At 44.0% G+C, this 122,384-nt stretch overlaps 1 protein-coding gene, 1 non-coding gene and 1 pseudogene across 4 annotated transcripts; all 3 read left to right on the top strand.

Annotated features, from left to right (window-relative positions):
- Window positions 1-26,439: 26,439 nt before the first annotated feature.
- On the top strand, window positions 26,440-26,542 carry LOC114230971 (U6 spliceosomal RNA). The gene has a single exon (XR_003616966.2). It is a non-coding gene; the product is annotated as a U6 spliceosomal RNA (small nuclear RNA).
- A 1,050-nt stretch (window positions 26,543-27,592) lies between these two features.
- GARRE1 (granule associated Rac and RHOG effector 1) lies at window positions 27,593-116,068 on the top strand. 3 transcript variants are annotated; one of them, XM_054710298.1, is made up of 16 exons: window positions 31,778-31,877; window positions 48,722-48,776; window positions 59,991-60,230; window positions 60,671-61,257; window positions 84,329-84,529; window positions 90,879-91,019; window positions 91,233-91,328; window positions 91,454-91,615; window positions 93,241-93,399; window positions 96,047-96,144; window positions 102,416-102,541; window positions 104,308-105,341; window positions 109,585-109,750; window positions 111,109-111,246; window positions 113,943-114,021; window positions 114,810-116,068. In XM_054710298.1, the coding sequence occupies exons 4-16, from the start codon at window positions 60,763-60,765 to the stop codon at window positions 115,116-115,118; spliced, it is 3,204 nt and encodes a 1,067-aa protein (XP_054566273.1). In that variant the 5' UTR covers window positions 31,778-31,877; window positions 48,722-48,776; window positions 59,991-60,230; window positions 60,671-60,762; the 3' UTR covers window positions 115,119-116,068. The 3 variants fall into 3 exon arrangements, with proteins under 3 accessions (XP_027998844.2, XP_008138012.2, XP_054566273.1); XM_028143043.2 differs by lacking the exon at window positions 31,778-31,877 and adding an exon at window positions 27,593-27,695 and having other exon boundaries at window positions 59,991-61,257; XM_008139790.3 differs by lacking the exons at window positions 31,778-31,877; window positions 48,722-48,776 and adding an exon at window positions 27,593-27,695 and having other exon boundaries at window positions 59,991-61,257.
- On the top strand, window positions 61,293-68,948 carry LOC129147734 (serine--tRNA ligase, cytoplasmic-like; annotated as a pseudogene).
- Window positions 116,069-122,384: the final 6,316 nt, after the last annotated feature.

Raw genomic sequence — 122,384 nt, 5'->3', positions numbered from 1 at the left:
CAAATGGGAGTTCCATTTTTAGTTTTTTGAGGAAACTCCATACTGTTCTCCACAGTGGCTGCACCAGTCTGCATTCCCACCAGCAGTGCACGAGGGTTCCTTTTTCTCCGCATCCTTGCCAACACTTGTCGTTTGTTGATTTGTTGATAATAGCCATTCTGACAGGTGTGAGATATTACCACATTGTCATTTTGATTTGCATCTCTCGGATAATTAGTGACTTTGAGCATGTTTTCATGTGTCTCTTGGCCTTCCTCTGTCTTCTTTTGAAAATATTCTATTTAGGTCCGTTGCCCATTTTTTTATTAGATCATTTATCTTCCTTTTATTAAATTGTATAAGTTGCCTGTAGATGTTGGAGATTAAACCTTTATCAGTGATAACATTTGCAAATATGTTCTCCCATACAGTGGGGTTTCTTGTTGTTTTGTTGATGGTTTCTTTTGCTGTGAAAAAGCTCACCAAGAAGCAAAGAGTGAGAACCCAAATAAACAAAATCAGAAATGAAAGAGGTGAAATAACAACAGACCCCACAGAAATACAAAGGATTGTTACAAAATACTACTAACAAATTTATTCCAACAAACTGGACAACCTGGAGGAAATGGACATATTCCTAGAAAAATATAACCTTCCAAAACTCAATCAGGAAGAATCTAAACAGCTCAATAGACCAATAACTATGGAAAAACTTGAAGTAGTCATCAAAAAGCTTCCGGCAAACAAAAGCCCGGGGCCAGACGGCTTCACAGGGGAGTTTTACCAAACATTCAAGGAAGAACTAAAACTTATCCTCCTCAGACTATTCCAAAAAATTTAAGAGGAAGGAACACTTCCAAGCTCCTTCTATGAAACCAGCATCACCCTAATACCAAAACCAGATAAAGACAACACAATGAAAGAGAATTACAGGCCAATATCCCTTATGAACATAGATGCCAAAATCCTCAACAAAATTCTAGCAAATCGGCTCCAGCAGTACATCAGAAAGATCATACACCATGACCAAGTAGGATTTATCCTAGGAATGCAAGGATGGTACAATATCCGCAAATCAATAAATGTGATTCATCACAAACAAATTGAGAGATAAAAATCACATAGTCATATCAATTGATGCAGAAAAAGCATTTGACAAAATCTAACACCCTTTCTTGATAAAAACTCTCAACAAGGTGGGAATAGAAGGATCATACCTCAACATAATAAAAGCTATATATGATAAACCCACAGCTAACAACATCATACTCAATGGGCAAAAACTAAAACCATTTTCCCTAAAAACAGGAACAAGACAGGGATGCCCACTCTCACCACTCCTGTTTGACATAGTACTGGAAGTATTAGCCATTGTGATCAGACAAGAATAAGAAAAGGCATCCAAATTGGAAAAGAAGAAGTAAAGCTGTCCTTATTTGCAGATGACATGATATTGTACATAAAAAATCCGAAAGACTCCATCAAAAAATTAACAGACTTAATAAATGAATTCGGCAATGTAGCAGGTTACAAAATTAGCGCCAAGAAATCTATGGCATTTCTATACACCAATATTGAACTTACAGAAAGAGAGACTAAAAAAACAATCCCATTTACCATCACACCAAAAAAATTAAGATACCTAGTAATAAAGTTAACCAAGGAGGTAAAAGACCTATACGTGGAAAACTACATGACACTGAAAAAAAAAAGATAGAGGAAGACGTAAACAGAAGAACATACCATGTCCGTGGATTGGTAGAATCAACATCATTAAAATGTCCATACTACCCAAAGCAATCTATAGATTCAATGCACTCCCCATTAAAATACCAACTGCATATTTCACAGACATAGAAAGAACTCTCCAAAAATTCATCTGGAATAAAAAAAGACCCCGAATAGCCACAGCAATCCTGAGAAAAGAATAAAGTAGGAGGGATCTCAATACCAGATTTCAAGCTGTATTACAAAGCCACTGTCCTCAAAACAGCCTGGTACTGGCACAAGAACAGACATATAGATCAATGGAATAGAATAGAGAATCCAGATACTAACCCAAACCACTATGCTCAATATTTGACAAAGGAGGCATGAACATACAATGGAGTCAAGATAGTCTCTACAATAAATGGTGTTGGGAAAATTGGACAGATACATGCAAAAAAATGAAACTAGATCACCAACTTACACCATACACAAAAATAAACTCAAAATGGATAAAGGGCTTAAACATAAGACAGGAAACCATAAAAATACTAGAGGAATCCACAGGCAGCAAAATCTCAGACATATGCCGAAAGAACTTGATCACTGATACTGCTCCTAGGGCAATGGAAGCTAAAGAGAAAATAAACAAATGGGACTACATCAAAATGAATCCTACATCTTATCAGCTCCTACTTAGCTCTAACTGTCAAGATGATCTCCCTTTTCCCTTCTTAATGCACTTGATCTACTTTTGATAAGGTCACCAATGATCTCCAGTGAGCCTCTCTAGTTTTCCTCTTGTTTGTTTTACAGAAGCATTCCATATGGTTGACCTGTTCCTTCTTAAAATACTCTTATCTTCCTGGCTGCTCTATTCATGTGGTTTTTCTCCTCCCCTCTCTAGCTGCTGTTCCTCATTCTGTTTACTTGATTTCTTCACTACCCCATCTTGAAAGTGTTTTCCTCAAAGTTATTTAGCTTTTTTCCCCCTTTTTAAGCTGCATACTCTCTCTGGCAGCAATGCCTATGAGGAATTATTTTCAAATTCACATGTCTGGCACAGTTCTCTTTTCTGATCTAGATCTGACTTCTTGATATCTTTACTTGAAGGCCTCTCAAGTTTTGAAGTAATCTCTACTTTTCTTCCAGTGGGCACCATGTACTAACCTGAGTATGCCAGAAATCTGGAAGTCATTTTCAACACTGTTTCCTTCCATTCTGCACCAGCATCATACCTATTACCAAGTTCTATCAATTCTTCCCAAATATATCTAATACCTTTATTAAAAATGTTTAAATTATTTTGATGAAAGATGTGTACATGAATGTGGGGGGTTTTGTTGTTTTAATTGATTTTAGAGAGAGGGGAAAGGAGAGAGAGAGAGAAACATTGATGGGTTGCCTCCCATACATACCCTGACCAGAGATGGAACCCGAACCCTGGATATGTGCCCTGACCAGGCATCCAACTGGCAACCTTTGAGCCACACTAGCTAGGGCCATGTATGTGTTTTAATTTAAATTCCTCAAAAAGGTTTATCATGAAAGACAACAGTCATGCTAACAGTCTTACTCCTTCCTACCTATATTCTGTTATCAGTTTTGCTGATTTACTCTGGGAAAGGAGAGACAGTTTATTCAACAAATATTTAAGCCCTTATTATGGAAGAGGTACTGTTGCACCCAGCCCTTATTAGAGTGTATATTCCAGAGATAAATTAGTAAAATATGTAATATGCTAAGAAGATGATTAAGTGCTTGGAGAAAAAGCCAGGAATGGGGGGTGGAGATAAGTATGGGCTGGAGGGGAATTGCTGCTTCCAATTTAAAATAGGTTAGGGAGTCCTGGCTGGGTGGCTCAGTTGGAGCGTCATCCCATGCAACAAAAGGTTGCAGGCTCAATCCCGGGTCAGGGAACGTACAGGAGGCAAAGGATAGATTCATACCGATGTTTCACTTGCTCTCTCTTCCTTTCTCTAAAAACAAATAATAATAAATAAGCATATCCTCAGGTATGGGTTTAAAAAAAAAAGACATAAAAAGCTGACATTTGAGAAATGACTCATAAAGGTGATTGAATATTCAAGCAAAAGAATGTAGCTATGCCCCGCTGGTGTGGCTCATTAGTTGAGCATCAATCCATGAACCAGGAGGTCAGGGTTCGATTCCTGGTCAGGGCATATGCCCCGGTTGTGGGCTTGATTCCCAGGGGGGAGCATGCAAGAGGCAGCCAATTGATTCTCATGATAGATGTTTCTCTCTCTCTCTTCCTCTCCCTTCCTGTCTGAACTCAATTTAAAAAAGAAAAAGTATAGCTGCAAAGATTCTGAAGCAGGAGCAAACCTAGTATAGCTAGAGTGGAGTGAGTGGGGAAAGGATGGTAGCATTTGAGAAAGGGAACATTGGAGGCAACTGTAATGATTGTTATTTATCCTGAGGTGGGAGGAATTGTGAGGTTTTGAGCAGAGGAATGACAGTTTGACTTAATTTACAAAGAATCTTGGCTGCTGTGTTGGGAATAAACTATACAGTAGGGCAAGAAGCAGAGAGGCCGGGTTGGAGGCCAGTGCACTAATCCACAATGATGCTCCTGACTCCCTGGCAGCTGGAACATGAGGCTTAGACTTCCAATACTGAATCTATTGCAGAGGCCTTTGTGGTGAGCCCTGTGGTATGGAGGCCAGTGTGGTATCCTCAGCAGATTTGTCCTCTGGCCAAGGCTTTAATGTATGCATTCATTCACACACGTCAAAAATAAATAATAGGATACAGTCAAGTCTTCTCAGTGTCCCTCAGACTTGCAGTTCCCCTCTCCATGTGGAGCGAGACTGTTGCCAGTTTTTGCTAGTACAAACAGTGCTGTATTGAAGAAACTTCATGAATCGTTTAATTAATGGTGGATTTATCTGTAAAACAAATCCAATAACTGGAAATTCTGGATAACAGGTGACATAGCTTTGTAATTATAATATTCCTGTGTCCCCCTCAACAGAGATTTATGGCAATTTACACTTTATAACCATTTTTTGAGGGTGTCTCACCAATATGATGTTGTCAAACTTTTGAAAGTTTCTGCCAGTCTTTTTGTTGTCATTAATCCTCACCTGGGATATTTTTTCCATTGATTTTTAGAGAGAATGGAAGGGAGGGGAGAGACAAAGAGAGAAGCCTCGATGTGAGAGACATATCAATAAGTTGCCTCCCACAAATGCTCCAACCGGGGCTGGGGATCAAACCTGCAAGCATGGTTGGTACGTGCCCTTGACCAGGATTGAACTGCAACCCTCCCATAGGTAGGCCAAAGCTCCAACCACTGAGCAACCGGTCAGAGCTTGCCAGTCTTATAATTGAAAAATGTTACCTTGGTACCCTGTGCATTTCATGTTGTGTGAGGTTGAACATTTTTTTCATAAGTTATGAGTACTTTTTTTGTGTGAACTGCATATAAATATTGTTTGATTTTTTTTCTTCTTGGATGTTGGTCTTAGTTATTTGCAGGAGCTCTTTTTGTATTAGAGGAAAGAAGTGTTTTGTTTTGTTTTTTATTGACTAATACCTGTACATAGTAATGAAAATGAAACAAAATAGTATGTAGTCAGTCTGCTTCTCTTCCTTAAAGACAAATACTTTTAACTGTTTATTTGTATTCTAGGTGTTCCTCTCTACTAGTAAATTGTGTGTGTGTGTGTGTACTTGTGTTTGAGAGACAGAGAGATACCTGTGTCCCCTTATTATTAATATATCATTAGGAAGAGCCTATATGAACTGTTGTTTATTTACCTGTTTATCAACTATAGACCTCCTCATATGAAGATATACTGTCTTAACCTCACACAGACACAGATTCACACATCATCACTCTGTATCTTATTAATATACTTACCATAATACTTGATTATAGCTCATATATATTTATGAAGTAAACATTATAATGAATGAGCCAAGTAGTATAAATCCCATCTGTATTTTCTTTTTTACAAAATGTTATTCTTCCGGTTGTTAAGAATTGCCTTAATTACATGTTGGTGACTTTAAAAGCTGAAAATAACAAGCAGTATTCTGCTATGATTTTATAAGAATTCTTTAGCACAGAGCCAAGTGGTATGCCTTCCCTACAGTTGTAATAATAAATACTGTACATTTAAAAAAATATTACTATGATCATGATTAAATGGATTGTCTTTTCATAGATTCAAAATCATCTTTTTTTATTTTTTAAGACTTTGTTTTGTTTTAGAGAGAGGAAGGGAGAGAGAGAGAAACATCAATGTGAGAGTGCAGCATCAATCTGGCTCCTGCACATCCCCTACCCAGGATCAAACCCCCATCCTGGGCCTGGGCCCTGACCAGGAATCAAACCCGCAACCCTTCCTGGCAACAGGATGACGCCCAACTAAGTGCACACCGGCCATGACAAAAGCATCTACATTTTACATTTTAGTTTAGTTCATGATTGGACTTAACTTCTTCAATTTTTAAATTGCTTTTCCATCTTTCTCTCATAGTCTCTATTACTTGGAATTTGTTCCATTCTTGAATTCACAGATTCTCTAATCTAATTTAGCCAATTTTTGCTTAGACCATTATTTTCTCTACAGTTTTTTTTTGTTGGGTTGTTTTTCTTAGAGATTCTGAATGCTCTTCCTTTTTGCTTGTATTTGTTGCCTTTATCTTATAATAAAGATTTCCCTAACACTCAACCATACTATTTATTTTACTTAGTCTTTGAAGTCTCTTTGTTTCCTAGAGACAGTTGCCCTATAACCCTCCACTATCCTGCTAAAATTCAAACATGTTGCTTTCAAGATCTTCAGCAAAGTAATATCCTGGGATTTCTCTTCATTGCTCTTATAAGTTAGACTCGGTTTCCTGGGTGCCATGTTTTCTATTCCCTTGCTTATAGAATTCCTCCTTAGGGAGCTTTCTAAGATAGTAAAGTTCCATCTTCTTTTTATTTAACAAGCCTTTTAAAATATAAAAACTGTTAAGAAACATTCAAATCCAATGATTTTTTGTGAGTTTATTTGAGCCAAACTGTCAGGAAGCAAAATCTCAAGGAATTAAGATAATGCTCTGGAAATGACGGTTTTCACCTACTTTTATACTTTTACATACGTGGGTAGAATATCCTATCTAATAAAAGAGTAATATGCACATTGACCGTACCTCCGCTACACCCACCAGCCACACCCACCAGCCATTCAGGAGCAAGTATGCAAATTAACCCAACCAAGATGGCTGCAGCCATGGAGCAAGCAGGAGGCTTGGGTTTCCCCGGCAGTGGAGGAGGCCAAGATTCCTGCACACCCTGGCCAGCCAAGGCCTTTGCTCAAGGCTACAAAGTTTCAATTATAGAAGATAAATAAATCCCAGATCCCAGGGCCTCCACTTGGGTCGCCGGGGGGGTGGGTGTGGCCGATCTGCAAACCACCACAGGCCCCTCACCCAGGCTGGCCCACGCCCCAAGGGAACCCCCACCCTGATCCGAGACACCCTTCAGGGCAAACCAGCTGGCCTCCACCCGTGCACCAGGCCTCTATCCTATCTAATAAAAGACTAATATGCAAATTGACCATCACTCCAACACAAGATGGCTATCCCCATGTGGTCAAAGATGGCTGCCCCCATGTGGACACAATATGGCCACCACAAGATGGCCAGCAGGGGAGAGCAGTTGGGAAGGTCCAGGTCTGCAAGGGAAGGCAGTTGTGGGCAATCAGGCCAGCAGAGGAGGGCAGTTGGGAGGGACCAGGCCTTCAAGGGAGGGCAGTTGAGGGCAATCAAGCCTGCAGGGGAGGGCAGTTAGGGATGACCAGGCCAGCAGAGGAGGCAAGTTGGGGGTGACTGGGCCTGCAGGGAAGGGCAGTTGGGGGGGACCCAGGCCTGCAGGGGAGGGCAGTTAGGGGCAATCAGGCTGGCAGGGGAGTGGTTAGGGGGTGAACAGGCTGTCAGGCAGAAGCGGTTAGGGGCAATCAGGAAGGCAGGCAGGCGAGCAGTTGGGAGCCAGCAGTCCTGGATTGTAAGAGGGATGTCCCAAATTGGAGAGGGTGCAGGCTGGGCTGAGGGACCCCCACACCAATTTCGTACACCGGGCTGCTAGTTGTTAATAATTAACATAATAACAATGAAGGAATTTGTGGTCTCTGCCTTGGTGCATTGGTTGTGCCCTGAGGGAAAAGGGGAAGTTACAAGTTACCTTGACATTGTAAAAGTCTGTTATCTTAGATGCAAAAAGACAATAGGCTCAGTTAAGATCAAAATTGATCTTTGTCGCCCTGACCAGTTTGGCTCAGTTGATAGAGCATCGGCCTATGGACTGAAGGGTCCCAGGTTCAATTCTGGTCAAGGGCATGTACCTTAGTTGTGGGTACATTCCCAGTGGGGAGTGTGCAGAAGGGACCTGATCGATGTTTCTCTCTCGTCTAATGTTTCTGGCTCTCTATCCCTCTCCCTTCCTCTCTGTAATAAAATACATATTTTTTAAAAAATTGATCTTTGTCAGTGAAGATACAGACCTAGGAAATGACTATCCACCATAACTGCTTTTAGTTCAAGTTAATTTCAGACCATCCTTTTGTGTTTACTGTAGGTCTTTGAGTTTGCAAGACTGGCACTCAGGTCTTCCCTGAGCTAGTCAGGTTAGCATGTGGCCCCTTTTTGTCCATAAAACCATTCTTAGGTCAGTTGCTAATCCTTCATCTAACATGGAGTAGTGCTAAATCCAATGCCAATCTGATTATTTTTCTTTAAACATGATGTTTGTTTTTCCTCTCTGGAAACTTAGCACTATCTTTTGTGTTTAGAAATTTTATAATGATTTCTCTGGGTATAGGTCTTATTTTATTTTATTTTATTCAGTGTTATGCTGGGTAGTTCATGGACTTTTGATTTAAAGATTTGTGACTTTCCTTCAGCTTATTCATTTATTACTTCTTAAATAATTTATTTGATGCAATCCACCATGTTCTTTTACTCAGATATGAACTGTTGAATCCATCCTTTGTGTCTTAGACTTTTGTTTATTTTATATATATATATTATATATTATTATTATTTTTAGAGAGAGAAAAACGGGGAGAGAGACAAATATCAATCACTTGCCTCCCGTATGACAGGGAATCAAACTGGCCATACCAGCCAGGGCTGTCTTAGTTTTTTCCTCATTTTCTTTCCTTATCCTGATTGCTAATCTCCTTCCTATAGTAGACTTTATTCAAATATCTTAGGACAGTGGTTGGCAAACTCATTAGTCAACAGAGCCAAATATCAACAGTACAACGATTGAAATTTCTTTTGAGGGCCAAATTTTTAAACTTAAACTTCTTCTAACGCCACTTCTTCAAAATAGACTCGCCCAGGCCGTGGTATTTTATTGAAGAGCCACACTCAAGGGGCCAAAGTGCCGCATGTGGCTCGCAAGCCGCAGTTTGCCGACCACTGTCTTAGGAGATAGAAGAGTTAGTTGTCCTAGAGCTCTGTATGTGGCCAGGATTTGTCTTCTGGCAAGGTTTGCTTTAAGGTAGTGATTTTTGTCCTCGAAATGTCTGAATTCCAGGGGGCTTTGTTCAAAGATGCCATTAGTTCCAGATCCCACTGATACCTGCAGAGAAGAGTCTTCCTTTTACTGTTTGTGTTTCTCAGGAGTTTGTTGCCTAATTATAGGTCATTCTAATTTAAGCAGTGAGGCACAGGATTGGTCACTGCTTGTGCAGACAGACCTTAGATTAGTTTTCCTGATTTCAAACCTCCTTTTCACTCTGCCCTCTGTCACACCTGCTGCCTCAGAGTCTGAAGCATTTCAGAGCTCCAGGTGAGTAGCTCCTCCTACACAGTAGCACTCCAGGCCTGGTCCAGGGGCCTCCTCTACCCTTGGTCACCATACTTATTCTGTTCTCATCAGTCTAGACATTTGTTGGTAAAATACCTCACAGTTTCCTCCCTGCCCAGTTCTATTTATACTATAAATATCATTTTACAAATTTATTTAGTCTTTTAAAAAAAGAAGGTAAACATTTGTAGACATTTGTAGTTGGTTTACCATCTTAAAGTGGAAATCTGTTTGCCTCTAGTGTGAAGCACCTTCAACTCTTGCTGGTACTACTACCTCCTCATTGGTCACCCTCCATCTATACTACACTCCTCCAAATCATTGTGTGTGCAGTAGCCAAAATAACCTTTGGGAACACAAATCTGATTGTCAAACTATACATCTCTTAAAACATCTAATATGGTAGCCTCAAAGATGGTGTCCTGCTGAAACCAGTTTGGCTCAGTGGATAGAGCATCGGCCTGAGGACTCAAGGGTCCCAGGTTCGATTCCGGTCAAGGGCACGTACATTGGTTGTGGGCACATCCCCAGTGGGAGGTGTGCAGGAGGCAGCTGATCGATGTTTCTCTCTCATCGATGTTTCTAATTCTCTATCCCTCTCCCTTCCTCTCTGTAAAAAATCAATAAAATATATTAAAAAAAAAAAAAAGATGGTGTCCTACAGGAAATTGTATCACAGCAACTATAGTCTGATATGGATGTGATCATGGTGTCAAACAGCAAGACCTGTACTCACAAGAGCTAGCCCTGAGCAGGACCTCTTCTCCTTAAGGCCTCAGTCTGGGTCTAGGCCTCTGAGCCACAGATCTAAAAATAAGTCACAGGGCTGTGAGCTAGCAGGGCAACTGCACACCTCTGATTCTGTGGCTAACTGCTGTTCACCAGTAGTGAATCCACATGTCCAGCACTGCCACTGCTCTGGACAGCCTGGAGATCCAGTTCAGCTTCCAATTAGGATTCAGAACTACCCATAATCTGGCACTGGGCTTATATCTAGGTTGGGAATGATCAGAATCCCAGATCTATTATCTGCAGGTGTCTAAAGGCTTCTTAACAAAGCAAGAAAAATGCCATGCCAACCCATACTTAGAATAACCTCTCCCTGGATGTGTCCATGTGTCTCGATTCCAGACTGTCGATGGATTTGCTCTGCAGCTTTCATCATCCTAGGTCATGACTTCTGCTCAAATCATACCTAGTGTCTGGGCCAGCTTTTCTCTTCCAGCTGCGACTTGGTTTAAATATGGAAATCCTGGAGTCTTCAGACTGCCATCGAACTGAGATGGGACTGTCCTGGTGTCTCTCCGTAGCACCCTCAGAAGATAGCTGCTTTCTCTTTACCCAGGAATGGAAAGGAGCTGTCAGACATGCTCATTTTTGCATTACCCCAACTTGAACTACTCATTTAACTTAAGAAGTCTGGGAGGGAAGTATAAAATCAAACATTAGTAAGTGCAAGTAATGTCTGCCACAACCAGCTTTGGAAAAGGACAGCCAGAGGACCTGGCAATGATAAGCCCACAGAGATTTGGTGAAAAGCCTGGCAATACCCCAATTGCTGGCATGAGCCCCAGGGTGCCTTCAGTAGTAGGCTGACATCTTTTCGCATTTGATCTCCTAACAAACACCAACACCAAATGAACAAACAAGGTGTGCACAGCCTTCAGCCTTTTCAAAAGAAAGGAGATTAAAGAAAAACCTCAGCAAATTAGGAATAAATGGAAATCTTACTAATCTAATAAAGAATGTACAACCCACATTATATGTAATGGTGAAATATGAACTTGCCTCTTGAGACTGGTGTCAAATTTACAAACTACTATAATTAATAAGTGAACTGTTAGAGGCAGGGGGGAAAATATGCAAGACATCTACACTGAAAACATTTCTGAGAAAAATATAGCATATCTTCATGACCTTGGACTAGGCAAAGAGGACAAAAAAGTGATAACAATAAAAGACAAAATATTGATAAATGACCATTAAGACAAAATTTATCAAACGACATCAAGAGAATGAAAATGGGAACCACAGCCTGGGAGAAGATATTTGCATTATGTAGTATTAGTCATCAAAGAGCTCATAATCCAGAATAGAGAGAAAGCTTAATAATCAGCTTTGTAAAGAAAAAGGATCAACAATTGAATTTTTTTAATCTTTAACATAAGAGGCTATTCACATATCTAATAAACATATGAAAGGTTCTTGACACTTTGTCCTCAAGGAAATGCAAGTGAAAACCACAAAGCCATGCCATTCTACCCCCCACAAAAGTGACTGAAACTTTTTTTTAATATGTATTTTTATTGATTTCAGGGAGGGAGGGAGAGACAGAAACATCAATGATGAGAGAGAACCACCAGTCAGTTCCCCCTGCACGCTCCCTGCCGGGGACCACAACCAGGGCATGGTCCCTTGACCAGAACCGAACCAGGGACCCTTCAGTCCACAGGCTGACGTTCTATCCACTGAGCCAAACTGGCTTGGGTGTGACTGAAACTTTTTAAAAGACTATAATGTGAAGTGTGGGTGAGGAAGTGGAAGAACTGGGATGCAAACGGTGGAAGTGTAAACAGGTACAGTCACTTTGGGAAACTAATGGGCAATATCTACTAAAGCTAAATATATTTATGATGCAGCAGTTTCCCTGTTGGGTACATACCCAATAGAAGTGACTGGCTTATGTCCACCAAAAGACTTGTACAAGAATGTTCATAGTAATCATAATAGCCAAAACCTGGAAATAATTTCGAATTTCCAACAACATTAGAATTAAATAGAGAGTAGTATATTTATCAATGGAATACAAGTGAAAAAATAAAAACTTGCTCCATGCAATGGTAAGTGAATCTCTGACAATATGATGAGTGAATGAAGCCGGACCAAAAGAGTATATTCTGTATGATTCCATTTACATGAAACTCAAAATTGGCAAAACTAACGTATGGGGGTAGAGAAAGTGGGCCTGCTAGTAAATAAAGTATTTTATATCTTGATTGGGTGGTGGGGATGGTATGTATGTATACGTAAGTGATCATTTGAACTGTGTGCTTAAGATTTGAGTGTTTTGTTAAATGTCCATATAAAAGATACATGGGGGACCCTGACCAGTTTGGCTCAATGGATAGAGTGTTGACCTGTGGACTGAAGGGACCCAGGTTTGATTCCAGTCAAGGGCATGTACTCTCATCAGTGTTTCTAACTCTCTCTCCCTCTCCCTTCCTCTCTGTAAAAACATCAATAAAATATATATTTTTTTTAAAAACATACATGGGGGGAAACCAAGATGGTGGCATAGGGAAACACCTAAACTGCTGCCTCGCACAAAACTTTCAAAACTACAACTAGCAGAAACCGGTTTGGCTCAGTGGATATAGTGTCGCCTGCAAACTGAAATGTCCCAGGTTCGATTCCGGTCAAAGGCATGTACCTTGGTTGCGGGCACATCCCCACTAGGGGTTGTGCAAGAGGCAGCTGATCGATCTTTCTCTATCATCGATGTTTCTAACTCTCTATCCCTCTCTCTTCCTCTCTCTAAAAAATCAATAAAATATATTATAAAAAAAAAAAAAACTACACCTAAAAGACAAAATGGACATCATCCAGAACCACAGGAAGGCTGGCTGAGTGGAAATTCTACAACTAGAAGGAAAGAGAAAAGCACACTAAGACTCACAGGAACTGCGGAAGGCAGTGGTACAGAGGTGCGCGCCTGGAGAGGGCTGGCAACTGAGTACGCTGCTGGCTTTCTCAATCGGGAGGGAGACAAAAGCTCCCGACTGCTCTGAACTCCAGTTCTGGGCGAGACTCTGGGGTCCCAGACTCATATGGGGAGAAACCGGACTGTTTGACAGCAGGTGAAACTTGAGGACGGCTTTCTCTCAGAGGTGCTTGCAGCGATTACCATGGGACACTGAGACCCAGGGACCTCTTAGGGCAGTGTTGACTGGAAGCCATTGCTGTTAGCTCCATCCTGAGATCCCGCCCCACGAAGCCATTGCTGTCTGCTCCACCCTGAGACTCCGCCCCATCCAAACTGAGCATAGAGGCTTTTGCATATGAATGGCATGGTCCTTTGAATTTTGAACTTGCCTAACAAACTTCAGCTGAGTAGTGAGACCCAGAACATCCAAAAGAAGGCCCAAGGACCTACAGCAGCTTGCATTGCTTCACAGATGGGCCTCATCAGGGCACCTCCAAAACCCAAACAAAGAAGAGGAATCTGCAGATCTCTCCATAGCTCCTGCTGGGTGGCCTCAGGCAGAGGCTAAACTAGCACCTCCTTGGAGATCCAAGAGCCAGTGTACCCAGGGGTCAGAGTGGGACCATCCAGATTACAACCCCTCAGATCCATAAGAGACACACTCAGGGGGCAGACTCAGCACCAAAGCCCCACTGAAACAAGTCTTGTCTCATAAGGGTGTCTCCAGCACAGACGTTCTCCCAGCGTAGACACAGCTGATCCTCACAGCCAATTGGCCTGGAGGTCAATTCCTTCCAGTGATACCAACAACAATCAAGACTTAACTACAACAAGCCCATAAAGGGGTGCACCAAGAGTGTCCACCTCAGGTAACGGGGGAGGCTGAGCCACTGGGCTCTATAGGATACCTAGCACACAAAGCCACTCTCTCAACACAGGGAAGCAGCCAAAATGCAGAGACAAAGAAACAGGTCACAAATGACAGAAATGGAGGAAAGTAAACTACTGGATATAGAGTTCAAAACCACGGTTATAAGGTTTTTCAAGAATTTTCTAGAAAAGGCTGATAAATTTAGCGAGACTCTCAAGGATATGAAAAAGGACCAACTAGAAATTAAGCATACACTTACTGAAGTAAAAAATAATATACAAAGATCCAACAGCAGACTAGAAGATCACAAGAAACAAGTCAAAGATTTGAAATACAGCCGAAACCGGTTTGGCTCAGTGGGTAGAGCGTCGGCCTGCGGACTCAAGGGTCCCAGGTTCGATTCCGGTCAAGGGCATGTACCTTGGTTGTGGGCACATCCCCAGCAGGGTGTGTGCAAGAGGCAGCTGATCAATGTTTCTCTCTCATCAATGTTTCTAATTCTCTATCCCTCTCTCTTCCTCTCTGTAAAAAAATCAATAAAATATATTTAAAAAAAAAAGATTTGACATACAAAGAAGCAAAAAACACCCAACCAGAAAAGAAAAAAGAAAAAAATCCAAAAATATGAAGATAGTTAAGGAGCCTCTGGGACAACTTCAAGCATACCAACATCCGAATTATGGGGGTGCCAGAAGAAGAGAGAGACCAAGATACTGAAAACCTATTTGAAGAAATAATGACAGAAAACTTCCCCCACCTGGTGAAAGAAATAGACTTACAAGTCTAGGAAGCACAGAGAACCTCAAACAAAAGGAATCCAATGAGGACCACACCAAGACACATCATAATTAAAATGCCAAGAGCAAAAGACAAAGAATATTAAAAGCAGCAAGAGAAAAACAGTTAATTACCTACAAGGGAGCACCCATACGATTGTCAGCTGATTTCTCAACAGAAACTATGCAGGCCAGAAGGGAGTGGCAAGAAATATTCAAAGTGATGAATAGCAAGAATCTACAACCAAGATTACTCTATCCAGCAAAGCTATCATTCAGAACTGAAAGTCAGATAAAGAGCTTCACAGATAAGAAAAAGCTAAAGGAGTTCATCACCGCCAAACCAATATTATATGAAATGCTGAAAGGTATTCTTTAAGAAGAGGAAGAAAAAGAAAAAGGTAAAGATAAAAATTATGAACAACAAATACATATCTATCAACAAGTGAATCTAAAATTCAAGTGAATAAAAAATCTGATGAACAGAATAAACTGGTGAATATAATAGAATCAGGGGCATAGAAAGGGCTGACAATGCTTGGGGGGAAACGGGTGTGGGGGGTGTGGGAAGAGACTGGACAAAACATCGTACACCTATGGATGAGGACAGTCGGGGGGTAAGGGCAGAGGGTGGGGTGGGAACTGGGTGGAGGGGAGTTATGGGGGGAAAAAAGAGGAACAATTGTAATAATCTGCACAATAAAGATTTATTTTTAAAAATTTATTTTTAAAAAGATGCATGGAAGCCCTAACTGGTTTGGCTCAGTGGATAGAGCATCGGCCTGCCGACTGAAGGGTCCCAGGTTTGATTCCAGTCAAGGGCATGTACCTTGGTTGTGGACACATTCCCAGTAGAGGGTGTGCAGGAGGCAGCTGATCGATGTTTCTCTCTCATCAATGTTTCTAACTCTCTATCTCTCTCCCTTCCTCTCTGTAAAAATCAATTAAAAAATACATGGAAGGGGGCCTTGATTCTCTCCATTGCTCTGCCCTTCTGATACCACACACACAGACCCCCCCCCCCCGAATGCCTTTCTAACACCCTCTTCTTCTGTCCTCCAACCCCAGTGCATCGAACTCTTCAGTAATTTTGTTTCTCTTAAGAAATAGTTCTATCCTTCCCATCCTGCCTTGTATAATTTATTCCCTGGAGAACTCCCCTAGCCTTCCCTGGATGCCTAAAATGAGCCAAATCCTTTCTTGCTTCAGGACTTTTGTACAGGCAGTTTTACCCACAGGTCTCCTCCCCAACTACAGAACTGCTTCTCATTCTTCAAATGTCAACTGGGATGCCTTCCAGAAACTTTCAGAATGCTTTAAGTTTTCCTTGCAATAGTCTTCTAGAACTCTTACATATTCTTCACTCAACATGTCCTAATTGTGCTTGCATGTTTGTTATGATTATCTTTGTCTTTTTGTTTGTTTTAATGTCTTCCCCACCCAAGTGAGTTTAGGATCACTTTTGTCTTATTCACCACTTCATTCCCAGTATTCAGCACAGTGCCTGGCCCATAGTAAGTGCTCAGAAATTTATTGAATAAAGGAGGAAGTCACTTAGTGAATGCTTGCTGTTTGCTATATACAGCACCAGGTGCTGGAAATACAATTGAGTATGAGATGGATATCTAACCTCATAGTCCAGAAGAAGCAAAACACATATTTGTGAGATAAATACTATGACTGGGAAAGTACAGAGTTGGTGATTTCAGAGAAGGCTTCCTGGAAGAGGAGCCCCATGAGGTCATGCTTTCAAATAATTTAGAGCCCCTCAACCTTCAGAGAACAGACTAGTTTCCAGAAGGGAGGAGGGTTGGAGGACTGGGTGAAAAAAGTGAAGGGACTGAGAAATACAGATTGGTAGTTACAAAATAGTCACATGGTTGAAAATAAAGTACAGCATAGAAAAATGTCAATAATCCTATATAATAAAAGGGTAATATATGCAAATTGCCCTAACAGCAGAACAACTGCTCAACCAGTCACTATGAGGCGCACTTACCACCTCTTGGTCCCTTTCCCCAGCCGGTAGGCTCTGTGGGGGCAGAGCTGGCTGCGGGCAGCTAGGGAAGATGGCCCTTATCACAGGCCAGGCATCAGGACCGTATCTGCCCATGAATTCGTGCGCCAGGACTCTAGTCTACACTAATAAAAAAGTAAGATGCAAATTGACTGTACCTCCACTACGCCCACCATCCAATCAGGAGCAAGTATGCAAATTAAGCCAACAAAGATGGCAGTGGCCACAGAGCTAGAGCAAGCAGGAGGCTTGGGTTGCCCCAGCGATGGAGGAAGCCAAGCTTCCTGCCCACCCTGGCCTGCCCTGGCCTCTGCTCAAGGCTATAAAATTTCAATTATAGAAGATAAATAAATCCCATATACCTGCTTCCAGCTGGCCCTGGCCTCTGCTCAAGGAGGCGCTGAAAAAAAAAGAAAAAGAGGAGGGCCTGGGAGCCTAGGGTCACCAGGGGCGTGGCCAGCCTGAAAACGGCCCTCAGCTCCTTACCCAGGCTGGCCACACCCTCATGGGGTGAGGGTCCCTGCTGGGGGGCTTGGCCAGCCTGCAAACGGCCCTCAGCCCCTCACCCAGAGGCTGAGGAAAACTGAAGGGGGTGTGGAAAACTTGAAAACACCCCTCAGCCCCTCACCCAGGCTGGACCCTCACCTCATGGGGGCCTGGCCGGTCTGCAAACCACCACAGGCCCTTCATCCAGGCCGCCCCACGCCCCAAGGGAACCCCACCCTGATCTGGAACACCCTTCAGGGCAAACCAGCCGGCCCCCATCCCGTGCACCAGGCCTCTACCTATACTAATAAAAGGGTAATATGCTAATTAGACTGGGAGACCTTCCAGACATTCTTCTGGACAAAGCCATGGTGGCGGGGCTGAGGTAGAGACGGTTAGAGGCCAAGAGGGGAGGGCAGTTGTGGGTGATCAGGCTGGTGGGGGGCAGGGCCATTGGGGGTAAGCGGACCAGGAGGGGCCAGTTGGGGGCGAGCAGGCCATCAGTGGGGGTCAGTTGGAGGTGATCAGGAGAGCAGGAGGGACAGTTTGGAGTGAGCAGGCCAGCAGTGGGGCAGTTGGGGGTGAGCAGGCCAGTGGGTAGGGAAGGTGGGGGCAAGCAGGCCAGCAGGGGGGGTAGTTGGGGGTGAGCAGACCAGTAGGGGGGGGCAGTTGGGGGCAAGCACACTGGCATGGGGGGTAGTTGGGGATGATCAGGCTGGTGGGGGGCGGCATTTGGGGGCAAGCAGGCTGGCAGCAGGGGGCAGTTGGGGGTGAGCAGGCCAGCAGGCAGAGTGGTTAGGGACAATCAGGCAGGCAGGCAGGCAAGCGAGTGGTTAAGAGCCAGCAGTCCCGGATTGCGAGAGGGATGTCCGACTGCCGGTTTAGGCTCAATCCCTGTAAACTGGCAGTAGGACATCCTTCGAGGGGTCCCAGATTGGAGAGGGTGCAGGCCGTGCTGAGGGACAACTCCTCCTCCCCCCATGCATGAATTTCATGCACCGGGCCACTAGTATTGTAATAAAAATATGGTGTCCAGTGGATACTGGATCAGGAGGAACACTTTGTAAAGTATATGATTGTCTAACCACTATGATGTATGCCTGGAACTAACACAAAATAATATTAATCTGTAATTGGGAAAAAAATTTTAATGTAAAAAAGGGCCCTGTCCCAGTAGCTCAGTTGGTCAGAGGGTCATCTCAATAACCCAAGGTTGTGGGTTTGATCCCTGGTCAAAGCACGTACAAGAATCAACCAATGAGCCCTGGCTGGTTTGGCTCAGTGGATAGAGCGTTGGCCTGCGGACTGAAGGGTCCCAGGTTCGCTTCTAGTCAAGGGCACATGCCTGGGTTGTGGGCTCGATCCCCAGAATGGGTGTGCAGAAGGCAACCAATCAATGGTTCTCTGTTATCATTGATGTTTCTATCTCTCCCTCTCCCTTCCTCTCTGAAATCAATAAAAATATATTTTAAAAAAAGAAGAATCAACTAATGAATGCATAAATAAGTGGAAAAACAAATCAATGTTTCTCCCTCTCTAAAATCAATAAAAATTAAAAATAAAAGCCTCCAACCAAAGGCCTGTCTGGGAGGGGGCCAAACCTGCTACAGCTTCTGGATTTGGTTCTCTTGGATTTACCTGTGACCATGCCTGTGCAGGTGAGAAACAGCCTGACTGCTAATTTTGTGAAATCACAGGATTTTTGAGAACTAATCTCATTTCTTCTTACTGATCTGATAGGCTTTATGTGAGGTGATGTTTTACATTCAGGGTTTCTCCATATATTTTTAAGGCCAACTGACTCCCTTTCAATAAAACCAGTGTCCTTGGTAATTCTTTTATTTTATTGTTTTAATATATTTTTATTGATTTCGGGGAGGAAGGGAGAGGGAGAGAAAGATAGAAACATCAATGATGAGAGAGAATTATTGATTGGCTGCCTCTTGCACGTCACCTACTGGGGGGATCCAGCCCGAAATCCGGGCATGTGCCCTTGACCAGAATGAAACCCGGGACCCTCCAGTCTGCAGGCTAACGCTCTATCCACTGAGCCAAACCAGGTAGGGCCTTGGTGATTCTTTTAAGTGTTGACTGGTAGAAAGCTCAGAGCTAAGGCAAGTCAAAGGTGGCTTTTAGTTTCATCAGCTCCCTCTTAGATCCTCATTATCTTAGAACTGGATGGTATTACATGCTCATTTGTTACACTGTACAGTGATCACAGTTCATTATTTTTCACTTGAACAGCAATTTTTCATGGTAGTAAAACCACTGGAAGTTAAAACTCAAAGTTTAGTTGATAAACTCAACCTTTCCTCAAGTATTTTATTTTATTTTTTTGATTTATTTATTTATTTTTTTTTTACAGAGAGGAAGGGAGAGGGATAGAGAGTTAGAAACATCGATGAGAGAGAAACATTCATCAGCTGCCTCCTGCACGCCCCCACCCAAACCAAGGTACATGCCCTTGACCGGAATCAAACCCGGGACCCTTCAGTCCACAGGCCGATGCTCTATCCACTGAGCCATACCGGTTTGGGCTATTTTATTTTTTTAATATTTTATTGATTTTTTACAGAGAGGAATAGAGAGTTAGAAACATCTATGAGAGAGAAACATCGATCAGCTGCCTCCTGCACACCTCCTACTGAGGATGTGCCTGCAACCAAGGTACATGCCCTTGACCTGGAATCAAACCTGGGACCTTTCAGTCTGCAGGCTGATGCTCTATCCACTGAGCCAAACCGGTTAGGGCTCCTCAAGTATTTTAGTAACTTGGCTTTAAAATGTTATTTATTTTTTTTTTAAATATATTTTATTGATTTTTTACAGAGAGGAAGAGAGAGGGATAGAGAGTTAGAAACATCGATGAGAGAGAATCACCGACCAGCTGCCTCCTGCACACCCCCCACTGGGGATGTGCCCGCAACCAAGGTACATGCCCCTGACCGGAATCGAACCCGGGACCTTTCAGTCCGCAGGCCGATGCTCTATCCACTGAGCCAAACCGGTTAGGGCTCCTCAAGTATTTTAGTAACTTGGCTTTAAAATGTTATTTAGTTCTGCCCAGCTTTGCCCCTAAATAGAAGATAGGAGTATTTGGCAGCTCTGTGGGGTTAGGGTTAGAGTTTAGGTTAGGCACAACATGGTGGGGCAGTGAGAAGGCTACGGGTCTGGGCCCTGGGCCCTGAACCCATCTCTCTGGAGTGAGTGGGAGAAGGAACCCCTTTCACTACTCACCACTTACACACACTGCTTTCTCACCTGGCTAGAATACCAGGTTTCCGACTTCCACAAGGGAGGCAGCCAGCTGTTTGATGAAGGGGAAGTCTTGTGTGTGGTCCTGCCATACAGCACCTACGTCAAACATGAGTATCACAGATATCTTAGGGAGGGAGTCCAAGCTCTGTGACCAGTTCCCAAGGTTCCACAAGTCACCAACCAATGCCACCGGAAACAGCTAGTGGTCCTTTACTCTTCCTGCTTGCTAGCAATTGAAGATCCAATTGGAATGCTAACCAGACTGTCATAGTGACAAGCACATATAAAAATCTCTGATTTGAGCCATATAGCAACGTCAGAGTTGTTGGGTTGGAGGACTGGCACTATGTGTTGAAGAAGTGAAGACCCAGCCCCTGAGGTCCTCCCTCCCACTGTACCTAGAGTGGCAGTCAAGCAGCAAGGTGGCAGTCTGTAAGTTACTCCCAGGCATCAGGACTACCGCCAAGGAAAGCCATTCTGGAGACCACAGTGCTTTTTTATGGTTGGGGCTAATAAATCCCCTCTCGTTTCTGAGACAAGGTGGAGGAATTACATTTTGATAACCAAAAGGAAAGTCTACTCACTCAGAAAAGAGACAGAGATCTCTCATGCCCCTCTATCTTGGCCCGTGAGAGTTTGCAGATCTGAGAGATTCAAGTCCAAACTACAAGGCGACAGAATTGACTCTGCAAACTATCCTTCCACAATCCTTGGGAGACACATTTTGCTAGACCAAGACCACTGCATAGACACTGAGCTAGGGTGGTGCCCATGGCCAGTTCCACATACTAGAACCTGAGGACAGCAGCGCCTTGGCTCTTGGCTTTGAAATAGACTGGAGGTGCCCTTGGATTTCAGGGTAGCTTGACTTCAAGGCCACAGCCCCTATGGCTCTAACCAACAGCAGAACCTTGTCTGGTTACCTCCCCTGCCGGAAGCCAATTCTAGCATGTCAGCTGGGCTGAATCATCTGGGACGGCTAAAAAGCATCTCCCCCAAACCTGAATAGTATTGTTTGCTGCCAGACAGCTCAGGGCATCTTTAATCTGCGTGTTATTGCCTCCTGTTGGCCAAAAACCTGAACAGCTGTAGGCTATTCCCCAATCTGTAAACCTTACCCTTTAAAGTGTATGTCTCCACCTTGCCTTAGGACAAATTGTGTTAATAAATAGTACGGGGTCCTTAGACAAGGGGTAGTCTTTCAGCTCTTTTAGCTGAAGATCCTCTGACCCCCGATGCCTTTCAAAATTATCTTTCGTCTTTGGACTCCTTCTTAATCATCTACACATCAGCTCCTTTCTCCAGAATGCTGAACCCTTCATAACACTGGGACAAGAATGCCAGCACTCCCCAGTACACTTTTCCTTCCTTTCCTGGTCATAAACTCTTGGACCCCTGACTAGGGGGCCTGGAAAATATCCCTCTCCACCTTCATAGCTGATAATTGGTGGGCAGAGCCTCCAGGGTGGTCCCTAGTCCATCTGGCAGCTCATACATCCAGGAACCTCTGCTTCATCAAGCTCTGGAAAGCCCTCAGGGAGTCCCCTGGCAGCTCCTCCTTCCTGTATCTTACGTGTTTTCTAAGGTGGTACCAGGCATCCTGTCCTGCTTCTAAGGGAAGGAGTCTGAAAGTCCTGCAGTCCAACCCACACATCAGATCTCCCAGGCCCCTGGCCAGCCAAAAACCCTCAAAACAATCAAAGGCAACCTGGGATCTCAGAAGTAGGGGTGAGACAGAAGCTGATGTGCCTGGCAAGGTCCTCCTGGCCACAGCACAACCATTTCCAGCCAATGGAGGATGGAGTGAAGAAAGGATAACAGGATGCTCAGATGGTAACATTCAAAGGAGAGGGAGGGGTAAGGAGTGACTTCTTCAGTCTGAAGACTGAGTTTGCTCTTCAGCACATGACCCACACTGCCCTCACCCCCTTTCCTGCCGGCCACACCACCCGAACTAGACTGGACTGGTCTTGCCCCAGCCTCTTCATACTAAGCAGACAGCCAGCTGCTTTGTGTGCAGAACGTCTGGCCAACCCTCTCCAGACTTCCAAATCCTGTGGATTCTGGAATGCAGCTACCCCTCCTGGGCTCACAGCCCATCTTCCAGCTTCCACACTCTGCCTAAGGGAGACTGATAAGGTAAAATAAAAAATTTTACTCTCTCTAAACTCAAGACCATTGCTCCTGACATTCCTCCCCCCCAGCCCCCGCAAGAATACTTGGCTGTGAAAACTTCCCTGAAGGTTCTTTCAGACAGGCCGACTAAAAAGTAACGTGTTAAAGCCCAGCCTGGAAGCCCTGGCTTTTACATCCATGAAGGGTGCACAGCCAGCAGTAGGAACTTTGCCTGCTTAAGAAAACCAGTTCTCCAATCCTTTATGAGCCCCTCTAGAGATGTTAGTATTCTTCAGCCCTTCTGACATTAGAAATGTGAAGCCCTGCCCTCTCTGGTTTGGCTCAGTGGATAGAGCGTCAGCCTGTGGACTGAAGGGTCCTGGGTTCAATTCCGGTCAAGGGCATATGCAACAGGTTGCAGGCTCAATCCCCAGTGGGGCGGGGGGAGGGGGGGGCAGGGGGCGTGCAGGAGGCAGCCCATCAATGATTCTCATCATTGATGTTTCCATATCTCCCTTTCCCTTCCTCTCTGAAATTAATAAAAATTAAAAAAAAAAAATGTGAAGCCCTCATGAAAGCTCGTCATAGCAAATCTGCTTTTATTTCCTCAGTAAGAGGAGGCATCTCATGCCAAGGTCAAGGTGCATCTCGGGCCCATCTCACTAACACAGGGCCCTTCCGTCACTGAGGAGCTTCTGAAACTTTGTTCTGCTCTCCTCACCAGCAGTAACCTCCAAGACTCTCATCCCTTCCACAGGATCTGGCTCCAATTCTTCCTCTAACCAGATACACAGGGTGCTGGGTGGATTCAGGGAGACCCTGTCCCTGGCCTGGACCTTCTTGGCCTCCTAAGTAGCAAATTGAAGTGTTGGTCTGGTGATCTTTAGAGCACCATCCCATCCCTCTGTGCATGTTGAGGCTTCAATCATAAAAACCTCTCTGGAGAGCTGAAGGATCACAGCTTGTGCCTGAAGACAAGGGCTCCAGAAGGGCCCAACCCCCATCTCTAGACCCTGTGGGCTCCAACCTCTTTTCTTGGCACTCTGGTACAAGAGAGCTTGGAATAGAGGTTACATGAAGTGACAAGTGTCTCAAACCTGTGTGGTGGGAACATGGGTGCTTTTTCCTCCTTTTCTATATAAATGTGTGTTTGATGAATGAAAACAAATAGTTCAAATCTTTATGAGGTGGGTATGATAACTGTAGAGGAGCTCTCAAAGAGGACTTGATAAGTCCACAGTACAAGATGTCCTCAGGTAAGCTTGAGGGGTCGGCGCTCCACAGAGGCCGCCCAAGGTTGGCAATGTTCACACTGAGGTCAAATAAGAACTGTACGTATGGCTGAATGGTTCTCCAGAACCTCCTGGCCCTGGATTGAAGTCTACAGAAGGGACCCAGATGGTGCCAGCACGAGTGGTTTCCAGAACTTTACTCTGCAACCATGATGTTTGGAGTGAAGTGAGCAGCAGTGGTTGGGAATGTGGGTCAGAGCCTGCCACATGGGAAGGGGACCTCTTTAAAGTCCCATCTGGCAGTTAGCCGGTGCTCTAGGCATGGACACTGGAGGCTTCTGGGGCCTGGGATAGGAGCTAGGACCTTCAAATATAAGACAGGCTTGTCCTGAGACTACAGGAGCCACAGTTGGTCCACTTAGAAGCCAGCCATCATTATCTCTGGTCCCTTTTCCAGCCTACATAAGATGACACCAGCACCCAGAAACACTTCCTCCAGCCTTGCTGTTCTCTTTCATATCACATCCCTCCTCCCATAGCTTGGATTCCACGGCCCATCATGTCAGTAATAGTCTTACCCCTTCTCTGTCATTCAACCCCCAGGTGAATCCTTGCTCCACCTTCTTCAATTTTTACCTGAAAGCTTCTGGGGAAAGCCACTTAATCAGAAAGAGGGTTCTATTCTGAATTAATGGTTATCAACCTGAAGTAGATCCTAAGTACAATTTAGAAATTCTACCACATTTCTCCTGTGAATTCACCTTTCTGCTTTCAGACCTTTTTCACTCTCCCCCACACCTGTTTCCCAAGTGCCCCTCACTCTTTGCTGCAGCCTGAGGTAAACCCATTGTCAAGCATTTTGTTTTATTTTGTAGTGATTTGAAAGAGAGAGACATCGATTTGCTGTCCCACCTATTTATGCATACAATCCTGGCCTATCCGGACCAGGCTCTAACCAACCGAGGAATGAGCAACCCAGCCAGGGCTTGTCAAGCTTTTTAGATCCCCCTCCAGCCTTTCCAGGATCTCACAAGATGAACCAGAGCATCTCTCTCCGGTATACTTATTCTTTCTGTCAATCAGATCTTCCTGACATGGGAACATGTTTTAGTCTCTTCCTCCTTAAAAAAACAACCACCAAATAGCCTCCCCTCAATCTACTCCCACTTGCAGCTTCTACCCACAGTTCCATGACCACCTAAGCCCAGTCGCATCCCTAGCAACTCTCCTAAACTCCAGACCCCCGTCCCCAGTGCCCACTTAGTACTTCCTTTTTGATGCCATGCTCACAATGGCAGCCAATGGCCTTCTTTCCCACCTTCTTCAGGGGCTTCCCACCAATGTGTCATCAATACAATGGTTAGTTCCAGAAACCAGAAGAAATGGAGGATCCCCTCCCCTTCCTGACCCTCCATTTCTATTTAATCATTGACTTTATTCCCCATTGCCACTACCACGGTCTGTGAGTAGCTTTCAAAGTGAGGTTCACATACCCACTAGTATAAGAAGGCAATCTTCCGGGAAACAGGAAGAAACTGTTAGAACTTTTTAAAATTGAATTTTTAGAAAGAGGAAGAAAGGGAGAGAGAGAAACATCTATGTGAGAGAGAAACATCGATTGGCTGCCTCCTGCATGCTTCTGCATGCAGACCCCTAACCGGGGACTGAGCCCACAACTCAGGCATATGCCCTGACCAGAAGAACCAGCAACCTTTTGGTGCACAGGGTGATGCTCAACCAACTGAGCTGTTGGTTGATTCTTGTATGTAACCTGACAGGATCGAACCTGCAACCTTGGCATATCTAACCAACTGAGCTACCCAGCCAGGGCCTAAAACTTATATTTACTGTTTTTTTTCTTTTAAAATTCGTTTTATGTATGTTTCATAATGTAAATAGCATATTAGTGCATATATATATATACATATATATATAATTTATAAATAAAATCTAGATGATAGTCAAACTTTTATCTATGGATATTTAAGAATAAAAAAATGTGGAGGTTCTGGTCTAAATCAGGATCACCTTTTGCTTGAATAATCAAAATAGCCTCCTTGACTGGTCTCTACATCTATTGATTGACAGATTGTGGTAAAATATACCATTATAACCATTATATATATTCATTGACTTCAGAGAGCAATGGAGAGGGAGAGAGAGCTAGAAACATTGATGATGAGAGGGAATCATTGATTGGCTGCCTCCCGCACACCTCCTAGTGGGGATGGAGCCTGCAACCCAGGCATGTGCCCTTGACCAGAACTGAACCTGGGACCCTTCAGTTCCCAGGCTGACACTCTATCCACTGAGCCAAACCAGCCAGGGCCATTATAACCATTTTGAAATATATAGTTTTGTGGCATTAAGTACATTCACATTATTGTGCAACCATCACCATGTCCATCTCCAGAACTTTTTCCTCTTCCCAACCTGAAACTCTATCCATTAAATACAAACTCCCTTGCTTCCGCAGCACATATATTAAAATTGGAATGATACAGAGAAGACTAGCATGACCCCTGTGCAAGGATGACACACAAATTCGCAAAGCATTCCGTATTTAAAAATAAATAAAATGAACAAATAAACACAAGCTCCCTATGCTCCCCTACCCTGGCAACTACCATTCATTTTTCTGTCTCTATGAACTTGACTATTCTGGGTTCCTCATATAAGTGGAATTATAGAAGATTGGTTTGTTTTTTTGTGTGACTGGCTTATTTCGCTTGTTTATGCCTTCAGAGTTTATTCATTTGTAGTATATATCAGAATGACCTTTTTTTTAAAAAAGTCTGAATAATATTCTGTTGTGTGGACATACCACATTTTGTTTATCCGTTCATCCAAGGTGGACACTTGGGTTGTTTCTACGTTTTTGATTATGAGTAATACTATGAACAAATCTACGTTCACTCCTGCCTCCCACAATATAGCCCAAGTAATCCCTTTAAATCCACAGGTATGGTAACATCGCCTCTTGCTTAAGACTCAGTTTTCCAAAGCTTTCAGGTAAGACCTCACCACCCTCGTTTCTTGAATACAAAGCCCTTGAAGACACCTGCTGCTTCTCCTGCGGAAATGGCCTTTTCTTTCAGCTTCTCCAAGTTTTTCTTTTCTTCTTCTTTCCTTGAAGACCTCAACTCCTGCTCATTTCCCTGGGGCGAAGCATGGCCTGATCACCCGCCTCCTCTAGGTCAGGGGACACTCTCCTCCCTCTTCCACTCTCCCCTCCTACCACTTGTCACAATTGGCACCGTGTCATCACGCGTATTTGTGACCATGTCATTGTTTCCGTCATTAGAGAGGAAACCTATGAGGGTGAGGGAATGACCCGGTCCTACAGCGCCTGTCAGGGCCTGGCAGCTAGCAAGCGCCCCCTACTTCAGTCATCGATTACAATAATAAATCCCCGAGGAAGCCGCTGACCCCGTTCCCTCCCGGAGGCCAAGCCACAGCGCAGGACTGGGTCGGCCTTGCGGGCTCCGGCCGCCGGTCCTCACCCCCGCCCCAGCGGTCCCACAGGAAGGTCCCCCGTCCCCGGAGACGGAGGTTAGGGTCCGCCCCCGCCCCGCTCGCGCGAGGAGGGCTTCTGTCGGCGGGGCCGGGTCCGCAGCCACACCGGCGTCCGCCGGGCGGGGGCGGGGCCGGCCCGGGCACGTCACTTCCGGTGTACACAGCCGGCCGGGGCGGTGTGCTGGGGGCCGGGGCGCGTCGCAGGTGAGGAGCGGGCGCGAGCGGGCACTGCCTGGCGCAGGCGGGAGGGGTTGGGGGGTGGCCGGTGGCTGGCGGGTCGCGGCCGGAGCTGGAAACTGGACGAGCTCGCAGCGGCTCCGAGCCGTAGGCTCCCGCCCCTTGCCCGTCCGCTGTGGAGGACGCGCCGGGTTCTGGGGGCGCTGGCCGGGCGGACGGAAGCCTGGAGGGCCTCCTGGCTCGCGCCCGGGCCCCGGGGGAGCGGCGGGGACCCCGAGGACGCGGGGCTGGAGAGGCGGGGGACTGGCGATCCCTCGGGCCGGCGCCGAGACCGACTCCCGGAAGCCCTCGGAGCGGTCGGCGGAGGGACGGCGGCCTGTGGGAGGCCGGGGTCCGCCGGGACTGGCTGGGGACGTGGCCCTCACGCCGCCCCGCGGCTGCCCGGCCGCTGCGCGCACCTTCCTCCCGGAGCTTGTGCGGTTCCTGGCCGGCGCGGCCGGGCCGGGGAGGTTCCGCGGGGGCCCCTGGAGGACCGGGGCCGAGGAGGATGAAGGACCCACGCGCGTGCGGCGAGCGCAGGGTCAGGGGTGTGTCTTCCTGCTCCGCGCGGGACCAGGAAAGGAGCGTGCCTGGTTGGCATGATAAGAATTTTGTTTATAGTTCTTGCAAAATTTGCCAGATAAACACTCAGCTTGGGGAGGGGGCAGTTTGAAAACAGCTCGTTCCCTCCCCGCCCCTCCACTGTAAAATCAGTTCTCCTCTCCTCACATTCAAAACAACACAAAAAAAAGTATTGTGACAATACTTTTTAAAATGACAGTCATCCACCAACCTCTCACTCAGTGACAACCATTGCTAACATTTTGGTGGTATCAGTAAATAGAGTCAGGTATTATTTTTATGGACGTAATAGTATACCATTGCATATCATAAATTTAACCAAGCCCTACAAATGAACATTTAGATTGTTTCCAGTTCGTCACAAGGTAAACAATTCTGTCAAAAGGATTTGTCTGATTGTTATTATAGGAGAATTTTACAAATAAGGGAAAAGGTAACACATTCATTTTAAAAAAAATACGTAGTATTTTTTTAAATAGGTTTTTTTTGTCATTGTTGACATGTTTGAAAAATTCTCCATTCTGATGTTTAAAAATTCCATGTTTTCTTCTCATTTCACGGTTTTTGTTCGTTTATTTTTTAACTGTTAGCTATTTAATCTACTTAAAATTTGGTTTTGGTTTAAGATATGAAATATTTTCCAAATGGGTTAGTTGTCCTGATTTTATTGAAAAGTTATAACTGCTATTTTATCCTGTTTTAGACCTAAAGTTCTAAGTATGTTTTTGTAAGAGGATTACTTACAGATTTGATATCTAGATTTTGTATATGATGTTTTTAAATTTTATTCACAGTATTTTTTAAAATCATGTTCCTTTACAAGTCCAGGAAACATTTCATGTTTGAGGGTTTTTTTTTTTCTCTTTCTTAAAGTAAAAAGTTGAGTTTATTGCTGTTTCATTTGCTTTCTTGCTGACAAGATAACAAACCATATGAAGAGTTCAGGTTTGTTGTGGCAACTTTTCAGTCTGGCATTTGAGATTCTAATCTTCCTCTATTTTTGCACACCAATACGTAGGTTAGCAGTGGAGACCAAGATAGAAAAGTTCTCAGATTCCCTTGGCAAGCCTAGATTTTTCAATCTAAAATTATCTCTGGATTTTTTGAAGACAGCATGTTTTAATCATCATCCTTAAAAAATTTTAAACAAGTTGCACATGATTCTGTTGAAAATTTTACTAAATGTTCATTCTGTCGAAAACCTGAAATCTAATACACCATCTTTATGTTAAGTGGGTCTTCCAAGTCTATAGGAAAATAATTGTATCTCAGAGTTAGAAAGCATCAGATGGATTGGATGTCCACTCTCTCCCATTCCTTCCTGTGACTGTCCTTGGTGGAAAATGATGATCTTCCTAGGTAGACGAAGCAAGTTGGCTTGAACAAGGAATTGCTTTATTTTGGAGTTACAGAAAAAGCAGGATGCCATTTCTTCTTAGTATAAGTTCGGGGAGAGCCTGAATGTGTCAGGGGTTGTGCTTCATATGCCTTTATCTCTATTGTCACTGCCCTCTTGAGGGTCCCCTGATTGATAGATGCAGTGGCTGCCGCTTACTCATTTCCCTTGACCTTGACCGTAAATATTTGGCATGGTCAGCCATACTTTCTTGCTGTTGTGAGTCTCCTTTTGGTCGGCCTTCTTGACTTAGGGCTGTTGTAGTCATTTTCTTAACTTTGTGCCTGTGCTTTTTTCACTTGTCTGCTGCTGCTCTTCTTCCCACATCTGCCTGGGAGCATTTTGGTTTTTTTTCTTTTTTGTTAATCCTCACTGGATATTTTTTCATTGATTTTTAGAGAGAGTGGAATGGAGGGGGAGAGACAGAGAGAAATATCGATGAAATACATTGATTGGTTGCCTCCCACCCGAGCCCCAACCAGGGCCAGGGATCGAGCCTGCCACCGAGGTATGTGCCCTTGACCAGAATCAAACCGGGGACCCTTCAGTCCGCAGGCAGACCAGCTAGGGCCTGGGAACATTGTCTAAGGCTTAGCTTCATGCCTCTACCCTTGTCCTTGAATACATGCTCCTTCCTACTCATTGGATGTGTATGTGACTTCGAGATAGAGACGCTCTTCACCCCCTCGCCCTGCCTCTACTCCGTAACCCCAACTCAGATTTTGCTGCAGGTGATTTCTTTCTCTCTCTAACTGACCCTGGACATGTTCCTGAGCCCATGCTTTCTCCAGGTCATGGAGCCCTTCAGTGCTTCCCAAGGTGGCCTGTCCTTAATGACCTTAAGGTTTTTATTCGTTGACATAGCACATCTCTTCTTCCTTCTTGATTTGGGTTATATTTGGCATATGCTTCTATCCCTACAAATTGATGTAAACTTTGTACCTTTGCTCAGGGACCTCAGACATAATCTGGTTCCACCCTGGATAAGAAAGATGAAATCCAGTGAATTTAGTCTTGAATTTAGTTAGGTTATATTTATGAAGTTTTTGCAGTATAAGCCAGTTACTAAACTGGAAGATTGGAATACAGAGCCACAAGGCCCAGCCTGGGGATAAAAACCAAATAATCCATTGCATTAATGCATCGTAAGTGCATAGAGAAGCAGGAGGCACATATAAGCTCAACCAGGTTTTAGAGAAGATACCTTGCCTGTTTCATCTCTAGGGCCTACAACACAATGTTCTGGATACAATGAAGTTTTTGTTAAATGAAATGAATGAATCAGTGATCATCTAGGAATGAAATCAGAATAACTGTTAAACAAAACAGCTATCTATAGAAAAGATATAAGCCAAGAGACATTTTGTAAATGTAGTTTGGAGAATTTCAAGGAAAACTTTTTAAGTTCAATCAAAATGACCCAGTTATAACCCCAGGAAAGCATGATTGGAATTTGTTTCTAGTCTGGATGCTTAAACTTAATTTAGTATCCTCAGAAGAAAGACTGCCTTTTTTTAGAGGGAGGGGGTTGGGATGGTGTCTGTGGGAATTGGGGTAGTGGGTCCAAGTGAGGAATTAGGTGATGTATCTGTAGCACTGTCTGGAGGCCTAGAGCAGAGGAGCTGTGTGGGTAGTTCCCCACCAGGCCTCTGCACTACCAGGTGGGCACATCCCCGTTGATGCCTTCAGCCAGGAAAATCCCTTGCTTTGCTTCCATGATCTTAATACCCTCTGATTAGAACATGGCTTCACATGAAGATTTCCTACCAAGGTGAGAATGTGAGTTGTTGAGAGTTTGCATCCAGACCGCTTGGGTCAGATCCTGGTCTTGAGATGCTGGCTGATCTGTTTCCCCATCTGTAGAATGGGGATAATAGTAACATCTTCCTCTTCACTGTCTTGGCACCTGCTAAGTGCTCAGTATTAGCTCTCATCAGTATTTATAGACTAGTAACTGATCTTCTGGTTAATGCATCAGTTATCTTTGAGCCTGGATAGCCTGAATCAGTCCCCCTGAACTTTGGTGCACTGACAAAGCTGAGCACCATAAGGTGGAAGTCATGACAGATAGGCTCTTCCCGAACTGGTCATCCAGAGAATCCAGCTGCAGTTGTTAGGGAAGACTTTCCTGGAGAAGGTTGTGCTTGAGCCGAGTACCGTGGGAAAAAGTCAGTCCAGCCCCACAGTAACGGGTAAGTCCAGCACCCTTAGGCAGGGCACTGACAGGCACAAAGGTGTACATGTGAGCAAGCATGAGGTATGTGAGCTGCAGGAGATATAGGGTAAAGGGTGGGCAGGTATGAATAGAGGGAAATGAGATTGGAGAGGAAAGTGGGACCAGCTCTTGAAGAAATAAGATCTAACTTAGTGGGCACTAACAGTGCCTCAGGTGCAGTGTTAATCTCTTAGACCAGTGGTCGGCAAACTCATTAGTCAACAGAGCCAAATAGCAACAGTACAACGATTGAAATTTCTTTTGAGAGCCAAAATTTTTAAACAAACTTCTTCTAACGCCACTTCTTCAAAATAGACTCGCCCAGGCCGTGGTATTTTGTGGAAGAGCCACACTCAAGGGGCCAAAGAGCCGCATGTGGCTCGCGAGCCGCAGTTTGCCGACCACGGTCTTAGACTTACTGTGCTAGTCAGGTTTTATGTTAAGTGTTTTGTGTTCATTACCTTGTTTAGTCCTCATAACAACCCTATGATGTATGTACTTGCTAATACTATTTTAGGAGAAGTGACATGTTGAATGTCACCTGGTAGGTCTCTGTTGATTCAACATGAACATTTCTGAAAGGCTAACCCTTGATATCTTTTGTACATTTAAAAGCCTTTTGTGACTCCTATTTCTTGATGAAGCCCAAGCCCACCAAGATCCTCTGGCTTCATGAAACCATCTTGGGCAAAAGTGTGAAAATATGTGTATCTTAAAACAGCATGGGTGTGCCCGACTGGCATGGCTCAGTGGTTGAGCATCGACCTATGAACCAAGGAGGTCAGGGTTCGATTTCCGGTCAGGGCACATGCCTGGGTTGTGGGCTCAATCCCCAGTAGGGGGCGTGCAGGAGGCAGGCGATCCACGATTCTCTCATTATGGATGTTTCTATTTCCCTCTCTCTCTCCCTCTTTGAAATCAATAAAAAATATATATTTTTAAAAAACCCAGCTTGGGTGCAAATAATGAATCAAGCTCAGAGAAATATCATTCAGTGAAAAAGGCAAGACACAGAACAATATGTATATGTACCCATTTGTATAAAGAGAACAAAGAGAGAGACCTGAAATAGGTTTCTAAGTACAGAAGTTTCTGGAATAATAAAAAAGAAATAGTGGTTGCCTTTGGGAGGAGGCCCCAGAAATCTAGGCTGTTACACTGACCTAGCTTTTCTTGTGTACTCTTATATAGTGTATAGAGTTTTTTCATTCTGTATGTGTATTTCAATTAAAAATTAATAAAAATAAAATTTTAAATGCTATGTAGATAGCAGTCATTTAGAGAGAAAATGTAACCTAGAAGTTAAGAGCAAGTACTTTATTCAGATTGCTTGGGTTTGAGTCCTGCCTCTGCCATTTACTAGTCACTAACCTCTAAGTTATAACCTTGACCTCATTTGACCCTGTCTGAAAATGGGGAGGTAATAGTATCTACCTCCTGGGGTTATAGTGAGGCTTAAATGAGTTTATTTTGTGAGGTTTTTAGAACAGTTCCTGACAGATGTGTTTTTTGGTGGTGGTGGTGGTGGTGGTATGGTCCTGTTCTGTGCACCGCAGTGAATGTGAACATGGGTCCAGCCTCAGTCTCTGTGTGTTTACAATTCATTTGGACGGGGCAAGCATACAAAGCTAAAAGGAGCAATGGCAGTGGAGGCTGCAGGAGATCAGGAAAGGCTCCATGGGAACTGAAGGGGCCCAAGTTGGTTTCATTGAAACAGTGGATCTTAAATAAGAGTAACTTCTAGAAAAAGTGTAAGGAGAGAAAAGGGCACAAAGGGACTTGTTCCAAAGGTGATGTGTGTTCCAGATGGACTGAGGTAGAGGAGTGAGAGAGGAAAGAGCCTTCAGGGAGACTGAGATTGGAATGTGCCATGCGATTGCAGGTCATGGTTATGTGGCAGAATTTTTCCTTTAGCATATGTAAAATAATGACTTACAAATGATAACATCTTGGGCTTGTGAAATGTGGCTTTACCTTGATCTTTAAGGTGGTGAGGTATTTCTGTGTAATTTATTTAATGACTCCCTTAATGCAGGACATGTGGGTTACTTCCAGGTTGATGCTTATACCAGTAGACAGTGCTGCCAGTGAGCATGCTGAATGCAGACCCCCATATTCCTGAGTCAGTTTCTAGGATTCATTTCTAGATGTTATTGCCCACCCCCCCTTTTTAAAAAAAAACAATTTCGACTATGTTTCTTGTGTCTGGGCCACTGTGCTTTTTAAAATTCGTAGTTGTAGCCCTAGCTGGTTTGGCTCAGTGGATAGAGCGTCAGCCTGAGGACTGAAGGGTTCCAGGTTCGATTCCAGTCAAGGACACGGGGCGGGGTTGTGGGCTGGATCCTCAGTAGGGGGCATGCAGGAGACAGCCAATCAATGATTCTCTCTCATCATTGATGTTTCTATATCCCTCTCCCTTCCTCTCTGAAATAAAAATATATATTTTTAAAAAAAGAACGTGGTACAGTCTTGTCCAGATTTGTCATTCATTTAAAAAAAATTTTGTAGTTGTAAAAAATCATAATGGACAAGTCTTTTAGTGTGGAATTAAAGTTAAGTATTACCTAAAAAAAAAAAAAAATCTAACTTTCCTGGTAAAAATGATTTGAGAATTAGGTGCTAGTGAGATGGTAGTTATGATTGGGGAACTTGGGAATACTTGAGTCTTTTCCCACCCCACTCCCACGTCCCAGAGGTGGACGTGTGTGCCTGAGAACACAGGCAGGGGAAAGCTGGCTTGGCTCCCAGGCTGAGTCCTGGCTGCAGGCTGTGGCAACCTATGTCGGGAGAGGCAGAGTGGTCCCTTTCACCACTCACAGGGACCTACCCATTCTGTCCGAGAGTCTCAAGGTGGGAGAGAGGACACACACCACATCCTGTGCTTCGGTAATTCCTCAGCATCGTCCATGTTCTGGCCTGGGGCTGAAAGAGGAGGGAGTCCTAGGCAGGGAAATGGGAGGAGCTGTGACCTCTTTTTCCCTCTGGAGGACACAGGGCAACACTCTTCGTTTGTTTCCAGGGCCTAGGGAGTTGGGGCCAGAGTTGCAGGAAGGTAAGTAATATGTCTTAAAGTAGTTGTAACTATGCAGTAGTTTGGGAGGGAGGGGAGTTTACTTATTTATTTATTTTACTAATGGTAGGACAGAATGAGGAATTTCAGTAGAAGGTAAAATGCTGCCCTCTAACTAGTTCCTGGCTTCTTCAGAGCAGTAGCTTCCATTTACTGAGTGAGATTCAGGATATGCCAAGTGCTGTCCTTTATGGATTGAATCCTCAGCACAGAACTGAAGAAATTGAGGCACAAGAGTTCAGTAATTTGCCTAAGGTCACAAAGTTGTTTTTTTCTTTTCTTTTTTTAATCTTTATTGTTGAAAGTATTACATATGTCCGCTTTCTTCCCCTATCGACCCCTTCTAGCCCTCCCCAACCCAGGCCCATTCTTCCCCACAAACATTCCAGCAGGTCAGATATTTAGCAATGCGGACATTAAAGAAGTCTCTTCTGCCCTCCCTCTAAGGGGAGGCAGCCTTGGAGAGCAGTCCTGCAGTGGCTCACCAGACTGGCTTCCAGGGTCTGTCACTTGTGTAGGCCATGAGCCTTCACATATTTAAGCATTTACTAAGGTCCTACTATGTGCATGGCACTGCTGCAGGCACTGGGGATGCAGTGGTGAATAAGACAGACTCATTCTTGCTCTCTAGGAGTTTACTTAACAGCCTTAATGGAAGAAAAAGGAGCGGTAGCTTCCATTTACGAATGGGCTCCCTCACTGTGACTGACTTGCTGTTCTTTTTCAGAGGTGGGAAGGCTTGCTGGGTGTATAAAATTGGAGTCAGTGTTCCCAGCTGGAGGAGGGCCATTGGTAAAAATTTTTATGGGTGCCTTACATTTTCAGAAATGGTCCTGGATCTGAAGCGTATTTATCTAAAATTTATATAATTCCTCTCCATAGTAAGAATTTCCAAATTACAGTTTGATTTACCCATTTGTATATATGCTTCTTGATAAAAACTTGTTTTTCCCATTTGAGGCTAATTTTGGGTAGGTTTGTTCCACAGTGCAAGTTGTTAAGAGTAGCACTATAGAATTTTAAGTTTTCTTTAAAAACTTTCTGAAGGATGCCGAAACCGGTTTGGCTCAGTGGATAGAGCGTCGGCCAGCGGACTGAAAGGTCCCAGGTTCGATTCTGGTCAAGGGCATGTACCTTGGTTGTGGGCACATCCCCAGTGGGGGGTGTGCAGGAGGCAGCTGATCGATGTTTCTCATCAATGTTTCTAACTCTCTGTCCCTCTCTCTTCCTCTCTGTAAAAAATCAATAAAATATATTTTTAAAAAATAAAATAAAAATAAAAACTTTCTGAAGGATACATTAGTTTTCACTAATTAGTTCAGCTTTTTCAAATTTGGAAATTTTGGATAACTGGGCTAAAACTAGGCTTAAACAGAGCTGAGTGGATCAAGGCTTTTTCATACTGTAATAGAAATAAATTCCAGGTTTCTAATAGATGTAGATTTTGGGGGAATTTTTTTTTTTTTTAACCAATTTGGCTTGAAAAATTACATCAGTGCTGTCCTGGCCGGTGTGGCTCAGTTGGTTGAGCATCATTCCACACATCAAGGTTACAGGTTCCCTTCCTGGGTTGCGGGCTTGATTCCCCAGTATGAGGCCCGCTGGAAGCAGCCCATCGATGTTTCACATCGATGGTTCTCTCTAAAATATATATATTTTTAAATTACATCAATGCTTTGTGGTTTTAAAAAATTATTTACTTTAAAATAGTTATTCTTCTTGAAAAACAGTTGAATTTCCATCAAGCAGCACAGTTTTTGTTTGGGAATGTTTTCATAATGCTTGGGTGCATTTGATATGAAGTCTTTTAATGGTCCAAAGCCATTTTAGTTTATAGATAAAAACTTCATTTTACACAGGCCACTTTGTCCACCCCTTGGTGGTGTGTGGTAGTTTATATAAAGGTATTTTCTTTTTTAAAATATATTTTCTATTGATTTCAGAGAGGCAGGGAGAGGGAGAGATAGAAACATCAATGATGAGAGAGAATTATTGATCGGCTGCCTCCTGCACACCCCCCCACCCCCACTGGGGATGGAGCTCACAACCCTGGAGCTGGAACCACGACCTCCTCGTTCATAGATCCACGCTCAACCACTGAGCCAGCACAGGTGGGCAATAAGTACTTTCTTGGCAAGGCTTTGCCCTCCCAACCCATTCCCCCTTTTCCCCCTTCTTTTGAAGATTTCTGTTTAACAAAGATTTTTTGAACTAATAAAATTCTTTCAAAAGTTCTAATACTTGTTTTGCTTGAATGGCAACAGCCTTTGAGAGTTAGTCTTTTGGCTTCATTAGAAGACTAAAACACGCGTCTTAGAATATAGTAAGTTAATTTATTACTAGAAAATCAGATAGCTAGGTCTGTCCTCAGCAGGACCAAGTAATAATGGATTTTTAAAAGAGTAAATGTTCGCCTGGCCTACAGGGCTCAGTGGTGAGCATCAACCTTACGAATTAGAGGTCAGGGTTCGATTCTCGGTCTGGGCACATGCCTAGGTTGATGTTTCTGTTTCTCCCTCTCCCTCTCTGAAATCAATAAAAATATATTTTTTTAAAAAATTAAATGTTCACTATTTTTCTTTGACATTGAAGATATGGTGATTACCTTTCATTTCATTTACTTTTCTACTATTTATGTAATGACTGTTTTAAAAATTAAACTAGCCTTTGATCTTCCTCATTTTCCATCCTTTCATCCCCACCCCCACCAAAATACCCTCAGTTTAAACAAAATTAAACTGTCCTTCATCTATATGACTGTTTTAACACATTTGTCCTGTGGTGGTTTTTTTTTTTTTTTTATCTGTATTATTTTGAAACTAAATTTCAACTCTGTTGACTTGTGGTTAGAATTTTTTTCTTCTGCTTAATAGAATTATCAGTTGTTTGTAGATTACCAAATATAAAAGCTCTTCAGATCCACTAATGATAACTTGCTGTGTTTTGTAGAGGAATGTCATATTTTGTGGTGACAAATTGTTACAGAGCATGTGTCAACACAAAAGGCAGTCAGGTGTCACCGTGTGGAGGCAGACCGGAAACTCCCTGACAGCAGGCACTGTTCGCCTCTGCCGGGTGCCTAACGCCCTTGGGCCCACCCCTCAGGGTTCACCGAGTTGGTTGGGGACAGGTGTGGAAGCACCTTTGTTTTAACTATGCTCTGATTAGAATTGTTTAGAATTCTGTGATTAGAATTTTTATTTAGTAGTGTTTTTTTTTTCAGTATACTTGAGTTTTTTTTTTTTTTTAAAATATATTTTATTGATTTTTTTTTATTTTTACAGAGAGGAAGAGAGAGGGATAGAGAGCCAGAAACATCGATGAGAGAGAAACATCGACCAGCTGCCTCCTGCACACCCCCCACTGGGGATGTGCCCGCAACCAATGCACATGCCCTTGACCGGAATCGAACCCGGGACCCCTGAATCCACAGGCCGTCGCTCTATCCACTGAGCCAAACCGGTCTCGGCAGTATACTTGAGTTTTGATAGCTCAGTTTAGGACATTGGGCTTTTGATCGTGTCAACTGATCAGTTATTTAATAACTTTATTTTGTTTTAACAGCAGTTTTAGTAGCTACTTCTTGACTAAAAGGAAATAGTTTAATCTTAGCCTCCTTAAAACTTTTTCATTGACATTTTTTACTGATAGGACTTTAATGTTTCGAGAGTTTCACATGATTCTTTAAATTAACATGCTTTTAATTAATTTAATTCCTTGGAAACTGTTTCTGTATAATAGGCTATTGTCCAGTTTTGCACATATTTTTCTTTGGGGACAGTCTGGGCCTGGTGGACCCAGAAGTGTCACTTCCTTTCCTCTGGCCTTGGCTCTCCATGCTGCCTTCCGTTTTGATGTTTTAATGATACCCTCCCTGTTCAGTGATTTGTGTTCAGGAAGCTGGACAGTGATTACTTTTGTTTCTGCTTTGTGAACTTCCTCCCCCACTTCCTATTTTTATGGAGCAACTACAGGAAATGAGGCAGCTCCTGGCTGCTGCTGCTAAGCACTGATTTTAGGTGGGCGAAGACAAGGCCTTAAGGCCTGAGCCATTTAAAGCATTTTCCATCTTTGTCCTTTCACTATCGCCTTCCTGTAGGAATCATGGGAACACCTTTAGGTTGATATGAGGATACATCCTCCTCAGCTTTGGGGGCGGGGAACAGGTGCTGCTCAGCTGGAGGGCAGAGCTTTTGTGAAGTAGGTGAGGGGTTTTTCAGTGATAACAGTAGGGATGGGAGTAGTGACCCTATGGACCGGCTGCTGTCATGTGTGAACAGTGGCAGGAGCAAAGGGTGGATTGAAGGGCCCTGTTACGACTAAGGCTGGAAAGTGGATTCTGGTTATTTTGGAGGCCTTGACTGGCAGGCTCAGAGTGAAACTAAGGAGCCCCATCTGCTCTCTCAGATCTCTGTGGCGCTGAGGGTCTCAGCCTCTGTGGCGCTCTCCTTCTAAACTCATGGCATTTGTTTTCTAAACTACTTATTTAGCTTTTACTGACCTCTTTTCCAGTGATACTGTCTTACGGACCTGTTGTAGCTTAATTTGGGGGAAGTTTGTATCATCTTCCCAGAAAGAAGTAACTTTTTATACATTAGGTAACTTGAATATAGAAGGAGCTCAAAGCGTTTGTTTAGCAGTTGCTCATTAGCAACACTGTTGACCTTTTGAGTGGATAATTCTTTGTCTTTCCATGGACAGGGGGCTGTACTGTGCATTGTAGGATACTTGGCAGCATTTCTGGCCTTGCCCACTAGCACTCTCCCAGTTGTGACAACCAAAAAATGTTTTCAGCCCTTACTGGGTGGCTCAGTTGGTTGTAGTATTGTCCCCTACACCAAAAGGTTGTGAGTTAGATTCCTGGTCAGGGCACATACCTAGGTTACAGATTCAATCCCCATTGGGGGTGCGTGTGGGAGACAGCTGATTGATGTTTCTCTTTCACATTGATGCGCCTTTCCCCCTCCCCTTCTTTTCTCTCCAAAATCAATAAACATATCCTCGGATGAGGATTAAAAAAGAAGTTTCCAGACATTGCTGAATGTCTCCTGGGCATGCAAGTGCGTGTGTAATCATCTCCACTATTGAGAATTGCTGTGCTAATGGAATGAATGCTGACTTACTACTTGTGTGAAATGGAATAAAATAGAATGTTTGGTTCCTTGGGATTGGAGCCATTTGTTAGTTTCTAATTCCAGTATCTGACATTCTCATACATTTTTAGTTTGCTACTGAGATTTTGTTCTTGTCTATCAGCCAGCTTTGAGATATACCTTCTGTGTGCTTTCATTTAAAGAGCTGGAGTCTGAGCATCTGGCAGCTTGGCTTCTGGTCCTCATAAAAGGCATTCTCAGCCTCAAATGCTTGTTCTGGAAGGCTAGTTAGTTCCTTGGAAGCTGAACAGTGTGGTGTAAAAGAGGATGAGAAGCATTTAGGATGTAACATAACAGTAGCTAACATTTATGGAGTAGTTGCTGTAGAACAGGTAAACAGGATCCAACTGTGAACTGTGGTGAACAAGATTGGCAGGATTGAATTTAAGGGATAGAAAGGTAAGGAAACAAGACAGGGATAACACCTTAGGTTTAGGCTCAAGATTGGCAGTAAATACAGCAGAAGGAGCAGGGGATGGAAGGATGACTAGGTAAATTTGAACACGTGAGTAGATGTTTTGTGAGTCTAGTCTTGGGAGGAGGAGAGGTCTTGACTGGGAAGTTGAATTTGGGTATCATCAGCAATGCAATGGGTATGATCTTCTAAAGAGAGGTCACTTTTCCTTGCTCCAGCTCAACGTTATGTCAATTCCAAGAAGCCTACAGCTTTATTTAAATCATCTAAGAGTGAGAAACAGAATTTCTTTTTCTTTTTTAAAATATATTTTATTGATTTTTACAGAGAGGAAGAGAGAGGGATAGAGAGTTAGAAACATCGATGAGAGAGAAACATCGATCAGCTGCCTCTTGCACACCCCTACTGGGGATATGCCCGCAACCAAGGTACATGCCCCTGACTGGAATCGAACCTGGGACCCTTGAGTCCGCAGGCCGACGCTCTATCCACTGAGCCAAACCGGTTTCGGCGAGAAACAGAATTTATTTGGCTAGATGTTTGACTGACAGAGGTGGAATAGTACAGTGATAGAGCACTCAGCCTCTAGTGGCAGACAACCAGGCCCCAAATCCAGCTCTGTTGGTGACTACTGCCTTATCCAAGTGGCAAGAACTTGAAGAGTTCACTTAACCTCTTTAGATGCCTCGCCTACCTCACAGGGTCATTGTGAGCATTAAATTAGGTAGCAAGTAAGTGTAAAGTGCATAGCACAGTGCCTGGCACTTAGTACCCATTTAGTTAATGTCAGCTGTTTTTCTTTTACAGTTCTAGTTGAGCATTAAAAATGAGACTATGTATCTAAAGCCCCATTGTAGACATTTAATGAATGGTTCATTTTGCTGAGGAGTACTTTGTGTGAACATGATATGTCATCAGTAGCTTTTTTTTTTTTTTTAAATAAAGCAGAACCTTATTATCAGCATTTAACTGCTGCCTTTGTGAATGGCAAGGCTGACTGTGAATGCTGTATAGACATAGCCATTAAATAATACTAAGAATGAACTAATCACTCAACAAATACCTGTTGAATGTTTACAGTGTGCTTAGCACTCTCAAATATCTTGAATGGCAGGAAGCACAAAGGAAACTGGCAGTTGTGATACGGTATGGTACAGCAAAGATAATACTGAGACGGGCCTCAGAATGGGTGTTGTGATAGCACACAGAATTGCTCCCACTCAGTCTTTGTCAGGGTGGCTTCCCAGGGGAGGTGATGTCTAACTTAGATACCCAGGAGGAGGGAGAGTGAGCCAGGAGAGCTCTCCAGGCAGCAGGAACTAAACGTGTAGATGGCGAGAGGGGAGATGGCACAGCAAGAACAGGGCAGTGTTGGGCAGAGATTGGGAGTGGTGGTGTAAGAAAGTTGCGAAGTGTAGTGGAGAGCTATCTGGGTTTTACACAGGAGGGTGGCATGATTAAATTGACTCTAGAACAGCCACACAGCAGCCAGAGGGGAGCAGTCCAGGCTTTTGGGAAATCACTCGGGAGGCTCCCTGTAATTCAGGCAAGAGGTGAAGATGGTCTGAACTTTGGATTGGCAGTGAAGGTGGAAGGGAAAAGACCTGACAGATATTAAGAAGACAGGAAGGGTATGACTAAAGGATCAACTGGATGTAAAGGTGAGCGAGGAGTAGAGGATAACTTGCAGGTTTCCGGCTTGTTCAGGTAGCTAAGTGGTGCTGCCACTGAAAGACTGGGGAGAGTTGGTTTGGACATTGGACGTGGAGGCCTGTTTAGTAGGGATCTGGATATTTGGGATCTGGAGCACAGGAGAAAGATCTGGCTTAGAGAGATGGGTTAGGGAACCCTGCCCAGGGAGAATATGTTGAAACAGACTGGGCACAGTTTAGAGCTCTGAGTAACCACCCAGCACTTCAGGTCTGTCAGAGGGGTGTGTGGCTCAGAAGCAACTAAGAACGGCCAAAGGGGCAGGAGTGCTAGGAGAACTACCATCTTTTCATATCATTCTTTTAATGTGGCAACATAGAAGAGCAGCAAAAAAAAGGAGAGTCCTAAGAGAGAGAAAGAGAACTGAATCTTTCAGGAATTTTTTCTTGCCTGGGTAGGTATTTTTAATTTAGGAATGTTGAAACTAAAAGTCTTCAAAGCATTTTTCCGGAGTGCATTTCTAAATATGGCCTGTGTCCTTCTGAACTGCCAAAAAAACATAGAAATGGTTGGGCTTTGAACTTCATAGACAATAACTTCACTAATCTCCCTAAAGAATTTCCTGTAGTGTCTCCACATTAGCAAGGGTAGATATTTAAATTTACATTGTTGTGAACTAGAGGGGAAAAATTTTTGTATCTTTTTCCTATGAAGAGGAAATTGTTTATGGAGTCTTTCATGTTTTTTTCTTTTTTTTTTTTTTTAATAAACAATAGCTTCATTGAAATTAACTCTCATGCCATACAGTATCTATTTAAAATGTATAATTCAATGATTTTTAGTATATTCACAGTTATATAACTATCATTACAGTTAATATCAGAACATTTCATTACTCTAAAAAAACAAACAACGACCATATTCATTAGCAGTCATTCCTCATTCTTCCCATCACCCCAGCCCTACACAACCATTAATCTACTTTCTGCTTCAATGGATTTGCCTATGCTGTATATTTCATATTAATGGAATCATACAATATGTGGCCTTTTGTGTCTGGCTTCCTTCACTTAGCATGATGTTTTGTTTTGTTTTTAATATACATTTTTATTGATTTCAGAGAGGAAGGGAGAGGGAGAGAGAGATAGAAACATCAGTGATGAGAATCATTGATCAGCTACTCCTGCACGCCCCCTACTGGGGGTCGAGCCTGCAACCCTGGCATGTGCCCTTGACTCGAATCGAAGGCGGGACCCTTCAGTCTACAGGCTGACGCTCTGTCCACTGAGCCAAACGAGCTAGGGTAGCATGATGTTTTCAAAGCTCAATTTATGTCAGCAGTCACCAACCTTTCGGACCTCATGGACCACCGGTTGGCTACCGCTGCTCCTTAAACCAGCGGTCACCAATCTTTCAGACCTCACAGAACACCAGTGGTCCACGGAGCACTGGTTGGCGACTGCTGATTTATGTCATAGCACGTATCAGTACTTCTTTCATTTTTATGCCTGAGTAGTAGTATCCCATTTTATGCCTAGATTACATTTTGTTGATCCATTATCTGTTGATAGACATTTGGTTGTTTCTTCTTTTTTACTATTTTGAATAATGTTGCTCTGAACTTTCATATACAGGTTTTTGGTAAACACATTTTTCATTGTTCTTGGGTATATACATAGTTGTGGAATTACTTGGATATATGGTAATTCAATGTTTAACCTTTTTGTTTTGTTTTGTTAATCCTCTCGCAAGGATTATTTTTTCCCTTTGATTATTAGAGAGAGTGGAAGGGAGGGGGGAGAGAGAGAGGGAAAAACATCGATGGGAGAGAGACATTGATTGACTGCCTCCCGCATACCAGGGCCGGGATCAAAGCTGCAACCCAGTTTTGTGCCCTTGACCGAGAATCAAACCCAAGACCCTTTGATGCTTGGGCTAATGTTCTAACCATTGAGAACCCTGATCAGGGCTATGTTTAGCCTTTTAAGCTGCTGCCAGACTGTTTTCCAAAGTATCTGCACCATTTTACATCCCCACAGGCTTCCAATTTTTCCACATTCTTGCCGATACTTGTTATTGTCTGTCTTTTTTATTATAGCCATCCTTGAGGTTGTGAAGAGGGATCTTGTGGTTTTGATTTGCATTTCCCTGATGACTAATGATTTTGAGCATCTTTACATGTGCTTGTTAGCCATTTTGTATATCTGCTTCAGAGGGTTCATCTATATTTAGTTGCAAAACCTGAGACTGTAAAAGAACAGATGAACATATTTGACTAGAGAAGAGAAGAAGGGAGCCGCCGAAATAGCTCAGTTGGGAGAGCGTTAGAATGGAGAAGAGAAGAATTTGTGTGTGTGTGTGTGTGTGTGTGTGTGTGTGTGTGTGTGTGTGTGTGTGTGTAGTGAAAGATGCTGTAAACATAAAAGATAAAAGGACGGGCTCCCCACAGAAATAGCCAGCACTCTCCACCCATATCAAGCCTGAGTGTGTTTGATGATCCTGTTACCTAGCCTTGACTTTGAAGTAGAGACCGTGATCTCTGCTTTCTTTCCCAAAGCAGCCACCCTAAGGCACAGATACTGCAGCCATTGCCAGGTTTTTGCAAACCAAAGGCCTGTCAGGTAGAGAGGTAGCTGGCCACATGGTGGATATAGGCTCATCCGTACTGAAGCATGTGTTAGGATTTCCTTCCTTTTTAGGCTAATAGGCCATTGTATGGTTATACCACATTTTGTTTATCCATTCGTTGTCAATGTCCATCTGGCTTGTTTTCACTTTTTTGCTACTTCTGCAATGATAATTGGTGTGCAAATAACTGTTCAAATTCCTGCTTTCAGTTCTTTTGTGTATATACTCAGGATTGGAATTGCTGGATTTATGTGATAATTATATGTTTAATTTTTTGAGAAACTACAATACTGTTTGCCACAGTGGCTGTACAATTTTACATTCCCACCAGCAATGCACAGGATTCTAGTTCCTTCACATCCTTGCTAACATGTTATTTTCTGCTTGTTTTTCCCCCTTTTTATAATGGCTATCTTTATGGATATGAAGTGATACCTCATTGTGGCTTTGCATGGCATTTCCTTAATGATTAGTGATGTTAAGTATCTTTTCCTGTGCTTATTGGCTATTTGTCTATTTCTTTGGACACATTTCTATTCAAGTTCTTTTTAAAAAATATATATTTTATTGATTTTTTACAGAGAGGAAGGGAGAGGGAGAGAGAGCCAGAAACATCAATGAGAGAGAAACATCGATCAGCCGCCTACTGCACACCTCCCACCAGGGATGTGCCCACAACCAAGGCACATGCCCTTGACCGGAATCGAACCCAGGACCCCTCAGTCCGCAGGCCGACAGTCCATCCACTGAGCCAAACCAGTCAGGGCTCTCTTCAAGTTCTTTACCCATTTTACAGTTGGACTGTTTGTTTTTTTGACTCAGTAGTCTTTGGTTTTTTTAATCATGAGTTGTAGAACTTCTTTATATATTCTGAATATTGATTCCTTTTTAGATATATGATTTACAAATATTTTCTCCCATTCTATAGGCTGCCTTTTCAGTCAATTGATAGTGTCCTTTTGATGAAGTCTTATTAGCCTATTGTTTCCTGTGTTTTTGGTGTCATATTCAAGAAATCACTGCCAAGTCCAAATTCATTAATTTTTATGTATTTTCTGAATTTTTCTCTTGAGAAGTTATTCTTTTTGATGCTTAAATTGTCTCATTTTTGGCCATTTATAGAGTTTTTTCTTCAGGTTGACTCTGGGTCCTTTTGATACAAACCAGATAGTGTTAGATGGATTCCCTGGATCTGGCCAGATAAGAATTCTAGGGCTTATCTTTTTGTTTCTGGCCTGAGATCTAGAATCAGCCATTTCTGTACTGTAAGGAACTCTGATTCTTTTTGGTGGGAAATCGTATTAGGGGCATTTGTTGCAATTGGGATGTGAATTCTAGGTCTTTTCTGTAAAGTATGTATTTTTTGGAAAGAAAAAAAATCATGATTTCAGGCTGATATTTCAAATTCAGATAAAGAATTAAAGAATTTTTATTTCATATCTGTGTCTCTTCTCCTTTGTTGACAATAACATCAGAGAGGTACAGTCAAAACACTGTTTACTTGACACAAATATTCTTGATAAATAGGTTGGGTTCATTTGTCTGTTTTTTTTTTTCTTTTTAGGGATTTTTAAAATTTTTTAAAAGTTATAGTCAATATTTACATAGTTCTAAAGATCCTATATAATAAAAGCCTAATATGCTAAGTGTCCGGTCAGCTGTTCAACCAATCAAAGCATAATATGCTAATAATATGTTAAGGCCGCTTAACTGCTCGCTATGACATGCACTGACCACCAGGGAGCAGACACTCTGACCAGTAGGTTAGCTTGCTGCTGGGGTCCAGCCTATCAGGACTGAGTGAGACAGGCCAGACATGCGCTGGAGCCCTCCCACGGTCCCTCCCCAGTTGGCCAACCTCCCGAGTCCCTCCCTGGCCCCAATCATGCACCGGTGAGGTCCCTAGGCCTGGCCTGTGCCCTCTCACAATCCGGGACCCCTTGGGGGATGTCGGAGAGCCAGTTTCGGCCCTATCCCGCAGGCCAGATCAAGGGATCCCACTGGTGCACAAATTCGTGCACCGGGCCTCTAATAAAGCTATAAAGCCAGGTAGATTGAGAGAAGTATGGCTTCCTTCCCTGCTTTTGTTCCTTTCTATACCTCATAGGAAAACATTTTTTATTGGTTTTGGTTTATTTTTCCGTTGCTTCATTTTAAAAAATATAGACAGATGTGTGTGTGTGTGTGTGTGTGTGTATCTCCTATACCCTACTCCGCTCCCATTTTATTTCTTTCCTTGTTTTTCATCTTGGCAGTCATATTTCTTATTTCCAAGAATTCTTTCCTGATTTCTGCTTCCTTTGTGATTTTTCTTCTCAAACCTCTTTGTAGATGTCAGTTAGAATTTCTTTTCAGATTTTTTTTCTAGGACTAAAATAGTTTTTTCTGGGGTCTGATATGATTTGTGTTTTTTTTAATCCTCACCCGAGGATATGGTTATTGACTTTAGAAAGAGTGGAAAAGGCCTGGCCGGCATGGCTCAGTGGTTGAGCATCGACCTAAGAACCAGGAGGGTCAGGGTTCAATTCCCGGTCAGGGCACATGCCTGGGTTACAGGCTCGATCCCTGTGCAGGAGGCAACCAATCAATGACTCTTTCTCAACATTGATGTTTCTGTCTCTCTCTCCCTCTCCCTTCCTCTCTGAAATCAATTTTTAAAAAAATTAAAAAGAGTGTTAAAAAGGGAGAGAGAGAGAGAGAGAGAAACATCTCTCATATACGCCCCAACCAGGTGTGTGCCCTAACCGGGAATTGAGCCCGCCACTTTTTGGTGTACAGGAAGACACTCCAACCAACTACGCCACCCAGCCAGAGCTTTTTTAATTTTAAAAATAATGTGTTTTTTAAAAGTATGTACTTTACATTGAGCACTTCAGAAAATGTAATTAAAATGATTTCAAAATGCAATCCCTGGATTCAATAAATATTCTCTATAATTACCTTCAATCGATATGTAGACACTAAGCTAACAAAGTAAGTAATGACCTGCTTTTCATCTTAGTTGTGTTTTGGTCCTTTTGGTTTTCTTTCACTATCTGGCGATCCTTGTCAATGAGGAATTGAGCTGATAATGTAGGAATTGACAAGAGGTTCCTGTTCTTCCAAGACGAGTTGACTGATTCATTGATCAGAGTGAGAAGTGTGGAGGAGATTGGTTAGATGGACCTATTTCCCACTCTTGATTTCTGTACCTGCTCACTCAGAATGGGGTATTTACCCAGCTTTGCCAGGAAAAGAGGCTCTGCTTTTCTGCCCACCTTTGACTGCATCTTCTGGGAAGTGCCCAGCTCTGCTCTGGTCTGTCTTGTCATATGATTAACTTACCAGTATTTCTCTCCGTCTTCTAGAAAGTGGCCAGCATTGAAATAGACTATATTTTATTACTAATATTCAGCCCTTTTTATTACTATGATGCTGCGATTCCCTTTTTCAAACGTCTTTACTATTATGTCATTGGGATTTGGGGAGGGTGGGGAGGTAAGTGCATGAGACTATTAATGTAACTGACCATCTTAAAATGAGGCTACTTTGTGCCATACCATTGCTATCAACAGGACTGCTTTTCACTCCATTTTGTCTGTTGGCTCAGTAACTGGAATGGATTTAAAATTTGTCCTCTGTGTTGACAGATTATAGCTATCACTTCGCTAAAGTTTGATGCTGCCCATCCTAGGATACATAGACTCAGTTCAGGGATTGAATGGTGGCCTTACAAGACCTTTCTTATTTGTTAGAGACTTTTTTCCAGAAAAGCAGAGGTAGCAAGGCCTTATTGTGTGGGAATGATAATAATGAGGTCAAATATATAGTGCTTCGTATGTGCTAGACATGATTCTAAGTGCTTTCTTTATATGTATAAATTTAACTCAATAACAGTAGTTACTGTTATTATATCTATTTTGCAGACGATGAAACTGAGGCACAGAGAGGTTAAAGAACTTGCCCAAGGTCACATAGCTGGTAAGTTGGCAGAGCCAGGATCTCACCCAGTTAGTCTGCCCCAAGGCCACCTTATCCACTGTACTCTCTAAAGGGAAGTCCTTCAGATTTTCTTAGGATGACCACTTTTTATATCTTATCAGTTATGGATATAAGAAAACCCTCTTAAACTTCATGTAGCATGTTCTTTGTTGTTGTTTGAAATAGAAATTGCTGATCACTTTGATTGCAGAATGGAATGCTTTATTTTAAATGATGTAATCAGTTTTGAATTTAATTTTAATGTGAGAACTTTTGCAAGTTATTGTGGTGTTGAAAAGATGTAACATCTACTAAAGTGTCCTTTTCTGCTATGTGTTTGAGAATCTCAGGCAGCAGTAAAACTTAAAAACATGTCTTAGCCCTTCAGGCAGAAAAATACAGGGTGTCGGAAGCATTAAAAATACAGTAAGACAGCATTGACAAGAACTTCATTTATTGTATTTTTAAAATATATATTTTATTGATTTTTAGAGAGAGAGGAAGGGAGAGGGAGAAAGAGAAACATCTGTATGAGAAAGGAACATCATTCAGCTGCCTCCTGCCCACTGGGGATCAAGGCCGCAAACAGGGCATGTGCCCTGACCAGGAATCGAACCCCTGACATCTTTGTGCACTGGCAAGGGCAGAAGAATTTTTTTTTTTAAGTGACATATAGGCCTGGTTGGTGTGGCTTAGTGATTGAGCATCAACCCATGAATCAGAAAGTCACAGTTCGTTTCCCGGTCAGGGTATGTGCCCCAGTTGCAGGGTGTGCAGGAGGCAGCCAATGGCGATTCTCTCTCTTTATTGATGTTTCTAGCTCTCTATCCCTCTCCCTTCCTCTCTCTACTAAAAACATATTAAATTTTTTAAAAGTTTAAAGTGCACAATAATATGTACCTAAGTACCTAGATATATCACTTTTTAAAAAATAAGTTTTTATCGACTTCAGAGAAGAAGGGAGAGTGAGAGAGAGATGGAAACATCAGTGATGAGAGAGAATCATTGATCGGCTGCCTTCTGCATACCCCCCACTGGGGATTGAGCCCGCAACCCAGACATGTGCTCTGACTGGGAATCAAACTGTGACCTCATGGTGAGATCCTTTCTGGATTCTTGAATGTATAGGAATATTGGTGAAATACCTGAGTTGCATTAAATGGTATTCATGTGGTCAGTATCTTCAGATGTCCATGCTAAGGTGCCCTCAATCCTTGTTGCTTTCTGCAGGTTTTCAACTGAGTATTTTGGTTCTCAAATTATAGCATGCACCAGAATCATCTGGGAAGATTTTGAAGCATGTATCTGCTCCTACCCCCAGAGATTGATTCTTTAGGTTTGGATTGTACCCCTGGAATCTGAATTTAAAAAATACTTTTATTGATTTTGAGAGAGGGGGAGAGAGAGAAACATCGATGTGAGAGTGGAACATCAATCAGCTGCCTCCTGCATACCTCCTACCAGGGTGGAGCCCACAACCCGGGCATGTGCCCTGACTGGGAACTGAACCCAAGACCTTTTGGTGTGTGGTATGATGCCCAACCAACTGAGCCACACTGGCCATTGCCAGGAATCTGCATTTTAATAGTCATTCCATTAAGAATGGTATTCTGATTCTAATATCAGGAAGTCCTTCAGCCATGATTGGTTTTTATTGGCTTCTTTCTTTTCATCCTAGTCTTAATAAGGTTAATATTAATATGGCATCTTGTGAAAAACTTGCTTAAAAAGTTTCCATTCTGCCCTAGCTGGTGTGGCTCAGTTGGATAGATATGTATTTATTGCCATTTTATTTTCAGTGCACTTAAGGGTCATGGTGTTCAATTCCTACTCAGGGCACATAACCATCCAGGTTGCAGTTTCAATCTCTGGGTGTGTATGGGAGACAACCAATCAATGTTTCTCTCTCATGTTGATGTTTCTCTCTCTAAAATAAATAAAAAACATATCCTTGGGTGAGGATTTAAAAAAAAAGTTTCCATTCTTAATAACATATTTAGTGGCCGTTATGACCACCCCTATACACTGATATAGACAGACTTAACCAAGTGCAGCTGCACCTTTGGTCCTGGACAATTCAATTCTGATGCTCATGATCTAAAGACCATACCTTGAGAATATATAGGGGCCTAGGTAGTGAGTGGTATTGGGTGCAAAGGGGCCCAAGTGTATTTTTCTTTGATTCCCCTTAACCCATTAACCTGAGCCTTAGGCCTCCGCTGCTTGGTTATCTATTGGGTCACCACTAGATGCAGAAAATGAGGCTCAGTTTTCATAAAGTCGCCTGTTGCCTGCAGTTCTATGTAAGGGAAGGGAAGCACAGGGAGTGTCGAGGGCAGGTAGTTCTTCACCTGGGAATCCAATGCCAAAAATGAACGGAAACTTGGGTGGTTTGGATATATATTGGACTAAGGAGTGTTCTTTCATCAATTTCTCAAAGGAATCCGACCTATTCCTCCTCCATGCTTCACTGCCTCACGCTGCATACATATACACAGCAACAACAACAAAAAGACAGGTCCTGGAGCAGCCTATGTAAGAATCACCCGACCTCTGGAAAGCAACTGCGGAGGCTCCACATTACAATTCAGCCTCTCTAGGGTGCAATCAGAATTGCTTTTGCTGTCTGGTTAGAACTTTGCAACACACTGCTGAGCTGGGTGGACAGCTGTGGCCAACTGTAATGCTTACTTATTATTCCATATCTCTTCCTACATTTCCCTGCTTCTCTTGTGGTTACATTGGCACTGAGTGACTAATTCTGGCCAAAGGGCTTTGAGGGGAAATGATGTGTGTCACTTTATTTATTTAAAATCTTTATTGTTGAGAATATTACAAATTTCCTCCTTTACCCCCTCCCCATTGCCCTCCTCCACCACACACCACCCTGCCCCAGGCCTTCACCATCCTATTGTCTGTGTCCATAGGTAATGCATATCTATACTAATTAAAGGGTAATATGCTAATCAGGGCAGACGTCTTCCGGATGTCCATCCGGACAAAGCCGCAGCCGCTGCGAGGGCCTAGGCCGGCGCCACATGGGAGAGGTGGGTGGGACCGGTGCTTGCGCAGTGGGAAGAGGGCACCACCTGTCCAGCAGTCCCTTTTGCAGAGCCGGCGAGAAGGTAGCGCCGCGCCCCCTTCTGCAAAGGTGGTGCGGCCCAGTCCCAGTGCTGCCCCTTCTGCAAAGGCAGCCATAGAGGCAGCAGCGTGGGCCCAGTCCAGGCACCACGCCTCTGCAGAGGCTGGACAGGGTGCAACCTGCTTTGCCTCAACCTCCCACAGCCAGCCTGGCCCCAGATTGCCCCTCATCCACCAGTGGGCAGGGCGCAGGGCCAGCGCTAAGAAGTGAGGGCCGAGGCCTGCAGCTGCGGTGGCTGGCAGTGGCAGCAGCAGCAGGGTGATGGGGGCAGCGCCTTCCCCTGATCATCCTGGTCTCCTCCCGCAGAGGAGGACATCTCCTGAGGGCTCCTGGACTATGAGAAGGGGCAGGCCGGGCTGAGGGACCCCTCTCCCCCACCCTGTACATGAATTTTGTGCACCGGGCCTCTAGTATGCATATAAGATCTTTGATTATTCTCTTCCCACACATCCCTCATCCTTTCCTTCTCAGATTTATCAGTCTGTTCTATATTTCCATGCATCTGATTCTCTTTTATCAGTTTACTTTCTTCATTAGATTTCTTGTTCATTTATTTTGATTTTTAGATTCAGTTATTGTAGATATGTATTTATTGCCATTATATTGTTCAGATTTTTTATCTTTTTTCTCCTCCTCCTCCTCCTCCTTCTTTTTCCTCTTCTTAAAGAATACCCTTCAACATTTCATGTAATATTGGTTTGGTGGTGATGAATTCCTTTAGCTTTTTCTTGTCTGTAAAAACTTTTTTTTAAAGTATTTTTTTTTTTATTGATTTCAGAGAGGAAGGGAGAGAGAGATAGAAATATCAATGATGAGAGAGAATCATTGATTGGCTGCCTACTGCACGCCCCCTGCTGGGGATCAAGCCTGAAACCCGAGCATGTGCCCTTGACTGGAATCAAACCCAGGACCCTTTAGTCCACAGACCAATGCTCTAGCCACTGAGCCAAACCAGCTAGGCTGTCTGTGAAGCTTTTATCTGACCTTCAATTCTAAATGATTGCTGAATAGAGTAATCTTGGTTGTAGGTCCTTGCTGTTTATCATTTTGAATATTTTTGGCCTGAATAGTTTCTGTTGAGAAATCAGCTGACAGTCATATGGGTGCTCCTTGTCAGATAACTAACTGCTTTTGTGTTGCTGCTTTTAAGATTCTCTCTTTGTCTTTAAACCTTGGCATTTTAATTATGATGTGTCTTGGTGTGGTCCTCTTTGGGTTCCTCTTCTTTAGGATGCTCTGTGCTTCCTTAACTTGTACATCTATTTCTTTCACCAGGTAGGGAAGTTTTCTGTCATTATTTATTCGAATAGGTTTTCAGTATCTTGCTCTCTCTCTTCTCCTTTGGGCACCCCTATAATGCAAATGTTAGAACCTTTGAAGTTGTCCCAGAGGCTCCTTACACGATCTTAATTTTCTTAATTCTTTTTTCTTTTTGCTCTTCTGATTGGGTGTTTTTTTCTTCCTCATATCCCAAATTGTTGATTTGATTCTCAGAATACTCTACTATTGAATCCCTGTAAATTATTCTTTATTTCATTTAGTGTATGCTTAATTTCTGACTGGTCCTTTTTCATGTCTTTGACATTCTCACTAAGATTCTTGAAAGTCTCACTAAGTCCCTTGAGATTCTCATTAAGTCCCTTGAAGCTTTCATCAAATCCTTGAGTAACCTTATAACCATTGTTTTTAACTCTGTATCCACTAGTTTTCTTGCTTCCATTTCTTTCATTTGTGACATGTTTTTTTGTCTCCACATTTTGGCTGTTTCCTGTGTTTGTTTCTATGTATTAGGTAAAGCTGTTATGTCTTCTGGATTTGGTCGAGTGGTCTTGTGTATTAGGTGTCCTGTAGGACCCAGTGGCTCAGCCTCTGCAGTCACCTGAGCTGGGCACTCTAGGTGCGCCCATGTGTGTACAGTCTTATTGTAGTTGAGCCTTAATTGCTGTTGGTGTCATTGGGAGGAATTGACCTCCAGGCCAATTGGCTATGAGGATCAGCTGCAACTACAATGGAAGAGCTGCTGTGCAAGAGATACCCCTATGGAGCAGGGCTTGCTTCAGTGGGTCTTTGGTGCTCACTGAGTCTGCTCCCTTGAGTGTGTCACTTGTGTATGTGTAGAGTTGCAATCTGGAGTGGTCTGAAACTGTCCACTGGGTGCACTGGCTTTGAGGCCTCACAAGAGGTCCAAAGTCAGCCACTGCCTGAGGCCACCCAGCAGGAGCTACAGAGAGGTCTGCAGATACTAGTAGCTGCCGCTTGTATTGGGCTAAGAAGTGCCCAGGCGAGGCCCAGCTATGAAGCACGGCAGGCTGATGCTAGTGCCAGGTCTTGGACCTTTTATTGATAGGTTTTTGGCATGCTGACACTAGCTGCTGCTTGTCTGAGAGATTTTAGCAAAGTCTGAGCAAGGGCAGGTCATTTATATGGAAAAGCTTGGGTAGGGCTGCAAATTGGATGGGGCGGGTCTCAGGGAATTACCAGGGCAGAGCGAACAGTGTGTGGGGGCCATGCTGATGGAAACTCAAAATGGGTACCTGTTATGGGGAGGTCCCAGTGCAGGAACAATGACCCCTGCAAGCACCTCTGTCTGGGAGAAATCTGCTCCTGAGTTCCTGCCCCGATACCAGATAGTCCAGTTTGTCCCCATATGTCCCTGGATGCCTCCAAAATCACCACCTGGCACTGGAGCTCAGAAGAAGCAGGACTGTGTAAGTTCATGCACCATCCCTTCAAGAGGAACCCCTGGGACTCCAGCAGCCTCTGTCACTCAGCCACAATCCCCGCTGGTTTTTATAGTCTGAAGTTATGGCGACTTCTCTTCCCAGCTCTGGAACCCTGGACTGGGGGCTGGTGTAGGGCTGGGATGCCCCTGCTTCTCATGGGAGGTCTTGGAGATATCACTCCCTATTAAAAAAATACCACACATTAGTGTCGGACCAGTCCGTTCAGCACCTCCACTCCTCCTACCAATCTCAGTGTGCCTTCTTCTCCACTTCTCTGTTAGGACCTCCATTCAGCCAGATTTCAGGTGGTTCTGAATGATGGGTGTTTTTTTTTGTATTTTAGTTGTAATTTTGATGTGGTTGTGGGAAGTGGCGAGTACTGGCGTTTACCTATGCTACCATTTTGGCTCTCATGATGTGTGTCACTTTAGTGGAAAGCAGTAAAGAATCGGTATGAGTTTCCTTTTTTTTTAATGCTAAGGTGATTCAGGAGAACCCAAGTTCTAATGATGTCCCCTGCAAGTTGAAGAAGGGCTGCCAGACCCACATTGAACTTCATGTGAGCAAGAAATAAGTCTTTACTGGGTTAGGCCACTCGTTTAAGGTTCTGTGACTGCAGCTTAGCTTATTTTATCTCCGGTCTGGGTAGTTGAGAACAGAACGTTTATGTATGTGTTTGGAGTTCTGAGACTCAAGATACCCAAGTTTGATTTTGACACTGTGTGGTATATGCAAGACATATAGTATCCTGGCATTTTCTCCTCCTCATCTGGAAATTGAAGGGCTTAAATTATGTGATCTTGAAGGGACAGGGTCTGGATAGCAGCATTTACTAGTAAGTACAGATTTCTAGTTGAATATGAAAAGAAGACTAGATCTAACATTAAACGTATCCCTGGGAAACTGATTTTTATGTACTTGTTTTTATTTACGAAGGAATTATGTGCCTTTTGCTGTTAAATAAGAAGTTATGTAGGGAAAATGGAAATGAAAGGTGAAATAATATGTCACATACCATATGTGTTTTAGTATATTCAGAGTTGTGCACCCATCCCAAATATCCAACTTCAGAATCTTATCATACCTCCCATAAAGAAACCCATTAGCAGTTACTCCACAAATCTACTTTCTGTTTCTGTGGATTTGTCTATTCTGGACATTTCATGTCAGTGGATCATATCATATATGTGTCTTCATGTGTCTGGCTTCTTAAGAGTAGAATTGCTTGCCCTGCCTGGTAGCTCAGTTGGTTAGAGTGTTGTCCCTATATGCCAAAGTTTCTTGTTCGATCCCCTGTCAGGACACATACAAGGAGCAACTAATGAATGCATAAACAAGTGGAACAACAAATCTCTCTCTCTCTCTCTCTTCCCTCCCTCCATCCTTCCCCCTTGCTTGCTTGATCTCTCTTAAAAAAAAATAGAAGAGAGTAGAATTGCTTGGTCATATGGCAGTTCTCTGTTTAACATTTTGAGGAACTGCCAGACTGCTTTTCACAGTGGCAGCATCATTTTGCATTCCCTTCAGCAATGTACAAAGGTTCTATTTTTTTCTATATTCTCTCCTAAACTTAACTTCTGTTTTGTTTTTATTGTAGTCATTTTCTAGCGTTGTGTGAAATGGTGTCCTATTGTGGTTTTGATTTGTATTTCCCTAATGACTAATCGTGTTGAGCATTTTTTCACTTGCTTATTGGACAGCTTTATATGTTTGAAGAAATGTCTATTCAAACCCTTTATCCATCTTTTAATTGGGTATTTGTAATTTTATTGTTGAATTTTAAGAGTTCTTTATATATTCTGGATAAGAGATGCTTAACAGATACATGATTTTAAGATATTTTTACCATTCTGTGAGTTGTCTGTTTACCTTGATAGAGATTAACCTTTGATGTATAAGCATTTTTAATTTCTATGAAGTCCAATTTATCTATTTTTTCTTGTATTGTTTGTGCTTTAAATGTCATGTCTAAGAAACCATTTCCTAGTCAAAGATTTACCTGTTTTTTTTCCTAAGAGTTTTACTTGTGTTTCTTCATAAGAACCTTCCTGATTTCTCTCAGTCTTTGCTTATATTTATGTTTTAGATTCATTTTTTAGTGAAGTTGTATGATATAAGATAGGGATCCATATTCATTCTTTTGCAAGTGGATATCTAGTCCCAGCACCATTTATTGAAAAAGACTATTCTTTTCCAGTTGAATGGAGTTGGCACCCTTGCCTAAAATCAGTTAACGATAGATATTTGGGTTTATTCTAAACTCTCAATTCTAAAAAATATATATCTTTCCTTATACCCGTAGTCCACTATCTTGATTACTATAGCTTTAAATAGGTTTTCCAATCAGGACGTGTAAGTCCTCCAACATATTTTTTCAATATTTGTTTAGCCATCTTGGGTCTTTTGCATTTTCATATGATTTTAGGGTTAGTTTGCCCATTTCTATTAAAAAAATTCAAATTTTTATAAAGATTGCATTGAATTTGTAGATGAATTTGGTGAAGTATATTTTTAAGTTTCATTTAAATAAATCTTGGAAACATGTAACATGAAAAAAGAAGTTTATGATGCGTTTTAAAAAATTAGATAAGTATATGGTTCTTACTTGGCCTTCTAGGACCATCTGGCAGAGTAACGGGGTGGACTTTCAGAGCCAGAGGCACTAATGTATAACACAGAACAAAGAAGGGCTGTTCAAGGCTCCCTATGGCCAACTCAAGATGATGGTTTCTCCTTCACAGACCACTCAGTGTTCATGTGAACAGCCTTCCTCCTTCAGCATTCCTGTTCAGCACTTCTATTGTACATTAGAGTTTGTAAAGCCACATTGATTATAATGGAGCCCTTGGGTAGAGATAGATATGATGGCTTCATTGTCATGAATTGGAAAGAAAGAACACTTGGGAGCATATTTCTTACAAGTAGCTATTTGATATGTTATTTCCTGAAAAGTTTATGAGATTTTAAGAATGAAGGTTCTCTTGAACACAGAGTTACAGTTGGTGGCCAGTTTAGTTTAATAGACATGCTAGCTGGGATAAGGATACTTTTATTTACTAGAGGCCCGGTGCACGAAATTCGTGCACTGGTGGGGGGTGTCCCTCAGCCCAGCCTGCACCCTCTCCAATCTGGGACCCCTTGGACATCCCTCTCACAATCCAGGACTGCTGGCTCCCAACCGCTCGCCTGCCTGCCAGCCTGATCACCCCCTAACCACTCCCCTGACAGCCTGATTGACGCTTAACTGCTCCCCTGCTGTCTCAATTGCCCCCAACTGCTCTCCCCTGCTCGCCCGGTAACCCCCAACTGCCCTCCCCTGCAGGCCTGGTCACCCCCAACTGCTGGCCTGGTTACCCCTAACCGCCCTCCCCTGCCAGCCTGGTTGCCCCTAACTGTCCTCCCCTGCTGGCCTGGTCATCCCTAACTGCCCTCCCCTGCCGGCCATCTTGTGGTGGCCATCTTTGACCACGTGGAGGCAGCCATCTTGTGCGAGGGTGTGAAGATCAATTTGCATATTACCTCTTTATTATATAGGATTTTTTTATTTTATTGATTTCAGAAAGAGAGAGGGAGAGATATAGAAACATCAATGATGAGAGAGAATCATTGATTGTCTGTCTCCTGCACGCCTTTCACTGAGGATCAAGCCCGCAACTTGGGCTTGTGCCCTGACCAGGAATCAAACCATGACCTCCTGGTTCATAGGTTGATGCTCAACCACTGAGCCACACTGGCCAGCCTAGGGTTGCTATACTTTTAGAGTATAGCACTTTTCTCATCTTTTGTTGTTTAACATACTTATCTTTCTAGGTTCCTTATGCCATTCACAGAACCATAAAGAGGCATGGTATATTGGCCATAATGAGCGACAAAGTATGACTTGTATTTATTTTTATCTACAAAATAAAGAAACTAGAAAGAAAGAAAAACCTAGTTATCAATAAGTAGACCAAATTATATTGGAGACATCATACAAGTTGGAAGTTTAATATAGACTAAATATATTTGAACTATTGTTATGTTTGGGAGAACAGATAGTTCAGGCAAGTGTGAACCCTGCTATTAGCTGTGTGAGAATTACACTACTGATACACTAGGTATTGGTAACTACAACCAGAAATGTCCAGACATTGTTATTTGAACCTATTCAGAGTCAGGGGTTCTTCAGAATTTTCTCTTTGAACATCTGGAGGAGAAATTGGTACCTGAGTGAGGATGAAAAAAATCCTATCTGCAAACCTCCTGCCATCCATTCACTTCTCCGGGCTCTGTCTTTCTGTATGCTACACTTTGGTTCAGCGGGGTATGCTGATTAGACCCTGTGCCATCCTGCTTTAGGACCTTTGCTGTGGTGGTCCTTTCACCTGATTAGCCCCACATTTCCCTTTGGCACTTGTCACAACATATCCTGTAATCAAGGCCTACATCAAAGTAACATCTATATATATATAAAAGCCTAAGCGACCGTCACAATTGAAACAACCCAACGGATGACCAAACAGGCTGCGTGTGGCGACCAGGCCGGCAAAGGGGTTAGTGAGGGCCAACCAAATGACTGAACAGCAGGCTGCGTGGGGCGACCAGGCCAGCAGTGGGGGTAGTGAGGGCGACCAAACAGCAGGCTGCGTGAGGCGACCAGGTTGGCAGGGGGGGCAGTTGGGGGTGACTAGGCTGGAGGGGGGGCAGTAAGAGGTGACTAGGCTGACGGGGGAGGCAGTTAGGGGTGACCAGGCCAGTGGGAGTGGTGCAGTTGGGGGTGACCAGGCTGGCAGGGGGGACAATTAGGGGTGTCCAGGCCAGCAGGGGGGCAGTTAGGGGCGATCAGGCAGGCAGGCAGGTGAGCAGTTAGGAGCCGTGGTCCCGGATTGTGAGAGGGATGTCCCAGATTGGAGAGGGTGCAGGCTGGGCTGAGGGGACACCCCCTCCTGTGCATGAATTTTATGCACTGGGCCTCTAGTTTTCCTCATAAGAACCTTCCTGATTTCTCTCAGTCTTTGCTCATCACTCCCTTCCTCAAATCCCCTTAAAGTTTTATGGGTGCTGTACTTGTCAACATGAATTCAGGCCCTGCTCGATGTATCACTTACTAGCCTTAGCTTTGGGGTTGTTGGTATGGAATCAAACTTTTCTTGTTGCATTATTTTTGTGCTACAACTCAAGGAATTTTCTAGTAATCATCATGTCATAGTTCAAATCGCACTGTTGTGCCTAGTTTTGTAAGGTTCTAAATATGATTTCTTAATGCATTTGTAGTCCACCTTTGTGGATAATAGCATTTCAGAAGTTATTGTTCCAGAATTACTCATTGTCCTGTAACTTTCCTAACTTTATCTTATTTTCCCCTTACAGGAAATGACTTAGAGGCCTTACAATTACATCTGTGCATTCTTGCTTTGGACTTTACAATTGAGGGCCAACCCAGTCTGGAAGCACCTCTTATTAATGTTACAAGGAAACCGCTACCTCAGCAAACAAAAGGAAAGAAGACTTATAATAACAAATGTCATTTTTTAAAAAACAAAAGCTTGTTTTCAGAAAATATTAAAGAAAATTTGACATTTTTTTTTGCATTCAAAAGAAGCTTTACAGGTAAATGGATTTGTCAGGCAGGCTCTGTCAAAATTCTGCAGGGATTTAATCTTCCTTCTTAAGAACTTAAAGTAATTCTGTACTGCTTTTTAAATTGCTGTTGATCAGCTTGTAGGTTTTTGGTTTCTAACTTTTCTGGTATATTACAGATACATTATATTACATTTTTAAAGTTATTTTTCTGCCATTGTAAATACAAGTATCAAAATATTCTTGCAGAGCAATTATAGGTAAGCATTTTTCTCAAGCATATCTTTTTATTAAGAGAGTGGAATGCTAATAGTTCTTATACAGCATTTTGGACACACTTATTTTTTGTCAGAGGTCCTGCCTACACTGAAAATATTAATTATATAAACCTGTTGTCCTTCTCACATCTCTATTGGATCCCATGATCACCTGCCTCATAGAAATGCCTTTTTTAAATCTTATATTTTCAGAACTCCACTATTTTTATACCTAGCTACAGTTTGGGGGATAAAAGACTCAGAGCCCTGACTCACTCAGTCACTGGGACAGTTCCCTCTCCCGCATGTATTGCTGCAGTGCCCAGGACAGTAAAATGGACTACAAGCGGCGCTTCCTGCTTGGCGGGTCCAAGCAGAAGGTGCAACAGCACCAGCAATACCCGATGCCTGAGCTGGGCCGAGCACTGAGTGCTCCCCTGGCATCTACAGCCACCACTGCCCCCCTGGGCAGTCTGACCGCTGCAGGTAGCTGCCACCACGCCATGCCTCACTCCACTCCCATCGCCGACATCCAGCAGGGCATCTCCAAGTACCTGGATGCCCTCAATGTCTTCTGCCGTGCCAGTACTTTCCTCACAGATCTCTTCAGCACTGTGTTCAGGAACTCGCACTACTCCAAGGCAGCCATGCAGCTCAAAGATGTGCAGGAGCATGTCATGGAAGCAGCCAGTCGGCTGACTTCAGCCATAAAGCCCGAGATCGCCAAGATGCTGATGGAACTTAGTGCTGGGGCTGCAAACTTTACAGATCAGAAGGAATTCAGTCTCCAGGACATTGAGGTAGTGTATCTTCTGTGTCATAACTGGGTAGGGAAATGTATTCCAGAGGTAAGTGAGAATGTTGTCTTAGTTTTCCTCCAAGTCATCGTAAGTAATGATGGTCTTCATCCTCTTTCTTTTTTCTTTTAATTTTTTTGTTGTTGTTGGTATCCTCACCCGAGGATACTTGTCCATTGATTTTTAGAGAGTGGAAGGGAGAGGGAGAGATAGAGAAACATCGACCTGAGAGAGATACATCTGTTGATTGCCTCCCATGTGTCCAACCAGAGCCGAGGATTGAGCCTGGAATCCAGGTACATGCCCTTGACCAGAATAGAACCTGGGACCCTTCAGTCTGAGGGCTGATATTCTTTGCACTGAGCCAAACTGATGAGGGCTTTTTCCTTCCTTCTCTCCTTTTCTTCCCTCCCTCCTTTTCTCCCTCCCTCCCTTCCTCCTTCCTTCCTTTCTTTTTAAATATGTTTTTTTATTGATTTTAGAGAGAGAGGAAGGGATTGATGAGAGAGAAATATATCTCTTGGTTGCCTCCTACACGCTCCCTGCTGGGAATTGAGCCTACAGCCAGGCATGTGCCCTGACTGGGAATTGAACTGGTAACCTCTTAGTTAATGGGGTCGATGCTCAACCACTGAGCCAAACTGACTGGGTCTCTTTCTTTCTTTAAAAAAAAAAATACTGTATATGTATATAGTATTGATTTCAGAAATGAAGGCACAGAGTGAGAGAGAGAAACATCAATGATGAGAAAGAATCATCTATCAGCTGCCTCCTACACGCCCCACACTGGGGATTGAGCCCACAACCCAGGCATTTGCCCTGACTGGAATTGAACCATGACTTCCTGGTTTGTAGGTCGATGCTCATCCACTGAGAATGCTGGCCAGGCTTCATCCTCTTTCTATTGATACTCTCTCCTTATAAAAAATGTGTTGTGTGCCAGGTTCTGAATTGCTTTCATTTCAAATTAAGTAGGTTAAAAGATTGTTAAAGAAACAAATCAACCTGTTGTAACTGAATTGTAACTGAATTTCCAGATAAGATACTATTAAAAGTACAGGGTAGAGACTATGATTATGAGCTTTATTTGTGAATTGTCATTATATAGAACCATTGTTTACTGTGGAAAGTTCCACACATATTTAAATTATTTTTCCATTTCTAAATTCACAGCTATTCACAGTTGGAAGCATTTGATTCTTATTGGATACTAGAAGCCTGGTGCACGAAATTTGTGCACAGGTAGGGCCCCTAGGCCTGGCTGGTAATCAGGGCCAATCGGGGCCTTCCGGCTGCTGACTGGGGCCTTCCTTTGTTCCACGCCGCCCCCTGGTGGTCAGCGCACATCATAGCAAGCAGTTAAACTCCTGATCAGTCAAACTCCCAAGGGGACAATTTGCATGTTAGCCTTTTATTATATAGGATATTTCTTAGGGTCTTTGATACTCAAAATGAAATATTCTCCCTCTTTTAAGGTGGCTCTAAGTTATAAGATTAGACTAAAAATTTCAGAATAAAAATGACCTTTTCCTTCATTTAAGAAATGATTTATTAAACTTGATCTGTTATATTAGTGTCACTGCTAGAGTTTTTATGTTTTTTATTATTGATTTTTTTAGAGAAAGAGGAAGGGAGAGAGAGAGAAAACATCAATGTGAGAGAGAAACATTGATCAGTTACCTCCTGTATGCTCCCAGACCAGGGATCTTACCCACAAGCCAGGTATGTGCCCTGACCAGGAAACGAACCCATGACCTTTTGGTGTACGGGATAACAGCTCCAACCAACTGAGCCACACCAGCCAGGGCTAGAATTATTTTTTAAAATACATTTTTATTGATTTCAGAGAGGAAGGGAGAGGGAGTAAGAGAGAGAAACATCAACGATGAGAGAGAATCATTGATGGGCTGCCTCCTGCACGCCCTACACTGGGGATTGAGCCCACAACCTACGCATGCTCCCTTGATCAGAATCGAACCCAGGACTCTTCAGTCCTCAGGACAACGCTCTATCCACTGAGCCAAACCAGCTAGGGCTGCTTGACCATTTTAAACCTAAGACAAAGTACCAATCCAACTGTCCCACTCTGAAGGTGCCCAAGCATGCTTCTAATGTTCCCTTATTTACAGCCAGGTTTGGGATTGACAGATCCTGAACTGCAGTTGCCTACTTTGTGCTCTGGGGCAAGGCTGGGTACATGTGAGTCCTGTCATCAGTGACTTTGCCCCTTACCTTGGGTGGTTCACCCCTCACAGTCTCATTGTTAGATAAATGAGTTGCGACTATGGTCTGTGAGTTAACTAGTGCCTGTGACAGTTTGTTAAGGGTCCTGGAGTCAGAAGATCTGGGTTTAAAATTTACCACTGCTTCTTACTGACTGAATGGCTTTGAGCAAATGTAGCACCTCTAAGCCTTGGCTTGCCCATCTATAAAATGGAATTACCACCCACCTTCCAGGGTTCTTGTGAAGATCAGAAGCAAGTGGTATGTGTAAAACTCTGTATCCATCACCATCATTTATTATTGTTGTTTCAAACATGGCTTGAAAGGTACTCTTAGCTTTTGTCTGAAGTACGGAGCACAATATGCACAAAACCAACATCAGAGAGAAGTGTGCAAATTACTCTTCTAACTGGAACTCTTTTAGGTGGAAAAAGTTACCATTCCCAGAACATTTGCTCTGCTCATTTCTCTCCAGGTTCCTGAGGTAGGCACCTCCCTTTCTCCTCTGTATCTTCCCTTTTGGTGTTGTAAGGTGGCAGTAGTATTACCTTCCCGAGGTAGGAACTGCCAGGACCTTTTCAGTATAAAAGCCTGAGAGAACCCTTTCCACCAGTGGTTCCTGCTCTGTTTGCCTTGCATCTAGAATGGGGCCATGAAAAAGGGAGTCTGTGGGTGCGTGGGGGGAGTGGTTCATTGAATACACTCGTAGTAGCTGAGAACCTTTGAACAAGCCAGCCAATTGACACTTTTCCCTCACTGGATTTATAGAAAATGTGTTGTTTACATTATATAGAAAGAATTTTGTCTAAAATGAGAAATAGGATCTTATTTGAGTACTTCATGGGATTTCCTTTGTATAAGTTTCACACCGTCAGTCCAGCTAAAATGTGAATCTAGGAAAAATATGCTTTTCTGTGTTGAATTTTTTCTTTGTACAAAGCTTTGACATGCTACCCAAATGTTTTTTAGCGGTAGACTACATAGGACCAGCTCTCTGTATCTTTTCTTTTTGAGTTTAGAAGCATTTCCACCAGTGGTTTTTATGATTGTGTTAACTCCAGTGTTCTTGTAAAATGCCAGGCTAGCTGGATTGAGTGGCTGATTTCTCTTTGATTTTGTCTACCTCAGTTTCATTTGTCCTAGAAATGTGTTATCCTAACTAAAGGTCATTTTCAATTAAAACATGTAGTTCATATTAAAGAATTACAGACAACCCTATAACTTGGTTTTCTATTTATTAGAAAGTGACAAATGTCCACCTCTTTACAAACATCTATCATTTGTCTTAAGTAAGATTACTTTTTCAGTGAAAATATAAATAAAAGAATCAAATGGACTTGTGATTTACACGTTCATTCCACAAATATCCATTGCACCCTTTATTTTGTGCCATGTACTGTTTCAGGCACAGGATACAGTGATGAATAAGACAGAAATTCCTCCCTTTGTATGTATGGATATAAGAGGACGGCAATCTTAGATAAGACAGTTAGAAGGCATCACTGAAGAGGTGTCATTTGAGTAAAGACCTGAAGGAGTAAACCCTGTTGATAACCAGGGAAAAGAGAACACCGGGCAGAGAGAACAGCTAGTGCAAAGTTCCTGAGGCAGGAGTGACCCTGACTATTTGAAGAGCAACAAGGACCTATTGTGGCTGAAACAGTGAGCCCCAGGGAGAGTACTGGGGATGAGGTCAGACGGTAAAGAGGTCGGCCTCTGAAAGTAAGGTGAAGGGAGGCCAGCAGGACAGGATCTGCTGTCCTTGTGCAGGAAGCAGTGATGCCACATCTCCCTTTGCTTGCTTCATTTCCTGGCAGCTCCAGGGCTCTGGTGTCATGGTGGGGCCTCACTGTTGGGAGACCTTGGCCCCTGGGCAGGTGCTCTGTACAGGCATTCCAGAAGTCCAGGGCAGCTACAGCTCTCCCAGGAGTTTTATGTCTTTAAGGGGACTATATTTTATCTGTCAGCATTTTTAGTGACTAAGTATCACCACCTTGTAAACGGGTAGGTAGACTTTACTAGTAAATCAAATCTTTATGTCTTTATTTGTAAGAATAGTTTATTGATTTTTAGAGAGAGAGGAAGTGAAAGAGAGAGAACCATTGACATGAGAGTGTAATATCAACCATTTTAAAAATATATTTTTTATTGATTTCAGAGAGGAAGAGAGAGGAGAGAGAGAGAAACATCAGTGATGAGAAAGAATCATTGATTGGCTACCTCCTGCACACCCCCTACTGGGGATTGAGCCCGCAACCTGAGCATGTGCCCTTGACCGGAATCGAACCCGGGACCCTTCAGTCTCTATCCACTGAGCCAAACTGAGTAGGGCTAACATCAACTTTTGATCAGCTGCCTCCTGCAAGCCCCCTACCGGGGATTGAGTCTGCAAACCTGGGCATTTGCCCAGACTAGGAATTGAGCCCTAATCCTTTAGATACACAGGATGACCTACTGAGCCATACCAGCTAGGGCAAATCAAATCTTTATGTAATTGAACCTTGGCTTTCAGTTTGATGCACTGACATATCTTTTGTATACTATGTGGTTGGTTACCTATGAAACTGTTTGAAATAATTTGTGAGTACTGACTGACTTAATGACCTTAATCCAGGCATATTAACATTTATTTAGGATAGATATATGCCAAAAATACTGTAGAATAACAATAATGGAAAATATTAGAAGCTTATTTCAAAATGCGGTGTTCATTAACCTTAATGGAATTAAATTTGCATACTGGTTTTGTGTGTGTGTGTGTGTGTGTTTCGTTTTTTGTTTTTTGCCTGAAAGTAAGATTCATTGTTACTTTTTTCTTGTTTTGACTAATAGATCTTCCATAACAGATTATGGAGTAAATATTTCCTAACTGCGTGAAAATCCAAATTGCTGCTATTAACCAGAAACTGTAGTTCACTTTATAAAAAGCTTGTATGAATCCATTTTCAAGCTGTTGCTAATTTCTAGTAACTCTTTTTGGCTTATTCTTTTATTGAGGTGAATCTTCTATTATCTAAATTGTCTTCAGATTTTAGCCTTTAGAAGAACCTATAGCTAATTAAGTAGTTGGCATTCGAGTGAGTCTCTAAATTTAATTGTGAACAACAAACAAGATTTACTGTCTGACCAGCACATTCTATGTGGGTAGAAGCCAGTGAAGCCAGAGGGCATATGCCACTCTGGGGAGACTGGACACTTTGATGTTGAATTGTCAGGACACGCTGTGCAACCAATTTATTACCCTGAAAATTACTAATATAAAGAGAAACATAAGAAATTAAGCTAATTTTCCTGCCTCTCTGGTACAGACTGTTTTTCAGGGTAAACAAATAGCCCCAATGGATAAGATTTGTCTAGTACTTAGAATATACTGCAGTATGTTCTACAGTATACTATATGTATATAGTATACAGAATATACTATAATAAACCACACAGAATAATACTGAGATTCTTCTATTTAGAAGTACAGGATAAAACCATTTGGTGAAAGGTCCTCGGGGAACTTCATAAGGGAGGGATCAGCCCTTTCCCAGCCAAATCCATTTGTCAACCTCAGCATTACTCAATATGATATAACCAGGTGATCATGTCTCCTGATAAGAACCACATAGCATCACCCCCATAATATATCCTTGTACTTCGCCCCTCCCCGCAAGGGGGAAAAACAAACTAATCAAGCCTCTAGAATGAATTCCCAGTCTACAGGAAATGTGAGACATAGTGGAACAAGTTATACAATACTACAAGGAAGCAATCAGATAAATCCAGAATGTGGCATATTCTACAGGCAGTTGACCTGATTTATTCAACAAGTCGAGTACCTTAAAAAACATTAGGTAGAAGGTACCTGAATTAAAAGAGAGTTAGGTTGACTCCCTTGCTACAATCTTCATTTCTCCTTATTGTTGACCTGGGAGGAGGAAAGGGGGTATTGGATCTGGATTTGTTTTGGGGAGATAAAGGAGGGGACCAGCCCTCATCTGAGACACAAAAGAACTGCTTCCAGGACCTGGGACTAGAGGGTCAGCTAGTGAAGGCAGGTGGCGAGTGGCGAAGATGCAGATTTCGGGCAGACAACTTGAACAAGCTGAAGAACCTATGCAACAAGACAATTGGAGAGAAAATGAATTAAAGAGATAGTGGGAGATGATGGCTCCATCCTGGAGAATGTGTTAAATCTCGATGACCTTACCTCAGACACTTTAGCTAACGTGAAAGTGTCACAGGTCAAAAAACTCCCAACTCCTCATTGACGAAGTCATCCTGAAGTGTGATGCCAAGCTATTAAAGCTAGAGGAAGAGCAGTTTGAGAACCTCTGAGAGATCGGAAACCTGCATCCCTCTGTGCCCACAGGTAACGATGAGGATGTGGACAACAAAGTAGAGAGGATTTGGGGTGATTATAATGTCAGGAAGAAGTACTCGCAAATGGACCTGGTGGTGATGGTTCATGGCTTTGAAGGCAAAAAAAGGGGTAGTGGTGGCTGGGAGTCAAGGGGGCCCTGGTGTTCCTAGAACAGGCACTCATCCAGTATGCCCTTCACACTTGGGGAAGTCAGAGCTACACTCCCATTTATACTCCGTTTTTCATGAGGAAAGAGGTCATGCAGGAGGTGGCACAGTTCATCCGGTTTGATGAAGAACTTTATAAGGTGATTGGCAAAGGCAGTGAAAAGTCTGATGACGACTATGATGAGAAATACTTGATTGCCATCTCCAAGCAGCCCATCGCTGCTCTCCACCAGGATGAGTGGCTAGAGTCAGAGGATTTGCCCTTCAGGTATGCTGGTCTGTCTACCTGCTTTCGCCAAGAGGTGGGCTTCCTTGGCTATGCCACCCGTGGCGTCTTTTGAGTCCATCAGTTTGTCTACTCGTCACCGCATAGCAAGAAGTCATGGGAGATGTTTGAAAAGATGATCACCACCGCAGAGGAATTCTGTCAGTCTTTGGGGATCCTGCACCACATCGTGAATATTATCACAGGTTCTTTGAATCACACTTCCAGTATGAAGCTTGACCTGGAGGCTTACTTTCCGGACTTGGTAGCCTTCCGTGAATTAGTCTCTTGTTCTAACTGCACAGACTATCAGGCTCGCCGCCATGAATCCGATACGGGCAAACCAAGAAGATGATGGACAAGGTGGAGTTTATCCATAAGCTCAATGCTACCATGTGTGCCACGACCCGCCTCATCTATGCCATCCTGGAGAACTACCAGATGGAGAAGGGCATAATTGTGCCCGAGGTGTTGAAGGAGTTTATGCCACCAGGTCTCCAGGTCTCTGTGAAGCCTGCACCCATTAACGAGGAGCCACCGGAGAAGCGGCATGAGGGCACCAAAAAGAAAGGGGCAGCAAGAGCTGTCACCCTGGAGAGCCAGCTGCAGAACATGGAGGTCACCGATTCCTGAATATTCCTTCCTCCCAGTCCTGTCAGCTGGGATCCCAGAGCCTGCCTACGGGCAGGGAAGCCAGACATACCCACTCATCGCCTGGCCCATCTGGCTGCATTGCTGAAACGGGAACCATCTGCTATTTACAGTGCAGTGGAACTCTGTTTGCATGGACTGAGGACTGAGGAAACCATGTAATGAAGCCTCTCTGAGGGAAGGCTAGACTTGCCTGCAGTCTTCCCCCTGGGGCTCAGGCCCTGCCTCACAGCTCCACCTGGAACCACACTCACTTTTGCTTGGCCTCCTAGAGAAAGTTGTTCGATTTAGCAAGTAAAAAAAAAAGAATTAGAAGATATAACAACCAAATACCGGTAAGTTCTAGCCAGTTTGGGTCAAAAGATAAGAGTGTTGGCCTGTGGACTAAAGAGTCCTGGGTTCGGTTCTGGTCGAGGGCACGTACCTCAATTGCAGGCTCGATCCCTGGCCCTGGTTGAGGCCGTGCAGGAGGCAACTAATCGACGTGTCTCTCACATCGATGTTTCTCTCTCTCTCCTCCCACTCTCTAAAAAAAATCAATGGAAAAATATCCTCTGGTGAGGATTGGCCAAAACAAACAAGAACAAATAAAATGAGCCTTTGGGGTTGAGAAACCAAAAAAAAGACATTTTAAAAAGTAATTTAGGAAGTTTGAACATATACTAGGTCTTGGTTGATTGGATTTGCTTCAGAACATTTCAACAAAAGTGGAGTTGGGGAGAAGGACTTTTAAAAATGGCATGGCACCCAGCCGGCATGTCTCTGGTTGAGTGTTGACCTATGAACCAGGAGGTCATGGTTCAATTCCTGGTCAGGGCACATGCCCAGGTTGTGGACTCGATCCCCAGTGTGGGACATGCAGGACGTAGCCAACCGATTCTCTGTCATCATTGATGTCTCTTTCCCTCTCCCTTCCAAACTCCAAAATCAATGGCCCTAACCAGTTTAGCTCAATGGGTAGAGCGCTGGCCTGCGGACTGAAGGGTCCTGGGTTCAGTAACAATCAAGGGCTCCTGCCTGGGTTGCAGGCTCAATCCCCAAATTAGGGTGTGCAGGAGGCAGCCAGTGAATGATTCTCTCATTGATGTTTCTATTTCTCTCTCTCCCTCTCTGAAATCAATAAAAATACATATTTTTTTAAAGTATGCCTTTGGGATTAGACACTTAAAAATAATTTTTAAAATGACACCATGTTGGTAGTTATTGAAGCTTTTTTGATGGCTATATAGGGGTTTGTTATACTCTGCTTTTGTGTATATTTGGACATTTTTCAAACTTAAACAAAGGAAGAGAGAAACGTATGACTACCTGATAGCAGTAATGTATCAAGAATACCCAATAAGAGATTCCATTTCATGGAGGGATTTGTGCATGTGAAGTGGTCTTCTAACAGAAAGGGGAGTATTTAGGAAAACTTCTTCATTTCACTCACAGGTACTCTATTCACTCTGGCACTTCTGATTACCAGATGTGTGGTGGTTTCCCCACACCAGGCATTTCTGACACTATTTATCTGGAGTTAGCATCAGATCTCACCAGATTAAGGGCTCACTCCCACAAGACTGCCCCTCCTCCCCTTTAGATGTCAATCACAAGCCCAGGGTGTGTTACCTGTCCTTCTTGCAGACTGGTTATAAATCAGAGGGTCCCATGATTGATTTGCTAGAGCAGCTCACAGAACTCAGAAAACTGTTTTACTTACTCGATTATAAAAGGATATAACTCAGGAGCAGCCAAATGGAAGAGATGCATAGGACAAGGTACGTAGGAAGATATGTGGGACTTCCATGCGCTTTCCAGGCATGCCACTCTCCTAGCACTTCCATATGTTCACCACCTTGGACGCTCTCCGAACCCCTTCCTTTGGGTCATTGGACTTTTTGGAGGCTTCAGTACATAGGTGTGATTTGATTAAATTATTGTCCGTGGATTATTGGTTCTACCTCCAGCCCCTTCTCCCCAGAGGCAGAGGGCTGAAAGTTCCCAACCTCTAATCTGTTGGTTGGTTCCCCTAGCAACAAGCCTCCATCCTTAGGGGCTTTCCAAAAACCATCAACATAAACTCAGGTTTGGATGAAACATGTTACAAATACTCTATCTCTCTTGTTCTTAGAAAATTCCAAAGGTTTTAGGGAGCTGTATGCTAGGAACCTTGAAAGTAGACCAAATATATAAATTCCTTACTATAAATCACAATATTGCAGCGAGTATTATTAAGATATAGTGATGAATGGAAAGCAGAAAAATGAAGAAAATAGAAGTGACTCGAGGAAGAAAATGAGAACAGAGAGAAGACCCCTCTGAAGACAGGACCCTAGCAGCAGGTGTAGGAGTCAAGGAAAGAGTGGGTGTGCTCCTAATATTGGTGATTAAACTGACAATGTTGCTTTCTTTTAGGAGAATGATTTAAAATTTCATAGTTGCTAAGAAGATTTGAGCAGACAGTAATGAAAAATTAGGTTTGGTGGGCAAATTAGAAGGAAACAAAAGATTTCATGGAATGTAATTCTATGTAGAACTAGTTATCCTGAATTATTATTATTATTTTAATATACTTTATTAATTTCAGAGAGGAAGGGAGAAGGAGAGAGAGATAGAAATATCAATGATGAGAGAGAATCATTGATCGGCTGCCTCCTGCACGCCCCCTACTGGGGATTGAGCCCACAACCAGGGCATGTGCCCTTGACCGGAATCAAACCTGGGACCCTTGAGTCTGCAGGCCGACGCTCTTTCCACTGAGCCAAACCAGCTAGGGCCTGAATTATTTCTTATTCTAAACTAGAGGCTCAGTGCACGGAATTCGTGCATAGGTAGGGTCCCTAGCAGCTGCCAGCTGGGGGCGCCTCCCTTCCCCCAGCCGCCTGCCTCGGCCGCCAACCCCACCCCTGGTCAAAGTCCTGGTTGAACTCCCGGTTGAGGGGACAATTTGCATATTAGGCTTTCATTATATAGGATTTTTATGGTTGCTGGTCAGCTTGTTAGATTTCACTGCTTTCCTCTTCACCTAGCTGCTACCACTGGGGTAGAATACAGATGAGCTGGCTGTACACTGGCAAAGTTGAGTGAGGACCATCTAAAGTGCTCCAGGCTTGGTGGGCAAGACAGATAAGTAGACTGTGACACTAGGTATGTTGAGTGCTGTGATGCATTGGAAAATATCAAGCCTGATCCAGCTCCCTGTGACAGGACTCAGCCCCCATACCAGACTCTCCTAACTCCTGGTGGATGAGGACAGAGCAGGCCCTGGTAAGAATTTAGATTTTATACAGAATGAGATTGGATTTTTTAAAAGGGGAATTTTGAGCAAGAGACTAATATTTAAGTTGTTTTTAAGAATCACTATGGCTATAAGTGAGAGAAACCAAACTCAAAATACCTTAACAACAATAAAAGCAAAAAGAAGCTCATATAGTACTTATATCATGTTCTGTTCTGAGACTCTACACATTTTTAAATTTTTACTAAATTTATTGGGGTGACTTTAAGATTATATAGGTTTCAAGTGTACAGTTCTACATTATATCTTCTGTATATTGCATTGTGTGTTTACCACCCAAAGTTAAGTCTCCTTCCATCACCATATATTTTTTTTGGTTGTTAATCCTCACCAGAGGATACTTTTTCCACTGATTTTTTTAGAGAGGGAAGGAGGGGGAGAGAGAGAAATACCAGTGTGAGAGAGACACATTGATTGGTTGCCTCCCGCACACACCCCAACCAGGGCCCGGGATGAGTGTGCAACTGATGTATGTGCCCTTGACTGGAATTGAACCCTTCAGTCTGTAGGTGATGCTCTGTGCACTGAACCAAACCGGCTTGGGCTCATCACCATATTTTTTATGAGACTATGCACATTAACATACTGAATTCTATTAATAACCTTATGAGTTAGGCACTATTCATGTTCCTATTTTGTTGATGTGGAGACTGAGGTATGGAGAAATTAAGCAGTTTATCAAAAGTCTCATGGCAGATCTAGATTTTAGACCCAGGCAGTCTGGCCTACAGAGTACAAACTCGCAACTGTAGCACTGAAGTGCCTCTTAGCAAAACAATGTATAGTAGTCCCCCCTTATACATGATTTCACTTTCCACAGTTTCAGTTACCTTTGGTCCAAAATATTACATGGAAAATTCTGGAAATAAAAAATTCACAAGTTTCAAATTGCACGTCATTCTGAGTGATCTGATGAAATCTCCTGCCTTCTTGCTCCATACTGTCTGGTATGTGAATCATCTCTTTGTCCAGAGTATCCTCACTTTATACGCTACCTCCCCATTAATCAGTAAGCATCTTGGTTGTCAGATGGAGTGTGTGGTCTCACAGAGCTTGTGTTCAAGTCACCCTTGTAATACTTGATAATGGCCCCAGACCACAAGACGGTGATGCTGGCAATTCGGGTATGCCAAAGAGAAGTCATAAAGTGCTTGTTTGTCAGAATGTCCATTTTAGCTAAGTCCCGATGCCTGTGTCATTCACCTCACTTCATCTTCTCATGTAGATATTTTATCATCTCACATAACAAGAAAGGTGAGTACAGTGCAGTGAGATACTGTGAGAGAGGCCACATTCACCTACATTTTATTACTGTTATTACAATTGTTCTATTTTATTAAGTTAATCTCTTACTATGTCTAAGTTATAAATTAAACTTTATCATAGGTATATATGTATAGGAAAAAAACATAATGTAAATCGGATTCAGTACTAATCTGCGGTTTCAGGCTTCTACTGGGGGATCTTAGAACTATCCCCTGTTGATAAAGGCGGGGGCGGGGGGACTGTTGTATATGAAACTAAAGAGAGTAAGTTCTTTGTGGTTGCATCTGGGGGCTTACGCAGTACTACACAGACTCAGCCTTGGCCTCTTCTCTCTGCCTTCATTTCCAGGCAGACTTCTGTCTCCATGCCCAAGTCCCCAACAACTCGGCAGAAAGAGCACCTCTGCTTTTCCAGAGATTCTGACAAAAGTTCCAAACTAATGTGGTTGGCTTGGCTTAGGTCACTTCCTTATATTTGGACCCCGTGGCCAGAAGGGTGAAATGAACCCACTGATTGGCCACTCCTGGGGCTGGGGTACAGTCAGAGCAGTGACAGTGATTTCCTGAGGGGCTGCTTTCAAAGCAACAGGGATTCGATGTGGGGGGCACACTGCAAATGCCAGCTGGAGAGGGTTAGAGGGTGAGAAACATGGTTAGGACCTGGGTACATTTTGCTAAGTTGTTTTGTTTTTTAGGATTTTAGCAGTTCATTAGGTTTTTCTGTGAAGCTTCTGTAATGTTTCTTAGTAAAATTCCAGTTTTCTTTCTAGTGAGTGTGTATTCTTAAAATTAAGTTACTTATATTTTAGGTGCTGTAATGAATGAAATAATATTTAAACGTTTTTTTCTATAATATAGAGACATTATAGATTTTTATATTTTTATCTTTTCTCCTGCTATGTGATTGAACTCAATAATTCTAATGTTTCTTTTCATTCACTATTTTTTGGATATATGTAGTTATGTCATCTGCATATGTCTATTCCCTTCCAGTAGTTTATATATCCTGTTGTGTTGGCCATAAGTTTTAATGTTTAGGCATACCTCATTTTATTGTGCTTTGCAAATATTGCTTTTTTTTTTAACAAATTCAGGGTAAGACTCTTCGTCATCAAAAAGATTATGACTTGCCCTAACCGGTTTGGCTCAGTGGATAGAGCATCGGCCTGCAGGCTGAAGGGTCCCAGGTTAGATTCCGGTCAAGGGCATGTGCCTTGGTTGCGGGCACATCCCCAGTAGGGGGTGTGCAGGAAGTGGCTGATCAATGTTTCCCTCTCATCGATGTTTCTAACTCTCTATCCCTCTCCCTTCCTCTCTGTAAAACATCAATAAAATATATTAAAAAAATATTATGACTTGCAGAAGCTTAGGTGATATTTAGCATTTTTTAGTGATAAGGTATTTTTAAAATTAAGGTGTACTAGTATGTGTTCACTTTGGCAGCATATAAATTAAGGTATGTACATTTTTTTAGACAAAATGCTATTGCACACTTCATAGGCTACAATATAGTATAAACATAACTTTTATATGCACTGGGGAACCAAAAAATTCATGTGACCCAGAATGGTTTGAAGGACTATGATAGGGTGAAAAATATTGGACTTGCATATGAGGGAATCAGAATGTCACTGACTCACTGTGTGTTTTGGGAACAATTTTTATCATCTTTTAGGTACTTAGTTTCTTTCTTGACTTCTGACCAACACCTTTCCCCTCCTCAGTACTTAACACATATACACCCATGGTGGGATGATGTTTCTTCATAAAGTATGGAACATTAGGTAACTAGACTCAGGCCTCAGATCATGAAAGGCCTAAGTTTGCAGAATCACAAAGCTCTTAGATTTGTCTGATTTTCTATTCTAATTTTTTTGAGAAGGTGGAGTCTAGATGTTTCTCTTCCTTGCAGTGCTTCGGTTGTATTTTAATCGCAAAACAGCTACCTGGATGCTCAAAAGCTTCCCTCTGCTGCCACATTCACACTTTTATGCAGTTACTGGTGCCTCAGAAGTCCAAGGAGGAAGGGACTACTCCGCTCTTTTTTTTTTTTTTTTTCAACAATAAAGATTTCAAAATAATGTGATCTGAGTAATTGTGGTGGCTGCATCTCCCAACCAGTGTTCCCAACAACAGATTCTCTGACCTCAAATGACAGTAGTGCTAAAGTTGAGAAACCCTGAAATAGTGGGAATTGCTTGTACAAAAGACTTGAGACTGGAGCTGTTCTTAAAATTATTGAGAAAAGCAAGAAGGCCAGTGTGGTAAGAGCAGAGAGAAGAGGGATAGGAATAAGTTCAGAGAATAGATCATGTAGGATATTGTAGGACGCAATGAGGAATTTGGACTTTATTCTGATTGTAATAGAAAGGCATCAGAAGATTTTGAGCAGGGGAGTGAAATAATCTGATTTCTGTTTTATAAGGCTTCCTGTATAGAAAGTAGCCTCTAGGGAAGAGAAGAGAGAGTCTGCTAGTTTCCTCCCAATATCCAGTCTACCCTTCATTAGAGTTTTCTGGGGTGGTGGTGGTGGTGGTGGTGGTGGTGGTGGTGTGTGTGTGTGAGAGAGAAGTCAAAGATGACTCCAAGGTTTATGACATGAGCACTAGTAGTGCTATATACTGAGATGGGGGGCACTGGGGAAGGGTAGTCTGCAATGCCTTTTGGACATTCAAGAGGTGATGTCAGGTAGATAATTAAATATACAGTTTTGGAGTTTGGGACTGAGGTCCATACTGGAGATGTGAGTTTGAGAACCATCACTTAGTAGATAGTATTTAAAGCTCTAAAACGATCCTGGATGAGGTAATCAAGAAAGCGAATGTAGCTAGAGCACGAAAGGGGGAATCTAGCACCAGTGAGTCCTGGGCTCATTTAGAGGTCAGGAAATGAATAGGAAGCAGCCAAGGAAGGTGCAAAAGGAACAAAGAGGGAGGACGAAAGTGGAGCAAGTGCAGTGTCTTGGAAGCCCAGGGAAGCAAGTATTTCAAGAAGGCCCATCTCAGATGCTGCTGAGAGGAGATGTGAGACCCCCCCTTTCCTGCCTCCGCCCAAGACTTGCCACAGTTATCACCAATTGGGTTACCATGTGAATAAAAGTGGCTGGGGGTATCCCTGTCAAATGGGGATGGGGATTTGTATTCAATGAAGTAACACCTGAGAGGCATCTAGTGCCATATCACCTAAGATGCAGAGAGAGCCCCTCTCCTAAGTGATGAAGATAATGTTTATGGAGTCAGATTTCCACTTGTGAATTCCTTTTGCCTTTTTAGTTTATCAATTGAGATATTTTAGTATTTTCTTCTTGATTGAAGTGACAATTTTTAATCAAAAATACACTCATGTCAACAAGAATTTTCTAAATTCTAGTAGGCTCCTAGGCCACATGCTGTCTGGTGACTTAAATATATTTTTATCCCTGCCCTATATAAACCCACAGTATTATTTTGCTCTTTTACTATAATTAATGTGCACCTGGTTACCTTGAGTCGCATTTAACTTATTCATGTCCTGGATGATATTTTATAATTATCCTAATTAGTTAAGATTTATAGCAGTGTAGCTGAAATATAAAATTTCCTCTGTGTTGACATGGTAATACATTTTTGACGTATGTATTTTATTTTGCAAAGCAGGCTATAAAACAACACACAGCATGATTTAGTTTTCCCAAAAACCATCTATAGGTACAAATGTAGGCTGTATAAAAATATGTAAATCAGTGGTTATTCTATTTAGTAATATTTGGTACATTTATTTATGTATGTAGCTGATCTTTTCCCCTGATTTATTTGCAGTGAATATATATTACTGATGTAAAGGTTTTGTGTACCTCAGCGCTTGGCACATAAAGTAGGAGTTCAGAAACCATCTGTTGATATTTTCACCAGCAGTAAAGCAGCATGTCCAGGGGCAGAATATAATTTTTTGTCTGAATGACTAGCATTTGGTGTTGGCTCAGCCACCCTTGGGCATGTGTTAGCTTTTCTTCCTTCTTCTTTCTCCTAAACATAGCATGGTAACTTCTTTATGCGCTAAATCAATACTGACTGCAAAGAGATCTTTGTTATTATTTTGTTCGTTGCTCTTTTAATTGTAAATATTTAAACACTCACTGTAATCAGTTTTTAGGTCAGACTATACATGTTAGTTTCCATAAGCTTGTTTTTTTACATTTTCGTACTGTAATCTAATCTTCATAAGGCACTTTGCACAGTCCATGCATGGTCTACTTCCTTCTCTATCTCTGGAGACACATATAGATCTTTGTATCAAGTTCTGGTCTTTTGTTTAGGTCATTATGTAATGACTCTGGCATTGTCATAACAAAAGAGCAAGGTTGAGGACACTTGGAAACAAAGTAATGTTTGAGGTATGAGGATTGAAGAGAAAGAAATGATTGAATGACTTCGGAATTTCTAATAAAAGCAACCAATTTGAATCGACTTCATTTCATTCACTTTAAACATTTAAACTGATGAAAAATAAATGCTAAAATCCCTGGAAATGTTAGACACTATGACATACAAGACAGTTTTACTTCTTCACTCTGCTGGGATTGAAAAAGACAAATTGTTAAGTGAGGTTGAGCAGAAAATGAACTTAGTGAGACACTGTGTGTATTGAGGTGAAGATCATTGGTGAGTTGGGAGATGGAGTGGTCTCCGGTATTCTGTAATTTCAGCAAGCATATATTAAGGACTTAGGCCTCAGCTCTAGATGAGGAATAATGAAAAAAAATTTTTGACCTTAGCTAGTTTGGCTCAGTGGATAGAGCTTCAGCCTGCAGACTGAAGGGTCCCTGGTTCGATTCCAGTCAAGGGCACATGCCCGGTTTGTGGGCTCGATCCCTAGTAGGGGCGTGCAGGGGCAGCCAATCAGTGAGTCTGTCTCATATTTCTCTCCCTCCCTTCCTCTCTGAAATCAATAAAAATATATTTTAAAATAATTTTTTTGAAATATTCTAGGAAGTAAAGTTGAGTAGATCCTCCAAAATTATGTTGGTGTGGAAAAGATGGTCTTTGGGGGTTCAAAATAGGATGACCTTAAACTAAAACCTGTTTTAATTAATAAAGTATAAAAATTACCAAAAAGGCTCTGGCCAGGCGGCCCACAGACTGTAGGGTCTTGGGTTTGATTCCTGGTCAAGGGCATGGACCTGGGTTGCAGGTTCAATCCCTGGCCCTAGTAGGGGTGTGTACAGGATACCAATTGACGTATCTCTCACATTGATGATTTTTTTCTCTCCCTCCCTCCCTCCCTCCTTCCATTACTCTCTTCCAGCCTTTCTGAAAGTCAATGGAAAAAATATTCTCGAGTGAGAATTAACAACAAAAAATTACCAAAAGAAAAGGTTTTCTGATTATGTCCATAAACACAATACCCTTAGCAGCAAATCTTGTACATATACAGGGGAATGGGATAGCGAATTCATGCCCTTTCTCTCCTCCATCAGGGATTCCCAGAAAAGTCGGTCTCAGCAGATCCTTGATTGACGTTTATAATCCAGAATGTTCCATGGAGGCACAAGGGGAAGGGTCACTGATTGTCTATACTCAGTGACCTTTATGAGGAATTTAAGTCACACCCAAAGGTCTCTTCTAATGCAAAAGTCTGATAATGGCCTGTTATCCGAAATTCCATCAATTTGGGATGCATTGGGGTGAATGGATTTATTTTTTTAATGTAAATGCCGAGAATAAGACTGATGTACTGAAGGACTGGACGGATGTTTTGGGGTTGGGAATTTCTTTTTTTTTTTTTTTAATATATTATATTGATTTTTTACAGAGAGGAAGGGAGAGGGATAGAGAGCTAGAAATATCGATGAGAGAGAAACATCGACCAGCTGCCTCCTGCACACCCCCCTACTGGGGATGTGCCCGAAACCAAGGTACATGCCCTTGACCGGAATCGAACCTGGGACCTTTCAGTCTGCAGGCCGAAGCTCTATCCACTGAGCCAAACCGGTTTCGGCATGGGAATTTCTTTTTTTTTTTTTTTAATATATTTTATTGATTTTTTACAGGGAGGAAGAGAGAGGGATAGAGAGTTAGAAACATCGATGAGAGAGAAACATCGATCAGCTGCCTCTTGCACACCCCCCACTGGGGATGTGCCCGCAACCAAGGTATATGCCCTTGACCGGAATCAAACCTGGGACCCCTGAGTCCGCAGGCCGACGCTCTATCCACTGAGCCAAACCGGTTTCGGCGGCATGGGAATTTCTTAAGAGGCAGGAGAAGCTGCTCTTTTCCCAAGCCCCAGATGCCTTCCCCCTGTTTATCATTGCTTTTTCCATCCAGGCTTAGCAGCTGTTCTCTGCTGTGGAGATCATAAAATCTGAGGCTCATGCCACACAGGAAGACCACAGGCCGCCCCTCTTGTTACTCTTGCCTCAGTCCCTTTCCCACTGTCAGTGAAGACTGAGCTATGCCTCTCAGTCTGCCTTCCCATCCCCATGGTCTGACAGTGTACGGAGGATGCCAGGGTTCCTCTCCTCTTCTTAGTATCCACCCACTGTTGTCATAGGAAGATAGAGCAGCCTTGTGGTTAGAAATACAGCCTTTGGAGTCAAACAGACCTGGCATTGGATCTCTACTACACATCAGGTTTCTCTCTGTAAGCCTCAGTGGTGTCATCTGTAAATGGATGAATCGCTGTCACCCGCAGAGTTGCTTCACTGCATATAAAGTGCTTGGTACGGGTTAATCCTTCAAGAAATGGTAATTGTTGATAGAGCTGTAACTATAGCTCCACCGACATTTTAAATTCAAATGTCTCTTGCTCCCCTGCTTGCCACATCTGTTCTGCAGCCTCACTGAATACCGCAGTCCAGGAAACTCCATGTGAAAAGCAGCCATCCGCTGCCCTGGGGTCACACGCTTCCATGTTCATAACCTTAGAGTCTATATTTCCTCCAGGTTTCTCAGGAACATCCCAAGGACTCACCCATCCCTGCGTCAGGCAGTGTGGGGTCTGTTACAGCAGGGGAGGTGGGCTAAGACAGATGTGTATAGAAAAGATGGGTAGCCGAAACCGGTTTGGCTCAGTGGATAGAGCGTCAGCCTGCGGAATGAAGGGTCCCAGGTTTGATTCCGGTTTGATTCCAGTCAAGGGCACGTACATTGGTTGCGGGCACATCCCCAGTGGGGGGTGTGCAGGAGGCAGCTGATCGATGTTTCTCTCTCATCATGTTTCTCTCTCATTGATGTTTCTAGCTCTATCCCTCTCCCTCCCTATAAAAAATCAATAAAATATTAAAAAAAAAAAAAAGAAAAGATGGGTAGAGGCAGGCTGGAGGTTGAGCTCTATCCTCTCTCTGGATATGCTGTTTATGCTTAGAGCAGATATTCTGTGAAATGGGCTTTTTTTAAGGTCCAGGGTAACTATTGGTTTGATTGGCTTTTAATGAATTGCTTACAACGCAAATATATTTTGTCACAAACATATTTACATTGTCATTCCATGCATCATGTGTAGGAGGAGGGAGGGACTTAGTTCTTGTTCTCATCCGTCCTTATTAGGGAAGAAATTTAGATTAAATGATTCATCCAAGGTCAAATATGTAGTGGGTTAATGGAGACAACATACCAACCGTGCAGCATCTCTCCCCACACTTACTCCTCCAGCAGCACCCTCCTCCTCTCACCATTCTTCCACTCAACAGTGAGAGGATGCTCCCATCCTGCCACTGACCAGCACTGTCAGAAAATGCCCTATTCTGCACCCTGCATCAGGGCCCTTTTCCTGAATTGTCCCTTTTCGAGGAGGATGGGGTAACTCGCTCTGTTCCCTTGGTCCTCTCTTCAGAGAGCCTTCTCCTTCCCACCTCACCCTTTAGCATTTCTCCTCCAGTAGCCCTGGCTTTGCATATCTACTTACTGATTTGTTCCCCACCGTTAGAAGGCAACTCTCATGAGGACAGGGATTTGCTCATTGTCTTTCTTGTAGTATCTTCTGGCCTGTTTTGTGCTTGTACACATCAGGCATTCACATACAACATATTGTTGGAAAAATGAATGACTTGGTTGTATTGGTCTAAAGCTGTACGAGTGTGACCCCAGAGCACAAGATCCATGACATCTCTACTTCCCTTCCTCCTCCCTTTGCCATAGCCTGCCAGAAACTGAGGAAGGAGGAGGAAGAGTTTGTATACCTGAGGACCCAGCTCTCCTCCTCCTGTGTTTGTACTGTGTGGAGCTTCGGGACACCCTCATTCTGGTGCATGCCGGTTAAGGTCGAGTTTCTGTCATGTCCCTGGTCTCAGTGCATCCAGCCCACAGCTGTATCCAGTTGTTTAGAGCCTATTGAAGGCAGTGGAACACACTGGCTAAGCACGTAGACATCTGAGTCTTGTGACCACTCTGCCACATCCAGTTTGTGTTCCCTTGACGAAGTTTAAACCTTTCTGTGTCCTAGCCTTATTGTCTGTAAAATGGGAATGACCTTATGCAGTTGTTGCCAGGATTAAATTAAATGATCCATGTGAGCCAAAACCGGTTTGGCTCAGTGGATAGAGCGTCGGCCTGCGGACTCAAGGGTCCCGGGTTCGATTCCGGTCAAGGGCATGTACCTTGGTTGTGGGCACATCCCCAGTGGGGGGTGTGCAGGAGGCAGCTGATCGATGTTTCTCTCTCATCGATGTTTCTAACTCCCTGTCCCTCTCTCTTCCTCTCTGTAGAAAATCAATAAAATATATTTTTAAAAAAATGATCCATGTGATATCTTTAACATAGGAGAAATACAGACTGAGTGTTCCATTAAAGCTAGCTGTTAAGTATGGTACAAATTAAATGCCACTTATTTCATTCATGTCTCATGTCTGTAGGCTGCTAAGTCTACTTCCTTTGTGTCCCTCACCCTGCCCCATCTGACACAGATCATTGATGGGGTATAGCTTTGAGGGAGGTTCGTGAGTAGAAACCCATACCTGTAGTTTAGCCTGTAGTTCTGATTGTTAACTATAGAGGGTGGCTACTTTGGTGTGAGATTTCTGTTAGTTTGTTTGTTTTAGTTTGGTCCTAGTGATTTCCACCAGGAAAAATAATCCAGAGGGATTGTCACCACTAGGAACTTCCCTGAGTCTCTTTCTCCAGGAAGCAGAACTCTTTGTCTAGTGGGACAGGAGCTCACAGACAGGCATCTGAAATGTGCACTAGGAAGTGAGCAGTCCAAGTTTAAGTCTTATTTTTGGCTGCTCCAAGGGACAGGACTGGGCCAGAGGGTCAGCATTGGGGTCTTATGAAACAAAGCTGACAGACCAGTCTTCTAGGAGCCAACAGAACCTACTGGACAATTCCATTGTTTCATAAGATTTTAGTTCCTTGCAAAAGGCAGTGGAAACTGTTTCCCAACATTCACCACCTTCCCAAGGCACTTCACTGAGTGCATCTGTGCCCCTGCCAGTTGGATAAATTGCAAACTCAATAAAGTAAAGTTTTTAAGTAACCTCCTATGTAAGCCAGTGAAATTTGAAATACATTCCATGAAAAAAATGTGATTGTATGGTACATGATAAAAGTGGCAAAAGTTTTTGTGGTCAAATTTGGTATGGACAAAATAAATGTAAAAGATTAGGGGAAATATCCGTAACCTGGAGGGTCTCTGCTCAAGTTGCCTTATAAGTGGCACGTTCTTGCTCTCCTTTAAAGAAAAAGAAATAGTTAATCCTAGAGAACACCTTGTAGCTGGGGTTAACTCAAGCAAGGAAACGGGGACCCGCGTGGGAACCCAGAGGCAGGCGCCTGCCTGCAACTAGGATCAGTGCAGCAAAGCTTCTAGAGGACCAGGGAGAAAAGGCTGGTGCCCTGGAGAGAAGCTTTAGCAGGTGCCAACGGCTTGTAGATAAATACACATCCATATCTTAAAATGTTTGTGTTATGTAGTATTTCTAGTATATACATTATTACAATTACATATTAGTAGTATATGTTAAGGTAGTGTTATATATATGGTACTTTTAAAATTAGTTTCTTACTTTAATGGACTACTTCATCAAACAACCAATTACTAACATGGATCCGGTGAGGGTTTCTGCTGGACTAACAAATGGAATTGCCCAGTAGGTTTTGTTGACTCCTAGAAGACTGGTCTGTCAGCTTTGTTTCATAAGAGCAGAAGTATGACATAAAGCTATGTTAATAACTATGTTAATAAACTGTTACCAAAGTAACCTGTATCTTTGGATTCCATTTCCGTGGAATGTCTTCTTAGAGTAAAACCGACTTTTCAGATTTTTAATCACATGTGTTTTACTCTGCCTTCTGAATGCTGTGTAGATATAATTGGAATTGTGGGTTGCTCTGCTTTAGCCAGAGCTCACAGACAGGCAGGTTAATGTGAGCCAGAGTCCAGATGAAGGGAGTGGAGAACAGGAAGGAAGAGTGAGAAGTTGGAAGGTGCCTATGAACCTTGGGGCTTGCTATTTGGTTGACTTGTAGGCATCAGGCACCCAGGTCTAAAGATGAGAACAAAGGCAGATCCTTCTAAAGCATGGTGACTTTTATTTATTTTTTTAAATATATTTTTATTGATTTTTTTTTTTTTTACAGATAGGAAGGGAGAGGATAGAGAGTTAGAAACATCAATGAGAGAGAAACATCGACCAGCTGCCTCCTACACACCCCCTACTGGGGATGTGCCCGCAACCAAGGTACATGCCCTTGACCAGAATTGAACCTGGGACCCTTCAATCTGCAGGCCGACGCTCTATCCACTGAGCCAAACCGGTTAGGGCGATGGTGACTTTTAAACTTCATATAATTTCAGATTTCCAGTTAATTGTTACCTTCTACTCAGATTGATGGCTGAGAATTTATTGCACTAATGTAGTAGCAACCCATAATCTAAAAATGCCTGGCTCTTGTTTTCACAGGTGTTGGGGCGATGTTTCCTGACCGTGGTGCAGGTCCATTTCCAGTTTCTGACCCAGGCATTACAGAAGGTCCAGCCAGTGGCTCACTCTTGTTTTGCTGAGGTGGTTGTGCCTGAAAAAAAGAGCAGCAGCAGCTTATCTGGCATGGGCCACACACCTGAACTGGAGGAAGCTGTGCGATCTTGGAGAGGGGCTGCTGAGGTAACTCTGACTTTGGGGAGATTGCTGCCCTGTGTTCAAACAGGCGAGGCCTTTGCCTGTGGGTTCTTAAAAGAGCCTTATTTCGAATTTTAAACTGTAACCAATAACTTGTTCATTCATTTAACAGAGAATGTCTTTGTAAATGCCCACTTTGTGTCAGACATGCACCAGGCACGGGGTGACAGTCTCTACTCATCCTTGTTGGAGAAAGGGCTTACAAAACCCGGTTAAGGGGCTGTGATGGAGGTGCGTGGGAGCTCAGAGGAAGGGGCCTGCCTGCAACTAGGATCAGTGCAGCAAAGCTTCTGGAGGGGCCAGGGAGAAAGGGCTGGTGCCTCCGTCTGTAAGACAGACGGGAGCTGGCTGCAGAGGGTGAGTAGTCAGCCAGGCAGCTAGGTGGGGATATAGTTGGTGAGAACACATTTCTTGTCGGCAATTTACTATTCCTTTGTTTCCAAGGCAGGGGGAACAGAAGCCTTCTCAGTTGGGACTTCAACTAGCACTTAGTTTTGTTTTACAAAGTAAAAGATAATTTATGGAGTAGTATAAGGAGTAGTGTATTGATTTATTATATAATATTTATTATCTATTATATAAATATTATATCATATTTAGTTTGAGTCATTCCATAATTAAATTGGGAAAATTTCATTTTATGTTTTAGAGATCTTCTTTAATCAGTTTCTTTTAAAGAACAGTTGTTTTGTTTATTAAATATGTTTTCATTAATTTCAGAGAGAGAGAGAGAGAGAAACATCATTGATGAGGGAGAATCATGGGTCAGCTGCCTCCCACAAGCCCCCTACCCAGGATCGGGCCCATAATCCAGGCATGTGCCCTGACCAGGAATCAAACCGGTGAACTCTTAGTTCATGGGTCAATGCTCAACTACTGAACCACATCGGCCGGGCTTAATCAAATTTTTATTTTTTTTATTTTTTTTTCCAATTTTTTTTATTAAGGTATTATATGTGTACATATTTTACCATTGCCACCCCCCACCCCACTCCCATATATGCCCTCACCCCCCAGAGTTTTGCATCCATTGGTTATGCTTATATGCATGCATACAAGTCCTTTGATTGATCTCTTATCTCCCCCACCTCTCCCTAACTTTCCCCCTGTAATTTGACAGTCTGATGCTTTACTGTCTCTGTATCTATCTTTTTGTTCAAGTTTATAATGTTCTTTATTACCCATAAATGAGTGAGATCATGTGATATTTTTCTTTCATTGACTGACTTATTTCACTTAACATAATGTTCTCCAATTCCATCCAGGTTGCTGCAAATGATGAGAATTCCTTCTTTTTTATGGCAGCATAGTATTCCATTGTGTAGATGTACCACAGTTTTCTGATGCAGTCATCTGCTGACGGGCACCTAGGCTGTTTCCAAATCTTAGCTATGGTGAATTGTGCTGCTATGAACATAGGGGTGCATATATCCTTTCTGATTGGTGTTTCTAGTTTCTTCGGATATATTCCCAGGAGTGGGATTACTGGGTCAAATGGGAGTTAATCAAATTTTTAAATGTGATTTTTACACCTTAACATCTTACATTCTGTCATTTTCTTAATTCAGTTTTATACTGTTCTGCTACATTGTTGTGATTTCTTTTGAATTTCCTTTCAGTTTTTTTCCTGTTTGTTTTGGTCTCACTTTCCTATTAAGGGCTTTTCTTAGCTTTCTTTTATATATATATATTTTTTTCTTTTCTTTATTGATTAAGGTATTACATATGTGTCCTTATCATCCCATTGCCCCCCCCCCCATCTCACCTCCCACTCATGCCCCTCACCCCCCTGGTGTCTGTGTCCATTGGTTAGGTTTATATGCATGCATACAAGTCCTTTGGTTGATCTCTGCCCCTTACCCCCACCCTCCTCTACCTTCCCTCTGAGGTTTGACGGTCTGATTGATGCTTTTCTGTCTCTGGATCTGTTTTTATTCATCAGTTTATGTTGTTCATACTATTTTCTTAGCTTTCTTGCTGTTTATCAGAGCAGCCCTTAAGTGCTAATTGGGGGTCAAATGTGAGAGTGGGACCTGTTGACTTTATTGCAGGTGGCTGAGCAGTGGAATCCAGACCTTTGTCTTGCCATCTTACAGTCCTGTGTGTCCTGTGGCTGCTGGCTTCAACCTCCTGATCACGCAGCTCACATTTATATCCTTAGTACCTGGCTCACGGTGCTCTCCTCTCCATCTGTTGGCATCATTCATGCTGGGAATCCAGCCCACGTGAGGCCTCCTGGGGGTCCCTTGACCTGCTCGCCTTGACCTTTTCCTTCACCCACTTCAGTCTGCCCATGGGTTCTGCCTTTCCTTACTTTGCTTCCAGCCGGTGACAGTACCCCACACTAGTGAGAAAGTAGAATCTGCTCGGCAGCAGCCCCTCTTCTTCACATCACCAATGACATCCCTCCCTCAATGCAGACCCTCTTCTCTTCCTTCCCTTCATTATCGTGGAGGAGGTGCCCTCTCCTCCTGTCCAGGGCCTACTCTGTCCCCGCCTTCAAGGCTTCTGTGGTGGGACCCTGTGTTTTCTCCCCTTCAGCGTGCTCACACCAGGACACAGACATGCTTACTAACCCAAAAGTCCACCCTGCCCTACCCTGTTTCTCTGCTCTTTCCATAGCCAACTTCTTAGAACTGTTCAACTCACCTTTGATTCAGTCTTAAAAATGTTGTTATGACACATTTCAAGCACATAGGAAATGTCACACATACTCATCTATCTTCCTTTTAGCTTTGTAAAATGAATCTTAAATTTTTGCTACATTTGCTTTATACCTTTTATTTTTCATAGAAAAATATTATTGCAAAGTCAAATGAATCCCCTTTGTACCTCTCCACTATCTTATTTACATTCCTTCCTCTCTAAAGATAACCTCTTGAGTGTGGAGTCTGTGACTCCTGTGCATATTTTCATATTTTTGCTCTATATGCATATATTCATAAATAGTATAAGGTTTTATTTTATACAATGTGAAACTTCATATGAATAGCATCATTCAGCTCACTGAAATCTGGCCTCCACTCCTACACAAGAACATGCCTTCTCTTGTCAAGGTCACTGCTGCCTCTGTGTTGCCAAGTCCAGGAAACCCTTTGCCTCCATTCAGCAGCTCACAGCAACATGAGCGCTTGGAAATCCTTTCTTCTTGTGGCATTTTCTGAACGAGGCGTTCTTAGTCACCCTTTAACCTCTCAGGCCATCCTCTCCATCTACTTTGCTAGCTTCTCCTCTTCAACAAAATCTATGAATATGAGTTTCTTAAGGCTCAGTTCTAGGGAATCTCTGTCTAGTCTTGGGTCTTTAAAAACTGTGTCCTCGGGCCCCTCAAATGTGTGGACCAGTCCACTTCTCCTGTGGGCTCCAGGCCCCTGTATTCAGCTTCTGCTTACCTCAGGTATCTAGGTGTCTCATGCTTCATTTATCCCCACAAACCTTTTGCCTCCCCCACACCTCCCCCAAAAAAATCTTCCCCATGCTAGCAAGTGGTGCTATTCCACTCGGGGTCATTCATGCAATAAGCCTGAGATTTATCCTCCAATTTTTCTGTCATGTTTACATCTATCCATAAGAAAGGCTTATAGGTCGCACCTCCAAAATATCCCAGATCTATCCCTTTCTTTCCATGTCCACTGTCACTATCCTAGTCCAGATTCTCTTCTGACACTTTTAGTAGCTAGACTCCTTTCTCCCTTTCCTGTCTGGCCATTCTTCATCTCTTTCCATTTAAAATTGGGTGACATTGCATCCCATTTCCTTAGGGTAAAGTGTGGACCCTTCCCTATGACCTGCCTAGTTCTGCATAGTCTGGCCTTGCTCATCAACCTGTCAGTGGTCACTGTCCCCTTCGCACACTTGGTTCTCGTTTTCTGCTGCTGTGTCAGCCTGTTCTAGCTCCGCCCACACTTCCATTGACTACCTCCTTCTCCTTCTTAAACTTTCAGCCTAAACGTCAGTGTCTAGAGTGTTCCTATTACAGTCTTTGTTTCCATCCATGTGCTTTTCTCCACCTTTAATTATTTTAGAGAAATATCTTTATTATTATTTATTTATTGGTCTTTTTAGAGAGAGAGAAGACATCAGTCTGTTGTTCCTCCTATTTATGCATTGGTTGATTCTTATGTGGTCCAGACTTGGGATCAAACCCGCAACCTTCACGTATCAGGACGATGCTCTAACCAACTAAGCTACCCGGCCAAGGCCTCCGTTTTTAATTTTTAACCCTTTGCACTCGCTTGCTTTTTTCTCGATTCCTTTATTCTAATGCTAACCGTGTCGAGTCACACTCGACATCCGAGTGCAAAAGGTTTTAAATGTTCTATATCTTTATTTAAAATATTTTTACTGATTTTTAGAGAGGAAGAGAGAGAAAGAAACATTGATGTGAGAGTGAACCATCTATTGGCTGCCTCCTGCATACCCTTGACCGGGAATTGAACCAGCAATCCTTCAGTGCCGAGCTCATTCTCATTCCCCCTGCTCCCCTCCGCACCCCCACCAGGACACCAGAGCTCACGCGCTCAGGTGCCAGGTGCCTGCAAGGAGCCCGCCCCGCACCCACACAGCCTCTTCCGGGTGAGCCGGGCCACAGCCACTGGGACCGCAGTGGCCGGTCTGACTCCCCGTGGGTTTGCGCAGGAGCCGGTCTGTGAGGCCGGCCGGGAGAGACCGCACTGCCTGCCTGGCTTCTGGGCGGTGCTGCTGGGTGGCCCAGAGGTCAGCTGGGATCTGCCCTTCCATGCCAGACGCTCGCACTTCGATTGCCGGCCAGGCCTAGGGACCAAATTTCGTGCACTGAGCCTCTAGTATATAGATAGTTGCTCACTACTTTTCCTTAGTCCTACAACTTTGGTAAACATTAAAACTCTTACACTAGCCTAGATAACAAAACTGTTTAAAAATGTTATTTGTTGCCGAAACCGGTTTGGCTCAGTGGATAGAGCGTCGGCCTGCGGACTCAAGGGTCCCGGGTTCGATTCCGGTCAAGGGCATGTACGTTGGTTGCGGGCACATCCCCAGTAGGGGGTGCGCAGGAGGCAGCTGATCGATGTTTCTCTCTCATCGATGTTTCTAACTCTCTATCCCTCTCCCTTCCTCTCTGTAAAAAATCAATAAAATATATTAAAAAATAATAATAATAAAATAAAAAAAAATGTTATTTGTTGCACTAATATTATTGCAACAAAAATAGACATTGGAGAATTGAAAGAGAGTTCATCCTGAAGCTCTCCTCCCACCTAATAAATCAGATACTTATTTTTCTTACTCTCTAGTCATGAACCATAACTTACATTTTAGCATAAGGAAAGATTAGTTTTTTCTTATTTTTTTCTTGCTTATGTACTCTTCGTAAACATGTTTAATGTCTGAATAATTAATATTTAATTTTTCTGTGCAGCCCTAGCCAGTTTGGCTCAGTGGATAGAGCATCAGCCTGCGGACTGAAGGGTCCCAGGTTCGATTCCGGCCAAGGGCACATGCCCAGGTTGTGGGCTTGATCACCAGTAGGGGGCATACAGGAGGCAGCCGATCAATGATTCTCTCTCATCATTGATGTTTCTATCTCTCTATCCCTCTCCCTTCCTCTCTGAAATCAATAAAGAAATAGATTAAAAATTTTTTTTTCTGTGCATATTTCAAAAGCTCTGTTTTTCCTTTAATGTTCCAATGTATTTTTTTATTGTTCTGTATTGGTGTGACTTTTACTTTGGTATATAGGAACACCCAACCATATACATTGTTTGTTTGTTTTTTTTATTCTGGAAACACCATATGCCAATATTCTAGGTTATTTGTCTTTCTAGAGCAGAGAAATTTTAAATGAAAATATTTTTATATATAAAAAATAAATAACAGGTCAGAAAGTTTTTTTTCCCCAGGGTTTCTTTTCTTTTTTAAAATACATTTTTATTGATTTCAGGAGAGAGAGAAACATCAATGATGAGAGAGAATCATTGACCGGCTGCCTCCTGCATGCCCCCTACTGGGGATCGAGCCCGTAACCCTGGCATATGCCCTGACCAGGAATCGAACCTTGGGACTCTTCAGTCCACAGGCCGATGTTCTATCCACTGACCCAAACCAGCCCAGCTTTCCAGGGTTTCTTAAAGATGGTTCTGTGTCAGGCTTATGTTTTCTTCAGGATGCTTGCTGGAATCTTTCAAAATTTCTGGCTGCCCACTTCTTAATACAACCCAATCCAGAATGTCTGGCTTATATCTTAATGCTTAGGTGATTTCTTGCTTTATTTTCTTTGTTTTTGTATTTTATCTTTTTAATTTTGCCAGTATCTGCAGCATCCTCTTTTACTTACTAGTAATTGTTTATGTTGCAGGCAACATCTAGACTAAGAGAAAGAGGCTGTGATGGCCGCCTGGCAGGAATTGAAGTTCAACAGCTCTTCTGTTCTCAAAGTGCAGCAATTCCTGAGCACCAGCTAAAAGAACTGAACATAAAAATTGACAGTGCTTTGCAAGTAAGTTTTTCAGAGCTGGCACAGTGATACCTCAGGGATAGGGACAAGGGAGGGAGTTACAGTTGTGATATTGAACCAACTGGAAAGAGTAATATGATAGTAGCTGGCCTTACGTGTTTTAAAAACTATAGAAATTTTAAATTTCTATTTTCATTGGACTTTGTCATTTTATAATCTATGTAATCTTGATTTTTTAAAATAATTTCTTTGCAGGCATATAAAATAGCTCTGGAAAGCTTAGGCCACTGTGAATATGCAATGAAAGCTGGTTTCCACTTGAATCCAAAAGCAATTGAAGCCAGTTTGCAGGTACACTTTTCTTTCTGGTAGTTCTTGGAAGCTGTGGCATGGCAGTCTCGCCATACCAACTGAACCAAGTGTCTTGACAGATGAGCTGTGGGTCACCCTTTCTCTCCCATCCAAACCTCTTCCAGGGCTGCTGCAGCGAGGCAGAAGCACAGCAAACAGGGCGGAGGCAGACGCCCCCGCAGCCCATGCAGTGTGAGCTTCCTACTGTCCCTGTGCAGATCGGATCACACTTCCTGAAGGGTGTCTCCTTCAACGAGTCAGCCGCTGACAATCTGAAACTTAAGACGGTAGCTTTCCATGGGGTTCCAACAACCCGGGTGTGAACTTGAAAATAGAGTTGTTAAGGAAATTAAAGGCTTGTAAAGAATATAGATTAAAAAACAAAACTGAAGTTGGGTCAGGAGGCATTAACCTTTCTCCATAAACTGGTATCTAAAAGTGAACTATGATGAATTTATTTTTAATCCTCCCCCAAGGGAGGATTTTTAGAGAGAGGGGCAGGGAGAGAAAAAGAGAAACATCAAAGTGAGAGAGAAACACCAATCGAAACATTGATTGCTTGCCTCCCACATGTGCCCAATCAGGGTCTGGGATCAAACCTGCAACCTAGGTATGTGCCCTGGCCAGGAATCTAACCTTTTGGTATATGGGACAGTGCTCCAACCAACCGAGCCACACTGGCCAGGGCTATGGTGACTTTTTTATTATTTTTAATATATATGTTTTTATTGATTTTAGAGAGAGAGGATGGGAGAGGGATAGAGAAATAGAAGCACTGATGAGAAAGAAACATTGATCTTCTACCTTCTGCACGCCACCTTCTGGGGATCAAGCCCACAACTCGGGCATGTGCCCTGACCAGGAATCAAACTAAAAACCTCTTGGTTCATGGGTTGATGCTCAACCTTTTTTATATATTTTATTGATTTTTTACAGAGAGGAAGAGAGAGGGTTAGAGAGTTGGAAACATCGATGAGAGAGAAACATTGGTCCGCTGCCTCCTGCACACCCCCTACTGGAGATGTGCCCGCAACCAAGGTACATGCCCTTGACCAGAATCAAACCTGGGACCCTTCAGTCTGCAGGCCAAGGCTCTATCCACTGAGCCAAACCGGTTAGGGCTATGGTAACTTTTTTAATGAGACATTTGTCAAGTTAGTTTTATTTGTAATTTTGTTCAAATGTCTAACATAAAGGTTTTTGAAAGCACATTATAAAATACTCTTTATGGTTAATGTTTCAGTGGACTTTCATGAAAAAATAAGAGGAGAAATCTTGTCATAATATGGCCATAATTATTTCCATTTGTCGAGCACCATGAGTCAAGCATTATTATGCCAAGCATTTCACTTGTGTCGTCTTTTTTAATGATCACCCATGAGCATACCCTTTACCCCACTGGAGAAATAGAGGAACTAAGGCCCAAGGTCACATGGCTGGAAAGTAGTAGATTGGAATTTGAACTTACGCAATCTGTTTCCAGAGCCTGCATACCTGACCACTTGGTAATCCAAAGCAAAGTTGAGGTTTTCATTGGTATTTACTTCTACCAGATGATTTTGTCTCCTTATTTAGAGGAATTCAGAATTCAAAATTCCTCAACCAGTGTCCACTAGCAGATTGCTAGATAATGCTGCATTTTGTGCTAGTATAGAAATACCAACATGTGTATTAATGAATGTGATATATCTAATCATTCACTCTATAGGATTGAGAATATCTCTGAGAGTGTCTGATGATAATTACTTAACAAATTAAATTCCATTATTTGGGGTACTTAAACAAAATACTTTTCTTTTGAGAATATTGTGTGCCTGTAAATGCACTTCAGTCTACAAATTTTATCTTAAGATATGAACACTCTTGGGTGGCTTTATCTTAAGATATGACCACTCTTTTTATATATTTATAGCATACAATGTTACAGCTGATCAAGGAGGCAGGCTGCTATAATGGAATCACACCAAGGGATGATTTTCCTGTAACTGAAGTGTTGAACCAGGTGTGCCCATCCACATGGCGGGGCGCCTGCAAGACTGCTGTACAGCTGCTGTTTGGCCAAGCTGGACTGGTGAGTGAATATGTGTGATGGATGGGGGAAAGAGAGAGTAGAGACAGACGATGTTTTCAAGCATGTGAGGATGGGGTGTGAGCATGTGTGAAAATACTGAGTAACTTTAACAGTTCTTTGGTGCTACAGAGTTTAGACCAGATAGAAAGGTAAGGAAAGAGTAGCATTAAAAAGTCTTTTTTTTTTTTTTTGTAGATTTTTAATATGTATTGGTAGGGGACCTAGTTGCAAAAGGATGTTGCAGGCTTTCCTCATTTTAAGGGAACCATTGAACTGGTGATGATTTGGTAGGGCCCTTTGACTTGACCTGACTACTCCGGAGCTTCCGTGGATGTCTTTCTGTTGGTCAAACAGGCCAAGCTTCTACCTGTCTGAGGCCTTTGCATTTGATGCTCCTCTTACCTGAGAATACTCCTCTCTGATTATCATGTGACTCACTTCTTCTCAGTCTTCCCAATGTCAGCTCAGATATCACCTCTCAGAGAACTCAATAGTATAAGTAATGCCCCCATCCAGTTACTTTGTATCCCAGCTCTGTCTCCTTCTTCGCAATGGAGTGTCTACTCAGAAATAAGCTTAGTCTTTATCACCATTGGAGAGAATAGCTTTTGCTAAAGTTGGATGGGATCAATATCTGAAGTCACCATTTAGCTTTTTATTTGACACTGCTGACCCACATAATCTTATGTATTTGATTGTACTTTCTTGAATTAAATGACTACTTTTTGAAAAGATAAGCATTTCAGTCAGGCTAAAAGAAGCTAATTAGAACTAAGAAAATTAAAGAACTGTTTCTTAGTCTAATCCCTACTTTATGAAAGTAGCTGTTGGGCAGATGCTGTTCTTTTGTTTCATGTGGGTGAAGGCTCCGGTGGCTGAGCTCAGGATGGTGTTGCCTTGTAGAGGGCCATATGAAGGCCAGTCCACAGTGAGGAGGTATACATGTTCCTCAGTATAGGAACCCTACCAGAAGCATAGACTGGAGACCCCCTGCTGAAGTATAGAATAGCCCACTCTCTTTAGGAGATTGAGCTGAAGCTAGGAGAACCATGGCAATCAGTTTTCCAGAAAGGAATGTGTAGAAAAGACAGGAGGACATTGTAGGCTTTAAAAAAAGTCCCATTATTATTCAAAGATCAGAAACTTATTCCTAGATCCCTAACCCTTGATCTCAGGGCACCTTTGTACGTGGCTGACAAAGAACCTTTAGATTATGGTTCTGGGGCTGGGAGGAGAGAGGAAACACCTGCCTGGCCCAACAATGGGTATTACTTGGACAGGAAGTCTTTTCCAAAGGACAGGAGACCAGCTGTGGGAACTGTTTACAGCAGTGGAAATGAGCTCCATCACAGGCTGCGTTTAGAATCAGAATAAACAGCTCTGCATGGCTTTACCCTTCTGATATGTCACAGATTTGGGTTTCAAGTGTTTTATGATCCTCTTCTTAAAGTTATTTTAGTTATTTGAAAAAAAATTCATCACTTTATCAAACTCTAAATTATGTAGGATACTATATCATCCTGTAATATTAAAGACTGTCCTCCAAATAAGAGGAAATCATTGAAGGAAGGGCTGGTTCTTTATCTTTCCTGAAGTAGTTCTGTTTTTATTGATGGTTGAGAATAAAATGATCTTTAAGAAAAGCTTCATCCACTTCTGGCTTGTTTTCGGTCATTACAGATGGGCTTTTCTGAAGCATTGGTTTGATTTTTTTGAGGCATTTTTACTCCTTTCAAGTGCATAAATTTTTAAAATACTGAGGTAAAGGAAACAAAGCAGTTCCTAACTAACATTTATAGTTTGGAAGTGCCACAAGTGCTTGCAAAGTTCAGCACATCCTACACCTAGAAGTTGGTTTCTGTTTATTGAAATACTAGAGGCCTGGTGCACGACATTCGTGCACTCAGGGGGTCCCTCAGCTCGGCCTTTGCCCTCTTGCAGTCCGGAAGCCCTCAGGGGATGTCCCACTGCCTGCTTAGCGCTGCCATGGAGAGGCTCCAGCCACCGCCACTGCACTCACCAGCCATGAGCCTGGCTTCTGGCTGAGGGGTGAGCATCTGCCCCCTGGTGGTCAGTGTGCATCATAGCAACCAGTCATTTCGTCATCAGGCCGAAACTGGCTCTCTGACATCCCCCGAGGGGTCCCAGATTGCAAGAGGGTGCAGGCCAGGCCGAGGGACCCCACTGGTGTATGATCAGGGTCAGGGAGGGACGCGGGAGGTTGGGAGGTTGGCCAGCAAGGGAGGGGCTGTGGGAGGGCTCCAGGGGGTGTCCAGCCTGTTTCACTCAGTCTCGATCGGCCAGACTCTAGCAGCAAGCTAACCTACTGGTCGGAGCGCCTGCCCCCTGGTGGTCAGTGCACATCATAGTGAGCAGTTGAGTGGCCTTAGCATATCATTAGCATATCACACTTCGATTGGTTGAACGGCTGCCTGGGTGACTGGACACTTAGCATATTAGGCTTTTATTATATAGGATTACTGTATCCAGTCATCTTTATTACCTACCTGACTGGCCTCTGCATACCTGCTTTGCTAGGGGAATAGTTCTTGCCAGAGTCACTTGGCATTGATTGGTTCATGTATAGGATTTGTTTGTGAACATTTTTCTCTCTGAATGCTGATCGTTATATTTATTTCTCTCTTAGGTGGTAGTTGACACAGCACAGATAGAAAATAAAGAAGCCTATGCCCCCCAAATCAGTTTAGAAGGCTCAAGAATCGTGGTTCAAGTCCCATCTACATGGTAATGTGACTATTATATTAACATAAGCCCAAGCTGTGATAGAAGTTTTCACATCTTTGACAATATTGCTGCCATGGACAAACTCCCTGCTAGCTGATAGGACACATCTTTTGTTTATGCAGGTTTATGGCAGTGGTGCTGTGTTACTGCCATGTCATGATTATCAGTCCAAGATGAGGAAGCCAAGGTGCTTGAAGCCAAGTCTCATTGACCAAAAATATAACTAAAATGTTATATACTCATGAATCATAATGAGCAATATTATTTTCTTTGTCCACTGCTTTTAAACAGTTATATGATTTTTTCCAAGTCACCCAGTGTTTCTGTAAAGTTGAGTCCAGAACATAGAATTCCTCCTCCACATTTGTCTGTTCCAACAACTCTGATGATTTAAGTTCATGTCATTACATACCCAGTGTCATTGCCTATCTGGGGACAGACTGAACCATTTTTATTTTGACTGCTCCTACAAATCAGTAAGAAAATGGGCAAGGTAAAGGAACAGGTAAATCAGAAGACATATGGTTAACAAATACATGGAGAAACTGTGTAACCTCACCTTAATAAAGAAAGGCAAAGTAAAGAAACAGTAAGTGCCATTTTGCCTACCATGCTCGATTGTTTTAGAATAATATATTATTTTAGAATATTGTATTTGGGACAGACTATACAGACACAGAAGTTGTTGAATAAATGACAGCCTTCCTAGAGAGTAGTTTACTATATCAGAGACCTAAAATAAAGGATATGACCTCAGCAATTCCACAGTTCCACCTGTAGGGGTTTTTCCTGATGATGTCTGTACAAATTCAACTATAAGGATCAGCGTCATAGTTTTATCAGTAAACAGCAAAAATTAAACATACATTGGGAGACTTTTGCTATTAAAGTTATAATCTGAATTAATATTTAACTGTATAGAAAATATTTAAAGCATGTAGGTAGGAATAGATATAGTAAGGAACAGTGGCAATGTCGGTGCCTGTATGGACTAAAGTGAGAGATGGGAAATGCAAATTATATTTAAACCATTTCTCCTTGAATTGTGAGGGTCCAGCAGTAGATTCTGCCCAAAGTTTTAGAACTAGTTGATATATCAAATAGGGGTTGGCAGTACACTTCATGTCCCCAAATCTCCCATCTATGAGTTCTCCTCCCCAACCAAAATTTATAATTTGATTATTCAGATGGTATACTGTTTCCTGAAATGAATGGTAATTTATATGCGTATTTTTATTCCTATCAAACAATACATTTAAAGCTCATTTTTCTGTAAGATTTTTGTGTTCCCAAATTCTTAATTTGTTTTCCAGTGCAAGTTCTTCTTGAAAAATATTCAGTTTAACCTGGGTAAATTGGTTAGAGTGTCGTCCCATACCAAGGTTGAAGGCTCTATCTCCAGTCAGGGCACATACAAGAATCAACCAATGAATGCATAAATAAATGGAACAACAGATTGATATCTCCCTCTCCCTCCCCCTTCCTCTCTTTCTAAAATAAATCAATCGATAATTTTAATTCTCTTTTTAAAAAAAGAAACATATTCTGTTTAACCTGGATTCCCATTTTGAAAAAAAGTTTGAATTTTTTAATAACTTGGCGAATATCAACAGCTAGTACTGAAATGGGTAGCACTTCAGTTTACTTTCAAAACTGTATGATTGACTTCCTTTGTAATTCATTGAACCTCCATGAAAGGACCTTCTGGGCTATGTGGCCTTGGAGTGGTTCCCTCTGCTGGTTGCTTTTGGTAAAAATACAAAGTTTCTTTGTTGTTTCTTTCAAGTTATAAAATATATGTGCTTGTTGAGACAGACAGACTCAAACAGAAGTGATTACTCCACCTTCAAGAAAATGAAATTGTTAGCACAGCCAGTCAAGAATTTATTATATTCCTTGCTGCCAGATGTTTTTTTCCAAACAAAGTAATACTTTACTTAAATTTTTAAACTATCATACTTGAGCTATCCATTTTTCTTTCAACAGATACTAAATACCTAATGTGTGACAGACACTGCCTGGACCCTGGGAATTTAATCATGAGCAAGAAAGATAGGGTCCCTGCTCCTAACTGAGCTGACTCTGTAATGGGGACAAGGAGGATAGAACTAATAAGCATAAGAGTTAAGTTCAGACTGGGAGTGTGTGAAGGGAATAAGAGCAGAATGATGTCATATGACAGAGAATAACTAGGGTAGAGATGGGTAAAGGAGGCTATTTTGGATGAGGTCAGTTATGAAGGGCCTCTTTGAGGCTGTGACATTTAAGAGGAGCTGGCCATGTGGAGAACAGAGGAGGAGAACATTCCAGGCAGAAGGAACAGCAAAGGCCTGAGGAGTCACCCAGCATGGCTGGGGAGATATGGTAGGTGATGATTAAGGGGTGGGAGGAGAGGTGGGTTTATAGACGCCAGGACTTGCAGGGTCCTTAAGAGACTTGGATATTTAAGAATGGGTAAAGGGTTTTAAGCAAGTCTGAGTGATGTGTGAAAAGAATGGGTACTTTAGTCTCTTAAAGGGGACTGTTCTCAAGACGGATAAGTAAAATAAAAATTCCAATTTGTTGATTTTCAGAAAGAGAAATTATTATTACTAGGAACTGTAGTGCTCCTTTCTGCATGACCAGCAAATGCTCTCCTCATGTAAAACATATATGACCAGCCAAATGACAGACAGAAGGTGGCTTGGGAGCATAGAGCACGTGTGTCCTAATAATGAGCAACTCCAGGCTGAGCAGATTCAGTGCACGAACCTGGGCCGGGTCCACTGGCCGAGATTCTCTCAGGAGTCGCGAAGCTGGTGGGACACTGTCAGCGCTTGCCTTGTTGCCTTTCCAGTGTTCCTGAAACTGGCCAGCTCACACTCTCACAGATACATCTCTTCTCTTCTGGTGCAGTCATTTGGAGAGTGCTGCTGCCTTCTCAGGGTGGCTGTGCCAGTGTTTATCTCACCATTTAACTCCCGAGTGCCCAGGAGCAGGCAGACAACCTCTTTCTGGTTCTGCCTCTCAGAAAGGCCTCTTGGTGGAGATGCTCTGCATGGCAGTGGGGGCTTGAATGGTAGCTCTCACGGGAAAGCAGTCGGGAGAAGGCAGCAGCAAGAGCAAAGGTCCAGAGATGTGGGCAATCCCACCATATTCAGGGAGTGACAGAAGGCCTTGTAGTTAGGACAGGGTGAGCGGAGGTGATGGTGGAGGGGTGTGAGCAGAGCATCAGGAGGGGCCAGGTCACAGAGAGCCTGGAGGGCTGGGTTGAGGGGTTTAGACTGCACTTCATGGGGCTGCCAATCGAGGGCTTCAGGTGGAAGTGATGTGTTCTGCTTTGTGGTGTCGGAGGCTCACTCCAGCTGCTGTGTTGAGGGTGGGCCTTGGAGGGCCCAGAGAGGAGAAAAGGAGACCAGTTGGCAGTGTGTTCTTGACACACAGATGGTGGTGGTTTCTTGGAGCAGAGCAGTAATAAGGGAGGGGTGAGAAGTGCTTGGGTGCAGACTGTATTTTGGAAGAAGAACTGCCAGGATTTGCTAATAGATTGATGTAGGATATGAGGGAGCTAGAGGTGGCTTATAGACAGCTGTGTTGTTTAGTTATTGAGGAAATCTGTAGGAATCAGAATGGTTGTGGGTAAGAGAGGAATCAAGAGTAGTGCTAACCAGGCTACTTTTTTTTTTCTTTTTCTCATTGTTATTAACCCTCACCCGAGGATATTTTTTCCATTGATTTTTTAGAGAAAATGGAAGGGAGGGAAGACACAGAGAGAGAAACATCGATGGGAGAGAGAGACACACATCAACTGGTTGCTTCCCACATGCACCCCGACTGAGGCTGAGGATCAAGTCTGCTACCAAGGTATGTACCCTTGACTGGAATAGAACCCAAGACCCTTCAGTCCACAGGCTAACGCTCTACCCACTGAGCAATACCAGCTACGGTTGACCAGGCTACCTTTGAGCTACCTGTTAGGTGTGCAAGGAGAGATATCAATAATGCAGTTAGATACATGAGAGGAGGAAGGAATGGACTGGTGAAGGAAATATGAAAGTCTTCAGTGTAGGCATGGTCTGTGAAGCCTCAGGACCAGATGCAGTCTAGGGAAGAGGACAAAGCCTGTAGCATGCCACAATACAGAGGCAGGGGTAAGAGGAGCAGGAGTCTGCAGAGGAGACCAAGAAGGAGCTGCCAGACAGGTAGAAGGAAACGAGCAAGTTTGGGTTCACCAAAGCTGCAGAGACAGTGATCCGGGAGGAAAGAAACCTGCACAATGTTCAGAGGTTGAGTGAGGTTGAGGTAGAGACAGGTAACTGGCCCTTGACTTTGGTGAGATCTAAGTTGGTTGATAAATGTTATTTTAGCCCTAGCCGGTTTGGCTTAGTGGATAGAGCATCAGCCTGCAGACTGAAGGGTCCCGGGTTCGATTCTGATCAAGGGCACATGCACAGATTGTGGGCTCAATCCCTGGAGGGGACATGCAGGAGGCAGCCAATCAATGATTCTCTCTCATCACTGATGTTTCTATCTCTCTCTTCCTCTCCCTTCCTCTCCGAAATAAATTTTTAAAAATTTTTAAGTTATTTTAGTGGGATCCTGGCCGATATTCTCAGTGGTTAGAGCATCGGCCCATGCACCAAAAGGTCTTGGGTTCGATTCCCAGTCAGGGGCATTATCTGGGTTGCAGGTTCAATCCCCAGCCCTGGTTGCAGATTCAATCCCCAGCCCATGTGTGGGAGGCAAGCAATCAATGTGTGTCTCTCACATCAATGTTTCTCTTTCTCCCTTACCCTCTGTTCCCTCTCTCCCTTTTTCCTTCTGTCTCCCACTTCCTCTCTTCCTTCTATTCTCTCTCTGGAAATCAATGGCAGGAATATCCTCAGGTGCAGATTAACAGCAATAACAAAAAAGTTATTTTATATATATAATTTTTTTTTTTCAGAGAGGAAGGGAGAGGGAGAGAGCGATAGAAACATCAGTGATGAGACAGAATCATTGATTGGCTGCCTCTTGTACGCCCCCTACTGGGTGGGGATCAAGCCTGAAACCAGGACATGTGCCCTGACCAGGAATTGAACCGTGACTTCCTGGATCATAGGTTGATGCTCAACCACTGAGCTGCACTGACCCGGCAAAAAAGTTATTTTAGTGGAGTTGTGGTGATAAAAGCTCGGTCAGAGTGGGATGAGAGGAAAATAGGAAGCAGAGAATTGGGACAGTATTTGAAGGGGAATGCGGGGCTAAGAGAAGGTAGGTAGTGAGACTGGTTTGTTTGCAAAGGGAATATCACAGGGAAGGAGTGGGGTGATTGCATAAGAGGAGTCCTTGGGCAAGCAAGAGGATGGCATGCAGCACTCAGGTAGAGGTCAGCCTGTACTAAGAGCAGGGCCTGTGTTCCACTGTGACGGGGGAAAGGCAGGGTGGTGGGCAGGGACACAGGTGAGGTGGTGGACTTAGTGATGAGGGGAGATGGAGTAGATCTCATCTGTTTATGTGGTTTCTCAGGTAAGGGACAGTTGAGACAGGAAGGAATGGGCGAGACGGCAGGGATGGCAGCGCTTTAGGAGAGGCGAGGAGGGGTGAAACAGTCATCTTGGAAAAGGAAAACGTTAACTTATGGGAAGGCCATGTTTGTTGCTTACTCAAATTTGCAGTGAGTCCAGGGGGCATACTGTGTGGATTTTCCCCCTCTGTTGACCCTGTTTCTCAGGTATAGGTGTGAAGAGCTGTAGAGGAAGGGAGGGGCAGAGGTGATATAGAGAGTTTGTAAAGGGCTAGATATGGTGCCAGACCACAGAACCTCAGCAGGGTAGGGAGGAAAGTCAGGGCCGGAGCCAGTGTTGGAAAGTGAGAAGGCATTAGGAATTCCAGATAGTTAGAAATCCGTGGACAATCCAGATCCTGTTGCTTCCTCCTCCTTTTGCAGAGCAATAAGTTCAGTGTTAGCCCTGTCATTCTCTAAATGTTCTTATAATTACTGAATTTTTATTCAGTGCAAAAGTGTGTAAAAATTGTAGCCTTGGCTGGCCAGTGTGGCTCAGTGATTGTGCATCAACCTATGAACCAGGAGGTCAACGGTTCGATTCCCAGTCAGGGCACGTGCCTGGTCACCAGTGGGGGATGTGCAGAAGACAGTTGATTGATGATGTTTCTGTCTCTCTCCCTCTCCATTCCTCTCTGAAATCAATAAGACTATATTTTTTTAAAAGTTGTCGCCTTCGTGTGAGGCCTTCTTGGAACCTTTGCTGAGAAATGCAGCCCAGTCTGACGCAGCCTGGTTTGTGCCTAGGTGCCTGAAAGAAGACCCTGCCACCATGTCCCTGCTGCAAAGGAGCCTGGATCCCGAGAAGACGCTGGGCCTGGTGGACGTGCTCTACACGGCTGTGCTGGACCTCGGCCGCTGGAGGGCAGGGAGGTTGGTGTCTCCAACGGTCACTTGAATTGGTTGGCATTCAGGTCCACACCGAGGGACTGTATAACCACATACAGTTTCATGTGTGCTCATGTCACTGATAGTATGTGAGTACACAAGACAAGAAAGAAAACATTTTGTTAAATTTTTTTGGAATAATTTCAAACTTACAGAAAAGTTATAAGAATAGTCCAGAGAATTGCTCTCTGCCTTTTACCCAGACTCCCCATTTTGTTAACATTTTTGTCTTCGTTTGCTTTATTATTTGAGAATAAGTCCATCAAAGGATTTTAACGCAACTGATATTCTCCTTATGAACTAAGAGCAAAAAAATGTTTAGAAATGTTACTTATATCCTGCATGAACTTTATTTCTATCTGAAAGTAGCTGACACACAAAATTATCCCGTTGTGAATTGTTAACCTTAGAACAGGGCGGGACCTTAAACATCTAGCCATGTGTCCTCCCGTCTTACCTCCTGAACACAACAGGTCCAGAGCAGTGAGGTGGCTCATCCAGGGTTGCACCAGCCATCACCTGCCTCGGCCCCCACCCAGTGCCCTTTCCATCTCTAGGGCGCTCTTTCAGGGCCGGAAAAGAGTGCTCGGAAAACTTTGGAAGTAACCGCCATCTGTTCTTGGCACTGTCTGCAAATTACTTCCAAAGACAACAGTGCTGTCTAGTGTCTGAGTCTTCCCCACCCACCCCTCTTTGTTGTGTGGATTTGTCCATTGTCCCTCTGCTGGATCTGCCAGACTCTCAATCCCTGTTCTCCAGGCGCACAGCAGGCCTCTGTTGGTGACATCCCCACTCTAGTCTTGCTTTGCGTTCCTGTTCTGTAATTAAAGGGTTTTGCTCAAACTCCTCAGGCCAGAATCCTGATGTAGTTTTCAACACAGTCCCATGTTAGACTCTATAGGTTTCTTTAAAATAAATATAGATAGTAAGTACTTAAATTATGCACAATTATCTATAAAACTAGAAGCCCAGTGCATGAATTCGGGGTGGGGTCTGGCCAGCCTGACCCCAGTCGGGGTGGATTGGGACCGGAGGAGGAGATGGCGGGAGGTTGGCCAACTGGCCATCCCTGATCGGGCCTGATCAGGGCCGGGCTGGCTGGTGAGAGGGACCACAGGCAATTGGGGGGGCCGATCGGGGATCAGCAGCCAGGGGAGGGGCTGTGGGAGGTTGGCTGGCCAGCCCCACCCCTGATTGGTATGGGGGGGCATCGATCAGGGGCGAAGCTGTCTGGGGGGAGGGGCCACAGGCCAATTGGGGTGGTGGGGGCTGATCGGGGTGGGGCCAGTTGTGGGCGGTGGGCCAGCTGGCCTGCCCCTGAATAGGGTGGAAGGGCCAATTGGGAGCCAGTGGCCTGGGGAAGGGGCCATCAGCCAATTGGGGTGGTGGGGGCCCATCGGGGGCGGGGCTCCCTGGGGGGAAGGGCTGCAGGAGGTTGGCTAGCCAGCCCAGGCCACTGTTGGGGTGGAGGGTGATCGGGGCAGGGCCGGCTGTGGGGAGGGGCTGCAGGAGGTTGTCCGGCCGGCCCCACGCCCCATCAGGCAGGTTCACTGGCCACAGTGGACGTCACAGTGACCAGTCGTTTCGGTCGTTCAGGTCGCTGGCTTTTTATGTATATGGGTAAGTGAACCTAACAACATGCAGGGAGGTCTTCTTTGTTCCTGAAGTCTTCCTTACATGTAAAGAGGTCTATTTCATTATCCAGTTTATATATTTGTCTTTTAAAAAAAAATACATTTCTGTTGAAATAGGGAACAAGCTTTGCCCTGCATACAGATCCAGCTGCAAAGGGAGATGTGTGACTTTGGGAATCAGGCTGACCTCCCTTCTGGAAATGGGAACAAACCTTCAGGCGGCCTGCAAAAGACCTTCTCCAAACTGACCTCCCGCTTCACCAAGAAAGCTTCATGTACCAGCTCTGGCAGCAGCACCAGTTATTCCATCCTAAATACCCCTTCCAAAAGCATCTTCATAGCTGGGTGTTCGGAAGAGAAAGCCAAAATGCCCAGTAATATTGATTCAAGGTTACAAAGCATTTTGAACATTGGTAATTTTCCTAGGACTGCAGACCCTTCACAGTCAGCTCAGAATCCCAGTCATCAAATGGCCAATGGTTTTCTCATGGAGAGGCGTGACAGCTTTCTGCAAGGGGATGATGGCAAGGACGAGAAGGGTATGAACTTACCAACTGATCAGGAAATGCAGGAGGTGATCGATTTTCTCTCTGGCTTTAATATGGGCCAGTCACATCAGGGCTCCCCATTAGTGACAAGACGTAATTCTGCTGCCACAGCCATGGTGACGGAACAGAAGGCAGGAGCCATGCAGCCACAGCAGCCACCACTGCCTGCGCCCCCTCCACCGCGGCCACCCCAGGCTGGGGGACACACTCCTCTGACACCCCAACCAGGCCTGGCACCTCAGCAGCAGTCCCCAAAGCAGCAACAACCCCAGGTTCAATACTACCAACACTTGCTCCAACCCATTGGACCGCAGCAGCCCCCACCCCAGCCTCGGGCCCCTGGGAAATGGGTACATGGCTCATCCCAGCAGCCAGCACAGCCCGTCGGAGTGGGTCTGTCTCCTCTTGGCCAGTGGCCTGGCATGTCTGATCTCAGTTCTGACTTGTACAGCTTGGGTCTGGTGAGCAGCTATATGGATAACATGATGTCAGAGGTTTTGGGGCAGAAGCCGCAGGGACCTAGAAATAATACCTGGCCAAATCGTGACCAAAGTGATGGAGTCTTTGGAATGTTGGGAGAGATTCTGCCTTTTGATCCTGCAGGTACGTGAGTCCCCTCCCCACCTCAGGGTTGTAACATAAATATAATCACTGAGGACATCACAGGGCCAGTTGGCCACAGCCTTGTGGGGAAGTGATTTTAAAGACCCTTTTTCACTGTCTGACGGCAAGCATGGGACAGACCCAGCAGAGGTGGGAAGCAGTGAGGCTGAGAAGATAAATGGAACTCTTTTTCTCACTTTGCAGAGGACAGGGTGAGGCATAAGAGAAGCTACTAGTGCAAGTGGGCTCCAGTCTGGGCCCTCCCACTCATGGGAGCCACAGCAGTGGGGGCTTTTTCCTGTTGTGGTGTTCTTTTCTGCTTAAACTCCAGGACCTATGAAAGGTGGTAGGGTACCCTCCTGCCTTCATAGAATTCAGCTTCTCCCAACATATACAGTGTGAATATACCACCAGAGTTATCTTAGGAAATTGAAAAAAGAACTTAGAAACAAAACAAAAATAAACTAGGAGGAGGAATTAAGGATAAGAGGCAGGATTAATTAAATTTAAAAGAAGAACATAGTATCCCTAGCTGGTGTGCTCCATGATTAGAGCGCCACCTGTGGACTGAAGCTTCAGGGGTTCGATTCCCAGTCAAGGGCGTGTACCTGGGTTGCAGGTTCATTCCTCAGCCCAGTTGGGCTCACACAGAAGGCAACCAATCCATGTGTCTCTCACATATCCCTCTCTCTTCCTCTCTCTCCCTCTCCCCCTCCCTCCCTTCCACTCTGTCTGAAAAAGCAATGGGAAAAATATCCTCAGGTGAGGGTTAACAAAAAAAAGAACACATCCTCGCCTGGCTGGCGTGGCTCTAAGGCTAAGCATCAACCTATGAACCAAGAGGTCACAGTTTGATTCCCGGTCAGGGCATATGCTTTTTTCTCTCATTTAGCAAAAGGTATACAGAAGTAGAAAATGTATTTCATTCACAAGGGGAATACTCTGAAATATTGTACATAACTATCCTATCTAATAAAAGGGTAATATGCAAATTGACCATCACTCCAACAGAAGATGGCCACCCCCGTGTGGACACAAGATGGTCGCCAGAAGATGGTCAGCAGGGGAGGGCAGTTGGGAAGGACCCAGGCCTGCAAGGGATGGCAGTTTGGGGGGAACAGGCCTGCGGGGGAGGGCACTTGGGGGCAACCAGGCCTGCAGAGGAGGGCAGTTGGGGGTGACCAGGCCTACAGGGGAGGGCAGTTGGGGGCAATCAGGCCAGCAGGGGAGGGCAGTTAGGGGCGACCAGGCCAGCAGGGGAGGGCAGTGAGGGGCAATCGGGCTGGCAGGGGAGCAGTTAGGCGTCGATCAGGCTGTCATGGGAGTGGTTAGGGGGTGATCAGGCTGGCAGGCAGAAGCAGTTAGGAGCAATCAGGCAGGCAGGCAGGCGAGCGATTGGGAGCCAGCAGTGATGGATTGTGAGAGGGACATCCCAGATTGGAGAGGGTGCACGCTGGGCTGAGGGACACATAGGCCCTTCCCCTGTGCACAAATTTCGTGCACCAAGTCACTAGTAGTATATATTTACATAACCACAAGAAGAGGAGTTTCCCTCAAAACAATGCAACATTAATTGTTAAAGGGCAGAAGTGTTTTCTTATTTCTTCTAAAAATTTCTCAAGCTGCTGCTCATGCTTTCTTGTTCTTGTTGCCCTTGGGTGGGTGGATGTGGGGAACCTTATACCCTGGGGTACTGGAAGGGCAAACAGCTCCAACGGCTGTGGAGGAGCAAGCCTACCTTGGCACTGCTGGAGAGGCATGGCACATTTTCTCCATTGCTGATAAACAGTCTGTACATTTCTGACAGTCATGTAGGTAAACCAGAGCATAGATGGTATTTGGCAGAATTTTATCACTGTTGTTTTTTCTTTTTTAAATAATCCAGGTGAGTTGATGTTACCTATGCTGAAGCTTTGAATTCTTTATTCTTTCTTTTATTTTTTAAATATATTTTTGTTGATTTCAGAGAGAAAGGGAGAGGGAGAGATAGACACATCAATGATGAGAAAGAATCATTGATCAGCTGCCTCCTACATGCCCTTTACTGGGGATTGAGCCCACTATCTGGGCATGTGCCCTTGACTGGAATCAAACCCGGGACCCTTCAGTCCACAGACCAGTGCTCTAGCCACTGAGCCAAACGAGCTAGGACAGAATTTTATTACTGTTGATACCTGTTGAGGCCCAAACTGTCTTTATGTCCTTAGCCTGCAAATCCTACCAGCTTTTCCTTCTGGGTGTTTCTTTGTGACCTTCAAGTCTTTAATGTAGCTAGCTTTCTGCAGACCTGTCCCAACGTCATAGAGTCTATATAGACAGTGAATTACAGAAGGCACTCTTCTGGACAGACACACACAGCCCCTGGGGACATGGCTTGACTCACTGGAGCAGGGCCTTGATTTCAGCCTCTTCTCCCTCTTGCAGGCATCTGTCTATAGTGCACAATGGCACGGTTTCATGCAGTGGTCCTGCGGCAGAGCCCTAAGCAAAAGCTAACAGTGTGATTGTGCATTTAGTGCCTTTCCCAACCTGGAGCTAAAACATACAAACTACTGATTCATAATCAGTTTGTGACCCATGGGTATTTTCCTGCCATAGCTTTTTTTTTTTTTTTTAATATATTTTTATTGACTTCAGAGAGGGAGAGGGAAAGAGAGAGAGAAACATCAATGATGAGAGAGAATCATTGATTGGCCGCCTCCTGCACGCCCCCCACTGGGGATCAAGCCCACAACTCAGGCACATGTCCCTGACTGGAATCAAACCCGGGACCTTTCAGTCCCCAGGCCAACACTATTCACTGAGCCAAACCTGGCAGGGGCTGCCATAGCTTTTTTAAAAATATTTTTTTACTGATTTCAGAGGAGAGAGATAGAAACATCAATGATGAGAGAGAATAATTGATGGGCTGCCTCCTGCATGCCCCCTACCAGGGATTGAGCCCGCAACCCAGGCATGTGATTCCCTGACCAGGAATCAAACCATGACCTCCTGGTTCTTAGGTTAATGCTCAACCACTGAACCACACAGGTTGGGGTTTTTTTTTGTTTGTTTGTTTTTTAATTTTATTGATTTCAGAGAGAAAGGCCTGCCATAGCTTTCTGTTTGACTCTTTCTCTAAGAGAGAGATACCTTCTGTGCTGTTCTTTTAAAAAATATATTTTATTGATTTTTTACAGAGAGGAAGAGAGAGGGGTAGAGAGTTAGAAACATCGATGAGAGAGAAACATCGATCAGCTGCCTCCTGCACAACCCCTACTGGGGATGTGCCTGCAACCAAGGTACATGCCCTTGACCGAATCGAACCCGGGACCCTTGAGTCCGCAGGCCGACGCTCTATCCACTGAGCCAAACCGGTTTCGGCTGTGCTGTTCTTTTCTCCCACTTTTACTGCCCTGCACATTACTCAGCTCTATCCAGTATGTTTCCAGGCACCTCTTAATACATCCTGAAATTTCATGTTATTTATTACCAATTTTTTTCTTTTCCTTTTTAAATTTTTTGACTTTGAGAGAGAAAGAGGAAGGGGAAGAGAAAGAGACATTGGTTTGTTGTTCCACTTACTGATGCATTCATTGGTTGGTTCTTGTATGCACTCTGACTGGGGATCGAACCTGCAATCTTGGTATGTCAAGACAAGGCTTTAACCAACTGAGCCACTGGGCCAGGGCCTATTACCACTCTTACTTCTTCAGACTGAAGGAGCAGGTTTGCCATCCAATATCCATGGAAATATTCTATCAGAGTTGGGCCCCAAGTGGGAATGGCAATATTCTCTATCTGGCTAACCCTGATGCTTTGATAACTTCCAGGTTAGTTGGCTGCTCACGTGACTTTCCAAGTTGTTACCAATGTAACATTAGATTTTGGAAAATGTTAAAGTATTTGTCCTTAATATTTAGTCATGGATAAAACAAATCTTTTTTGTTCTCTCTGTCTCCTGTTCACATTCAGCCTGCCTCTGTCCTAGGCATAAGCCTTCGCGTGTCATCAGAAATGGCTACGCGTGTCAGTGCTGACACGCGTGTCATAGGTTCACCATCACTGCCTTAGGTGAACCTCAGATGTGTTACAAGCCCCAGCTCACCATTGCAGACTGCTAGGCAAATCCTGCAGCCAACTCGGCCACAGGCCTGGCAGCTCACCACTTTGTGTGTGTGTGACCAGCACATCCTCAGAAGGTAGCAAAGGAAATGAGGCTAATTTGGCTCCCAACCCTGCTTATCCCTTTGTCTCAACACAGTGGGTTCAGACCCTGAGTTTGCACGCTACGTGGCAGGAGTGAGCCAGGCAATGCAGCAGAAGCGGCAAGTCCAACATGGTCGCCGTCCAGGCAACCCCCGTGGACACTGGCCACCCATGGATGATGCCCATCGGACCTGGCCTTTCCCAGAGTTCTTCACAGAAGGGTGAGTGCTGGGTGTGGCAGTAAAGCTGAGTTGGGATCTGGGTGTCCCCCATGGGGCCTTTGTGCGCTCTTATCAAGCAATTCAATTCCAAACCCGAATGTGAGAGTGACAGATGGTCAGATCTTCAGGAGGCAGAGTTTTCTGATTGACTGTGGGATGCACGGTGGCATAAAGTGTCCCTGTGAACACACCATTGGTATAAAGTTGATTTTCTAGACAGACTTGTCCGCTCTAGACAAGGATCTTATTTGATAATGTAAAGAAAATTACATGTTTAACAAAATTTTTATGCTGAAATGAGCATGTCTATGAAACCCATGTGATTTATGGAATGTGATCCTTACCATTTACAAAAGGTAAAGGTATATGGTTCAGATTCCAGTGAATGGAAAGAATTGTGAATTTTCATCATAAAGACAACTGGGATTGGTTTTTCACATCTCTTATTGCTACCTGGTTAAGAAATCTGGACAGCTGCCCTGGCTGATTTGGCTCAGTGGATAGAGCATCGGCCTGTGGACTGAAGGGTCCTGGGTTCGATTCCAGTCAAGGGCACATGCCTGGGTTGCAGGCTCGATCCCCAGTGGGGGTGTGCAGGAGGCAGCCGATCAATGATTCTCTCTCATCATTGATATTTCTGTCTCTCCCTCTCCCTTCCTCTCTGGAATCAAAAAATTTTTTAAAAAAGGAAGAAATCTGAACAGCTAAAGACCAATTCAACTTTTTGTTTGCTCTGATGAATTTCATATGTAAACCACAGGTTTCTGAGAGGAATAAAGGGCGGTGATGCGTATGTATTACAGTTGACCTTTGAACATCACCGGGGTTAGAGGCACCCACCCCCCATGCAGTTGAAAATCCACACAAATTTAAGTTGATTATCTGCACACATGGGTTCCTCACCATGGAACAAAAGTACAGTTGACCTTTAAATAAAGCAGGTTTGAATTGCACAGGTCACCTGCACGTGGACCTGCATGTAAGAGATAAGAAACCACTATTTGCCAAAACCGGTTTGGCTCAGTGGATAGAGCGTCGGCCTGCGGACTGAAAGGTCCCAGGTTCGATTCCGGTCAAGGGCATGTACCTTGGTTGCGGGCACATCCCCAATAGGGGGTGTGCAAGAGGCAGCTGATCGATGTTTCTCTCTCATCGATGTTTCTAACTCTCTATCCCTCTCTCTTCCTCTCTGTAAAAAATCAATAAAATATATTAAAAAAAAAAAAAAAAAAAAAAAGAAACCACTATTTGGTGTGAGATGAGTGGAGGGTAAAGACTTCTTTTAGAGCTTGGTTGGGCTGCCGGTGTCCAGGCTGGCTGCAGGAGGCCCAGGACCAACTCCTCTCTTTGGCTTTCAGGGATGGCCTGCACAGCGGCTGGTCGGGAACTCAGGGAGACTCAGCCAGCTCGAGTGATGAGACGTCCTCTGCCAATGGCGACAGCTTGTTCTCCATGTTTTCAGGGCCTGACCTCGTTGCTGCTGTCAAGCAGAGAAGGTATGAAGAGATTTCTAAATCAAAGGACAGGGGGCACGTGAATGTGATCCACAGCTCAGTCCTCTGGAAAGCTCAGGAGCCCATTGTTCCCAATCGGCGTGGAAGGAAACGGCAGAGGGCCTTTTCCGGCACTGCCTTGCTTAGGCCTCTGTGGGGCCACCACACAGGCTTGTAGTCCAGGTGACTTAACATTGGGTTGTGTTTTTGCTGACAGAATAGTCTCATGCCAATGGAAGTCAAAATATTCCAGTACATCAGGCAAGGGAGAATTCTGAGACAGGGTTTGCCTATGTTGGTCTGTGCCTTGCAGGAGGCAGCCTTTTGTGTGTGTTGGCAGCGGGGGGGGGCGGGGGGGGGGGGGGGGGGGGGAGAGCAGGACCAGGACAAGCAAGTTCTAATCAGGACTCCCCAGCAGGCTTTGCAGCTCCAAACAAAAGGCTGACCCTCAGTTTCCTTGTGAAAGGTAGAACTGGGTAAAATGACCTCTGACTGGTATTTCAAAGTTGAAAAAAATAGTAATATAGTATATTCAGATCTAAGAAGTTTAGATCTCATATTTAAATGGATCCTGAAATAAGAGGAGAATTTGGTTACAGAGAAGTAAAGAGACTTTGTGGGTGTGAGAAAGCAGAGGCCCAGCAGTGGCAGTCTAAAGGATGTGGGCAGGAAATAGCATGCAGGGCTGCCTGGGCATCGGAAGTCATGCTGCGGAGAGGAAAGGGAGGCCAGGTTACACGGCCCTCGTGTGACAGGTTGGGCTTCAGTGGATAAGCAATGGCGAGTGGGTAGGTGAGTCACAGAGTTGTAACAGTGGTGATGACAGTGATTGCTAATACAAGCTAAGCCCCAGGTAAGCATTTACGTACATTTTCTCACTCAGTTCTCGCAACCACTGTATTTTCATTTGCTAGGGCTACCGTAACAAAGTACCACAGACTGGGGGCTTAAACGACATAAATTTATTTTCCTACCGTTCTGGAGGCTGGAAGTCTGAGATCAAGGTGTCAACAGGGCTGGTTTCCTCTGAGGTCTCTCTCCCGGGCTTGCAGACAGCTATCTTCTCCCTGTCTCTTCTCAGGGTCTTCTCCTGTGTATGTCCATGTCCTAATCTTCTCTTCCTATGAGGACAACAGTCACATTGGATTAGAACCCACCCTAATGACTTCATTTTAACTTACATGTTTAAGCACCTTATCTCTAAATACACTCACAGTATAAGGTATTGGGAGTTAGGATTTCAGCATATGAATTTAGAGTCAACATATGAATTGGGGGGAGGAGGAGTGACACAATGCAGCCCATAGCAACCATCTTATACGAGTACTAGAGGCACAGTGTACGAAATTCGTGCACTTGCTGGGGAGTCCCTAGCCTGGCCTGTGCCCTCTCGCAGTCCGGGAGCCCTGGGGGGATGTCCGACTGATGGCTTAGGCCCACTAAGCCATTAGTCGGACATCCTTAGCATTGCCACAGAGGTGGAAGAGGCTCCCACCATTGCCGCTGTGCTCGCCAGCTGTAAGCCCTGCTTCTGGCTAAGCGGCGCTCCCCCTGTGAGAGTGCACTGACCACCAGGGGGCAGCTCCTGCATTGAGTGTCTGCCCCCTGGTGGTCAGCACACATCATAGTGACCGGTCATTCCACCATTCGGTCATTTGCATATTAGCCTTTTATTTTGTAGGATTGTTTTACCCCCAATTCATAGGTGAAGAAGTTGACACTTGGAAAAGTTAAATTCATTCATTCATTCATTGGCACCTATCATGTACCAGGCACCATAATGTAGCGGCAAACAAAACAAAATCCCCCTCCTTGTGGAAGGTATATTCTGTTGCGGGAAGGCAGATTTGAAACAACAACAACAAAATATGTCAGGTTAGGTTAGATGCTATGAAAAAAAATAAAGCAGGATTTTGGGGGCAGAGTGCAAGGGTCAGGCGGATTTTCTGTTTTCAGAATGAGAGTCAGGAAGGCCTCTGATGAGCAGAAAGCTGAACACAATGAGGGGGCAACTGGTGAGGTATTGGCAGAGGGGTATGTGTGAGAAGAATCAAGGATGATAGGCATGTTTTTGGCCTGAACATCTATCTGTATTAAAGGGGGTGCCATGGACCAAGACTGGGAGGACTGCAGAAGACTGGAGCCAGGGGTGGAGTTTAAGACTTCTGTTTGAGACATGGGAAATCAGGAAGGCTGGTTAGACATCTAAGTCACCTGTAGCACCACCTCTGCAGAGACTGCTGTCTGCGTGCCGGAGCACGGATAGACTCAGTTACCTGGCTCTGAGCCTGCTACATCCTGCCTTTTTTATCGTTATAACAAACTTCATGTCAATTGTGAAACTTAACAGGCTTTTAGTTTATAGTCACATATCCACATTGCATGGTAAATAATCAGTATCTGTTGAATAAATTAACAAAAGGCCATAGCTGATGGACTCAGAGAGCAGCTGAAAGAGCCAGTATTTGTCCTCATGCCTGCCACCCCTACTCTATCCCAACCCTGTGATGGCTTGCGGGAGTGCAGCATTTGATGGTGACTCACTTTTTCCCCCTACACACTGTGTATCCAAGCACGTCTCCACACACCCACCTAGAATCAGTGCCCCAGAATGCCAGGGACGAGTGAGAAGGTGCCCCCTGGAGGTAAGCTGGACAGGAAGCAAGGCAACCACTGCACTGAGCTCTTGGTTCTTTCAGGAAACACAGCAGTGGAGAGCAGGAGACCAGCACGCTGCCCTCACCGCCTCTTCTTACCACAGTGGACGATGTGAATCAGGTATTGGGGGCTCTGCTCTGGCCATAGGGCTGGCTCTGTTGGATTCAGACCATGAGCAAGGTTGCAAGGTTGAAGTATTTTTTTTTTCATTTATTATTTGTTCATTTAATTATCCTCATTCAAGGATATGTTTATTGATTTTTAGAGAGAGTGGAAGGGGGAGAGAGAAACATGGCTGTGAGAGAGAAACTTTGATTGGTTGCCTCCTAACCTTTCCCCAACCAGGGATCAAACCCGCAACCTAGGTATGTGCCCTGACTGGGCATTGGGGGAATTGAACCCACAACCTCTTGGTGTACGGGACGATGCTCCAACCAACTGAGCCACCCAGCCAGAGCCCAAAGCTGCAATTTTAAGAGGGCATCAAAGAAATGATGGGATCGTTGTTTGTGGTGAACAACTTTTTTCCCATGATTTTGTCTAAATGATCAGCCAGCTCAGCTGACTCAGAGCCATATGTAGAGGAAGCTCCGGGACTGTGCTGCCTGATAGGTAGACACTAGCCACATGTAGCTGTGTGAATGGAAATTAATGTAAATAAAATTGAGCTCCTTGGTTGCACTAGCCATAACCATAACGGGTGCGTGGCTGCTGCACTGAACAGTGCAGACAACGTTCCTGTCACTGCCAGTTCTCTTGGACAGGGCTGCTCCAGGGCTGTGGGAGGGAGAGGGAGAGGGAGAGGCTCTCACCCTGTCTCCTAGGTGAGAATAGGGCAGAGATCCGGGGTGGTGGGAAAGATGATAAATTGCTAGAAATGCCACTAAGAACCTTCTTCTGTCTCTCAGGATAACAAAACCAAAACGTGGCCACCCAAAGCACCCTGGCAACACCCTTCTCCACTACCCAGCACACTGCCCAGCCCAGGCGCGCCACTCTATGCGGTCACCAGCCCTGGCAGCCAATGGAACGACACCATGCAGATGCTGCAGTCCCCGGTGTGGGCTGCAGCCAGTGATTGCAGCGCGGCCTCCTTCTCCTACGTGCAGACCCCACCACAGCCCCCACCCCCAGCAGCACACAAGGCAGCGCCCAAGGGCTTCAAGGCCTTCCCAGGGAAGGCTGAGCGCAGGCCGGCCTACTTGCCCCAGTACTGACCGGCCTGCCTGCCCAAGGTGTTGGGGCCAGTGTCCCCATCCTAGGGCTGACTAGCAGCTGGCACCAACCCCCAGAGGACCAGTGCACCCCTGTCCCAGGCACGGATCCTTGGGGATGGGGGTGGTTGGCAGCTCCAAGCCTTTAAGGCCTGGCTTCTCGAACTTTGGAGGCATCAGACCCCTGGAGGGCCAGCTGAAGACGGAGGTCTCTGACCCTCCTCAGGGAAATGCTGGATCTTCGAGCTTAATAAGCGCTTCTGGTGATTCTGATGCAGTTGGGCCACAGGCCACACTCTGAGAAATAGCTCTCAAGTTTGTAGTCCCACTGTGTGCTGGGAAGGCATCAGGCTGGAAGGATGACTGCAAAACTGACCATTCTTCTGAAACCTCTCCCTTCTTAACACAATAAGTGATGACCACACCAATCACTGTATTTTATAGCTATTTTTCATACAGGTTTTCAGTTAAAACATCTCCTGCCTAAAATGCATTGAAGTTTTTAAGATAACAAATATAGCGGCTGGAGGTTTGTTCAACACTATTTTTATTTAAGCTTATACAAAATGGGCAACATATAGAATATTTGTGATCAGAAGCAATTACCTGGGTTTTCTGTGTGTGGGCAGCCCCTTACCATCCCAGCAGCACTCAGGGAGTGCAGCTTTTATCCGATTTACAAAAGCAGGATGATAAAACTGAAGTCGGAGGCGTATTCCTGATGTTGCCTGGAGATGAGCCAGCTGGCTGCTGTCTGCGGGACAAAGACACACCAGTTGCCCTCAGGTCCTTCCACACGTGGCCAGAGGCTTCCTACGGTCTCAGAGGTTGGGTGTGGTCAAGGGGCTGGACAGAGACACTGGCACTTGAAATTGCAGTAACTTTTATGAGCTGGCTCAAGACAAACCGATTAAGATATATATAGGAATTAAAGTATTTTCTTTTTTCAAAAACCCACCTCATTTTCAGTTAACGTGCCATTAAATAGATAACATCCTGTGGATTTAGGGATTTTCCAGCCAGAATGGATCCAGAAGAATTGAATGGTGCTTAAATTGAGAATTAATAATAAATATATCTATATAGAATAGACATCCCACTGTATATTAATTGAGGTTACAGAAGTTCTTTATATAAAACTTATTTAAATTTTTCATATTTCATCTTTGAAAAAGTCTAATTGAGAAAAATCTGTAATATTTTCTGGTATGAAAGTTTGACAGTATTAATATTTTTTTTTATATTTTCTTAAATCATTAAACCATTTTAATATATGTTAACTACTAATAAATGGTTTATTCTTTCTAACTCCATATAACCTTTTCCAGCAAAGATTGTAATAACACACTTATGTTCTCATTTTTCTACAGATATAAGTAAATTTATATTTAAAAAATACCAAAAAGAAAAAAATATATATATATATGTCTGTATACACACTAATGATAGAGGGCCCTGAGGGTGTCTGAGCCCAGCCGCCTGAACTCTCAATACTGTGTCGCCAGGCTCCTTCCAGGCCCGGGTGTTGTCCTGTGCTGTGTGGGGACGCCATTGCTGCCTGTACTTACGATCCTCTCCCCGTGGGTTCCGAACATTCACCTCACCATGTTTACAGAGAACTATTTTGTACATAGACTTTTTCAGGCATGTGCTTTGCACCAACCCTGCGTGGCTCTTGTCTGTGTTAGCCGTCACAGTGTGCACTACTCTGTTGAAGTTGTCTGTGGCTGTTTGACTTGTAACATAGTTTTCTGTTTCCTTCAGTAATGTGTCCACAGTGCCCTGTATTTCACGTTCTGATATACTGAAGTACTCTTGTTTTAATAGTGCCTCCCCAAGACCTCACCCTGGTCAGAGGTCAGTCCTTGATGCCCCAGCACAGCTGACGTCGAAGTTGCTAATTGTCCCATTCTAGTCTGTTTTTCTTAAGACGTTTCTTAATTGCATCTCCATGGGCCGTGAGACTGTGTGCAGCTGTCTGTGTGGTCTCCTGGTAGGTGCTGTGTTCTCAGCACCACCTCGTTCTGAACACTGGTAATTCCAGGTGCTGCGCTTGGCAGAGGAGTCTCTCCAAAGCGCGTGTGTTTGCGTGTGTGCGCGTGTGTGTCCTTCGTGTGTCCGGGCATGGCTGCCTTGCTCAGGCATCAGCAGGACATTGTGTGAATAGTTACAATGCTTCCAAACTGGAACTCTACATTTTGTATCTTACTTTTAAAGCTCCTATAAGTAAATTAACTATTGGCTTTATTAAAAATATACATTTAATAATACATTTTGTATGTCTGTTTAAAATGAACTGCAACAGAAACCATGTCAGAAGCCCTAACTGGTTCGTTACTTGGAAAAGCTACACCTGAGTTGGTTTTTAGGTCAGTCTGTTATCTGATTCTGAAAACTTGGAAGGGGAAAGACCACTGAGGCTATAAAAGTGAACTGGGGTGGGAGAGCAGGAAGCAAGACAACCTACCACACCTCTCCTGGCTTCCCCAAGGCCAAAGCTGAGGTCTCTGGGCGGAGCCAATGTCACGGTGAAGACCACTTGGAAGGATACCAGCTCTCCTTGGGTTGTGGTCTGCCAGCACCCACATCCACCAAGCATGTGTGCGATCAGCTGCCCAGGCAGCCTTTCCAGGGAGCAGACCCAGGAATAAGGGACCCAATATGTGGCAGAGGCCGCACCTCAGAGGGACAAGGAGGACTAGTCTGACTGGATGATCATCCTGCTAAGCAGAAGAATAGATTGTACGTTGGGAACCACAACTAGAGGTTGGGTTACAGAGGAATTTCAACTCATTTTCATTTACTGCAAGACAGCACTTGATTGAAACTTTTTTTTCATTAACTTAGTGTGAGCATTAATATATAATCTAACTGTAAGCACCACTCATGCTTCTTTCTTCTGTGATGCCCAGAAGCTGAGCATGGGGACCTGTACCTCAGGAACAGCTATGTTGCATGAGGGAATTAAGGAAAGCATATTAAAAGCTAGCTGGAAAAACTTACCCAAGCGTGTTCCTATTTAACACGAGTGCCAGGTATTAACACCGACCTGATGAACAATAGTGGTGGAGATAGGAGTCATGTAGCCCCGGCTTATGTGCTGGATGGGTGGTGATGGAAGCAGAACAGATGTTACATCTGAGTCCCCAGAGGGTCCTTGGAGGCCCCACCCCCGTTGAGAAATAGCGTGAAACATACAAGCCGGTGTGAGACTGGGGATACTCCTTTCTCACTTGGGGTATCCTGGGTGTGGCATCCAGCTCTAGGAGTGGAGCCGAAATGCCAAATGCTAACCCTGTGGAGGGGATGGCCCTCTGCACTGTGTGGCCCCTGTTGTGATCTGGAGACGAGGAGGAAATAGCTCTTTGACTGCCAAAAAGCACTGTACGTGGTCAGCATGCTCCCAACCATAGGCTCCGTCAGGGGCAAGCTCCTGGAAGTAACACACAGCTGGCCTTAGGATTCCACAGGGGTAGGCGGGCCGCACCCAGGCTTCTGCATGTCTGTGACGGGACTGGAAGTGGCCAAGAAGACAGTCTTTAGTCTCTTCATTCAGTCAGGAAGTCCTATAAGTGTTTATTTACCCACATTTAAATTCTGCCATGTTCTTACATCTCCATTGCGCTCCTGCCTCGGCCTCTGGCCTCAGGGTTTTCCTTACACCCCTGCTACCTCGACATCAACTTCCCCTTCCCCGCGCCCGCTTGCCTGTGCTCCTGGGACCGCTCCTGCTCAGGGCCGCTCCATCAGTTCTCGGGCCAGGCCTAGCCTCCACCCGGCTTTGTTTCCCATGACGGCAATTAGCGCTCCCTTGGAATCGTGTGTGTGCATTCATTTGTCCCTCACGAGGACCAGGGCTTCATGATAGGAAGGAGCAAGCCATTCCTGGCCACATGTCCGGGTCCAGAACCGCGGGAAGCAACTCCACACGAGCCAGCGGAAGGAGGTGTTGCTGGAGCCAGAGGCAAACTTCTAATACAGAGCAAAAAAAAATAGAACCAGACTTAAAATGAAACCGCCTCTCGTTTAGGACTAAAATACGTGATGACCAGAGTTTGTTCTTCCACCGCCAGGAGGGATTGACACCAGGAACTGTGGGTAGGACTGAGTAGCCTTTTACTAAGTATAGAGCTTTCTGTTCTCAGGGAAACCCACGAGAAAATGTGCGGCAGAGAAATTTTGTCAATATACCTAACAATGGATTCACACGGAAAACCTGGGGCGACATCCCGAAGCGTCACGCCTACGCAGGACAAACTTGCCCCCGACCTCCCGCAGGGCGCATGCGCCCCCTCCCACTCCTGCGTGCGCAGGCGCACGCCCATCCCCACGCAGAGTATGCGCACATGCGCGCGCGTGTCCATCCCAAACGTGCGGGCAGGGGCGTTAGCGAGTGCCCCTCGGCATTCCCCGCTCCCCCCCTCCCCAGCCCCCAACTCGGCGCGGGGACATGCGCACATACGCCCCCTGGACGTGCGAGCCCACACGCAGACGCGTGTGCTCCCCCGCCCCCCCGACCTGTCTGGCTTCCGCCGTCCCTGCTGGTAGACACGCGCACACCGCCCCTCGCGAGAGTGGGAGGCAGCGCCGGGAGCTGCGCGCAGTCCCAGGGAGGTGGGGTGCCCTAGGCCTCCGTCCGTCACCGTGACTCAGCATCCCCGGTGGGCGCGCCTCTCCGGAACCGGAACAGCTTATGCAAAGTCATGGGGTGGATCCCCTCAACTCAGGTGCCAGAAAACACACACACACACACACACACTCCCTTTCCCTCTGCCTCCACCTTGACTTGGGGATCCCTGGTCTCCAGGTCCTGCCTGGCCCTGTCAGCGGCCCCAAATTAAGGTCTGACTCAGTTTCCCCGTCTGTATAACAGGGCTCTTGCTTGGAACTTTGCCCGCCACAGGCTCAGTAAGGGCTAGTTTTGCAAATACTCAGTGGAAGCCAATTGGTTTTCCTTAGGCTCTGAAATGAACCCTTGTTTAAAGTTGGGACTTCCTCACTTGCCTCCGCGTTCAGGTCCACCCTCCAATCCACTCCTCCGTCCAGGGCCAGACTTCCTGAGGTCACTTGAAGGCGCCCAGCGCTGAAGCAGGGTCTTTGAACGTTTGAACCAGGTTTCCTCTCAGTTGTGGTTAATCAGCCCCTGGTCTGGGCACATAAGACCCCTCGGAACTTCACTACCCTCAGGATTCCTGGGACCCTGAACCCTATATTGTGAGGTTTGCAGACCGGGCTTGGTACAACATATGGTGCCTAGTTGTGGTGATGGTGATAGAAAACAGGTTTCACTTTGTCAGAATATAAGATTACCTTACACTGTTATTTTTGCAAAGCTATAGACCCCACTCTACGCCCTAAGATTTGATCAGAGATGTCCCACCTCACACTCCAGTCAGTGACGGGTTACTCTCCCACAATTTGAGTGCCCAGTTCCCGGACCTCCATTCCTCTCTGCTTTTGCCATGCTGCTATCCTTTCTGTTTGAGATGCCATTCTTAGCCATTTCCACTTGTAAAATTCTACCCTGTCAATCAGAGGCCCAATTGATGTTAAAACAAAACTGAGATGATGGGGAAGAGCCAGAAAATGGCAGGCAAGACAGGGTTTGATTAAGAACAGAGCTCAGGAATCAGGCAACCGTGGGTTGGTTCTCTACCTACTAGCAGAGTGGCGGTTTTTAGATTTCTCAACCTGTCTGTAAGTGGGAAGGACAACATAAGGCTGTTTGGAGGGTTGCAGAGGAGAAAATCGAGCACAGAACTCTGCACAGAGTAAACTGGCAGGTATAGTCACCATGTCAATTGGATGTTGTCAGGCTTTCAATTAATAACAATCTTCCTTTGTTCTACTCCTTTTTGTGTTCTTTCCTTAGCTGCTGTGACTTATGGCCTTCCAGGTAGGAACCCAGTTTTTTGCTAATGTAGAAAATATATGCAACTTTGGAATTCCAAAGAATGATGTTAAACATAAAATAGTATTGGGGGAATCCAGAATAGTTGAACCTGCTGGGAACCATAGAGGCTAGACTTCTGAAGATACACATAAAGGAACGTCAAAAAGATGAAAACTTCAAAAAGGCAGTGATCAGAGGCCTCACCTCCTGCTGCTGCTTCCGTGCAGGGGCCCAGAGCTGCTCCCATAACACTAGGTTGGACGAGAGGGTATTGGAGAAGAGAGTGTGGCAAGTGGCAGGTGAACACCCAACAAACCTTTGGAAAGACGGGAGTTGTGACAGTTCAGCTCAAAACAGCTTCACCCTTAAGAGAAATCAACTGATTCCTGTACCAGCTACAGACAGAGGTGGCCCAGCCCCAGGAACCTGGGCCCTGTGAGGTTCCCTCTGGCTTCTCTCTGGGGGTCATTCTCTCCATTGTTTTCTTTGAGACCAAGGACGGACCCTCAGGTGTGTGCTTTCAGAAAGGCAAGTTGACACAACCAAAAGCTGGGAGTGCCTGCTGCTGGCACCAGGGTCACAAAAGGACCGTGTTTGGCTGACTGAGGTCATGTGCTCAGATCTGATCTAATCAGAGAGTCAGAAGAAAAAACACAAGGTTGGGAGGTAGTGGTTTTGGACAAAGACAAGAGATGTCCACCATAGTCACCAAAAACAGCCTATTGGTAAAAAAAAAAAAAAAAGGAGTCAGTGGCTACTGTTGGGCTAAAAGTCATCCAAGGAATCATAGGCCAAGTGGCTAGTGGCGCGGTGGCTCCTGAGATTGGCTTTCCTTTTGGATGAGGTTCTGTTCTGAAACACAGAATTGAGGGGTGGGAGCATTGTTCTGTGCAGACAAGTAACTGGTGTGGATGGGAAGCTCTGGTCGGGGTATTTCCCATGAACTCCAGCAGTACAGGTGCTGTTCGGCGCTGTCAGGGTGGTGCTAGATATGGGAAGTTCAGTTCCATCTTAGAGCTGATAGTTCACCCAAAACTCCTCTGGGTAAATAAGGACCATGTGGGCAGGGCTTTTCCCTGCAAAGTACTGTGATTTCTTCCGTCTTCAGCCCCTTCCTGTTTTCCTTCTTCATCTTTAGGACTCCAGATCATCCTGAGCAGGGAGAGAAAGCCATTGGCAGAGGCCAGCGGCGGCATCGACTGCATGAGCCGGGAGGTGGGTGGTAGGAAGACCCGTGGTTGGGACCTGCAGCAGGACAGGGTGCACACACCTGGACATCCGGCTACTCTGGTGGAACCCAGCAACAAAGAAGCTCAATTTGAGTGCCCAGTTCCTGGACCTCCTCTCCTCCCTGGCTATATTCACTCCCTCTCACC

The sequence above is a fragment of the Eptesicus fuscus genome, chromosome 21 (assembly GCF_027574615.1).
Source record: "Eptesicus fuscus isolate TK198812 chromosome 21, DD_ASM_mEF_20220401, whole genome shotgun sequence".
In the NCBI taxonomy this organism is placed as follows: domain Eukaryota; kingdom Metazoa; phylum Chordata; class Mammalia; order Chiroptera; family Vespertilionidae; genus Eptesicus; species Eptesicus fuscus.
Note: the sequence above shows the minus strand (reverse complement) of the source record. Positions and strands in the feature narration are given on the sequence as shown.

Coding starts and splice junctions, on each gene's coding strand:
- GARRE1 (XM_008139790.3), top strand. CDS start 60,763: ATGTATTGCTGCAGTGCCCAGGACAGTAAAATGGACTACAAGCGGCGC. Junction 105,342..109,584: donor TCTGCCTTTTGATCCTGCAG/GTACGTGAGTCC, acceptor GTCTCAACACAG/TGGGTTCAGACCCTGAGTTT. Junction 114,022..114,809: donor CAGTGGACGATGTGAATCAG/GTATTGGGGGCT, acceptor TCTGTCTCTCAG/GATAACAAAACCAAAACGTG.